We start from the raw sequence: 144,179 nt of genomic DNA, 5'->3' as shown, positions 1-144,179 counted from the left end.
TGGCTCTATCTGGCAACCATCTGCACCCGCCTCCAGGTCATTTCTGAAACACACCAAGCACACTTTCACATCAGGATCTTTGCACAGGCTTTTCCTTCTGCCTGAAATTCTCTTCCCCCAAATCTCCACAGGGCTCCCCTTCAAACTTCGGGTCTTTGTCCAAACAGGACCTCAACATACGGAGGTCTCCAAACCAACTTCTGCCGGGCACTCTGATGTTCCTTCCCCTGAGGGATAACCTGACATGTTCTATATTTAGTTGCAAATTGTCTGCCTTCCCCTCAGTTTACAAGGAACTCCTTGAGAGCACGGCTTCTTTAATTCACTGCTGCATTCCCAGTGCTGAGAACAGGACCTGGCACGGAGCAGACAGTAAGTGAATATTTACTGAGTGAATACAGAAGGGCTGCGCATGGGTTATCTCCTCTACTCTTCCAAGGAGCCCAGGAGACAAGTACTGCCATCAGTCATGTTTCATAGATGAGGGATCAGAGACAAAGAAAAGCTAAATACATCATCCGGGGGCCCACCATAGCCAGCAGTGGGGCTGGGTCCAGATGTAGGTTCAGACCCCAGAGTCCACAATCTGCCTACCTCACTACATCGGCTCAATGTCCCAGGCAGAGGGGCACCTCGGGGCGAAGGTACCAGGTATTTCGGCCTCCAACCCCTGTAACCTGTTCTGGGTGAGAGGGAGGAAAAAACCACCACCACCACATCTATATTTGCATCAGACTCCATAATCACAGAATTTAATCACAGTACTTGGATTTGCCTGAACACTTACTGTTCAACATCAAGTGTGTCAAATAGCCACTTCAACGCCCATGCAGCAGAGAAGACTGTGTGGGTATCTGTACTCACTTTTATTTCTTCTTGAACGTCAAGATTGTGGAAATTTAAATCAGGTTGCTCTTTCAAAAACTGGTGGAAATAACACTGGTTTCGTACTTCGTCAAAGTGCCAACTGGAGTTTCCGTATACACTTAACTAGCAAACAGAAACAAGCAAGTCACTTACTTAACATTCATAAAATGGCACTGCCCGAAAAGAAATGATCATTACCACCCCTGGTCCTGTGCAGGCTGAGAGCACAAATCCTCTAAGTTTTCCTTCTAGGGAGAACACTGGATAAATCAATTCCTTAAAATGCACCCGCTGGCCTAGTGCTGCACAAATGTGGTTGGGATAGATTTGTAGAGTAGAAGCTGTTCATGACAAGCAGAATGGAAAACCAATGCTCTCAAATGCAGAATAGGCCAAATTAAAGAGCCCACATTTCTAGCATATTTTCTTGAACCTTCTATCCAGGCTCAGAACTCCTGTTTGTGAAGTGATGCAAATGATGGTCATTTGGGGAGAAAGACACATTCCACTGGTCTTAGAGGGGTTTTTTTTGTTTGGTTGGTTTTGTTTTAAATATTTTATTTATTTATTTGACAGACAGAGATCACAAGTAGGCAGAGAGGCAGGCAGAGAGAGAGGAAGGGAAGCAGGCTCCCTGCTGAGCAGAGAGCCCGATGCGGAGCTTGATCCCAAGACCCTGAGATCATGACCTGAGCAGAGGCTTTAACCCACTGAGCCACCCAGGTGCCCCTGGGAGTTTGTTTTTTTATTTATTTGACTGAGAGACACACAGCAAGAGAGGGAACACAAGCAGGGGGAGGGGCAGAGGGAGAAGGAAGCTTCCTGTTGAGCAGAGAGCCCGATGCAGGACTCAATCCCAAGAGCCTGAGATTATGACCTGAGTTGAAGGCGGATGCTTACCTGACTGGAGCCATCCAGACGTCCCTGGTCTTGGAGTCTGAATCCCCACAGAGTGAATATTTAAATTATATCTCAGAAAATTATTAGAATCATCCACTTAAAAACTCAACTAGCTCTCAGGAATAAAAGAAATCTGGCAACTTCTAGTGTTGGGGCCCAGCCGAGTGTGACCTGGGGCCTGATCGCCTCTTTCGAGGAGTGCTCCCATCTGGGACTCCAGAGCTTGACTCTTGAATCCGTTTCAGTCACCTGGGCTCCTTCCATGTGACCATTCCTCAGGGATCTAGCTTGGGCTTTTGTTCATTTCTTGTTAAACAGAACATCTGGGGGGCGCCTGAGTGGCTCAGTCATTAAGCATCTGCCTTCAGCTCCGGGCAGGGTCCCAGGGTCCTGGGAGCGAGCCCTGCATCAGGCTCTGCGCTCGGCGGGGAGTCTGCTTCTCCCTTTCCTGCTCCTTCTGCTTGTGCTCAATCTCTCTCTCAAGTAAATAAATACAAATCTTTGGAAAAAAATAGTTCATTCCTTTTATGGCTGAGTAGTATTCCATTGTATGGCTATACACAGGGTGTTTATACATCTCTCATAATACATATCTTTTTGTATGTATCAACTATTTTTTGTATGTATCAACTATTTTTGTATGTATCAACTTTTTGTATGTATCAACTATTAGGCTATAAAAGAAAAAAAAAACCTACAATGTTAGCTATAGTGGAGAACAGATAGGATGGAAAAACTGGATGCCAGAAGAGGAGGCTGTTACAGTCCTATCAGGAAGAGATAAAGCTTTTTATCTATTTATTTGAGAGAGACACAGCATGCAGGGGGAGGAGCAGAGGGAGAGGGACAAGCAGACTCCTTGTTAAACGCAGAGCCCATCACGGGGCTCGACTCCATGACCCTGAGATCCCGACCTGAGCTTAAATCAAGAGCTGGATGTTTAATCAACCGAGCCACCCAAGCGCCCCTGGGTGGCAATTTTTAAAAGCAGATGGTGCAGCTGGACTGTGCAGTCATTAGCCCTCTCTGGCTGTGTGACCGAGGACACAGGGCTTACTGTTGCCCATCTGCAAAACAGGAACTAAAACCTAACTCACAGGACTGCAGGGTAGGTTAAATGGATGAATATGACACACTTAGCCCAGAACCTGGCAAATAGGAAGTGTGGCAGTAAATGTTTGCTAATATCATGATCATTAACAAGCGTGCAGACTGGAGAAAAGAAAAATTAAGGAGCTAACACTGCCAGGATTGCTATTCACCAGGCTGCATACTAGTACTATTCATTCAAATGGGGGTCTAAGAGGTTGATGGGGAAAAAACGACACTGTCAGCCTCGATACATGTCAATTCTGAGTGCCCTTGGTTCATCTAAAAGTTGATGCCTAGAAGTCAGTCTCTTAGTTTATGGAGAAGGTCAGCAGAGTAGAGATCAGAGGATAGAGGGCAAAAGGCTCTGCAGAAAGCAGGAGAGACGGCAACCAGAGGGACTGGCCTGAGGCAGGGGTAGAGTTGCCAGATAAAAACAAGATGTACAATTAAATCTGAATTTCAGGTTAACAATGCATTAATTTTTAGTATAAGTATGTCCCAAGCAATACTTTATACTAAAAAACTACACATTGTTTATCTAAAATTCAGATGTCATTGGGCTTCCCGGATTTTTATTGGTAAGTCTAGAAACCCCAGACAAGACCAACCTGGCTTCTGCCATTGAAGAAGTGAGTAGGAAGAAGGTGGGTATGGGAGAGGCAAGGTTGGGAATCCTGGGTGGCACAGTCAGTTGAGCGTCTGACTCTTGGTTTTGGCTCAGGTTGTGATCTTGGGGTCACGAGATCAAGTCTTGCATCAGGCTCTGTACTGGGCGCAGAGTCTGCTTGGGATTCTATCTCCCTCTCCCTCCACTCCTCTCCCCCGCTGTCTCTCTCTCTCTAAAATAAATAAATCTTAAAAAGAAAAAAACGTAGAGGCAGCTTTGATGACTTCTGCTCTCCCTTTGAAGTAGAGATTGCTGCTGAGCAGGAAAAGATGGGGAGATGGCAGGTAGGATATTTGAGAAAGGGAGGGGGGCCTGGATAATGAAATTCCCAAGACGACGGGGTGGCTCAGTTCATGTGGTGACAGTGAATGTGTGAGGTCTCCAAAGGCCCAGATACCAAGGTGCAGGGGAAGAGAAAGTGGATGGGCAGGTTTATTTATGGCTAGGGTTTTATTGGACAGGGGAGCCACAACATCAGAAAAGCAAAGGGGTCTGGAGAGTAAATAGCAAGACAGTTACAGACCTGATGGAACATGGAGTCTGAGTTGGGCAGAGTAGGAAGTGAGGGAAGGAGAAGCTAATAGGAAGTACAGGTTTTAATTTGCTACAGGACATCTGTTCTACAATGAAATAAAAAGTCCAAATCCAAATGAGGCTTGGGTAATCTAGTTCTATTTCTTTGGGAAAACTTTCCTCTTGCGCAAAACAATATCCATTAATTTTTTTCTTTAGAATTTTTTCTTTAATTTTTTTCTTATTAAAATAGCCAGTTTCATCATTGAAAATCTGTTCCCTTTGTACATCAGACAAGTTGGTACCTACCCAGTTGTTGGGTGGTGTGGTTGTGCCACCGTCATGCCTACAGTCATGCCAGATGTAATAGTCAGTGTATTTCCCTGTCCGATTCCGACTCAGTTGAAACCAAGCATGTTTATCACTGGTATGGTTTGGTATGAAATCGATTATTAATTTTAAACCTAATGAAAGTATTTCAAATGTTAAGAAGAAATTATTTTAGAATAATACACATCAGTTAAGGAAAAAAAAAAACACTTTAACCCCCACCCCTCCTCCCCACCCACCTGCCACTCAGTTTACCTTTGTCATGTATGGCTGCAACCAGATCCTCAAAATCTTTCATCGTTCCAAAAATAGGATCAATTTCTTGGAAATCTTCAACACCGTGTCGGAAATCTTTAAGGGATGATTTATAGAATGAAGTAATCCAAATAGTTTTTATATTTAAACTTGCAATGTAGTCCAGTTTCTCTTGGATACCTAAAGAAAAAAGGTTAAGGCCATGAAAAATAAAGTTGGGTTTCTTCAGTTGAAGGATTAAAAATAAAACCAACATGCCTAAAATTGAAGTATTTATATTGAAACAGAAATATTTGGAATTTTGTTGAATTTGAGTGTAATTCAAATAGAAAGGTCTAGCTCTACAAGCAGCATCAAATCGTCTTCTAGCAATAACTTTGACATTTAACATAAATGTAGAACATTTTAAAAATCTATGTGTGCATTGTTCATATATTATATTTAAAACTAAGGCTAGGGTGCCTGGGTGGATCAGTTGTTAAGCGTCTGCCTTCAGCTCAGATCACGATCCCAGGGTCCTGCTCACAGGAAGCCTGCTTCTCCCTCTCCTACTCCTCCTGCTTGTTTTCCCTCTCTCTCTCACTGTCTCTGTCAAACAAATAAATAAAATCTTTAAATAAAATAAGATAAATAAATAAAACTAGGGCTACAGGGGCACCTGGGTGGCTCTGCTGGTTAAACATCTGACTCTGGATCTCATCTCAGGTCTTGATCTTGGGGGTTGTAAGTTCAAGTCCGGTGCTGGGCACCGATGGAGCCTACTTTAAAAAAATCAATTAAAAAATTAAATAAATAAGGGCGCTTGGGTGGCTCAGTGGGTTAAGCCTCTGCTTTTGGCTCAGGTCATGATCCCAGGGTCCTGGGATAGAGTCCTGCATCGGGCTCTCTGCTCAGCCGGGAGCCTGCTTCCCACCCCCCACCCCGCCTGCCTCTCTGCCTCCTTGTGATCTCTGTCAAATAAATAAATAAAATGTTTTTAAAAATAAAATAAACAAAAGGGGTGCTTGGGTGGCTCAGTGGGTTAAGCATCTGCCTTCAGCTCAGGTCATAATCCCACGGTCCTGGGATCAAGTCCCACATTGGGCTCCCTGCTCAGCAGGGAGCCTGTGTCTCCCTCTCCCTCTGCTGCTCCCCCTGCTTATGCTCTCTTGCTCTCTCTGTCAAATAAGTAAATAAAGACTTAAAAAAGAAAATAAAAATAAAACCAGGCTACAGTATTAATTTATTCTACACATGGTTTTTGAGCATCTAATCTAGGCCGGGTGCTGGGCTAAGGGCCAAGGAATAAAGAAGAGTAACGCGTGGTCTAGGCTGCACCATCCAACGGGACAGCCCCGTGCCTCGTGTGGCCATTGTTGAGCACTCGCAATGTGACCAGTATGACCTGAGATGTGCTATGAGTGTAAAACACTTACGACTTACGAGATTCTGAAAAATATAAGAATGTAAACTATCACATTAATACTTTTATGTTGGTTTTATGTTGGAATGATATGTTGGCTTAAGCCAAATAATTTAAATGAATATGATTAAGATGGATTTTAAATTAAAATTAGATTTTTAAAAAAAAAAATATTCTCTTTAAGTAATCTCTACACCCAATGTGGGCTTGAACTTACAACCCCAAGATCAAGAGCTGTGTGCTCTACTGACTGAACCAGACAGGCACTTCAAAAATTAAATTATTATTAAAATGAATTTCTCCTCTTTCTCTTTACTTGTTTGAATGTGGCTCCTAAAGAATTTAAAATTACCTGTGTGGTTCAGCCTTTGGACAAGGCTGAAGCCAAGAATTTATACAGAAGAGAATTCTAGATATGGCTATATAGAGACATGGGAAGGAAACTCTTTGTACTTGGAACCTTGTAGGATAATTAGCAGATAGCATGGTTTTTTGTGTGGCTCTGGTTCAGAGTCCTAAATGCAGATCAGAGACTTGAGTATAGTATTCAATCTCCAGTAACTGTCTGTGGGGCCGTAAGTGGCTTCTTATAATCAGAGCCTGTCGTAGGTCACACAGCAAGCTGGAGGTCACTGAGACCAAAACACAAAGCCCTCTGATTCCTGGCTTGGGAGCTCTTCCCCTATGGACTGGCTGCTTACTTTTGTCCTCTCTGTACCTCAGTTCCCCCATTATAGGTGTCTGTGACACCTCCAAGACTGTTCTCAGCCAACAGAAGGATTTTGATTTAAATTGGAACAACAATACAATGTATCTTAAGAATAGGCCACAGGAACAGGATGTTAAAAAAAAGGGTCTGGACAGACACAAAGTAAACAAGGGATCCCAGGCCCCCACTCCAGGGGCAGAAGGCAATCACCAAAACACAAACTGAAACCCAGAACAGTTTCGAACAGTAACAAGCAGATCCCCTCAACCTCAAGAACAAAGACCTATTGATTACAGGTAGTCCCTCCAGGCAAAGCTACTAGAAACGGCAAATGTAGGGGCTGATGAGGCCTTGCCCTGTGTACCAAAATTTGGGCTGTATCAGAAGATTACGAAGGGAGGGCAGGAAGGGGGAAGTTTATCTTTGGGTTTGGGGGCTTTAGCTCTATTCTGTCAAAACATCACTTTTGTTAGGCATTTCCTACACATAGGCAACAGGTGCTAAAGGCCACCGCGGCATGGGAGGTGTGCAAGGGCAGTCACCCAGATAGCTTACAAAGGGCTATCAGAGGGTACTGGAAACAGTCCAGAGCCCTGTGGGAGCTCTGGGGAGGGGAGTGCATGTTCTGAGCAGGAGGCAAAGTAAAGATTAATGCAGAAAATGGGTTCCAACTGCACCTTGAAGGACAGATAATATTTCAATTGGTGAAGATGCAGGGAAGATACAAAAAAGAGAAATTTAAGTTCCTATTTGTAACACTTTAAAGTTAGATTAAGCTCATCCCCAGGTCCCACACTCTATTAAATCATTGTTTTATTTTTTCAAACTAAGTATTTTATGTTATTTTGTTTTTTATCATTACCCTGAACTAGGGTGACTGTGTCAACCAAGTTGCCCAGGACAGTTTCAGTTTATGCCTGCAGTCTGGCAAAATTTTACTTTTAAAAGTGCCCTGGGGGTGGGGGGTGGGGGTAGGCTGGGTGGCTCAGTCGGTTAAGTGTCTGACTTTTGATTTCAGCTTAGGTCATGATCTCAGGGTCGTGAGATCAAGCCCCACGTGGCCTGGAGCCTGCTTGGATTTTCTCTCTCCCTCTCTCTCTGCTTCTCCCCTCCTTCTCTAAAAACCTAAACCAAAACAAAAAACAACCCCCAAAAACAAAACAACAAAAAGAAGTATCCTGGGGGCACCCAAGTGGCTCCGTCAGAAGCCTATGAGACTCTTGATCTCAGGGTTGTGGGTTCGAGCCGCACCTTGTGTGTGGGGATTACTTAATAAAATCTTAAAAAAAAAAAAAAGTGTCCTGGTTTGAGCAATAAAGTATAAGGATATTCTATCCATAAAGTATAAGGATATTCTATACTACATTAGAATATATCTATAATAGAATATATTCTATTCTATTCTTTCTCACTTGGAAATTATTAGTGTAACTTTAAAAAAGTGATTTTTTACTTTGTGTTTCATTTTGGTTTTACTAGTAGGATATTATTTTAAAAAATCCTCAAGTCAGGTAATGTCCAACACACCCCACTCATGCATTTTTCAATTTCATCTTTAAAGGCTCAGCCTATGCCTTTTAAAGACAGGACTTAATTTTTTTCTACATTATTTATGCTTTATTCACTAATAAACTCTCAGCCAGATTACCAAAGTAGGTCCTACATATATTGGGAAACCAATTCCAAACGGTCACTCTGAAGAAATGAACTGTAAGGTGCATAGAGGCAGGAAGCAAGCAAGGAGAAAGTCTACTCCATGTCAGAAGTGAAAATTGATTAGCTAAGTATATGTACTTAGTGGGCAATAAATGAAACAACTCAATGGGGGCTCAAAGGCCTCCGGTAAGCAGCCCTTCGTCCTGCAAAGAACTGCTAGGCTGTGCTGAACGGCTTTTCAAATATCATAAACAAGGAGACACTCAGTGTGACCAGTCACAACGGAATGTGCTTAGTACACAAGCCAGGCATAATTCGGTTTTGAGGATTGAGAGCCATAAAGCAACCTCATCCCAGCCCCACCCCAATCCAGCCTCTACACCCACCTCTCAAGTCTCCGTTCCCATCCTGGTCACTGTCCTTGAAAGACCTCGGGTAGATCTGGTATATGGGCCCTGCCTGCCACCAGTCCAGGCACTTGGGCGACACGGCGATGATGGCTATGGTGGCCACAGTGAGGACGAGCACAGAAGCCACGGTGAGCCAGAAGAGCACCTCCCGGGGCACCCGGTAGCGGGCCTGGCCGGAGAACTGGAACAGCACCTCCTTGGGCATGCCCGCGTACGGCCTGATGCCTTGCAGGGCAGGCTCAGCGGGGCCAAGAATGGCCACTACGCTGTCTGGCGGGCTGCCCAGGTCCAGCTCCTTCTCCAGGATGTCTTCATTCTGCACAAACCCGTTGTTTGTCCGGCATCCCCGCAGACTCATCCCGATGGAGTCTCTCTTGCCTTTATCCTCAGCCATGTCCAAGGGCCTGATCCCTTCAGTGTACCTTCCTGCAATAACAAAGCTGGAGAGGCGGCTGACTGAAATGCTTGGTGGTGTTAATGAGCTTTTGTGGTTTATAAATAAACCTGGCTGGACAAAGTCCAGCCAAACAAGAAAGGGTAAAGGTAAAAGGGGGTTAAAAAAAATTCTCTGTAGGGACGCCTGGGTGGCTCAGTTGGTTAAGCAGCTGCCTTCAGCTCAGGTCATGATCCCAGCGTCCTGGGATCGAGTCCCACATCGGGCTCCTTGCTCAGCGGGGAGCCTGCTTCTCCCTCTGCCTCTGCCTGCCATTCTGTCTGCCTGTGCTCGCTCTCTCCCCCTCTCTCTCTGATAAATAAATAAAATCTTTAAAAAAAAAAAATTCTCTGTATATCAGCCCTGGAGGCTGTTGTGGCTACAGTCCTAACACTGAGGGAGTCAGCCCTGGACTGGGACAGGGGCATGGAGGAGAAACTGAAAAAGGAGGCAGAGTTCCACCACAATTTAAGATGTTACTCTGTTGAGTGCGCTGATGTTTGCAGCAGCATTATTCACAATAGTCAAAGGGTGGAAACAAGCCAGGTGTCCATCAAGAGATGAATGGACAAAATGTGATCTGTGCATACAATGGAATATTACTCAGCTGTAAAAAGGAAATCCTATTGAGGGTTACAACATGGATGAATCTTAAAGACACTATGCCCGGTGAAAGAAGCCAGTTACATAAGGACAGATTGTGTATGAATTCCACTTCTATGAGGCCTCTAGACTCATTCATGGGGACAGAGAGAGTAGGAGGAAGGGAGATATGGGAAGTCATTGTTCACTGAGTACAGCGCTTCCATTTGGGAGGATGAAAAATTTCTGTAGACGGATGGTGGTGACAGTTGCACAACAATGTAAATGTGCTTGATGCCTCAGAATTGTGCACTTAAATAGTTAAAGAAGTAGATTTTATGTTAGATTTTACCACCATAAAAAAAAAAAAACAAAAAAAAAACAGGGGCTCCTGGGTGGCTCAGTGGGTTAAAGCCTCTGCCTTCGGCTCAGGTCATGATCCCGGGGTCCTGGGATCGAGCCCTGCATCGGGCTCTCTGCTCTGCAGGGAGCCTGCTTCCTCCCCTCTCTCTCTCTCTGCCTGCCTCTCTGCCTACTTGTGATTTCTCTCTGTCAAATAAATGAAATATTAAAATATATATATATATTTATTTATTTATTTATTAAAAAACAGCTTAAAAATGTTCATTTTAGCTAGGTACAAGAAAAAGAAACAAATCACTGAATTTTACAAGGGGCAACAGACCCTTCTTTATGTTTGGTTTTGAAGGTCTCTTTTCTTCCTACAAATCCAAGAGGAAGAATGTCTGGAGACAGGGAACAATGCTTTGTTACAGAAGCTAATTTCATTATATCTCAGGCCAACCATATAAATAAGCATTTGTACACTCCGCTGGATCCCAGGTGCCCTCAGTCTTGTTTTCTGTTTTTCAGTTTCCATTCCTGGAAGAATTTTCTGAAGGTGGGGGAGGGGAGGTGGAGAAAAAGGATTCTAAGTCTTGCAAGTTCAAGGGCTTAGCTAGAGGTAAATATAAATGCACTAAATACCTGTACTTCAGAGTTATTTAATCAGGGATGCCTGGGTGGCTCAGTAAGGAGGCCAACTCTTGATTTTAGCGCAGGTCATGATCTCAGGGGTTGGGGATAGAGCCCCTGAGTCGAATCCCATGCTCAGCACAGAGTCTGCTTGAGATTCTCTCTGCCCCTCCCCCTCTAAAACAAATAAATAAAATCTTAAAAAACAAAAGGGGTGGTTATTTAATCATTGACATGGTGTAAAATACAGCATGCACAGGCTTGAGGAAATGGCATTAAAATTAGGTGTGTTTTCCTAGAAGATTCCACAAGCCCTCCAAGAATGTGATGATTCATGGTTCCCATTTAATCAAAAGCATTTAAACAACCTTATGACTCATTTGATCAGATAACAAGAAATTTTCTTCTTTAAATAAAGCTATAGGAATTCTTAACATTGCTGGGGTTTTGTCTTTGTTTTCTGTAGAATGACTTAGAAACAGTGTATGGCACAGAGGAATAAACCATTTGATTTTGTCCAAGTTATATTTTTTAATGAGGAAATCCCAATAAATGCTCACTGAATGCATCCAATGACTGGCATCTTTCATTATTAATTATACACATGGTATATTTTTTAGAAATCAAAAGAATTTAACATTATGTCTTGAAATTGCTTTATCTCTCAAACACATAATAGTAACTTTCTTTTTTTTTTTTTTAAGATTTTATTTATTTATTTGACAGAGAGAGATCACAAGTAGGCAGAGAGGCAGGCAGAGAGAGAGAGAGAGGAGGAAGCAGGCTCCCTGCCGAGCAGAGAGCCCGATGCGGGACTTGATCCCAGGACCCTGAGATCATGACGTGAGCCGAAGGCAGCGGCTTAACTCACTGAGCCACCCAGACGCCCCATAATGGTAACTTTCACACAAAGATCCAATTCCTTGTTTATAGCAGCAATGTCCACAATAGCCAAACTATATGTCCATCAACATATGAATGGATAAATATGTGATAGATACACACACACACACACACACACACACATGCACACACAGTGGAATACTATGCAGCCATCAAGAGAAACGAACTCTTGCCATTTGCAACAACGTGGATGGAACTAGAGGGTATTATACTGAGTGAAAAAAGTTAATCAGAGAAAGACAATTATTATATGGTCTCCCTGATATAAGGAATTTGAGAGGCAGAGTGGGGGGTTTGGGGATCAGGGAAATTAAAAATGAAACAAGATGGGATCAGGAGGGAGACAAACCATAAGAAACTCTTAATCTTAGGAAACAAACTGAGGGTTGCTGAAGGGTAGGAGGGATTGATAGGGTGGCTGGGTTATGGACATTGGGGAGGGTATGTGCTATGAGTGCTGTGAAGTGTGTGACCCTGACGATACACAGACCTGTACCTCTGGGGCAAATGAGACATTATATGTTCATAAAAATAATTTTTAAAAAAGATCTAATTCTTGAAATTCAGTTACTATTTGAGGAAAAAACAATGTGCAAAAATACTCATAGTTTTAAAATAATTTTAAATTATAAAAAATAACTTTTAGTTATAAATCCTTAAATTCTACATATGCAATCCTATATATGCAGAGAAAATGCTATATCACAGCAATATGCTTTCATGACAAAATGTTCCATTTCAACTTTTCTACATTCAAGGTGGGGCTCACACTAATGTCCCTAAGGCCAAGAGTCACATGCTCTATGGATTTGAGCCAGTCAGGTACCCCCTTCTCCATCTCTACATTTTATTTAAAATAACAACTTCTCAACATTTTAAATAACAACAATACTTTGAGTTTCCAGAATGTGCAAACTAGAATCTTTCTTTTTTATTTTATTTATTTATTTATTTGATAGAGAGAGCACAAGAAGGGAGACTGGCAGAAGGAGAGGGGAAAGCAGACTCCCTGAGGTGCAGGGAGCCCAATGCTGGGCTCAATCCCAGAACCCTGAGATCATGACTTGGGCTGAAGGCAGATGCTTAACCAAGTGAGCCACCCAGGCATCCTGGAATCTTTTAAAACCAGTTGAATTAGGGGCATCTGGCTGGCTCAGTCGGAAGTGCATGCAACTCTTGATATCAGGGTCTTTGAGTTTGACCCCCATATTGGGTATAGAGTCTACTTTAAAAAAATTTTTTTTAATCATTAAAAAAAATAAAAACTAAAAACAATTGAATGGTTATATTGTCTTTGGTGGAAGGATTTAAAAAAAAATAAAAGCAATCACAAAAGATTGCTTGGATAGATTGAATAAAATTTTTGAATTTATTATATCACAAAATGTGCTGATTGACGAGTATATGTAAAGTTGGGAAATACATTGGCAATAAATATGCCATAGAACTTATGTTTTTAATGATAAAGGTGCATATATATTGTTGGGATGTGTGTGTGTGTATGAAATTTGATGATACCAATTTAAAAATGTCAGTAGAATATTTGGGAAAAATATAAAGGCCCTTTACACAAATCAACTCACTAATACCAAAGAAACAAATGAGCACTTTCAATCACATTGCCAAAGAACCTCTAAAAGATAATAGTGCTGGGGCGCCTGGGTGGCTCAGTCATTAAGCATCTGCCTTTGGATCAGGTCATGATCCTAGTGTCCTGGGATGGAACCCTGCATCAGGCTCCCTGCTCAGCAGGAGGCCTGCTTCTCCCTCTCCTACTCCCCCTGCTTCTGTTCCCTCTCTCACTGTGTCTCTCTCTGTCAAAAAAAATAGATAAATAAATAAATAAAAGATAATAGTGCTGGCAGTGTCTAGTGTAAATTAACATAATAATTCTAGAAATTAATTTGGCAAATGTGTATCATGAGTTTTAACATTGTCAGCATAATAAATGAAGCCAGATCTATTAGATTTTTTAAATGCCAGTAAAATGAGGAGTTGATACAAAAGAAGGGATAAGGGGCACCCGGATGGCTCAGTCATTAAGCGTCTGCCTTTGGCTCGGGTCATGATTCTGGGTCTCTGGGATTGAGCTCCCTGCTCAGCTGGAAGCCTGCTTCTCCCTCTCCCACTCTCACTCCCCCTGCTGTCAGTCTTTCTCTTGTCAAATAAATAAATAAAATCTTTAAAAACAAATACAAAAGAATGGATAAGGTCAAATGATCAATTGAACAGATTGGAGTCACCAAAAATAGATTCCTATTCAGATGGGAATTTACAATAAGAAAAGGCAACATTTCAGATCAATCAGGAAAAGAATGATTATTTAGTAAGTGATGCTGGACAACTAGCTAGCTATTTAAAAAAGAAAACAAAACCATATAGCTTTCCTTATTCCTTACATCAAAATAAGTTCTAGGGGCGCCTGGGTGGCTCAGTCAGTTAAGCATCTGCCTTTGGCTCAGATCCAGGGTCCTGGCATCGAGCCCCACACAGGGTTCCCTGCTTAGCAAGGTGTCTGCTTCTCCCTCTCCCTCTGTCCCTCCCCCCACTCACATTCTCTCTCTCTCTCAAATAAATAAATCTTAAAATAAATAATTAAATAAATCTTTAAAAAATCTTAAAAATAAACTAAAAAACAGAACAATCCACAAAGACAAAAGGCAAATGGTAAACACATATGACAAGCTGATTTCCATAATGCAGAAACTGATTATATAAATGAACACCAAAATATAGAAAAATGAACAAAGGATATAAGCAGTTGACAAGAAAAAATATAAGTGGTTAGTAAACAAAAAATGTGTATTTCATATAAAAGTTAAGAACAATAAACAAAAATTTAAAAGATACACTAATTTTAGGGCACCTGGGTGGCTCAGTGGGTTAAAGCCTCTGCCTTTGGCTCAGGTCATGATCCCTGGGATAGAACTCCTCATCGGGCTCTCTGCTCGGCAGGGAGCCCGCTTCCTCCTCTCTCTCTGCCTGTCCCTCTGCCTACTTGTGATCTCTCTCTGTCAAATAAATAAATAAAATTAAAAAAAAAAAACTTAAAAAATTAAAAAAAAAAGGATACACTAATTTAAAACTATCATTTTGGCAAAAATGAAAGACTTTGATAATAACCAACATCTGAAAATATACAAGAAACCAGCACTCATACATTCCATGCATAAAGTAGAGCACACTCTGTATAGAACAATTTGGGAGTATATGTCAAAATTAGAAATTGCATAACCTTTGGGGCGCCTGGGTGGCTTAGTCGGTTAAGCATCTGCCTTTAGCTCGGGTCATGATCCTGGGATCCTGGGATGGAGTCCCCTGTCAGTCTCCCTCTGTCACTTCCCCTGCTTGGGTGCTCTCTCTTGCTCAAATAAATAAATAAAATCATAAAAAAAGACAAAAATTTGCATATAACGAGGATTATAAATTATAGTGCTATTTATAATAGCAAACACTGGAAAAAACCTAAATGTTCAATGACTAGCTAAAAAATTATTGTATGTCCATGTGGTAGAATATTAGTCATTAAGCATATTTTCTAAGATTTTTAACAACATGGAAGAAATCTTACATTATCAAGCTGAGTGGAGAAATGCAGAATATAAAGAAATTGTCCCAATTATGTGAAAAAAAAATTGCATATATATCTGCAAAATCCAATTAGAAAATATGTTTAGAGTGTTTATCTCTGGGTTCTAAGATTATGGCTGACACTCATTTTGTTCTTTAAATTTTTTGATACTTCTAATTTTGTTTATAATAATGCATTTCTCTTCCATTAGAAAAAAATTAAATTATGGAAACTGAGTTGGGAATCTACCTAGAACTTCTAAGCAAGTGGTAGAGTTTAATAATAAGATGTTTAATAATAAGATGTTCTCCTAGCAACAGTCACCCAAAATTTGTAAACACCCCACACCCATACCTAAAGAAAAGAAAAAAAGCAAACTTCAAGAAAGAAAACAGAAAATAATTCAATGAACCAATACCAAAACACTGGACAGAAGAGGCAGTTGCCAGTAATCTAGACAAGATACCCAGAAAGCTAAGAATTCCAACAACAAAAGTACCAGGATCACTTACTTTCAAGGAGATTTTAAAATGAAATATCAACTGCAGAAAGCAAAACACAAGACTGTTAGGACTTTTAAATGTGAATAAGGAAATAAGATAGCTTTAAGAGGCAACATAGATAATCAGAACCAAGAATCAGAGATAAAAGGATAAACCATCCCCCGGAAATTCAAATCCCAAGTGACTTATTAAATCATGATAACAAAACAAAGAAGAGTGAAATACCTAGAAAACAGGAGATAGAGTATTAAGGACTACCACAGGATCCAGAAACACTCTGTGAGTAAACAAAGAAACAAACAGGCAGAAGTAATAATAAGTGGGGGAGAACATGCATACATATAATCCATTTTAAAGCCATGATACCATAAAGCTGTCCACTTAGCGGCAAACCCACCAAAGCGACACGCTACATACAGCCTGCCAGGTTTGCGAACATTTGAAAGAGAAGAACCATTTCCCAGATTGCCTTCCCCTATTTACAGCCGCTGTGAACCTGTGAACCGAGGGTGGAACCTGCTGCAAAGTTATCTCGAAGTGCCCAGCCTCTGGCTCAGCACCTAGCCCATTATTAAATGAATAAAAGAATAGTCACTTGAAGACGGAGAGACAGAACTCTATGCTGGAGAAGGAGGAGGAAGAGGGAGAAAGTAGAAAGTACATTCTGCACAGAACTGTAGATTTTTATCACCTAGCCAAACGTTCCTGCCTCGGTACATTTTAATACATGTGATGTGAAGTCAGAGGAAGGGAGATGCGACCGTGCCCTGCTCCACGGGCTCTTGGATCTCAGACACACCACCAGCTTCGAGAAGGCTTCTGTGACCTCAACTGTAACACTGAACTTGGTTCAGGGCTGACCGTTATAAGTAGGGTCCAGGGTAAAATGTGTTTTGAAAAACACTTCTAATGGGGCGCCTGGGTGGCTCAGTCATTAAATGTCTGCCTTCAGCTCAGATCATGATCCCAGTGTCCTGGGATTAAACCCTGCACTGGGATCTCTGCTCAGTGGGGAGCCTGATTCTCCCATTCCCACACCCCTTGCTTGTGTTCCCTCTCTCGTTGTGTCCCTCTCTGTCAAATACATAAATAAAATCTTTTAATTAATAAATAAATAAATAGAACAGTTCTAATTAGAAGGAAATAAAAAATGGGTTTATCTCAGCTAGGGACAGTTAAATTTACATCAGCTAAACTTACATCACCATTGAAATCAGAGGAGGCTCTTTAAACACGCTTTTGCTGGAAGTCAGAGTACTTTAAAACATTTTTATAACCCCTAAAATGGCAAAAGAAACATGAACAGAATGAGAGTGTGACAAAATGTCACAATAAAGCCTTACCATGTTTCATGTACAAAGAATTAATGCAAACATACAAATCAATAGCTAAATTATATTCAACGGGAAATGAAAAAGAGGTTGCAAATTATACATAAAAAATTAACACCACATACAAGTCATTGCATAAAAGTACTTTCTTTTTTTTTTTTTTAAAGATTTTATTTGTTTATTTGACAGAGAGAGATCACAAGTAGGCAGAGAGGCAGGCAGAGAGAGAGAGGAGGAAGCTGACTCCCTGCTGAGCAGAGAGCCCGATGCGGGACTCGATCCCAGGACCCTGAGATCATGACCTGAGCTGAAGGCAGAGGCCCAACCCACTGAGCCACTCAGGTGCCCATAAAAGTACTTTCTTGATGGAATTAAATATAAATTAAAACACTGTTGAGTGGGGGTGCCTAGGTGGCTGAGTTAAGTGGCTGCCTTTGGCTCAGTTCATGATCCCACGGTCCTGGGATCAAGTCCTTGCATTGGGCTCCCTGCTCAGCGGAGAGCCTGCTTCTCCCCCTCCCTCTACCTGCCGCTCTGCCTGCTTGTGCGGAGCCTTTCTCTGTCAAATAAATAAATAAAATCTTAAATAAATAAATAAAACCCTGTTGAGGTTCAGGATGCATGAATTGCATTCCTGCATGCCTTTTCCCTGTCATTTCTTAGATCCTTAACAAGCTGAGCCTGGGCGTGGACATGTGGCTCGCCTTGACCAATGGGACCATAACAAACTCAACACAGAAGAGCAGCTTTTAAAAATTGCTTGTGCGGGGTGCCTGGGTGGCTCAGTGGGTTAGTGCTTCTGCCTTCAGCTCAGGTCGTGATCCCGGGGTCTTGGGATCAAGCCCCGTGTCGGGTTCTCTGCTCAGCTGGGAGCCTGCTTCCCTTCCCCTCTCTGCCTGCCTCTCTGACTACTTGTAATCTCTGTTAGATGAGTAAATAGAATCTTAAAAAAAAAAAAAATTGCTTGTGCATTCCTGCTCCTCTATTGGACCTCGGCCGTCACCCTGAGACTATGTCCAGGCTGGCCCGCAAAAGGGTAAAGGAGGGATATGGGAGATGTGCAAGGGAGTGCGGAGTCCGTCCATCTAGGATCTCTAGAGCAGCGGGCTGCCTGGCCACAGATGCTTGAGCAGGCTCGGCCAGGGTCAGTGGAGGCCACCTAGCCCAGCTCAGTCAAACTGCCTGTCAACCGTTTTGTCATGCAAATTAATAAATGGTTGGGTTACTGTTTGGTTCTGGCCTTTAAAGAACAGCTTTACTGAAGGGTAATGGACAAATGATACACCGTACTCGTTTAAAATATATTTGGTAAGGTTTAACGTGTTTAGGCACCCATGAAACCATCACCACGATCAAAACCATCACCAAACTGCACGGCTGCCCGATGGTCTTCCAAAGTGGCTATACCATTTTGCATTCCCCAGGCCCCCAGCAATGAGTAAGAGTTCTTGTTCTACTGCCTTACTGACATTTAGTGTTGTTACTGTTTTAGATGTTAGGAGTATAGTGGGGTCTTCGTGGTCATTTAGCACATTCCTTCGCCGCTGTGCCTTCCTGGTGGTCTCTCCTCCAGACATGAAAAAAACAGAACAACAGACGCACAAACAAAAAAAGCGTAATAATGTCCTTATGTGACATCCTTGGCCAACAGTGTAATTGAATCCACAGTGTAACGGGCTGATTTATAAAGTGTTTGGACCTTACAGGGTCTCAATGCTTTACTGCTTAAAGACGGTTCTCAAAAAAAAAAAGTCCAGAATCACAAAAGAAAGGACTTTAACAAAGTCCTATTGAAAAGGGTCACCCAACAGTTAAATCCAAGTTCCCTACCCTGTGACAGATATTCAAATTCAGACACACTTAGCTACTCTGGAAAACACGCAATACCAGCAGGGCAGACGCTGTCCTGCGACAAAGGGTCTTGCTCCAGATGCAAAGAGCATGGACCAAGAGTGCCCGTCATCTGAGAGCACTGTGCATTAGGGGACACAAACATCATCATCTGAAATGTAATGCTGGGGACATGTGCTTGTTGGATACTGAGTGAGTCCCTCCACTCCCCAGTCACACCCAGTGTTCTGGGGAGGGATGGAGCTCTGTCACCCTGACCTTTAAGGGCACTATCTTCATGAGGCCTGACTCAAAGTTGGGAAATACTCAGCCCTGGTTTGGGCACTGAAGTAGGGTCTCTGAGAACATGGATCAGAGGATAAAGAGCCAATATAGGTAGAAAAGACAGAAAATATGTCATCCTTGAAGGAAATGACTTTACCCACAGCTAGGCATATACATAAACCCATTGGGAATGTGTCCCTTTACAGTAAAGCCCACCGAGTGTGCACAATCGGTCAGACCACTGACTTTCTCCATAGCCCCGGTAGTGTGAATCTATCTATAGCCTTCAGCAGCTTCTCACGTAAAGAGAACAAAGTCTGTATCTAGGCCCAGAAGTCTAAGCTTCAGTCTACGCCCACTCTTTGTTCTCATCTTATTTCTCTCTCAGTATCTCCAAATCAAGCCCTCTGCTTCAGCCAACCGGTGATGTTCCCTGTTCCCTCCCCACGGACTAGGAACACCTAGTTCTGAACGTCTGTTCCCACCTCTCCTGAGGCCCTGCTCTATCCACCTTCCCACCCCAACCACCACCAATATCATTCCCGTGGAACTCATCTAGCCCTCCCAGAACCCCCTACTCACTTCTATATTCATCCACATAATTTCAGCTACTTTAATACATGATTTTATCTGGCCTTCCCACTCTGATGACTGAGCGCAGTACCTGTAACCACGGTGAGCAGGCCAGGGCTCTGCCAGCAGTCAGCGCTCCAAGTCTTGCTGGGAAAGGAGCTTAGGGATCACCTTAGGCAAGGCCCAGCCAACCCTAATCCGTAGGAATCTTCTGCAGATCTTGTCAAAATGCAGACTGGGATTCCGTGGAGCCTGAGCTTCTGCCTTTCTCACCACCTCCCAGGTGGGGCTGGTGCTGGGGTCCAGGTCCCACACTGCAGGAGGTTGTGAGGACAAAGGCCTGCAGGACTGAGATGACAGTCATGGATGAGGGGCTGTCAGCAGAAAGAACAGGGCAATGGCAGATTCAAAGTCTCCAGGGCAGCGCCACTCAGCACCAGCAACAAAGGAGAACTGAGATTGACAGATCTAACTTCCAGAGAAGCTGCAAATCTGCATCCTCATGTAGAATGCTCCAAATTTTATTTGTGGGCAATTAATTCAAATCCACGTTTGAGAGGATCTGTACAACATCACCCTAATCTCTTGAAAGGGCCCTCTTGTGACCAAATACTGGTCTCAGTCTGCTCTGTTGGAAGTTTTAGCTTTCTTTCTATAACAGGCTTTATGTAGAGACCAGATTTTTCAAACTGAAAACATGTTCTAATGAAAAAAAAAAAAAAAAAAAAAGTCTGTAGCCCTAACAACATTCAACCTGCTAGTTTATATGTAATTAGAACAATGATCCCTAAACTTTAGGATAAAACCCGCCCCCCCAAAATTGGAGGAACCAAACCGCAGTACCACCATTTCAACTTGCTCAATAAGGATATTTATTTATTTTTTTAAAAAAGATTTTATTTATTTATTTGACACAGAGAGACACAGTGAGAGAGGAAACACAAGCCAGGGCAGAGGTAGAGGGAGAAGCAGGCTCCCTGCCAAGCAGAGAGCCTGATGCAGGGCTTGATCCCAGGACCCTGGGATCATGACCTTAGCTGAAGGCAGACGCCCAATGACTGAGCCACCCAGGTGCCCCTCAATAAGAATATTTAAAAAGTCTACTCCCAGTATCTTTTTATATGAAGGACATTGTAAAGCCAAAACATGTAAGAAGGACATAAATCTTAGATGAAAGGAAAATTCCTTAAGCACAATGAATTGGAGTTTCAAGGAAAAGCTGCACTGTCCTAGTTTTTCTAATTTTGTGTCAGTTAAGTACAAACTTTGATTCAAGTTCCGGTTTGAGGGAACCACTAATTATTAATCCCTTCTGTTTATAGGAGATGAAACAAATATGCCCCAAAAACTAACTGTATGACTTCCTCAGTGCCACCTGCCGCTGGACTGTGCCCTCCACTGTTCTTGCCATTGGGGTTACAATTTTGTGATAATTCACCTCCATTTTATTGAACGACGGTACCTTTACTTGAATCATCATTGATCATTTGGAAGTCCTTATTTAGAAACTTGCTTTGAATCAGGAGAAATGATCTGATTATACGGAGCACCTTAAATTGTGTAAATTCTAGTCATGGATGTTGCTTGTTCTCTACTACTACCCACAACCAAGAATGGGAAATTGTGGGACTGAATCTTCAACAGGAGTTAATTTGGTTTGTTGGAACGTTTTAACAAGAATAATGGTCATTTTTCATTACTTGCTGAATGTTTTAAAAAGTATGATTTACAGAAGGGTAAACAAAGTAAAAGTAATTCCTACTATCCCAATTTCACATTTGTTACTAAAGTACACTTTACCAAGTAAACTCATAATCAAATATGCGAAATATTTTGTAAACCAACTTTGACAAATATCTTCATATTTTCTAAAATTAGAGATTTTTATATACCAGTTAATCATATAGAGTCCCAGAACATGCATACCCTCATTTATTGATCTGGAGCCTTCCTGATGAACATTTCATTATTATAAGGGAAGAAAAATATTTTTTCCTCTACCTTTTTAAGGTCTTGCCTGAGACCCCCTGTAACAAAAGACAATAAGAGAAAAGCATACACATTTATTTAATGTAAATTTTATGTGAAATGAGGATCCCGGGGAAACAGTTAATCCTGAGTGTTTTTATGCTAGGTCTGATGAAGAGTGAAAAGTCATGGAAAGATACAACAGGACAAAGGGTATGAGCAAAGTGTAGTAAGCAGCAGGAAACCTAGCACAGCTAAAATGTATTTGGGTTCCTCTCTGTGCCCCTTTGTCTTGCAAGATAAGGATATTCCTTTCCTCCAGTTATGGTGGGGCGGACACCTCTACGAGAGGGTCTTTTAAGATTTTTTTTTTAATATTTTATTTATTTATTTGACAGAGATCACAAGTAGGCAGAAAGGCAGGCAGAGAGAGAGGAAAGGAAGCAGGCTACCTGTGAGCAGAGAGCCTGATGCAGGACTCGAGCCCTGAACCCTGAGATCATGACCTGAGCCGAAGGCAGAGGCTTAACCCACTGAGACACCTAGGCACCCAAGATTTTATTTATTTATTTGAGAGCAGGAACAGGAGAGGGGCAAAGGGACAACCAGACTCCTCACTGAGCAGGGGGCCTGACACGGGGCTCGATCCCAGGATCCTGGGATCATGACCTGAGCCAAAGGCAGATGGTTAACCAACTGAGCCACCCAGGCACCTCTCACAAGAGTCTTTCTTTACCTTTTAAGTAATCTCTATGCCCAACATAGGGTTCGAACTCATAACTCAAAGATCAAGAGTAGCATGCTTTATGTCACAGAAGGCTTTTATGACCTGCTTCATAGACATGCCTGGGGTATGTGACTACACAAACTCTGTCACAACAAGGAGCAGATTTGTTTTGGAGGGTATTCATCTTCCACAGCCGGGATCCCCAAACTTTGTCCCAGGTCAAATCCAGCTCCCATACATGTTTTTGTAAATAAAATTTTATTAAAACACAGCTGCTTTCAGTTGCGTAAGTTATGTGTGGCTCCTTGCCACAGCAGAGGAGGGAAGAGACAGAGACCACGTACCCCTCAAAACCTAAAATATTTACTCTCCAGCCCTTTACAAACTTTGTTGACCATAGATCTATCAAATAAAGACAAATAATAAGATATGTTAAGGGAACATTACAAAAGAAGGTACCACTCCAAAAGATCAAAGGATGCCACCCTAAGCCACCGTATATACCTTTGTAAAAGCGAGGCAACAGTTGGTGCTTAAAAGGTAGACTTGTACTTTCCTAAGATGAGGAGATGTCAAGCTGAAAGTCATAATGACAGCGGAGGCACTCTATTTTTTATAAGTAATAAATGAAAGAGGTTTTGGTTTTGGCAATGCTCCATTAGTTAGGATGCCATGCACTGCCCTACAATGCTACAAAACCAAGGTTCTTGAAGAGAAAATCAACCATGGGCATCTTCTATAGCTGCATTTCAATAGAATTTTATTTCCTTTTGCATTTTATTATTATTTAAAAGGTTTTCTTTATTTAGTTGACAGAGAGCGCACAAGCAGATGGAGCAGCAGGAAAGGGAGAAGCAGGCTCCCAGCAAAAGGGAACCCGATGCAGGGCTCGATCCTAGGACCCCGGGATCATGACATGAGCCAAAGGCAGATGCTTAACTGACTAAGCCACCCAGGTGACCCATATTATTGTTGTTGTTGTTTTTTTAATGTAAATTCTATGCCCAACATGGGGCTTCAATTCTTGGGGCAGCAAGTTCTACCAACTGAGCCAGCCAGGTGCCCCTATATATATATATATATATATTTTAAGATTTATTTGTCAGGGGCACCTGGGTGGCTCGTTCGGTTGAAGACTCTGCCTTCGGTTCAAGTCATGATCTCAGGGTCCTGAGATTGAGCCCCACCTGCATCCCTCCCCCTCTCTCTGCCTGCCTCTCTGCCTACTTTTGATCTCTCTCTTGTCAAATAAATAAATAAAATCTTACAAAAAAAAAAAAAAAGATTTATCTGTCAGAGAGAGACAGAGAGCGAGTGCACACAAGTAAGGAGAGCAGCAGGCAGAGGGAGAAGCAGGCTCCCTGCCATGTAAGAAGCCTGACATAGGACTCAATCCCAGGACCCGGGAATCATGACCCGAGCTAAAGGCAGCCACTTAACCAACTAAGCCACCCAGATGTCTGGCCCCTAGAACATTTTAAAGTTAAAATTAAAGTTAAAGTTCTATTAATAAGCCTTCCTGATTGAGGTAGGCAGTAGATGGGATTATATAATAAAGAGAATAAAGAGGACTTAATCAATTTATATTTATTTATATCACATAATTCGGCCCATATGAATGGATTACTTAGCAAAGCTTGCTCCCTCATTCCAACCCTACCCTCATTCCTGCAGCTGCTCAAGAAAACCATTAAGTAATAATCAGATAATAACCACATTCATATATACATATAACTACTATATAAAAACACAAATAGTAAATCCTTGTTGTTACTTACCCTAAGCAGGTCACATAAAGGGACCCCCTGGGAACAACGAATCAGTCTGTAAAATTTGGAGTATTCTTCTCTGGTGAACTTCATCTCAAGTTCATATCTTTTGAAATATGTTAAAATGCAAACAATAAAACATAAAACAGATCTGAAAAAATTTACAGCGAGTACCCACAAACCCACATCTACATTAACACACTTTCTTTTAATTGGATTAATGGAGTACAGGATCCATACTTACCACTTTTAGATGTATTAATTTGATGAGATCTGACAAATGTGTAGTTATGTAACCAGTCCCGCGATCATGAGATAGAACCATCCCATCACTCCAGGAAGTTCCCCACACCCCTCTGCAGTCAATCCCCAACCCCGGCAACAACTGACCTGTAGTCACTATAATTTTGTCTTTTCTTGAACTTGAGAGAGATGGAATCATACCACACGTAGTCTCTTGTGTCTTCTTTCATTCAGCAGAATGCCTTTGAGATTCACCCATGTTGTTGCATGAATTAGTAGTTCATTCCTTTTTACTGTGAAACAGCATTCACTGTTTGCATGTGGCTTATCCTTTACACCAGCTGATGGAATTTGGGGGTGTTTCTAATTTAGGAGTATCCTAAATGAAGCTCTTATAAATATTCCTATACAGACTTTCATGGGGACATATGTTTTTACTTCTCTTGGGTAAATAGTGAGGAGTGGAATTGCTGGGTCATAGGGTTAGACAAGAGGTAGCTTGTTGTAATGTTTGAACCAGGAGAGAGCAACTTTGATAAAGGAGGATAAAGTTGGAAGATTCACACTACTTGATTGCAAGTACTATGAAGCTGCAGCTATTAAAATAATGTGCCAAACTGTTCTCTAAAGTCGCTTTTTGCCTTTTTACCTTCCACAGGCAACGTGTAAGCATTCCATCTATTCCTCCCTTGTCACTGACAGGGGACAATGCCAATGCCAGTCTCTGTAACTTCATTCTAGTGAGTTGTAGAGGTGTCACAATTTTTCATTTCCTTAATGAGTAATAACTTCATACCCTTAATGAGTAATAACTTCACGCTTTGGCACTTACTAGCCATTTGTTTTATCTTCCTTGATGTAATGCTTGTTCAATTTTGTCCTTTATCAGTTATGGTTTGCCTAAGGCTTGCCTTTTCATTTTCTTAACAGTGTCTCTTGAAGAGGATTTTTTGTTTTTGCTTGTTTTTAAGTAAGCTCCATGCCCATCATGGGACTTGACCTCACAACCCTGAGATCAAGAGGCATATGCTCCATCAACTGAGCCAGTCAAGTACCCCTCATTGTTTTTTGATGCTACTGTAAATTATTTTTTCTTTTTTTTTTTTTAAGACTTTATTTATTTGACAGAGATCACAAGTAGGCAGAAAGAGAAGAGGAAGCAGGCCCCCTGCTGAGCAGAGGGCCGGATGTGGGGCTCTATCCCAGGACCCTGGGATCATGACCAGAGCCAAAGGCAGAGGCTTTAACTCACTGAGCCACCCAAGCGACCCCAAATTTTTTTTTTTCACTTCAACTTTCAATTGTTTGTTCCTGGTATATAAAAATAGAAATTTTCTAGTACATTGACCTTGTATCCTGTGACCTTGGTAAGCTTTTCAGTTTTATTGTTTATAGGCTCCTTATCAGTTTCTACTTACACAATAGTATCATCTTCAAATAGGCAATTTTATCTTTCTTTCCAATTTGTGTTTTCCCCCCATCTGTGTTTTTTATCTCCTTTCTTGCCTTGTTGCACTTGGCTTAAACCCCCAGTCACTATGAATACAAGGGGTGAGAGCAGACATTCTTGCCTTGTTTGATGTATAGAGGGAAGCTATCAGTCTTTCAGTATTAAAGATGTTGGGTTAGGTGTTACATAGTTACCCTTTGTCAGGTTGAGCAAGTTCCCTTTTATTTCTACTTTGCTGACAATTCCTACCATAAACAGGTTCTGAATCTGACAAACACTTCTTCTGAATGTAATGAAATGTGGTTTTCTCTTCTCCTGTTCAGTGTTGAATCACACTGGTTTTCAAATGTTTCCTCTAAGTTGTCCATTTCACAGACATCAATTTTTCACAAGATTCCTTTTTGTAAGTCCGCAGGATCTGTGTCCTCCCATTTCTCATACAGATCATTTGTTTTCTGATTAGAAGTTTATCAATTTTATTGATATTTTCAAGAGGTAGTTTATTCTTTTTCTTTTTCTTTCATATTTCACTGATTTCTGCTCCTAGACTTCCTTCCTTCCTTGTACTTGTACTGCTTAGGTTAGAAATTTAAAGTTAATTAGAGATCTTATATTCCTTCTCACGTGTGTTTAAAGCTATGCATTTCCCACTAAGCAATTATCTCAGCTGAAGCCCCAACATTTTGGTATGTTGTGATTCTCATTTGCATTCTGCTCAAGTTCAAGTATTTTCTAGTTTTCCTCCTAAATTATTTGACACGTGGATTATTAAGAAGTGTGTTGTTCCCAGGTTATTGATTCCCAGGTTAATTCCCTTGTGGTCAGAGGGTAAGTCTTCTAGCATATCAATTCCTTAGATTTGTGAGACTTTTAAGTAGGAGAACCTTGTCCTTGCTCACTTTCCCCTTCTGCTGATGGGATACAGATGACAAGGTCTTGGTGATGATGTAGTCACAAGATGGAAAAGGTCTCAGACTTGAATTCCCACGTGGGAGAGAGCAGCTTACTTACCAGGAACACTCGTTCGGGTGTACACAGAAGTAAGAAATGAACTTCCAGTACTTGAACCATTACAGTTTGCAGCTCCTGGATTACAACGCTGCTCCCCTCTCTCCCTACTATTCTGAAAGGGAATTCTTCATAAAACACACTATATTTTAGATCACACTCTCCAAAGCACATCTGACCCATCTACTCAACAATTTTCATGGGCTGCCATTAACAGACAAAAACTTTACATGAATATAAACATATATGAAGTTTATTGTATCAGAGAAGGTTCCTGTTTTAAAAAAATAAATTTTTATTGAAGTACAGCATACATACATAAATCCACACAAATATATTATCTCTATCAACATTCTATAGGATACATATAGCTGGAGAGATTTACAAAAAGCTGCCTACATGTGGGCCATTCTCTTCCTCCCCATCTTGTCTTTCATATTTGCTGTTTTTGCAGCCCCAGTTATGGAGGAGGTCAACTAGACAAGAGAGAAGAGGCACCCTAATACAGAAGTGTGCACAGAGGACCGAACTTGAGGACTGAACTCAAGGCTGGCAAGCCACAGCTAATCCTTTCCCATCATCTGCCTGCAGCTGAGTTCCTCTGCCACCCGCCTCCAGCCGCTCCCACTGTCTTAAGGGAAAGAGGATATGTTTTAAGGGAAAGAGGCAAAGAAGAAGGTAAGAAGAGAAGCTATGCTACTCTCCTTCCCCAGAGCAGACGCAAGACTCCAGCCAGGGCTGCTGCAAGACCGGACACTTTACTTCCACCAGTCAGATATTGGTTGCAACATAATGGTACTTATTTAGTAAGAATGCTTTCTGGATCTTGTCCCACGGCGTGAAATGTGAATGAGTGTCCTTTGGGATGCTGCACTGTTCTGCTCTGGTGTCATCTACGTGTTGCACTTGGCCTCAGGCTATCAGCCTAGAGATAGTTTTCAGTTTTCTGGGCTGTTTTTTTTTTTTTTTTTTGGTACAGGGGTTATTTTAAAAATACTTAAGTATCACATACATAGAGGATGAAAAAGGGGATGTACCTTAAAAAAGACAAAAAAATAAAAAGAGTAAGACAACCAAATAAAAACCAGAAACCACCAGTTTTCATAGAAAGTAATGTAACAAGTTCAGAATTGTAAAAATGCATAAATGCCACAAGAAACACCATGAGTAAAAACCACCACCAGAAATCTGCATGTACATGTGGGAATGAGGTCAGAGTAAAAACTTAAATTAGCCATGTTATACACAAGTGATCAGACCAACAGGAACTTATTTCCTATTTTATGCTGATGGAAAATAAGAAAATGATACTGGAAATCTAAGAATATTTCTGAGCAGCCCACTGTGTACATTAGAGACAAGTGTGGGGTAGGAACCTGCCACAACATCAGAAAGGGAAAAAGGTCATTCCAATTTTGGGAAAAGGCACACACACACACACACACACACACACACACACACACACACAGAGAGAAGGTAGCTTGACACTAATCTCAGGGACAACCCCAGAATAGATCCTTCTAGTGTTTTCTAATTCTTCAGGAAAGAGAACATAACTGACTATAAATTAACGGTGTGACTTCATGAAGTTTTAGAGACAGTTACTGGCCTAACATCTGGGAAATGCAGGACTTCTGCAAGGAATGTAAGCTCTCCCAATATCCTTTATAACCTTGGAGCGATATGGGCTGATCAGTAAATCGCTACATCCTTACGTAATGGGTGCTGATACCTTGGTCAACTTGTATCCTAGGGACAGTTTTGGAGGTCTACTATAGGCCATTAATCACAGACTTGTTTCATTCAATATAAAAGACTTACATATGACACTTTGGAGTGATCAGAAAAAGAAAGCAAATAGATCTTACATGGCTCCAAAAACATCTCAGAAGGTTAATGAATATAACACAAGAAAACTTCAGAAGAAATGCAGGTCCTGCAAAGGAGTTTAAACAAAACACCACCTACACATGTGCGGGATGGGGTGGGGGGGTTACTCAACAGCAGTAAAAATTGTTAACCTCTGAAGACTCACACCGTATCATGTGGGTGCCATAAAAGCTAGTCCAACATCTGAAGAGTTGACAGATGAAGAGTATTAACTAGAACAAAGGAATGACAGCTCTGCTACTTAAAAATGTTTAGCTCTGGGTTGTGTACTTTTAGAAAGACTTAGAAAACCAGAGCTTTTGCAGAAAAGGGTCTTGGATGGCAAAGACAATTAAAGCCATGATGTATGATGAATGAACTGGGAATAGAACGAGTAAAGGCAGGAGTCAACACAGTAGCTGCTGTTCAACGTTCGGTCTCGAGCTAATAAGAAAAATGAAGAACTGAACTGACTGGGAGGGTAGAGCTGCCCAAGATGAAAGTAGATTCTGGTTCCTGGAGGGTCAGACCAGAGGCTGCTAAATGGTTTTTTTTTCCCCCCTCAATCTTGAGATTCCATAAATATATACTTGAAGATCTAACCAGCTACAAAATGTATTACTCCATTTCTGAAAACCACACAAATGACAATTCTTCAGAACTACTATGTTAAAACTTTTGAGTTGTAGTTAAAACTACAACTCATTCAGAATTTGTTTTTAGCCACTTTTTCTCTCTCAAATGGACATTTCTCTGTGTGTGTGTGTGTGTGTGTGTGTGTGTTCACCTAGTTTTATTGACATACAATTGAAGTGTTGTTTTTGATGTGAAATCAGTCTAGAAAATGTAAATTTATTTTGCTCAAGTTCAAGCAATCAGCATTGTATAAATTTTTCATGGTACACATCACTAGTAATAGTGTAGTACCTGTTACACTGTAATAGGGAATATTCTATCTTACCTGCTATATTCATGCATGTTCCACCCTGAAAAAAGCAAAACACCCTAAAAAAATCATATATACAATACAAACATGGGTTACTGAAAGAAATTCCTTTTCAAAGACAATTTTACATAGCCAATTTTCTAGGTACATTTAATTTATGGTTTTATTTATATAATTTAGGTTACCCCTACCTGGAAATGTTTGGTATAGAATAAACTAACCAATTCGAACTCTGTCTTAAAGGTATGTCTTAGTACACTACACGCAAGCTCTAAATATAACTTCTGCATAGCTGAGATTGCTATAAAACCATTTCAACATTCATTCTCAAAGATTTTCCAAAACATCAATAAATCCATGGAACACAATAAAGAAATCTGCAACTCCACATACTACATCATAGCATTATACAGAGATCAGACATGAATCTTTTCCTTGATTCTCCCTAGAAGAAATGATCTACCATCTTTCAAAAAATTTGCTATATTACTTCCTAGAATATTTTTACCAGTTCTTTGGAAAACCAGGAATTAAATTTGGCAGCAAGCCCAAACATTGGTTACTTTTTTCTTATCATTCTTTCTTACCCCTTTCAGTCTTGGAATAGAAATACAATCTCTCAGGAAGGGAATGTACATTGTTGCCATACGATTCTAGTCCTTTACTACTCCATTGTTGAAGTTAACAAATGAAATTGTGATAAAAAGCACAAAGAGAGGAGCTCACTTAGGTGACACGCCATCAAAAATAAAGTACAGTTTTTTGGCCACTGGGAAAAGTATTTATGAGAAAATGCTTGAGCTAGTTTCTCGTGTAGCCAAGATATCCATTGCCTCCTACATTCTTAAGCACTAGTCTTTGACATCATCTAAATTAGTTTAAAAGTGTCTAAGGGGGTTATTAAGATTTGTATGCACATCGAACAAACTGGAAATTTGTACAGAATTTTCTGTAGACTGTGGACACTGAACCTGAGGTTCTGAAATGATTTCAGAGAGATCTGGTCAGCACAAATACCAGAATCAAAGAAAGATGTTCTTAAACAAACATTTAGAAACCTAGTAACTTCTCATTTAAACGGTGCTTTTAGGATAAAGAAAATAATGGACAGATTAAAGCCTACCTCTAACCGTGAGAATCCCTGGAATAAAACCAAAATACTACCCCAAAGCCACAGGTGTTTAATCACAGGGACAGAGAAGAATATGATTTTTAAAGGTACAGGGGCAGTTTTTCTCTGCCTCCTTTAATGGGCTGTAAGATTACCTGTTCACAGCAGTATAAATAATACAATTACATAATGTTGGGTTCATTTTTCTTTCAGGTTTAAAAAAAAAAAAACAAAAAACACCTTCACGTCCTTGTACTTTTAGGGGCTTGGAAGGTCTGCCAGCCACTGCCTTTCTTGTCACCAGAGCCCTCGGCGGGTTTACAAATGGACATGCCCGAGACTGCCATCTGGTGGAAATGATAGAAATTAAAATGATTTTGTTGTAATTAAGTCCGTTGTCTACAAAATATGAATTAAAAACATATGGTGGGGGGATGATTCATTCATAACAGCAATAAGAAATATAAAATAAAAAGGAATGAACTGAAGAAATGTGTCAAGCATATGGAGAAAACTATAAAACTTTACTGGGGGCATAAAAACACTCATATAAATAGATACAGCATTTTCCTGGAATGGAGTTCTTCTCTGCCAAAGATACCAATGACACCCTCCCCCCCCCAAAACTAAACTAAACATGTAACAATTCAACATTAACAGGATTTTTATTCGGCAGGAAAATCTTGGCCGAATTAGTCAAAAGTTCATCTGAAGGAATAACACTGAGTTTTTGTTCAAATAGAGTAATAAGGGTGCACTTTCCCTACCAGATGATAACATATATAATAAAACTATGATACTTATGATGACATACTGATACAAAGCAATGAAACAGAATGCCCATAAAAATACAAGCATATACAAGAATATATAGTAAAAGGGCATTTTCAAATAAACGAGAAAAAAGATTGGCTTATGTATTAGCTGGTGTAAAGGGATAATGGAAAATATTACATTAAATTTATGCCACAGAGTAATAGCCCAGAATAAGTTTGACTAGTATTATCTATTTATAACAAAAAAAGTTGTAAAAGAAATTATATGTAAATATTTACTTACTCAGAATGTGAAAAGATTGTCTATGTATACAACTGAAGGTTGAGACTGTTAAAGAAAACAGTAAAATTCTAAAACTTGTCAAGTTTATTTACTTAAGTAATCTCTACACCCAACGTGCAGCTTGAACACAGGGCCCCAGGATCAAGAGTCCCATGCTCTTCTGAGCCAGCCAGGTGCCCCAAATTCTAACACTTCTGAATATAAATAACCAAGGGACACTTCTCAAAACTCATCAAATTGAACACCCAAGATTTTGGCAGTTTACTGTATGTAAATTTTACTTCAATTTTGAAAAAAGTAAAGCAAAAAATAAACCCCAATACATTTGACTTCAAATGGCATATGGAGGATAAAAGTGTCATTTTTAAATATTTTTGACCAGAGAACTATCCAATACTCTGAGTTATTTTAGCTCTCATGTCTGCCTTTCCAATCACAGCAGAGACTTTATTCTTACTGTAGGAAAAACTGACACAGAAACAAAGTTACTGTGTAAGAAAAAAGCACAGAAATAAAGTATCATGGCGTAAGATGTTTTGGGGAGGGAAAAACCCATGTTATTGAGTTTGCAGTTTTTCAGGAATTAGGTCATTTCTGTATTGTTAGATATCCTTTGTCCTTAGTCCCATCCCTCAATATCCTTATTTAAAAAGACAAACAATAAATAATAAAATAATTCACAGCTTATTTGAAAGAATGATGACCTAAATATACAAAGAGCTCTCACAAATCAATGAATAACTGTATTAGAAAATAAACAATACACTGAATAGGCTTTAACAAAATATAAAAATCAGCTGAAATGTGAGAAAAACATTGAACAATAAATGTTCAATCTCATTAATAATCAAATAATTGAAAATTAAGTCAAGAAAATATAATAAATTACAGTATTTTACCTACCAGTTTGGCAATGCACAATTCTTAAAGAGAAAGCAAAAGACACATGCATTTTTGTATACTGTTGGGATTATTAATTGGTACCCTCTTCCTAAAAGGCAATTTAGGAACACTAAATTCACCTAGTTTCTGTATTTTTTTAAAATTCAAAACTTTTTAAAAAATTCAAACATACAGAAAATTACAGAGAATATAAGATACCCTTACCCACCACCCAGATTTAACCAATGTTAACATTTTTGGTTTTGGGGGGCAGGTTGAGGTACAGAAATAAAGATCTCACTTTGCAATGCTTCTGAATAAATGCTATCCTAAATCATTCCTGTGAATGTTTTTTATCTATTATTTACTTATAAATTATATATATTCCCTCATCCCTCAACTCTGAAGATTCCATTATTTTCTGTGCCACTCTTAATGCGTGATTAAGAAGATGATAACTATGAAATTATTTATTTATAAGATTTTATTTTGAGAGAGAATGAACGAGAGAGAGAGCGAGCACAAGCAGGGAATGAGGAAGAAGCAGGCTCCCCACTGAGCTGGGAGCCTGATGTGGGCTGGATCCCAGGACCCTGAGATCAGAACCCAAGCCGAAGGCACTCAACTGACTGAACCACCCAGGCGCCCTGAAATGATGCTTGAATAACACTTAGGATTTTTTTTTATACCAATTGTTAATACAGTTGGGTTTGGTTTTAAGCAGGTCTTGAATTCAAGACCGGGAGATCAAGAGTTCTACACTCTACCAACTGAGTCAGCTGGGTGCCCTGTAACAGGCTGAGACTTTTAAAAAACTTGTCATTTCTGTTTTGCTTACACAGTAACTTTGCTTCTGTGTTAAATCCTATATGATCATTTGGAAGACATTTTAAACAGCATTAGACTTAACACATGGAGTCCCAACCTCAACCAAAGCGCACTCACGGAACTGAAATTGGAATCACTGTTACCAAGCAGGGGCAACTGTGCTTAGCCTACAACGACTGAAGATGCCACTGACCTAAGTATGATGCTTCTCCATTCTGAAGAAATTAAAACATGAAAAAGTGTATTTCGGAATAAATTTTTGCCATGAAAGCGGTCATGACATCCTTCTAGAAGCTGGTATTCCACTCTGTTTTTTTGTGGGTTTTTTTGAGTATTAAGAGGGCTTGCTGCCTAAGAAGGAAAAGCCAACAGCAACTAGCTGCTGCCAGAGCATGGGACCCTCAGCCCAGCCCCTCCAGCATTTTAACTAAGCATCCCAGGAAAAACTGTTTTGTACTGAAGGGTACTTACTAGTAGGTTGAGTTATTCCTCCTGGGAAACACCTGCTTCAAGTCAGGAAAATGGGCCGTCTCTTCAATGGCCCAGAAACTGACATACTTATCAGCTCAGCCTGAGACGCCAGAGTTATCGATACTCTTGCCTCAGGGCCCAAAAATTCAGTAACCAAGAAATATACACAAAATCAACATTTAAAAGGATCAAAACTAATGTGAACACCACGACGAACCAAGATCAGGTTTTAAATAAAGACAGAATTGCTTTTAGCAGGCAGGGCTCTGTCGCTGGTCCGGCCGGCTTTACAGGGACAGACGAGAGGTCAGGGACGCTGTGCGGCCACACCAGCTTCACATGTAAATGAGCAACAGGAACAGCCATTTTCATAGGCAGGCCAAACAATTTTCAACAGTAGGTGTCAAATTGGATGCAGGCTGCTAAGAAGCAGAGTGTGGATTATTTGCTGTATTTTTCTTAAAAAGGAACTAAGTTTATGAAAGATTAAGGCAATGTGTACCTGCCAGGTAGGAACATTTACAAAGCCATAGTCACTAAAATGGTGTAGTATTTTACAGTGTTAGACAAAAACAATAGAACAGAATGGAGAGATGAGAAATGGATGACACATGTCGGAAATTGGTGTGCAACAGGCTGGCAGGATGTTGGCACAATTAGCTAGCAGAATGCAAAAAATTAGATCTCTGACTCCATACGGTAAACACCAGTAAATTCAAGATGGATTAAAATCCTAATATATTCTGCACTTGAGAGGTAGGATGAAGACTTGAAAACTACTGGAAGAATACATGAACTTGAGATGGCAAAGATTCTTTGAACAAGAAAGACAGGAGTACAAACCATAGAAGACTGATAAATTTAAAAAGGCCCCATAAACGAAGTATTAAAAAAAAAAAGCTATGTTTTGCAACACATATAAACAAAGGATTAGTATCCAGACTACACATAAAAAACTACAAACAAAAAAAGTGGCAAACCAAAATAAGCAAAGGATATGAGCAATCATTTCAGAGGAAATTCAAATGGCCACGTAGAGAGGTTTGCCTCACATGCAACTAGATATTCAAATTAAAACAAACTATTTCACGGTCACATAACCAGCAAATTTAAAGTATGACACTATCAGCGTTAACTGAGAATGGAGACAGGTAGAAAAATGGGAATTTCTGTACATTTCTAGTGGAAATGAAAACTAGTATACCTTTAGTACAATGCATTTGCAATATTAACTTGAAGGTATGCATACCTAATAACCTAGTTAATTTTATTTCTAGGCAAATACTAGAAAAACTCTAGTACACGTGCTCAAGGGACACATGCCAGGAAGCCCACTGCATCAGTTTTTTAAGTAAAGAGTTACGGATCATCTAAATATCCCTCAATGGGGAAAATGGTTACACTGCGGTACAGTCATACAAAGGATTATACCAGTTTTTGTTTAACCCTTAGCTTGTTTTATAGAACACGGGATGTAGAGGTAATAATGTGAGCAGATAAATTCAAACCTGAGGTTGGGAATAACATCCTTTCCTCCCCATAATTCCCCCAGCCAAATCAAAACAAAACGGTTGATGTGTGGGGGAAGGGATACTGAGATGGCTGACCCCTTGTGGTGGGTGATATCTGCCTCTTGCCTCAACTTCATCCCCCTTCCCCACCTTCTGAATAGGTAAATCTTAACTTTTGGATAGACCACAAATCAAAACCTGTAAATATCATTCACAGCTCAGCCAACATTCTCCTAAGTTTCCTTCCTTGTAACAGAGTTTACTGTTCACTTTCATTCACCAAGTCACATAAATACTCTCTGAGCCTAGGGATCTTCAAAACTTTCCAATGTCATTACACCTTTATTCAAATCACTTCTTAGAATCCCAAGAAATAACATAGAAAAAAGCAGAACTGCTCCAGAGGTTGAAAAATGGTAACCTTGTAATTATAACATTTTAGGAAGTTTGAACTACACGAAAATTCTTAAGACTGTGAAGATTATTTTGGAGTATATAGAATCTTAAATGTGAACTCTTCCTGAAATGCTTTTACATTCCTAAAGAACCTGTAATTCCAGGATTAATAAAATCCAGTTACTACAACAGGATCAAAGTTCCAGAACACTGATTGCCAGGCTTACCTAAGATCAGTTTCAATAGCAAATATTAAATATTTAAAATTGCTTAGACAATGCTTACTCATAAGCAAAAATCTCATGAAAATAAACTCCACAGTTCTCTAAATCATGTCACTGTGGAATTCTGCCAAAATAAATTGCACCTTGTGTCTTCAAGACTTAATGAAACAAACTCCTCTGCATAGTGAGTGCACAAGTGAAAATAAGCACAAATGACCCAGGAGAGGGAAAGAAGGTATGAGACCCTACATCAAGAGTAATTCTTGGATTGTACTGGTACTCTTCACCTCAAATACATGCCCAAGTATCTTCACTAGAAGTAGATATTATGTAAAATATTAAAGTTAATAAAAAATAGAAAATAAATGGAAAACCCATTTGTTGTACAGATCTAATTACTCAAGAAATCATTATTGCCATTATAGACTAGGGTTATTAGTCAAGGGGGAAAAAAATCCCAAAACTTTTGACTCCACCCATATTTGAAAGGTATGGTATTTTGCCCCACTAGAGTTGTAGGTATAAGGGATAGAAGGATAACTAACCTCCTAATACCAAGATCACGTACCCCTCATTCCTGAACTAAAAGAGCAAACCATCACTTACATTTGAACAGGAAACCATGTATTTAGTCAACAGGAATAAAACTAAAACAAAATTAGGGGCAGGAGAAAAGAGACCACATCCAGGAAAACCAGCAAGAAGAGAACCAGCACCGATGTAGTCACAGCCTGAAAAGAAACTTATTCTGTGTTAGTAGCTACCCTGGTTTACTTCTAGACCACAAGGTAACAAACATAATCCAAAACAATGGGCAAAAATAAACACCTGCTCAGTATTTTCATTAAAGCTTACAGAAAAATTACCAAAATTGAATAGAAAAAAAATCTTAAAGCAATTGAATGAACATAGACAACAATGCAAAAGAAATCATCATAATGCCCACCAACAATTTATTTGCAAAACCAACTAACTGCGAACTGCTTTGAGATGACCCAAATTCTGGTCATAATGATTGTTACATTAATATTTCACTGTCTTACAAATACAATGGATTTTGTACATTGTGTTAACATGTGAAAAAAAAAATCACAATATGCGATTCTTTAGTATTTAGCCACCCAAAACAAACTGTGTTCTAAAATCTTTAACAAATGCTTTCCCTTACTAGTTATACCAGATTATCTTCAAGACACAAAGGCAACTTAGAAGAGGAAATGTGAATTTGAGAAGTCACTGAAAAATGGGATCTAAATTCAAGAAAACAAAGTATGATTTGGCCAGCAAAAGAAATTCAATGGACAAGTTCTGGTTAATTTCTGTGATTGAAGCTGAATAAAAACTCAGCTTAACTCCAGCAACACAGATCAATGCTCTGGTTTGACTGTATACTTTCTGACATCTGGAAAACACACACATTTGTCTTCTGATGATCAATTTGTTGTCTGAAAACAAAAACGCCATTCATAACATCAAAATACTTATTTCCTTATTAATGCATGGTCTCATTCCATCAAGTATTTCAGGTAGTTTAGTTGGGAATATAAACTAGTAATACTCTAATTTCTGACTCAAATGTTGGGCTAATATTATAGAAACATCTGTCCTCAACTGATACCATCTGAAACCTGGTCATTAAAAGACTTTTTTTTGGGCGCCTGGGTGGCTCAGTGGGTTAAGCCACTGCCTTCGGCTCAGGTCATGATCTCAGGGTCCTGGGATCGAGTCCCACATCGGGCTCTCTGCTCCACAGGGAGCCTGCTTCCTCCTCTCTCTCTCTGCTTGCCTCTCTGCCTACTTGTGATCTCTCTCTGTCAAATAAAAAAATAAAATCTTTAAAAAAAAAAAAAAAAAAAAAAAAAAAAAAAAAAAAAGACTTTTTTTTTTTTAAGATTTTATTTATTTATTTGTCAGAGAGACAGGCACAGCGAGAGAGAGGGAACACAAGCAGGGGGAGAAGTAGGCTTCCTGTGGAGCAAGCAGACCGATGTGGGGCTCGATCCCAGGGTGCTGGGACCATGACCAGAGCTGAAGGAAGACGCTTAGCGCTTAACGACGAGCCACCCAGGCGCCCCATTAAAAGACATTTTTGAAGACGGACTAGGAAAACAAAACAAAACAAAAACCTCAGAGGGCATGACAGCACCAACTCTTTTCCCCTAGGGAGACTGATTTATTATATGGAAACTTCATCTGAGTTCTAAATTTTGCTACAGTTTCTTATTAAGACCAAGTGCCTAGTCAGGTGGCTAGAGAGCCCACCAAGCACTATGAAAAGATATCAAAACCCAACTGAATGCCCCACATCTGGAAAATTAACAAAACTGACTTAAGGACTTAGGGAGAATCCAGAGTTGCAATCGCTTTTAACTAAACACATTTAGAACAAAAAGCTCAAGTGTCTTAAGTAAATATTTTAATTACCAAGCCTCATTATTGGGCAAGAAAGATGAGACAGAAATTAGGAATTTTTTTTAAACGCCTCTAAGGCAACTTTACTCAACTCTGTTCAATGTTCTGAAAATTGAAAATCTAATAGAAAAACTTCAACATAAAAGTCCTGACCCATTTAATGGTCATTAAAAAAAAAGTCCTATCTTTATCTGGCCAACCCCATGTGACATCTCATTTGTGGCAAAATGATTTTATTTCAAATAACACCAACTCACAGTCATTGAAGACATCTTGAAAGACTGAAGTGATCTGAATATATGCAATATGAAAACCGAATTCTTTTGTTAAGTTTAACCTCAAAACAGTTTCCCAAGTTGAAACCCATCATAGGAATTTTCTGACAAAATCCACCTTGTTCGTCTTCCTAAGCAGAACAGTGACCACAGTCACCATCTTCCGCCATCTGAATTTTATGTGAGATCGACATGCTAAGATTCACTTAGTAGGGCACTGTGATGTTTGGAATCAATGAACACACAATACAGCCATCCCAACGGACAGAGCAGCAACTGTGAAAGTCTGGGGGTTGCCACGGAACCTTTCCAGGAGGTCTATGAGATCAGAACTATTTCTAATACTTACTCTTTTTCAACCCACCGATGCTTGCACTGACTGTGCAAAAGAAACAGGAGGTAAAACTGCAGGTACCTCGGTGTGAATCAACACAGACAACAACTCATTAGCTGCTACTGTATCTTCATGCCACACTCAAGAGAAAAGGAAGGACGAAAGCCAGTTTCAGGGGACAGTGCCCTCGGCGAGGCAGTAAGAATTTTTATTACACCTCTACCCTGGAGTACGCATCTTTTTAATATCCTAAACGATGACATGCGAAGCACCTGCTTTTCTAGAGCACACAGGAAGTGCGATGGCTGTCACTTCTGATAGTGAGCTGTGCGCTGAACCAGCTGCTTCCGAGGAGCGCCATTTCTACTTGAAAGAAAGAATGACTGACAGACTATGGTGAGTCAGCAGACATTTTCTCGAGAGTAAATGAAGGCTGCCTGTCACTCAAGGAAAACGACTGATAATACTTGGTGCCAGAGACAAAAACGTCACCTTTCAAATGAAAATCAGAATTCTGAAAAATCTGTATCCATTGCCATGAGCTTGACAGTTTCCCAATACTTAAAATATTTTTTCTGATGAGATGTGTTATATTAAGAAAAAAATTTTAAACACTGCATAATAACATGTCAATATTCAGAAGAACCATGTAATTCAACGAACTTATATTTTCCAAAAGATAAATCCATGATGTTACCAAATCATGCCCAAGTAGGACATCCATTCAAAACTCCCAACAAGATAGATCAGATGGGTTTTAGTGTAGGAGTACTAAGTGGACAGATAGTTTCAGACTTCACACCTCACCTAACCTTCAAGAAACTACCAGTTTGTAGTTCTGATAAGGAATCAAACAGAACAGTCGCGATTGCCTGAAACTATTAAAACACTCCCTTCCAAATACACACATTTGTGTGAGGCCAGGTTTCTTCGTATACTTCCAACAAAGCGCCACATTTGCAACAAAATGAACGCACAATCAGATAGGAGAATCCAGCCCAACATTAAAGGGTCCACAAAAACAAAAACCAGCGCACTTTCTCACACTAAATTTTTTAGATTTGGAAAATAATTGTTTTCCAAAAAAACAATGGTACTTACGTTACCAGGCAATGGTTTCATTTTTTTAATGAATTAAAGTAGTATGTAAAATTTCTTGGCTTTAATTTCTAATGTGATAAATAATGAAAATAAAATAAAAACCCACAAAAGCAAAGTTCTTTGGGATCTTTAACCTTTAAAAATATAAACTGAAAAAAACATATATAAATGGGTCCTAAGACTAAAGTATTTGAAAGCAGCTAGACTAGAAAATGCAGATTAATAAAGACTGAGTTCCATTTTTTTTCTTTCGCTAATTTACACATTATTTGTATTTCAAAGGTCACTAAACCACCTGAAAAAGGTTTTTTGAAAGCAGGGGGGTTTGGAGTGAAGAGGGGTTAATTAGTACTGTCTTATACAGTTTCGTTAATTCCTCTTTGGAATTACGGTTCACCTACATGGTTTTGTATGAAAAATTTCACAATAAATATCCCAACTATGTAAAATGTTTAAAAATTACATTCAAGACTGGATTTTACTTTCAAAAACATACCAAATAGTAATATGTCACGCTGTTTTGATCAATTCTTTATTTAGGTAACAAGTTGGTTATGTTCACTGCATTGTAAGAAACATCACAATATCATACTGGAAAGGTACTATCAGTACAGGGTTGGATCAGAGTGGACAGTATGAACAATAAACCATTTTGCATTCTTCATTCCCTATCTTTTTACAACTCCCCGAACCCAGTAAAGGGACAGATAGCTTTTAACATCATCATGTAAAGCACTTTAACTTACAAGGCTAAAATCTAAAGAATAAATAAAATATATTGTGGCAATAATTCCTTTTAGACCAAAAATCAGGTGCACAATAAATCAAATGATCAGGAAAGCTGTCTGTATTCAAATGTGTGGCTCTCCAGAAACAGCTTCAGGAAAATGTTACAGAACATATCATGAATTCCATTTCACACAGGACCAGATGATGACTCATTTTTAACTACACACAAGGGCAATTACATCCTGCTGAAACACAATTTAAACATATAGGAAGATGTTTACAAAGCATCCACAACATGTAAACCATGTACAAATGGATACATTCATTGCTTCTCCTACCCCAATAGCTTCTTTTCGATAAATATTTTACTCTTCATGTTCAGCATTCATTGGATTTACTACATGCAAAACTCAAAAAGAATTCAAGAATTCAAGGTTATTGTAAAAATAGAATTAAAATAATAATCTTCAAGTACCTTATGTGACAGCCACTCTGTACCGTGCCCAATGTTATAAAATGAAAGGTTACTGAACCCATGAAAATATCTCTGTAATATTTCCTTAGATCTAAAATAGATAATTTTAAATGTATTTATAGTCATTTCAATGTGATATTCTGAGCTTTTAAAATAACGTAAACAATTAAAAATTATACCAAATTACACACAAAACTTGTATCTTAAAAGCTGAAAAATTAAAACTATAGAAACCCACATGTAAAACAAAATCACAATTTACATTATAAAGGCAAATCTCATCATTTAAAAAAATTTGCAGCAGTGAGATGTCAGAGCAAATTATAAATAGCCATAAATTAATCCATTTGGTTTCAAAAGATTTGCTAGTGAGAGCTGAAGGATGTAGTAGGTACATGCATAAAATTTGTAACGGTTTATAATATTATTGCCAAATACACTTTATCTTGAAAAGCAGGCAATGTTACAATTTGGACATTATTGGAGAACCCAGTTTGGTAATACAGGTAAAATTAGAAAAAAAATTAAATAACAATTAATAATAAATATATGTCCTATAGTAAATTGCTCAAAGGAAATTTCAAGCCACAGAGCTGCAAAAGGCTTCCAACTTGGTGAACTGAGAAAGGAACATCCCATAAAATTCTTTACTCTTACATGCTTATATGTTGTGTGTCTTGTCTAAAAAACAAAAAACAAAAACAAAAACATAATGTATCTTCAGAGTACGGCTAACTATATTCCCATGCACCTCAGGCAGAGTTTGTTATTTGTGGTGAAATAACTCCGTTGGTTCCTAGGGCCCAAAGTTCAAATACAGATGTAACCAGTATGCCTGAGGTCGGCAAAAAATACTGTAGAACAGGCAATGCTACAAGTGGCAATTATTAGAAAACACAAATATGAACAAATGATGGGAAATGCTAATGATTTTCTGCTCATATCACAAAACGGTGGGAATCCACAAGAATATTTTTCCCTTGTATTGAAGAAAATTGTGATTAAAAGTTTTTTTCCCCCAATTTTCAGAATCAAAAGCATTTTAGAAGGTTTATAAGGCTACCATGGGTCTTCTAGATCTCCAGCACCCTACAGGAAGAGAAAAGGAAGAATATTATTATTATTTACCTCTACCACTGCCAGGTTGGATTGAATTTCAAAAGAAAACAAAATGAGATGAACAAATTACCTTCCTTTCTCTGTATGAAAAGGCACTTTTACAGAGAGGTGTGGGTAGTGTATACTGTGTGCATACACATGGATCTATCTAATACAGATAGGTAAGTGGTTGGGGTTTTTTCCTTCCCTCTCCACCAAATGCCTTCCTCTTTCTCAAATCACTTAAAAATATTCCGGCATTGGAAAAATAGATCAAGAACATCAGCTACATCCGAAGATCCAAAGTTTCAACTTAAGGCACCGGAAGCAAGTTTAGATACATGATAAATAAAAACATGACGAAGAAAAGTTATATGTTCTACATTCACAAAATTCTTGTTTTAAGAAATATTTTCCCATGTGACTGATAGCCACCTGCATCTTAAAAACCTATCTTAACAAAAGCAAAACTCGTGTCTGCCACTATTTAAAATATCCTGTAATTCTTGCATTTCTTAGTATCTGATGAAAGCAAAGAGGATAGTGTCACATTCTTTAAAACGTTCATCATGACAACTCAGACATGTCTATGTGTGTCCATACTGGCCAAAAATCAATATTCTGTATCACAAAAAGGGGATAAGAAACAGAATGGATTTGAGTAAGAAAGACTTCTCAAAATGTTTTCTTTTCATTAATGACAAAAGCCAAGCCAAAAGTTCTCTAAATTTTCTACCAGTACAAAAGAATTTCTATGAGGTATTTTTCCAATATACCAAGCCTGATTATTTAAAATATTTTTAATTTAAAAATAAGTACAACATGCATAGATTATTCCATATCACATGCTTTATTTGGACTTGAACACTTATAATTTCATTCTAAACACTTGGTTGACATACATTTTGATGTATGTAATTAGGCTATACAGAATATACAAACCAAAGCTGCATCAATAATACATAGGTATCAATAAAGAATACAGAAAAAGGAAAAACAACCACACATCCAACAGCTCAGAACGTCTAAAAATAAAACTACAGAGATGTAAAATATAAACAAGTCAAAGAACACACAAATTATCATCCTTGGGGGAAAAAAAAAATTACAGGCCAGAATCTGCCAATCTTTGAAGAACTAAAATCACTAAAGGAAACACAAATTTATTACAAAGCTAACTATGAGTGTACTGATATGTAAAATAATGTGAAGCAGTAGAATTCTACAATTACAAGCTTTTCCACAATATAATGTCATCTTGCTTATCAGTAAGTAATCTCTAATCTTATCTAGTATGAAGTTAACTACTGATCTGAGTAACTAGTAGCCTCATTTCTGGCATACAATATGAAATAACATATAATTTTATTGAATTCAAAGTACTATAAATAGCCCATTTTAAACTATCTGATAAAGGTGTATGCAAAGGCCTTCTTAAAAAAACAAGGCTATATGAGTGTAATAAAACTAGTTTACCAAGATTCAAATAACAAAACGGTTCTATAAATGCATACATTATACTTCCTAAGTAAAAACCAGCAAATCAAAAGATCACAAAAATATTACCACGAAGTCAAGTCAGATTTGTTCACCACTCATCTTTGTCCCTGCATCTTCATTATAGCTGTCTAATTCAGCAAGAGCACTGTTTGATTCAGTACGGCTTGCCTGCATTGTCACTGGGCTTCCAGCATCACTGTTCGAAGAAGTAGCTGTGGCCGCTGGGTCAGCAGGGCTTTCTTCTCCCTCTACTTTAGCTAGCCTGTAACTAGTCAGCATCTCCTCCAGAAGTTGTCGGTAGTTTCCCCTATGATTAATTCTCATTTGCCTGAGAGCTTCCACCAATTTTCCCTGTGATCCACTTTCCTCTGCTTCCTCGGAGGCCTTTTTTTAAGATTCAAGACCCCAGTGTCAGTAGACAAACCAGGATATCACATGTATTTCATAACATAATCACAGCAAAACACTCATTTCTCTACCACGAGTCATAGTCTAAGCATGAGAACATTTCATTAAGTATCAAGTCTTACTTGTGTCAATAAAATTTCCACTTGAAATATCAAGTTAATTTCAGCAAATTACCATGAACTAGTTAACATCTTATTCACACTGGCATTTGAAGCTTCCTCTGAAATTTACTCGGCTATTAGAATTCAACAGCAACACAAGCATTTCCTAAAACTGACTTGCTTAACAGAAAAAAAAAAAAACAAACCAGTAATTGGCTAGAATGATTTAGTACAAAAGGAAATTAGTGTTTAAAGCAATAGGAGAGGACAGAAAAGCAGGCCATTAGAACATTAGTTTCTTCATCACTGCTGCTAAATAATAGGTAAGGAGAGGAGATACGAAATGTAGAACTATATAAATTTTGACTGCATTTTCGGGAAATTCTAATGCTGTTGTGGGTGAAAATTTAATTTCCTCTTTGATCTTACGTATTTTAATAAAAACATTTCTAGATCAAAATAAACTATTTTAAATCTAATAATAAGATATGAACAGGAAACTCACTCCTTTTATGTTTTATTAAATTTTGGAAAACTTGTAGGTTTCTACAACAGCAGCTACTTAACCTTGTTAGCAGGACAAGCTCTAACATGGAAGGTGATCACAGTTAAGAGCTAAGCTGACAGTCTAAATGCAAGACAACCTTACACTGTGTGCCTCTTGATGTGATGCATTAGGGATGCAGAACCACATCCTATGTTCTCGCCTAAACATATTTAATATAAATCTAATAAAGTGAATTCCCAATTTACAGGAAAACAGGGAATAGAGAATCGCATTAAAGGATACCACAAGAAAACAATCATATGATCCAGAATGTAGGACATCCTGTTCAAAGTTGGCTCAGAGTCTTCTTTCTCAGTGGCAAGGGGGAAAAAAAAAAGTGGGGGCCTTATTACAGACATTATTAATATGCTTGACTGGTAACAGCCTGAGACCATCTTTCGAAATAACTACTATCACAGACATGCTAGAGACGACTGGGAAAATCTGAACTTGATACTAGATAATAATCTTAATTTTCATCGGTATGATTAATAGTATTATGGTCATGTAGAAAGATGTCCTCACTTTTTTTCTCCTTTCTCAAGTAAACTCTACACCCAACGTGAGGCTTGAAATCATGATCCCAGGATCAGGAGTCGCACACTTTACCAATTAAGCCAGCCAGGAGCCCTGAAATGTCCTCATTTTTAAGAGTGGCATGCCAAAATATGCCAAAATGATGCCTGCAATTTGCTGTCAAAAGGTTCAGTGGAAAAAAAGGGGGAAAAAAAGTGTACACACACACACACAACACACACACAAAGCAAATACGGTAAACTATTAACTGTTGAATCTAGGGAGAAGGTGGATCATTTCAATTTTGCTGGCTATTTGGAAGTCTTCATAAAAATGTTGGGAAAATAAAACTCAAAAAAGAGGTTACTGATACAGATGATCTGACAGAAACTCTTAACCTTCTCTTGAGACTGTTACCCTACAGTTCGGCAACAAAGACACAAAGAGAACACAAATATAACCACATTAAAACATGGCAATGTTATGAGGAAAATGAGAACATCTGAACGCTTTGGGGAGGGAAAAAAAAAAGTGCCCTTATGGCAAAAAGCAAGATATGACACTGTTCGTAGATATGTTTTATGTGTATGCATAGGTCTATGTATCCACTGGTTTTAGGATATTGGGTTTTTTTTTTAACTTAATTAATTAATTTATTTGACAGACAGAGATCACAAGTAGGCAGAGAGGCACCCAGAGAGGGGGGGGGAAGCAGGCTCCCCGCCGAGCAGAAAGCCCGATGCGGGGCTTGATCCCAGGACCCTGAGATCATGAACTGAGCTGAAGACAGAGGCTTTAACCCACTGAGCCACCCAAGCACCCTGGTTTTAGGATATTATCCATAAAATGTCTGTGGGGAAAGGAAATACAGCCATATACAATTAATCATAATGGGCAGTGAAGTTATATTTATTTTCTTTGAGTTCTCTAATTTTCTACCTCATGTATACTAATTGTAAAATGACTTTTCTTTCATTTTAAAAAATTTTTAAGTATGGATTATATATTTATTTAAAGTTTTATTTATTTATTTATTTATTTGACACAGAGAGAGCAAGAGCAAGCACACGTAGGGGGAGCAGCGGGCAGAGGAAGAAGCAGCAGCAGCAGGCTCCTTACTGAGTAGGGAGCTTGATACGGTGCTTGATCCCAGGACCCTGGGATCATGACCTGAGCCTAAGGCAGACGCTTAACAACTGAGCCAGCCTGGCGCCCCAAGTTTTTATTTATTTAAGTAATCTTTACACCCAACGTGGGGCTCAAACTCACACATGCTCTTCTGACCGAGCCAACCAGGTGCACCAAATAACTTTTTTTTTTAATAAATTTTTGCAAAATTTATCATATTGGGAGAACATAATAAAATGCACTGTTAAGATTTTGCTTACTTTTTCTTCCTTACCTCTCCTTTTGTGCTAAATAAACATGTTCCTCCAAATAAAGTTTCTCATTTGGATCTATTCAGGAAAGGTTAAGATTGAGCAACAAAGTGAATGCTCTGCTAATCATAAACCTTATTCGTCTTTAATCGGGTTTTCCAAACGGCAATATTCTACTTGATTATATATCACAAAAGACTTTTAACAGATGGCATAAAGACTCCTCCACCTCACACCCTGCCCCCAAAAAACTCAAACCAACAACACCCTTTTTATTAAAAAATACTTCTAAGGACACTGAAACAATTCTGAAGTGATTATCAACCCTCATTTAATACCAGGATTGCCTGTGGAGCTTAGAAGATTAAACAGATACGAAATGGGGCACCTGGGCTGCTCAGTCCGTCAAGCATCTGGCTCTTGATCTGGGCTCAGGTCATGCTCTTAGGGTCATGAGATCGAGCCCCATAAAGGGTTCTTCGCTAAACGGGGAATCTGCTTGTCCCTCTCCCCTTCCTCCTCCCCCTGCTCACACTCTTTCTCCCTCTCTCTCTAAAATAAATAAATGAATAAAATCTTTTAAAAAATCATATAGGTACTAAAAGTTCTATCAATCTATACTCAGATGCATTGGGTTGGAGTGAGTTTTTTAAAGCCTGATAGTAGAACCTCCAATACAGGTTCTACTAACTTGAACTTATTGATAAAAAGGTTGTGATTTGGTTGTATTTCAATTTTGGTGGCTTCTAAAGATAAAGCGCCACTCACTCTCTGACACCTATTATTACAGTAAGCATCTGTGCTTCTGTGAATTTTGTAGTAGTGATAGCTGGGGAGGAGTAGTTGCTTTAAAAAAAAAAAAAAACTTTTAATTAGAACCAAACCTGTAAATCAAACTGGGATAAATTTACAATGGCTGGCATCACAGAGTCACTAAATGAAAAGAACTTAACCTAATGACCACATTTAAAAGTGATTTTATCTCAAAGCAAATTACATTTCCCTATTGTGATGGGTAAAAGATGGATGGGTGAGACCTCCTCCCCAGCCATTTCACTGGACTCTTCAAAATACTGTTCCACCGCTCTCTTATGGATTTTCATTAATATCAGAAAAGGAACCACTGTTCAGCTGCACTTTTTGTTTTTACCTGAACTCCTGTATACACCACATCATGTTTACACATCTATTACAGCAATTAATTCCACCTTGCTACTGTTCATAAGTCTTTCCAATTAGACTGTAAACTCTTTAAGATAAACAGAATTTCACATTTCTTTCTGTATCCTCCCTAACCCCTAGGAAAGGAAAATTAATGTTTGTGCTTAGAACTCTGTGGACATGATCTCATTTAATCCTCACAGGTATCCTACATAATAGGTACCACAACCCTAATTTTTGTAAGTGAAGAAATTTATAGGCTCAGAGAGATTTAAGTGGTCAGGGTGACAATGCTAGTAGTGAGTGACACAGCTCCAATTTCTGTACAGGTGTAATTAACATTAATATCCCTCTGGATGTCCTTCTGAATACATTATGGTAAGTAACATAGTAAGTGCCCCACATAAACAGACACTTACTAAAGAAATAGTGCTTAAAATTATTGAATTGTACCACAAATTATTTCATATTCAAATCTACAATGTATTTCCTTGATACAGAAACACTAATGAAACTAAAGGACAAAAAATTCGTATTAGATCGGATCGTTTAAACTATTCTGCAAAATAAACTGAAGGCAATTATGGAGATGAGTATATGGAACTTCTCCCTCTGTTTCAATTTTCAAGGTGTCACTGTCAGTTTAAAAGAATCAAATCTCGGGCGCCTGGGTGGCTCAGTGGGTTAAGCCACTGCTTTCGGCTCAGGTCATGATCTCAGGGTCCTGGGATCGAGTCCCACATCGGGCTCTCTGCTCAGCAGGGGGCCTGCTTCCCTTCCTCTCTCTCTGCCTGCTTCTCTGCCTACTTGTGATCTCTGTCTGTCAAATAAATAAATAAAATCTTAAAAAAAAAAAAAAAAAAGAATCAAATCTCTCGTGAAAATACTGCCTTATCCCAAATAATATACAGGAATAGAGATCAATCAGCAAACAGAAGGGGAAAATAAATTAAGAACATTTAAAAGATAAAATTTAGCTAGTATTTATTTGCAGCACGTTTTAATGCAATTGCCATAAGCAAAACGCTTCAAATAATTAACAGTGGAGAAACTCGTAAAGAATGCTAATATAAATATTTACAGTATTTTTTGTGGCGTCCTATCTTCTGCTTATTAGCTTAAAGTGATTTTTAGGGCTGAAAATCCTCAAATATGTGTTCATGAGATACAATTAACAGTGACCAAGGAAGAATCTAATTAGCTGTTATTTGCTAGGATCACGTAAAATTTAGTGAATTTGAAATAATTTTAAAAAGTCATTTAGCGGGTTGAGACCACATAGCTAAGAGAAATGGTAGGCTATACCATCCCTAAAAATAGACTAAAGTTTAGTGTATTTTAAAACAGTATTGATCATCTCCATAAAAATGGAGAAGCTCTGACAAGTGAAAAAGAAACAATTTACCAAAAAAACCTAGTATTCCCATAGTCCTGAAACTGTAACATAAAAATGTAAAAGTAGTTATGTTTGTAACTGATCTATTCGAAATTAACAAAATAAAAAGACTATATAAAAAACTTAAGTGAAAAGGGAATATGGAGACTCTCTAGGGCTTTTGTCCTCTCTTTCCTCCCTTCTTAAAAATCCAAATGCCTTAAAAAGATTTTGGATTAGGATAAAAATGTGTATTATCTAAATGAAAAACAACTGATAAAAAACTGGACTTGACTGCTTAGTTTCAAAAACTTTATGAAATACTCCTCATCAAAACCAGAATATCTTAACCCTATTGAAGAGATTCACGAAAGAATAGGAAATGACCTTTCGCAGATAGAGAGGTGAAGTACAGACATACATGTGATTTCTAAATAACTTAGGCAATATTAGAAAGATGTATAGAGAATAGTTTTTGGAGTTCCCCTGACTTAAGATTAAAATTCTGGCTGTACAATTTGTTTAGCTTTGCAACCTAGGGAAACGACTTCCTCTCACTGACCTTTAGTCTTACCTATAAAAACAAAGGTGTTGAGGACATCACCTATGACTTGATAATCCAACAGCTGGTAACTATGAGTCCCCCTTTACCCTTGAAATCAGCAACATATATGGCTACCTGATTAGCAGTATATTTTCTAAAGATCAGAATCTAAATCAGTGAAACAGTTTTTGGTGGGATTTTGGCGGGGGTGGGTTGGTTTGGTTTGGTTTCGTAATCTTCACACCTAACATGGGGCTTGAACTCACAACCCCTAGATCAAGAGCTGCATGCTCTATCGACTGAACCAGCTAAGTGCTCCCAACCTAGCACTTTAGAAGGAAAGGGCCGTGACCTCAGAGCCTTGCGAAATGTAAGAACATCTTAGTGCAGTTGGAAAAATGTCAATATCGCCTGTAGGTGATACCATTAAATATAAGAAGTCTGAACAGTACTCCAAAAGGCTGAAAAAACAAATTTGGTAAACAACTTCATTAGACTCCCCTAAATAGTGAGCTTTCTGAATATACTTTGGATATTTTAGTTTCTGACTTAAAGGGGCGCCTGGGTGGCTCAGTTGGTTAAGTATCTTGTTCTCAGCTCAGGTCATAATCCCAGGGTTGTGGGATTGAGCCCCGTGTGGGGTACCATGCTGAGCATGGAGGCTGCCTGGGATTCTCTCTCTTTCCCTCTTCCTTTGACCGCCCCCTCCCCAATCCTGCATGCACGCTGGCTCTTTCTCTCTAAAATAAAACAAACAAACAAACAAACAAACAAAAAGGCATATTATAAAAACAAATTCTAGCTTATATTCCACTTGGCTTTTTGAAATACGTTATCTACAAGATTTTCTTTCAATGTAAGAAAAGTAAATGAATCCCGTTATTTAATGGTATCACCTACAGGCATTCATGGCAGGATAATTCTATCTCTGACATAAAGCAGACATTTTAGGAATCTAAATACATCTTGGATTAACTCCAGCATTCTTTATTTTATTTTTGTTTTTTAGTATCTGCACAAAAATTTTATTTTTGTTATTTAAAAAAACTCCCAACTGTCAGCTTCTGCCACTGCACTTCCTGGTCGCATCTTCTACAACATGGCACTGATCTAAGCCGAGAAACATGTTCAGAACACATTCGTGCCTAATCCACTGTCATAGTAGCACAAGAAGAGCTAAGAATTCAATTAAATACCTATAATTACTTCATTTTTTTCTGCTTCTTTGTGTTTTAGAGTACATTTCTGCTAGTGCATCATTTAGTGTATTTCTGCTTCTACTACGGGGATTCAACATTTTTATAAGGTCGTGATTATTCTGAAAGGGTAAAATAGTTATTTCCCCACATAGTATTCTGGGCTGCAAGTTAGTTTGTGCAGTAAATCAGGAAGTTTGATCTTGGCAATTATTTCACTAGTTGACTGCCAGCATCTCTTTAATCTAACACTGCACATGTTTCTAACAGATTAAAACACCACAGATACTCCTCTGAGTCTACTAACCTTCTGCTCCAAACATATGGTGGCTCCTCACTGTAAAATGTAAAGTTCAAAAGGCCTCTCCAGTCTCTTCAAAAATACTTCCTGCATCCTAAATTCTTATTTCTCACCATAGCAGTTCTCTCCTTGCTCCAGGCAAAATGAGGTCCTTTCTTTAAAAAGATAGCTCCTACTTTGTTCCTGCCTCTCCCATCCACTTGAGCTATCATCCTCCTCATTTCATTTCTGTCACTCTGATAATTCTTCCCATCTCTTTTCTCTGAAACTCAGACCTTCCCAGCAATCACTGTGCAATTCACAAGGCAATTAATCACATCCCGTCTTTTATTATTTCTTTCTAACTTGTGTGTTTCTCTCTCCATGGCAAGATGCACTGATGGTAGGGATGGGACCATGCCTGATGTTCTTCTACAGCATCTCATCCCTACGTCAATTCACAACACGTGGCAGCCTGTCTATGTTTGATCTGCTAAGGTTACTCGAAAGCTTGTATAGAAAGGTAGTAAGTATGCATCTCCTTAACTTACAGAATCATGTAATAATCCTATCCAAGGCCAGCATTTTTATCCTGAGCATTCCTCTTCTGCTTCATGGCTCTGTTGTTTATTTATTCACTGTTTAGAGAGCTACTGTGTATAATAAGTATTTTTATATTTTTTAAAAAGTTTAAAACATTAACCTAAACTTAATTTAGGGGTGTGAAATAATTTTTAAAATTGTATCTGGAATAAGAGCAGCCAACTTTCTTAAGGGACCTTGAAGAGATTTGGCAAGGCATAATGAGAATTTTTCAGGATTACACACCAGGATTACATTTCCAAGCACATGAGGAAACATGAGCACTTAAATGGTAATGGTTAGTAATGATCAATAACTACCATCTGAGGGCTTTTTTCTTCTAACCATGATTCTGGATGCTGTGTAGAACCTAGGATCAGTCTCCCTTCACTCCACACCAGCCAACTACCATGGGCTTTTCAATTGTGTCAACAATTTGTCCTTGTTTGCCCGATTTAGGGTTCTCTCTAAATGTAACACATGACTTATCTTTACTTTTAAATGAATTTTCACAGCTTTAGGTATAAGTCTTAATACTTCGAGGGACCAGACACAAAAGAAAGACTCAGAACCACTGCTCGAGACCAAGACATAAAGCCTGCTATTAGCAATATACAGTATTACTTTTATTCAACTCACTGAAATGTATAAATTGCAAAATTTTTCTTTTTTTGCAAGCAAATATTGCTGAGAATAATGCTAGGATATTGCTGTGCAACTTGCAAAATGGCTCAACTGAGAGGATACCTCATTTCTACCAGTGGTTGATGTCTCTCTTAAGACCTGCCCCTGAGGAGCTGGAGATTTGGAGAGTGAGTCCATCTCTTCTCAGTGAGTTTCATTACTAACTTTGGCTCCCTTCAATCTTTCAAACATGTATGTTAAAAATTAAGTTATTCATTTATAGATGTCCAAAACCTTCAAAACCCTATTAAGGAAATACTTATTTGAATTACTGACCGTGAAACGTAGGGGAATTAAAAAATAAAAAAAGAAGGCACTGTTTTGTCTCCTGGTAGAAGTGCTAAGATTAAAAAAAAAAAAAAAAAAAAGAGGTGCAGCTGACAGCTCCCTGGTATTTCCAAGGAAGGTAAAGGGATAGAGTTTTGCTCTGAGGAAGCACAGCAGGTTACAACAAAAAATGGTTATCTCAGTTCAACACAAAATACCTACAAGTGGCAACGTTAAGGTTAAGAAATTACCCTCAGGTATTCGACTGAGCACATAGTGGGCACTGAAAGTCAGGTCTTTAATAGCCCATTTCTCTATCATTAAGTTCTAGTGATGGTAGTAGGCTGCTGAAGAAGAAAAGGAGATGTTCAAAACCATATTCTTCACCTCAAAATTAAGATTTAAGGGAGAAGCAGAAGGAAAGGCAGACATACAGGGAGAAAGTAAGTACAGCCCAACAAAAAGGTACTTGATGCCCATTAAGTGACAACAAACTTAACTATAAAACAGAACTATATCTCTACCTCCATTTCTAAACAGTTCCTTAAACTGACTCCTTAACATGAAACATTACTAATAGCTATAGATTTCATTATGTGAATGTATTATAACTAGTATTTACATTATGTAATTATTTTAAATGCTTAAGAAATAAAAGAAAACTTACCCCATCACTTTCTCGATGTGGATTCAGCCTACTATAAACAGCTTCAATAACATTGCGCCTGAAATAAATTATGCATTAGTTTTATTAAATTACGTACAATTACCAAGCTTCTGAGTATTTAAAATACTTTATCCTCAAAAATTAACTGTCATGCTAAATGTTTGCCAAGAACATAGTTTCTACATTTCACTTAGAATTTGATTCAGCACAAGCCATTTGTTCTCATTTATAAAGGAAAGAAGGGCCTTCACCTTTAAATCACATAATAAATTATTCCCTTCAAAAAAAAAAATCCCTTTGGATGAAATTTTAAAGTTCTTCTCTAGTATAAGAACCATCAACTCATCTCATCTTTTGATAATTGATATACTTCTTCTCCAAAATTACTTAATTACTAATTATAAAGGAACTCAAAATTAGTTCTTTTTGTTCTACTTACTTGCCAGCAAGACCTCCCCCAGGAGGCAAATTTGGGATATTTTCTGCAGACAAGATGCGCATGACATGGGCAAGATCAGGCATTCCTTCCTCACCAGACTTCTCCATAATTTCTGCAGGTTTTTAAAAAGAATTCCTAAATTAATGTGTTTACTCAGGATTCAGAGAAAGTGAAACAAGGGCAACTATTCGGTAGTTATTTATTTTTTGATTTAAACTCAAGTTAGTTAATATATAGTGTATTATTAGTTTCTCTAGTATCAGTTTTAAAATGTAAAAAAACACAAACATTTACTTACTATCACATAAAGAATAAAAGTAATATAAAAAGTTATCTGCAGGGGCGCCTGGGTGGCTCAGGTCATGATCCCAGGGTCCTGGGATAGAGCTCTGCATCAGGCTCTCTGCTCAGCAGGGAGCCTGCTTCTCAACCCCCACCCCCACCCCACCTGCCTCTCTGCCTACTTGTGATCTCTGTCAAATTAAAAAAAAAAAAAAATTTTTTTTAAAGTTATCTGCATACATAAAAGCAAAAGCTGGAAGAAATGAAATGTTCAACAACACAGGAAGAGTTAAGAAATTTTTGGTACAACCACTGGGTGAAATGGTTTATAGTAACCAAAAGCGATCCTTGTAAACACAGGACAGCTACATGTAAAAACACTTTGACCTAATTTTATACAAGAATAATACAAAAGTTAAAAAGTTATTAATACTATAATTACCAAAAAAAGTGACAGATGAGTAAGGACTATATGGAGAAGAAAAATTAGAATTGTTTCATAAGGTTATTCATATTTAATTGAAAATTAGTTGATACATAGTATTAGTTCTAGGTGTACAACACAGTGATTCATTAATTACACACACACATGACAAAATGCTCTTCACAGTTTTAAGTGTAGTCACCATAAAATGTTACTACAGTATTACTGACTGTATTCCCAATCCTGGATTTTTCAGCCCTATGACCTCTTTGATAACTCAAGTTTGTACCTTTTATTTCTCCTCACCTAGTTCACCTATCCTTCCTTTGGCAACCATTGGTTTATTCTCCTCACACCAATAAGTCTGTTTCTGCTTTGTTTTTTAAATTTCACATGGAATTGAAACACTGTCTTATTTCACTTTGATCCCAAAGTAGTTATGTTCCACAACAATTTAAAATTAAAAAGGCGGGGCACCTGGGTGGCTCAGTTCATTGAGCGTTCGCCTTCGGCTCTGGTCATGATCTCAGCTTTCCAGGACTGAGCCCACATCAGGCTCCCTGCTTCTGCCTCTCCCTCTCCCCTCTGCTTGCTTTCTCTCTCTCTCTCATAAATAATATCTTTTAAAAAAAAAAAAAAATGGGGCATCTGGGTGGCTCAGTCGTTGGGCATCTGCCTTCAGCTCGGGTCATGATCCCAGGGTCCTGGGATTGAGTCTCGTATCTAGCTTCCAGATCAGCAGGAAGCCTGCTTCTCCCTCTCCCACTCCCCCTGCTTGTGTTCCCTCTCTCACTGTGTCTCTCTCTGTCAAATAAATAAAATCTTATAAAAAACAAATAAAAATTAAAATTAAATAAATAAAATAAAAAAGGAAAATAATCACAGAACTCGCTAAGGCTTAGAACAAAACAAAACATTTACACGCTCTATCTGTATTTACAATTTATGGAAAATACACCTTCAGAGCATGATTATTAAGATATAAACTCCTCAAAAATCAGAGAATGCCAACTTAAAGACAACATAAAAGCAGTGTCCTCAGCTGCCACCATGCCTCACGAGGCCCTCACCGTCACCATAACCTCCCTCACCACTCCCATTCGACTCTGCCCGACTCCCCTATCTCCAAAGGGTCTAAGAGAAGCCTTATCCTACTTCGAGATCTTCACACGTGCTCCTCCTTTGACGTGAAACACTTTTTAAGCCATTCCAACCAACCCATATTGTATAATTCACTCATATTCATCCTTCAGGTTTCAACTTCACATGTCACTTTCTCAAATTCTTCTCCAACCCAAGCCTGAAGCTGTGTACTAGTGCTACACACATCCTTCCACTGCAGATGTTCACTATATCACAGACTGCAAGCTTCTTGAGGCATGATTGTCATTTTTCAGCCTTATACTTGTATCTCTATAGTACAGGATTTCTCAGCTTTGGCACTCATTCTGGACCAGTGACTTTTTGCGGGGCGGGGGGGCTGTCTTGTGTACTCCAAAATACTAGTAAGAAACACCAGGCTAGTGACAGTTAGGACACCAAATATGTGTGCAGACATTGCTACAGCCAAAGAGAGAGAAAAGGAATGAGTGTGTATGTTATAGAAAGTGGAGAGAGGAGTCAAATGAGTTGTAAGGTAAACAAATGGGGAATCTAGGTAAAAGGTTCTACATTGTATATAGGAGCTCTCTATATTGTTTCAACTCTTCTTCAAGCTTAAAATTACTGCAAAATAGAAAGTAAAAAAAAAAAAAAAAGTACAGTTGATTCTTGAATGACTCAGGTTTCAACTGTGTGAGTCCACTTATATGTGGGTTTTTTTTGGTATAGTACACTACAGTAAATATATTTTCTCTTCATGATTTTCTTAATAACATTTACTTTTCTCTGGCTTTCTTTCTTTTTAAAAATTTTATTTATTCATTTGAGAGAAAGAGAGCACAAGCGGGGTGGGGGGCAGAGGGAGAGAAAGCAGTAGACTCCCTGCTGATCAGGAAGCCCAACATGGGGCAACATGGGGCTCAACATGGGACAACACAGGGCTTGATCCTGGGACTCTGAGATCATGACCTGAGCCAAAGGCAGACTGCTCAACCAAATGAGCCACCCAGGTGCCCCTACTGTCTTGTCTTACTTTATTGTAAAAATACAGTACATCATGGGGCGCTTGGGTGGCTCAGTGGGTTAAGCCTCTGCCTTTGGCTCAGGTCATGATCTCAGGGTCCTGGGACTGAGCCCCACATCGGGCTGTTTGCTGCTCAGCAGGGAGCCTGCTTCCCCTTCTGTATCTGCCTGCCTCTCTGCCTACTTGTGATCTGTCAAATAAATAAATAAAATCTTAAAAAAAAAAATACAGTACATCATATATAGAACATACAAAATATGTGTTTATTGACTGTTTAAGACTTTCAGTCAACAGTAGACTATTGTAATTAAGTTCAGGGGGATTCAAAACGTATATACATTTCCAACTGAGGGGCGAGTGGGAGGGGAAGGCAGAAATAGTGGGTGTGTTTGCACCCCCAACCCATGCTTGTCAAGGGTCAATGTAAAACCAATACTCTTTCATGACATCAATGCTGACTCTTACCAGTAAGATAAAAGCATATGGTATAATGAATTCCTATGATTAACTTGGGAGGAATTGTTAGTGGAATTACAGCACTCGATGTTCATGATAAGCCCCAAAGCAAATTTCACTGGACACTTCACTCCTAAAAGCATAATCAGCAAAAGGAGAAATAAAATGGCAAGCTTTAACAGACTATTTTCACATGTTTCTCTTTGGTGGTATAATAGACATATTTGTCTTCTCCCTGCCAAAAAATTCCCACACATTGGTCCAAGATGTGATAGTAAATCTCAGGCAGACAGATGCTTATTTTTTAAAGCCTTGTGTTGAAATACTTTTTCCTAACCCTAAAAGAACTATCTGATAAACAAGGGAGAATATTCTTCCTTTCCTTCAAAAACGGGAGGTGGGGAGAGATCACCTTACCTTCAACCCGTGACTCCAAGTGCTTATCCAGCTCTGAATCTTTTCTCACTGCTTCATCTGAGACCTTGGGAGCATTTGAAAAGCAAACTAGTACAATACTCATGTTATCTCGACTTCCCTGTATTTTAAAGAAAAAAGAAAGAAAGAATTGTATTTCCATAGTCCAGCAACTTTCTACTATTTAATTCAAAACAGTTAATTACATTAAGCAATTATAGTTTATTTAAATGAACAGAATGTACACACTCAACACAATCATTTCCATTCCAAAGAACTATCTGAAGTATCCCCTGAAGAAATAAAATCTCTAGATAAGGACAGATCTGTAATTAAAGACTTTTAATTCTGTAAACCTATTCTTACCCACCAGCACTCCACAACCTAAGAAATGAAGGTATCTTCATATGTACTACATCGTCTAAACTTTGTTTCCCACTCACACTGCATATTCCCAGAGTGGCTTCTGCCCAAAATCATGCTACCAAACAAGTGTGCACATTTTCACCTAGCTAATTAACCTGCAATAGAGCAATGCTAACAAAATTCTATTGACTTTGACACAGCTGAAAATTACTGATCATTAGGATACCCAAGACACTATACTGAACAATTACAAGCAGAGAAGATAATAGACTGTAAACTATTCTGAGGATAAAGCAGCAAACAATGGAAGGTAACTGGATGGCTGAGATACAGTTGTCAGATATAATAACTTTCAGAGGACAGACACTAGATTTTATTTTTGTTTTTTAAAGATTTTCTTTTTTCATCTATATATCTGATACAGAGAGATACAGAGGGAGAGCATAAGCATGGAGAGAGGCAGAGGGAAAGGGAAAAGGAGACTCCCCGCTGAGCTGGGGAGCCCAACGTGGGACTCGGGGCTCGATCCCAGGATCATGACCTGAGCCAAAGGCAGATGCTTAACCAACTGAGCCACCGAGGCACCCCAAGACAGAAGTCACAAATCATATCAGTCTGCAGAGGGGAACCAAAACTGCTAACTTAGGGACAAATTTTACTGTTGCCCTGGTAATCATACTACCATAGACAAATCATCTATATTGTAAAAAGTAGCACTATTACCATGAGATTATGAGAAATAAATTCTAAAATTTCTTGTACCTTTTCCTGTAGGTATATATATTACTTTAACTGAGTTTCTTAGAATGGTGACTTACAACATTGATTTTTTCAACCCAACCCCCCTAAAAATACTAAGTCAATGGAGGTGGTAGGCAACTTTGATGGTGCAGTTTGCCAACCCAAGTGAAAAAAGCCAAGATCATTCCCATTCTAGTCTTCTCAATCATTATAGCCAGAATCTAGGCAGGCATTGTCTGGTTCAGACTTGCCACCTTTTTGGAACCCACATGACACAGCCAAAAAGACACAAAGGCCTTGAAAAACTTTCGCCACCGCCTCCTAAAATATAATGTAGCAAAGCTTGAAGACAGTGGAGGTCAGGCCTTAAGAAGGCTTCAAAAAGAATAACTCTTTCCAGAGAGTGGGAAAAAAATATCACAAGTATATAAAACCAGATTCTCTGTAAGTGGAAAAAAAAAAATCAGGATTTCCAAAAAATCAGGACTGGCCCAAACTAATTCTTTAATGAAATCCACCAAGACTTTCACAATGACTTCATATTAGAAAATATGCACTGGATGTATGAATACCTACAGATATCCACACAAACACTATGGTTCCAAAAAGCATCTCTCCCCGCCAAAAAAGATCAATACATTTTATAGGAATCATGATTGACCATGTAAGTTCAGATCAGGCAAAAGCTTTATACCACAGATATTAAAGTTACACAATTTCCATTAGGTTCTTATGTTATAAAAATTATATCTTATCAATTGGGAAATTACTGAAATACAGTTTCGGGAAGTTTAAATATCAAAAGATAAAGGAAAGAATTTACATTTATACCTCAGCTATGTGTGATTCCAATGATGTTTCTTCTATTTCTACATAAAGACAACTTTCAGGGGTGCCTGTGTGCCCAGACAGCTGAGGAACTGACTCAGGTTCAGCTCAAACCCAACCACTGCTCCAAAGCTCTGCACTCAGCCCAGGGACTCCTTAAGATTCTCTGTCCTTCTCCCTCTGCCCCTCCCCCCACCCTCACTCTAAAATAAATCAATCTTTAAAAACAAAACAAAACAAAACCCAGGGTGCTACAGTGTACCCAAAGAAATATTAAAAATGAGGGAAAAGAGATTGATACTCCACATCTACAGACACCCTGCAAACCAGTGTGTAGTAGTTCACAGTGTTAATATCTGGTAACACTATACTCCTCTCAATGACATCGTATCTTTCCAAAGCCAGGGTTTTGAGAGTTGCTATGATAAAAAGCAAGTCCCATGGGGCACCTGGGTGGCTCAGTGGGTTAAAGCCTCTGCCTTCAGCTCGGGTCATGTTCCCAGGGTCCTGGGATGGGCTCTCTGCTCAGTGGGGAGCCTGCTTCTCTGCCTACTCGTGATCTCTGTCTGTCAAATAAATAAATAAATAAAATCTTCTTTAAAAAAAAAAAAAAAAAAGCAAGTCCCATAAAAAAAAAAAAAAAAAATCAATGTAATACAGGAAATGAGGGTGGCCATGCCCAATGATTCCAAGATTTGAGAAGCTGTGCAGTGACCAACACAGTACCCATATCTCATTAGTATGTAGTCCTTTTCTTATTTTTTAAAATTTGTTTATTTTAGAGAGAAAGAAAGAGAAGGTAAGGGGGTGGTGGTACGAGGTGGCGAGGAGTAGAGAAGGGGAAGAGAGAGGAGGAGAAAGAGAATCCCAAGGAGACTCCCCACTGAGCGCAAAGCCCCACGCGGTCTCCCTCCCATTCCCATCACAGATCCCACCACTGTGAGATCATGACCTGAACCGAAACCAAGAGTCAGACACTCAACTAAGTAAGCCACCCAGGGGTGTCCCTGTAACTGCAGTTTCTTAAAGAATGAAATAAAATATTTTTTCAACGTACATTTATTATTTTGTTAAGACATATACAGACTCATTAAGTTTGGCTCTAACTATATAATATTTGTATCTGCTAAGTATTAATATGGCTAAGTAGAACTGCAAAAAAATTCCAAGATAGTTGGGTACCATGGGACCAAGAAAGACATATATAGACTTATTAAGTTTGGCTCTAACTATATAATATTTGTATCTGCTAAGTATTAATATGGCTAAGTAGAACTGCAAAAAAAATTCCAAAATAGTTGGGTCCCATGGGACCAAGAAAGCTGGAGAATTACTACACTATAGACTATACTTTCACATTCAGTCCTTCCCTTTCAAAATACCACATTCCACTCTAATACTATCTATGTCTACTTTTGCATCATTCAGAACTATGTTTTCTGAAAGCTATAATGGAAAAACACCTGAGTTTAGAGCTAAGCAATTTTTGGAGGCATATGGGTACATTTTCTATGCTGTATTACTAATCTGGAATGGTGCTGCCCTTGGAAAATAAGCCAAAAAGACACAAAGGCCCTGAAAATCTTCTGCCACCACCTCCTAAAATTCAGTGTAGTAAAGATTGAAGACAGTGGAGGTCTTGACTCTTGGTTTCAGCTCAGGTTGTGAGCTGAAATTTCCCCTCAATTTTATCCAACTATCAGGTACTATCTTATGTTTTAAAATAAAGCTTCTGGATGCCTGGATGGCTTAGTGGGTTAAGCCTCTGCCTTCAGCTCAGGTCATGATCCCAGGGTCCTGGGATCCCGCATCAGGCTCTCTGCTTAGCCGGGAGCCTGCTTCTCTCTCTCTCTCTCTCTGCCTGCCTCTGCCTACTTATAATCTCTCTGTGTCAAATAAACAAGTAAAATCTTAAAAAAAAAAAAAAGTTCCTGATAAGTGGTACATAAACTGAATTTAGGAAAATCAAATAGTATTTTAAAACAAAAAATTAAAGAACAATTTAAAGGAACATGGACTTCTACAATTTAAGAAAAAGCAAGTGGCAAAGTAACATGAATAGGATACATTTCTGTAAAAATAAAAAACAAGAGAAAGAAAACCCTATTTTTTATACTTCTCTATGTTTGTATGAATAAACAGAATTGTTTCGAAGAATATATGTGGTTGCTTAATGGGGATGAGATTTTTAAAAAGGACATAAATACAAACATCTTTGGCTTTGTTCACCAATGTTCTTATTAATCTTATAATTGTTGAAAAAAGAAAAACAAACCCTTAGCATTTCCATTCGGGAAAATTTTTCATCAAACCCTCTGTAAAACATTTACTACGGACACATCTAACTTGACCAGGAGATGTGAATTCTAGTCTTGACTTCAACACTCATCAAAATATGACTTAACAGGGCACCTGGTTGGCTCAGTGGGTTAAGCCTCTGCCTTCAGTTCAGGTCATGATCTCAGGGTCCTGGGATTGAGTCCCACGTCGGGCTCTCTGCTTGGCAGGGAGCCTGCTTCTTCCTGTCTCTCTCTGCCTGCCTCTCTGCCTACTTGTGATTTCTCTCTCTCAAATAAATAAAATCTTAAAAAAAAAATTCAATATTCTTAAAAAACAAAAATAAACTAATACATCTTTAAAAAAATATGACTTAACAGCTATCTTTTAATGTCAAAACTTTACTTCCTTACTTGCAAGTTGGAAACGGATTTTTATTTCATTCATCTCAGGTCACTAGGAGGACAAATGAGTGTTATTTATAAGTTATGAAAGACTATGCAAACAGCAGTTACGTGGCTTATGCAACCTGAAATTAGCGTAAATACCATGAATGCTACTAGCACTGGCAATGAAATGGGAAGGCTGCTTTCTTAGGGGCTATTTTCTCCTAGAGTGAATTATCTTAAGAGAGTAATGCCTAACTAGAGTCATCCAACACTTACTGCTTCATATTGCTAAGCAGCAATCCTGAAAAAGATAATCATTAGCAATAATAACACTACCTTTTATAGTTGTGAAAATTAAATGTATTAAGACATGTGTGAACTGCTTAGAACAGCATTTGGCTGTACATAGAAAGCAGCAATTTACTGATGCTGTTGTGATTATGATGATTATCACAATCTCCCCAGATTTCATGAGTTAACATATAAAACTGCTTGTAATCTATCAGGGCATGACAAGTGTTAGAAGTGTTAGAAAATATTGACACATCATTTAAATCTATTATCAGGGAAACTTCTACTGAAAAATCAGATCTACTCTCTCTCAGTTTTAAGTAGCTAGCACCTCTGGAGCAGTCGCCAAGCACTGGGCTAAAATGCTTTCCATGGATCTTAAAATTTTGTATTCAGTCTTGTAGACAAAGTTCAAAGCAATCATACCCTATTTTAATCATATTGTTTTATAACAATGCTAACCGTTAGTTTTACACCACAAACAAGTGACAAATGATGGAGTTGGAAAAACAGAAAGGGGTAAGAAGTTTAATATTTAATTCCGAAAGTAACACAGAAAGGTTCAAAATATTCACAGGGTTGTTCTGTTTCAACACAAAAGTTAACTAAGCTTCTCAAAATTGATTTCAATTCGGGGCGCCTGAGTGGCTCCATCGGTTAAGCATCCAACTCCTGATTTCAGCTCAAGTCAATCCAACTCCTGATTTCAGCTCAAGTCATGATCTCAGGTTGTGAGAGGGAGCCCTCCCCCCCACCCCCACCCCGTGCTCAGCAGGGAATCTGCTTGAGTTTCCTCCTGTCCCTCTGCCCCACACACTCCAGCAAACCTCTCACTCTCTCTAATTAAATAGTAACAACTGACTTCAATTTGAATGCAGCTTCATTCAAAGGAACCATAGTGGCCAACTTCCACTAAAATTGAATGAATCATGTGTTCCTCCAACCTCTTGTTCCTATTACTGTCATTTATCATTTCCAAGATTCTAGGAATCCAGGATATTTAATACCACCAACAGGAATATTTAATTGCAGATTAAAGCTGTCAAGCAAAGAGCCACCACCAGAATCAGTTCAACCCCATTCAGAAGGGTGGAGCCAAATTTCCTGAAAGCTAGTAACACCCTTTCAATGGAAGGGAGAGGGCAGTTTATCCACAATATAAACTACTTTTTTTACTCCACATTACAGACCTAATAGATTTTGGCTATTCCCTTCAGAACTACAGGACATTCCTTCAACAAAATACCAGACAACATGACAAATGATTTAGACTGATACCTACAGACACGGAGATCTCTCTACAATATACTGTTGAACAAAAAAGCATACTGTAGAATAACAAGCATAATGATCTCATTTTTATACAAATATACATACTCACAGGCAGGCAAAAAAGACTAGAAAGATATATACCACACAATGAGCACAGCCTAATTCAGGTGAGTGGCAAATTTTTGAATGTTTCTTTATAATTTCTGAATTACCTGGAATTTTTTAAATAGTTAAGTATATGGTTATTTTATAATCAGGGAAAATGCTGTCTTCATCTGCTAGGCAGATGAAAAAACATCTGCTTGCTTTTGTCTCAAAAAAGCTGCAGGTCAGAATCTCTCCATGTAGAGCCCAAGGAGAAGACATTTTAGAGCCTATTCAATCACTGACAACCATCGATACTTTCATACTTAACCTACCCAGTTAAGTTAAAAAAAATAAAATTATATATATACATACACACACACACACACACACACACACACACAGAGTATACTTAAGGAATAAAAACAACAACAGAAAAGCTAAAGGAAGGGCACCTGGGTGGCTCAGTGGGTTAAAGCCTCTGCCTTCGGCTCGGGTCATGATCCCAGGGTCCTGGGATCGAGCCCCACATCGGGTTCTCTGCTCAGCAGGGAGCCCGCTTCCTCCTCTCTCTCTGCCTGCCTCTCTGCCTACTTGTGATCTCTGTCTGTCAAATAAATAAATAAAATATTTAAAAAAAAAAAAAGCTAAAGGAACCATCATTTAAAATCCTTTGGAAAAAAAAGCTGCCAAATGAAAACACCATTTCTCTATTTGAAGCTGTCTCTTCCCATTCTACAAAAAAGTAGACACTTCACCAAAACCTGGGTATTTCCACAGACTCAAGAGATCCTTCATTAGAAACTTTGTGGCCGTGTCTGTATCTTCCAAAGCAACTTACATGGTGAGGAGACAGAACAATTCTAATCTAGACAGAATAAGTAAGTCAGAAACTTTATTTCATATAACTGAAAGTTAGTTTTGCCTCAGTTATCTTTTCAATCAGAGCCATACACTACTCACAAATTCTAGGCACTGGTCAGTTAACTCAAATTTTGACTGACTTCTGTATAGCACTGTCAAAAACCCACCTAAAACTACCAAATATTTTAAAGAAATTCAAGTGAATTGCTGAATATCTGTTAGTCTGCATTTGCTTTCCCTATCGCTATATGAAGTTAAGATTCACAGAACGTTACAAAACTAAATTAAATGTTACAGATTCACAGGAATTCGTCACAGCATTATCTCTTATACTACTCTTTGGTTTTTATTTAAGATTTTATTTATTACTCTGGTTTTTAATCAGTAATGACAAAAAACATCTATATGAAAAGAACTCTGGTATCTTCTACCAAAGTTAAGGTATGCTCTACCATGGCATATACCATTTCTACAGAACCACATGTAAATCCATTTTTTATTTTGTTGCTAGGAAAGTACTTCTTTTACTAAATGATAAGAAATACACAATTCATACTTCTACTTCAGTTTTCATCTTAGCTGCTAGAAGGCTTAGATCTAAATTACAAAACTCGACTTAGCCTAGGTCTCTGGTGTGTCTTCCAATATTATACATAGCTTTTGATCTTCTGTATGTTTACTTCAGAAGTATACCATATAACACAGTTCATCAAACTGCTTCAAAATCTGGCGTAGACCTCTACTGGCAATACTGAGAATTTAAATCAAAAGGCACAATTCTACATAGGTGTCTCAGCCACAGCAACAAGCCATAAAGTAGTACTTAAATGACAACAAATGCCACAAGGTTATTAAACTTAATTTTCCTAGAAGGTTGAGGCAAACGAGGATACTTCCCCTCCTCCCTTGCAAAAATAATATGAAGAAAATGATTTAAAAACATACAGGTTTTCCCTAATGAAAAGTTTTTAAAATTTAAGTTTGGTTCATTTTACTTACCATGCCTTTTCAAAATTAACAGGGTATTTTAACTGTAACAAAAAGACTTACATACCTTATGTAAACAAGTGTCCACTACCCAATTGCACACATTTTCCAGGTCATCAGATACCTCAAGCCTAGATTTAACAAATTCACAGAGCTCCTCATTACTCATAACATCCCAGATCCCATCACAAGCCAAGATGATAAATTCATCCTCTTCTGCTCTTAAAATTTCATAAACCTCAGGCTCTGGAGAAACAAGTTGTTCTGTTGGGCCCTTGCCATCAACACACTTGTAATCATAGTCCCCCAAAGCACGAGACACTGCTAATGAACCATTAACACGCTGTATCATTACGCTGCCTCCTGCATTCTGGATTCGCTCCTTCTCCCTTGGATTGCAAGGTTTGTGATCCTGGGTGGAAAAGCAGACTTGTCCATTCCTATACAGAACAGCACGTGAATCACCACAGTTGATAAAGTAGATATGCTTGGGTGAAATCAGGACGCCAACTGCAGTTGAACCACTTCTGTCCATTCCGTTTCTGAGGTCTGAAAAGTTACGCATGTATTCATCGATTTTCAAAAAGCCAGTTCTGATGCCATTCTTGACATTTTCCACAGAGGGCTCAAGAGCGGATCCTGATTTTGCAGCTGCCCTGAAGTCTTCGTTATTAGTGATGTGTTCTAGTAAGTGCGTTGAGCAGTAATTTGCTACTCGAGATCCAGCATGACCATCATAAACTGCAAAAAAGGACCAGTCTTCCAAGCCGTGAGGAATGCCTACAACAGCTGTGTGTGCGTCTTCCATTTCCACTCTCCATCCTTGCATGCTGCTCAGGCCGTAACGTAAACCATTCCCAGCACCATGAGCATTATGTTTCTCAGTTTTGGGTTTGTCCAAAAATGCACCCATGTTTAATAAGGAATCTGAAAGAAAACAAAAAGCAGCCAAGGGTTATATGCTGAAATCTGTCAGAGAATTATCTATAATATTCCATCTGTTCTCTAGTAACTCCTTTCTCAAGTGTGTTTTTCAGTATTCTCTGAATTTACTGGAACAACAAAAGAGAAACCAAGAAAATTTCCCCATACATCCTTATTCTAGAACAGTGGTTTCTCAATCCTGCCACATTAGAATCATCAGGCCAATTAAATCAGAATCTCTAGGGGTGAGACCCAGATATCGGTATTTTTTTTTTAAGCCTCTCTGGTGACTTAGATGTACAGTAAGTTGAAAACCACTGTTCCAGGAAAGGGAAACTAAAAACACAACCTGGTTTAAGTTTTCTTAAATACTCAGCTTATTTTTTATTTTTTTAAAGCTTTTATTTACTTATTTATTTGTCAGAGAGAGGGAGGGAGAACACAAGCAGGCAGAGCGGCAGGCAGAGGCAGAGAGAGAAGCAGGCTCCCCGCTGAGCAAGGATCCTGATGTGGGACTCGATCCCAGGACCCTGGGATCATGACCTGAGCCAAGGGCATCGGCTTAACCAACTGAGCCACCCAGGCATCCCTTAAATACTCAATTTATAAGAGAACTCTGGGGTTCAATATAGAAGACTGATCCATGAGAATATTCAGAATGGTGTGGCATCTTTTCTAATATACTAAAGTAATTTAGTATATTTCAGGAAGACTTCCAAAAGCATGGATTTGTAAGACATTTTCCTTCGATGATCCTGATTACCCCCAAAACTTAATTTTTTTTTTCTTTTTTTTTAAGAGGCAGGCAGAGAGAGAGGCGGAAGCAGGCTCCCTGCTGAGCAGAGAGCCCAATGCGGGGCTTGTTACCAGGACCCTGAGATCATGACCCGAGCCGAAGGCAAACCCACTGGGCCACCCAGGCGCCCCCCAAAACTTAGACATCAAATTTCCATTCTCAAACATTTGATTTTAATCAAAGCTTTACTGCATATCAAATTGAAAGCTATTATTTGGATTCTGTTAAAACAATGTAACCTCAGGGATGTGCTACAGAGTATACTTAACACGCTGGTGGGTTTTATAATCCATAAAGTAGCATTAGGACAACTTTTACTCGGTGTTGACAGAGATTTACAATCTACACACAGGACTGTAACATATGACGAGGCATCCCTCTCCCTCCTGACGTCACTGTTGTTTTAGAATAAACTTTCCCAATTTCAAATGACTTGGTCTAGAGTGCTGGTTCTCCAAATAAGCATGCAGATACCCCAGCAGTTTCCCACCTACAATCCTGGCCCTGATACTCACTAGCTTTGTGACCTTAAGTAAGATTCTTAGTCACTTGTAGCTCAAATTCCTTCTGTGGATTAATTAGCCACTTTTACCTTCTCTCCTCTGTCAAATGGGGGTTACAACAATAGTACCCACACAGAGTTGCAATGAAGAATGAGTTGATGTAATGTGCTTAGCACGGTACTTGAAACAATAAAAATCATAAAATGTTTGTTGTTACTTGCTCAAAATGCAGATTCAAAAAAAAAAAAAAAAGATTTTTTTTTTCCCCCTAGTACATCTTGGATGGGGGACCTTCAAAAGAGCATGCTGGCAACTGAAAAAAAAAATCACATTTTGAGAGACACTAATCTAGATCAGTGGACTTTCATTTGGATCTAGGTATCTATGTGAGTTACCTTTTCCAGCTATGACCATTATTAACTATATATATATATATACACACACATATATATTAAAAATATATATATAGTAAAGTCCTGATGAACCACCATGTATATATTTATAAATTCGAGCAAATCTCTAATTTTTCATGAGTTATATATACTGTATATTACATATACAAATATTAAAAGGAATTCTGAAAGTTTTCCAAATACTTAAAATTACTTTTCATTCAAATATAACACAAAATAGCAATGTTACAGAATACTGTAACATTATTTTTTTAAGATATTTATTTATTTATTTATTTATTTATTTGAGAGAGAGAGAGAGAGAGAGAGAGAGCACACAAGCAGGGAGAGCAGCAGGCAGAGGGAGAAGCAGACTCCCCGCCAAGTAGACACTTAACTGATTGAGGCACCCAGGGGCCCCAGGAGTCACACACTCTTCCCAGGGAGTTAGTCAGGTACCCCTGTTGTTTTTTTTACTGTTTTTTTTAGTGATCTCTATCCCCAGTGTGGGACTTGAGCTCACAACCCGAAGAACAAGAGCTGCATGCTCTACCAACTGAGCCAACCAGACACCCTTCTCAAACCACTTTTCATTTCAATCTATCAATTAAAAAAAAAAAAAAAAGTTTTGTCCTTTTCATCACCTTGATGCTCTAATTAAGGTGCCACTGTTTTACATTTCAACAAATAGGCTGAAAACCACCAGAATTACTCATTTCAGAGATTAAAACAAAAGTTCAGAAATTCCTATTTCCAAATTTGTTTTTAAGTGAAGAATAAATAGAGAAGGAAGAAAGGGTATTCAATAGAACACTACAGGGAACATTAAGAATGAAAAGGAACCTGGAAGGGCAGCTTTGGAAAACCATCCAATGAGTACTCCCACAACACACACTCTCCTGAATACTGTGGCAGTTACACCAAGAAGAGCCTGCTGCTTTCACTGCTAGGATTCCTACCTGCTGTCTGGTTCTTTCTAAAGTTGCTTGCTCAAGATTCAAAGTCCAGGAAATTAGTATCTGAGCTCAGGTCACCAGCACACCTAACAGGCTTTATCAGGGACTACATTCTTTCGCAAATAGGTCATTTTTTTAATTAAGATTTTATTTTATTTATTTAAGTAGGCTCCACAACCAGCACAGAGCCGGAACATGTGGTCTGAACTCATGACCCTGAGATCAAGACCTGAGCTGAGATCAAGAGTCAGATGCTTGGGGCGTCTGGGTGGCTCGTGGGTTAAGCCTCTGCCTTCAGCTCAGGTCATGGTCTCAGAGTTCTGGGATGAAACCCTGGGATTGCATCGGGATCTGCTCAGCAGGGAGCCTGCTTCCTCTCTCTCTCTCTCTCTCTCTCTGCCTGTTTCTCTGCCTACTATGTAACCTCTGTCAAATAAACAAAATCTTAAAAAAAAAAAAAAAAAAAAGTCAGACACTTAACCCTGAGCCACCCAAGTGCACCTCAAGATTTTATTTTTAAATAATGTCTACACTAATATGAGGTTCGAACTTACAACCCTGAGATCAAGAATTGCATGCTGTGGGGCATCTGGATGGCTCAATCATTAAGCGGCTGCCTTTGGCTTAGGTCATGATCCCAGGGTCCTGGAATCGAGCCATGAGTTAGTTCCACATCGGGCTCCCTGCTCGGCAGGAAGCCTGCTTCTTCTCCCTCTCCCACCCCCCTACTTGTGTTCCACTCTCTCGCTGTGTGTGTGTTTCTCTCATACATGCATACATACATACGTATATACATACATAAATGTTGCATGCTATAACTGAATGAGCCAGCCAGGGTGCCCCACAGACTGGCCATTTTTAAGTCCCAAACTGATATTTTAAAGTTGGGGTTGTCCCTTAATGATTTATTTTTATTAAGTTTTACTTATTTATTTTTAAGTAATCTCTTATACCCAATGTGGGGTTCAAACTCAACCCTAACATCAAAAGTCAAACACTCTTCTGACTGAGCCAGCCAGGTGCCCCTGATTTAATTTTTTAAACATGAAATATCACACATATGAGAGATTACATAACATATACATATAGCTAAAAAGTAAAAAAATGAACACCTATGTACCCATCATACAATTTAAGAACATTATCAAGACCACTGAAGCATCCTATTATCCTGAATTTTATCATCAGTATCCCTTGTAGTTTTTAACCACTTGAGGCAGTTTTATATTTTTGACATACACCACTATACTTCTGAGATTCATCCACACTGACGCAGAGCTGTAGTTCTCTATGCCACCATATGTTCGTGTATAATTTTTATCCATCCTACTATCAATGAATATTTGAGTTGTTTTTCATTTTTTAATATTATAAAACAGTGCTATTGTGAACCATCTTGATGCCCATGTAGTTTTCCCAAAAGACATACCAAAATTCCCAAGTACTTAAAGTATGCAAATTTGACAGTTACTATACATGATCTTTTTTTCCATCAAAGATTACATAACAGGGGTGCCTGGGTGGCTCAGTTAAGCGTCTGACTTCAGCTCAGGTCATGATATCAGAGCCCTGTTGTGTTGAGCCCCATTAGGTTCGAGGCTCAGCAGGGCATCTGCTTGTTCCACTCTATCTCTGCCCCTCTCCCCACTCATGTGTGCACACTCAAATACATAAAATCTTAAAAAAAAAAATCACAAAACAAACCATTACCTTTCCAAAGATTTAGTTCCCAAATGCTCATTTGCTAACACTACTTTCTTTAAAATAGTTACCTTCTTGGTAAGTAACCTTTATCTTGAATGGGAAGATTGTGTGTGTGTGTGTGTCTGTGTGTGTGTGTGTGTGTGTGTGTGTGTCTGTCCGTATTTTCTTTTATCTAAAAATATCTGCATACTGCTGTGGAATTAGCAACTTCTATTTTACATTTTATTATTCTTCAAAAGCAAAGAACTTTGCTGAGATGATCAGCAAACTTCTATGTAATAAAATGTATTTCCTGGTCACTTCTCATATAGGCACTGTAAAAACTACATTTTTTTTTTTTTAAAGAATTACTTAGGGGCGCTTGGGTGCCTCAGTGGGTTAAAGCCTCTGGCTCAGGTCATGATCCCAGGGTTCTGGCATTGAGCAGTGCACTGGGCTCTCTACTCAGCGGGGAGCCTGCTTCCTCCTCCTCTCTCTCTCTCTGCCTGCTTGTGATCTCTGTCAAATAAACAAAATAAAAAAAAAAAAAGAATTATTTATTTAAGGGGCGCCTGGGTGGCTCAGTGAGTTAAGCCTCTGCCTTCAGCTCAGGTCATGGTCCCAGGGTCCTGGGATTGAGTCCTGCATCAGCTCTCTGCTCAGGGGGGAGCCTGCTTCCCCCAGTCTTTGCCTGCCTCTCGGCCTACTTGTGATCTCTGTCAAATAAATAAATAGAATATTAAAAAAAAAAAAGATTTATTTATTCGAGAGTGTGCATGCGTGTGAGCAAGGAGTGGGCGGGGTGGGGGGAGGAGAGAGAAACCCACGCAGACTCAGTACTGAGCGTGGAGCGCAAGGCGGGCTTAATCCCACCACCCTGAGATCACAACGGGCACCAAAATCAAGACTCCAATACAACCAGCTGAGCCACCCAAGTACCCCCAAAACTAACTGTATTTTATTTTATTTTTATTTATTTGACAGACAGATATCACAAGTAGGCAGAGAGGCAGGCAGAGAGAAAGGAGGAAGCAGGCTCCCCGCTGAGCAGGGAGCCCGATGTGGGGCTCAATCCCAGGACTCTGGGACCATGACCTGAGCCAAAGGCAGAGGCTTAACTGACTGAGCCACCCAGGCACCCCACTAACTGTATTTTAAAGTTAAAGGTCTTTGCGCCTGGGTGGCTCAGTTGGTTAAAACCTCTGCCTTCGGCTCAGATCATGTTCCCAGCATCACTGGATGGAGCCCCACATCGGGAATCTCTGCTCTGCAGAGAGCCTGCTTCCCCCTCTCTCGGTCTCTGCCTGTCTCTCTGCCTACTTATGATCACTGTCTGTCAAATAAATAAATAAATAAATAAAGCTTTTTTAAAATTTAAAAAAATGAAAAACTAAAGTTAGAGGTCTTGTTTTTATAAAATTAACTACACTGATATGCTAACAGCTCTTTATAAACTCCTGGTTCAATTTCTTTGCTGTAATAATTAACCTATGAATGATGCAGTCAATGATTTTTACCTTAAGTGACTATGATTTCCTTCCATAAAAGGTTGTCTTTATTAAAGAAGTCATTCACTGCTAAAAATATATATTCGCCTAGCATCTCTTCGCTTTTTCTATTCACTCCCCAAAAACAGTCATTATTACTGAAACACAAGTTAGTAAACACTAAGGAGAAAGTATGTTACAACATTTATAGTTAAAATAAAATAAATCATAATAATAATTTTATTAAAATAAAATTAATCGTAAAGCAAATTATCCACAATGTGTAATTATTCTGATACTGACTTCTTCACACCTACACTGTATACTATGCATGTTTCAAAGGCATGTGATGACAAAGAAATGCATTTTAGTTTTTTGCCATACATTCCATGTTATTTCTGTCATTTGACCATGACAGGAAAAAGCAAGTGTTCCTCCAGTGATACAATTATCTTCTACTGTTCAACAAGAAACCTCAAAGGGCCTTGTAAACATTTATAATTTAGTGCAGTTTTGTACTCTACTGATGGCTTTATCAAACATCTCTGAAAAAGAAAAAAAAAAACTCCATATAAAGTTTTTTATACTCAGAATGCCTAAATTTTAAATGCCTTACTAACTTGTTAAAATTTCTTGCTATCGTTTAGTTACATGTCAAGCAACACTGTACATTCAAAGAAGGCACAGTTCCAATACAGATCCATGTATTCAACAGTCTTCTTCAACAATCCCAGATTTTTTTGCTTCAATATTTCAGGTCTGATTATATCATAGTTTTTACCAGAATGAGAGTTTATACTGGAATTAAGAGTTCTAACATTTTTTATGTGTATGCCTGTGTGTACTTATATTATAACTAAAATCAATCTAATTTTTGTTAGGAATCTTTTACTGTCTCTTTCTCATTTTTTGAAGCAGCTTCATTAAAACCTGATCATATGAAAATCCAATCACATATAAACCTCACTGTGATGCCACTGACGACAAATGCAAGTGAGGAAGTGAAAATTCTACCCTTCTCTACTTAGGATTTCCCACCAGCACATCTGACCTACTAACAGTGTGGGAAGCCAGTGCCAATCACTGTATTAAGTGCAATTTGCCTTTCTGCCTTATGAAAGACAATAAATAGGAGTTCTAATTTTTAAAAACTTAATACTAATGGCTTATTCTGCAAACCCACATTTAGAGATCAGTGATGTATACAACTCTGTGGGCCACAGTCTTTTTGCAAGATTGAGAATTATGCACAGTAGCATTATCTAAAGACTGAAAATATCTATATCTGTCTTTTTCCATTGCCTTCTTTGAGGAAAATACATTAATGAAACCACAGCAGCATAATATATAATAATTGTACTCTGAAGGAAGAATCTGACAAGTGATACTTTAAAAGGGGTTCTCATACCTGGAAGTCCAGGGACTCCTTGTTGTCTTTTTATTTACCCCAAGTAACTTGCCTAAATCACTTTAAGTAATCACATTTTTATTTTTATTTTTTATTTTTACTATGAAATTTTTAGGTAAACTCCAAGCCCAATGTGAGGCTCAAACTCACAACACGGAGATCAAGTGTCACATGCTCCACTGACTGGACCAGCCATGTCCCCAAGTAATCACATTTTTAAAATCACTTAAAAGGTTTCACATGTGTTTACATATTATATAGCATTCAATGCTGGGATGATCCTACAATTTCTCATTTACAATTTGTGCATAAAATATAGCAATAAATTACTCAAACTTTTAATGTATCTGCCAAAAGAATACTTCAGCTTCGTTCAATTAATTTACAATTACAAATAATACAATAAGTACTCATTCAAATATTTTCTTTCCCCCTCCCCCCTTTATTTTTTCTTTTTTAAGTAAACTACCCCCAATGTGGGGCTTAAACACACCCCAAGTCCAAGAGTTCCATGTTCTAACAAATGAGCCAGCCAGGTGCCCCTCATTCAAGCATTTTCTGAGTACCTATTGCATGCCAGGCACTGTATCAGGTACTAGGAATAAGTTGTCCCCTTCTTAAAACAACTCCTCGTCTGGTGGAAGATAAAAACCAGAACACAGATTACGAAGGCACACTGTGATACAGGGTACAATGGGATAAATACAGGTATGCCAACAAGATAGCCTCATGCACTTAAAAATTTTCCAGAGGTTGGGGCACCTGGGTGGCTCAGTGGGTTAAGTCTCTGCCTTCGGCTAAGGTTATGATGGGATCGAGTCCCACATTGGGCTCTCTGCTTACTGGGGAGTCTGCTTCCCCCTCTCTCTCTACCTGCTGCTCTGCCTACTTGTGCTCTCTCTCTCTCTCTCTCTGTCAAATAAATAAATAAAATCCTTTTTTAAAAAAAGAAGTAAGTTTAAAAAAAAAAGTTTCCAGAGGCACCTGGCTGGCTCGGTCAGTGGAGCATGTGACTCTTGATCTCAGGGATGTAAGTTCAAGCCCCGTGCTGGGTGTAGAAATTTCTAAAAAATAAAATCTTAAAAAACAAAAACAGAAAAGCTTTTTTGCTAAAGGAAGAAGCCTAAGCTGAGACTTACATGATGGAAAGGGGAGACGGAATTAGCCAGCATATACAAAAGCCAAAAGAAGAGTAAGAGCACAATTAATTTGGTATAACTGGTGGGTGTTTGTGTGAGCACATACATGGGCATTTCAAGGGGAAAAGCAGAAGCACTGAAATCCTAAGAATAATATTATTTTCAATGAAATGTCCATTATCTACTTATTTCAGAATCATGGATTTAAGAACTCAATAAATGTGCCATCCTTTTCTTGCCTCAGAAGGTAATAAACCCATCTGACAATTGCACTTTTCACTGAGAAGAACAAATCTGGAGGAAAGTTCTAGAGGTCCTCAAATTTAGATGAGTTATCTATAGTTTACACTCTTCTGTAGAATAAGCCTCCCCATAAAAAAGTCGGATACCTTTGAGTTTGCTTACAAACCGACTCTAAAAGGGAATAAGGGTGAGAGGTGGGCAACTTTTACATATAACAAGTCAAATTTCAGGGAAGAAACTTGAATGGCTATTCAAATATACTGAAATCTTAACACAATGTTCAAAATAAGGTCAAATACATGCAAATACAGATTGTGAAGAGGGTACTCACACAACTCATCACCAGATAATTAAAAGAGTTCCAAAGCTGAATTCCAGGTTCCCTTTTTTCCTAAATCCTCAAATTCATTCATAATCATCTCTACTCCATCCAATGAATCCACAAGACAGAGGCTTTCTTCTCCCCTTCCCCCTGAACATGTCTAGGGACTAGAACTTCATCTAAAGAACTGAATTCGTAGCTGCTGGAGAAGAAAAAAGGCTAGTCTCTGATAATAAAACACCCAAGATTCAATGGACTAAATTTACTACTATTTCTAAAAGCATTAAATGTAGCGCACTTAGTTAACAATTATTTTGATGACAAACTCTCTAGCAAACAAGAAAAATTATCTGAAGCGTTGTTCTTTAAAAATTCCTTTGATTTTGAAGTTCTACGTCTTTTGCCTTAGTTGACAGACCGGGGCTGATTTGTTCCCATCAATCTTACTCCAAGAGGGATACATGTACTTCAAAGCTGCCCTCAGTTTACCATCAAGCCCAAGTACATTTCACATTTATAAACAAAACTGACAGCACAGTAGGAATCACTTAATAACAGGTCATCAAAGAACAGAGCTTCATTTTTTCAAATAACACGTAACTTGTAAAACTGAAGGAAAAAACAAGTACTGCACCAACATTTGTAATAACGGATTCTAATAAAGCCTCAATTCAAAAGCAGGACTATTCTATCATAATTTGGACACTACATTATTTTAAAATAGTGCCTCTCCCCCTCCCTGCCTTAACTGTCCTTGCCTATGCAAAGTTACATCCTTCCAGAAATGTCAGATTTGAGTCTTACCTTTTCCAGAAATCCTTTCTCCACGGTACTCTATTGAACTCCATTAATAGTTACTTCTTTCCCATCCATTTAGTACATGCTACTTTGCATAATTAATGGTCCCTCTATGTATACCTCCTAACTCCCAAAATAGTATGTTCATGTATTTTCCTGCCAAAACAAGTACTGGAATAAATGTTAGAGGACTATTTTTAAAGATTAGTTTGAGGGGCACCTGGGTGGGTTAAGCCGCTGCCTTCGGCTCAGGTCATGATCTCAGGGTCCTGGGATCAGTCCCGCATCAGGCTCTCTGCTCGGCAGGGAGCCTGCTTCCTTCCCTTCCTCTCTCTCTGCCTGCCTCTCTGCCTACTTGTGATCTCTCGCTGTCAAATAAATAAAATCTTTTAAAAAAAATTAAAAAAAAAAAAAAGATTAGTTTGAAAGAAACTAAGCAACACTTCCATTCCCAGTAAGTGATAAATAATACGTTATACAGCTTTACCATAAGGCCATATCCCTCCAAGAACTGAAGTAGATTCCAGGAAGGATACAGACATGCACTGTATTACACTGAAAAGAGAAAGGCCACAGGCAAGGAAAAAAAAAAAAAACAAAAAAAAAACTGAACTCATCATTCCAGCATCACCAGAGAGCCTCATTCTGTCAGAGCAAGACTTCCAGGGAGGACAGCACGCAGGTGTGTGATCTGGGGTAAAGGATGCTAAAATGGTGTCCACCCCATTAAGGCAATCCAGGGTTTACACTATATGAATGAAACTGTGTACAAGACAAGTATCAACTAAATTATATATTTGGTTATTGTACTATATGCTTATTTCTTTTGGGATGTCCCCTATCTTTAAAAATAGTTTAAAAGTTCCTACCTTATCTCAATTATCTTATGTCAAATTATGGGGGGGGGGGGTCTCACACCCATGTTCTAGAGAGGGCTTTGACTTCACACTCAATGCTCTCAGTCTCCCTTAAGTCAGTAATAACAAAAAGCAGGAGTAATAACAGTCTCCTAGTCGGAAGAAAACCTCTGGTTTAAGCAAAAGAGCATATCTAAATCTCAAAAGACTGAACAAAATGGCCCCCAAAGAGCCAAGAAATCTGTAGTGGGCTATAAGAATGGGTATTTTCTCATAATAAATAAAAGCATATTGACTTGCACCCAAAACACAAACACATGTAATAAACATACCATCTTAAGACAATGAACTGAAGGAAACAATAAACAGAATGCCTAAAGGTTAGGTCTGATTCCTGGCTCTACCAAGTATCTGTTTTCCTGGTGGGGGGTAGGGGGGAGCTGCAGAAAACAATAGCATTTCTTCCTGTTCTGAAATTCTATGTGGTTAGAGACTGACCAGTAAGTAAACTACCTACTGCTTCCAACAAATATAAAATTATATGACATCGTAAGACTAAAATACAACTCACAATGGATAGTTCAGTATCACTGGGCAAGTTTGTATTTCATTTGCAGTATAAGAAAAAGGTAAGTAAGGAGCACCTGGGTGGCTCAGTGGGTTAAGCCTATGCCTTTGGCTCATCATGATCTCAGGGTCCTGCTATTGAGCCCCACATCAGGCTCTCTGATCACTGGGGAGCCTGCTCCCCCCCCACCCGCCTACTTGTGATCTCTCTCTGTCAAATAAAGAAATAAAATCTTTAAAAAAAAAAAAAAAAGGAAAAGGAAAAAGGTAAGTAAGTAAAGTAAAATTAAGTAAATGAATTGAGGATTTTAACCAGCTTTCTCACTTTCTGAATGAAAGTCAGAGAACTTTTGTAGGCTTATTGCCCAAGGCTCCCAAAATAATCACAACCATACTCTCTTCTCCAACATGAAGAAAACAAAACCTCAGTTTAGTCAAGCATGTTCTCTCCTATGAAATCTTACAAACTACTCCAACCAAAAGTATTTACCACCTTTCCGAACTCCTGGAAGTAGGGTCATATACAAGCCTTATATTAAATGTAACATTTACATCATTCCAAATGTATTTGCCTATGTCATATGGTACCAAGTTTCAATTTCAACCTTTATTTCAAACCAAAGACACTCTTCTTACTTAAATTTAAATTTACCATTAAGAACTAAGCTTGCTTATTATTATGTTTTCACTATTCATCCATGAAATTTTTTTTTAAATGATTTTATTTTTTATTCATGAGAGACAGGAGAGAGAGGCAGAGGGAGAAGTAGGCTCCCCACTGAGAAGGGGGCCCGAGGTAGGACCCTGGGATCATGACCTGAGCAGAAGGCAGACACTTAACCAACTGTGCCACACAGGCACCCTACTTTTTTTTTTTTTTTTTTTAAAGGAATCACTACTTTGGCCTGGTTATCTTTTTGAAAAGTTTAGTTTTATACTCTGTGTAAAGAAAGTCATGCTTCTCCATGTTGCTGGGCACTGTCTGCCTTGAAGAGTGACTGCTTACCCAAGGAGGCAGTAATACCGCGCCTGAGAACACCTCTCTGAAATCCCACAAGACTAGGATATGGGACTTTTAAATCCATGAAGACCAAGTGAGCAAGAGTGGAGACAACAGTGAAGCCCGGGAAGTGGCAGAACCAAGACTGTGACGTGGTTAAAACGATGCTAACTGTGAGGCTACAAGCAACGCACTCGAAACTGCAGACTGGATGTGAACGTGGAGCAATGAGCGGACGGACGGAAGCCGACTGGAAGAGGCAGGTGGACTTCACATAACCCTCCTCTCTGGGTCAGCATAGCTGAATGAAGGAATACCACTCCCTCATCCCAGAAAGAAAAGTAAGTTTATTTCTGAAGAAGGTAAAACAGGACCTTTAGAACTGGAGAATACCAGGGAGAGATTAGGGCTGGAAACTAGCCTTAAAACATAAGATTAAGTAAAAGTTTACACACTTCTTGTTTGATACACTAGCCTTTTTCCAACAGTCAATTCCCAAATGCTGGCAATCAGATGTATACCCTCTAAATAAAAGATGAGAAGAGGCTTATTTATACTCTTTAGAAACTCACTAATTCTACAGGAAAGATTTTATGTGTGGACACTGGAGGTTATTAAAAAAAATAGGTCAAATCACCCCACAGTGAATCCCATAGCCAACAAACCCCAGAGACAGGCACAGAGCTTGCAATCAGCTATTCAACATCCACTTTAAAATTTAAGCAGTCCATGGCCAAACACAGGATTTCCCTAAAAAAAGACAGAGGGGGGCGCCTGGGTGGCTCAGTGGGTTAAGCTGCTGCCTTCGGCTCAGGTCATGATCCCAGGGTCCTGGGATTGAGCCCCGCATTGGGCTCTCTGCTCAGCAGGAGGCCTGCTTCCCTTCCTCTCTCTCTGCCTACTTGTGATCTCTCTTTGTCAAATAAATAAATAAAATCTTTAAAAAAAAAAAAAAAACAGCAGAGGGGCCAAAATAAGCAGACTGGAAGAGAAAAGCCTAGAAAGGGACTAGGCTGCGCAAGAAAAGTTAATCACAAAAGGAGGAGGAAGGAAGCATGCAAGCAAACTCCTTTCAGAAAGGTGAGATTCTGAATCCATGAAATAACAGGATGTTATTAAAAGGAAAAATAAAACATTCAAAGGCCTTAAAGATCTCCTGTAAAGTGAAAACATAATCATGGAAGAGAAAGCCGGGAAAATGAAAGTTTAAAGAAATGCCAGAAATTACAGCTACAAGACAGATGGTACAAGAGGATAGGATCAGCCTAGGAAGTTCAAGAGCCAAAAAATGGGGAGTATGGGAATACAGAAAATTGAAAAGGAGAAATGCAAGCACACCCTGGAGATACTGCAGGTTTGGGTCCAGACCATGGCAATAAAGTATCGCAACAAAGTGAGTCAAATCAATTTTTCCATTTCCCAGGGCATATAAGAGACTCTTAATCTCTGGAAACAAACTGAGGGTTACTGGGGGGAGAGGGGAGGGACAGAGTGGTGGGGTTATGGACACTGGGGAGGGCTATGTGCTGTGAAATGTGTAAGCCTGACGATTCACAAACCTGTACCCCTGGGCAAATAATACATTATATGTTAATTTAAAAAAATCTTTATCTAGACCAAAAAAAATTGTTTATATTACACTGTAGTCTATTTAGTATGCGATAGCAATATGTCTAAAGAAGCAATGTGTATACCGTAATTTTAAAATATTCTAGGGGTGCCTAGGTGGCTCAGGTCATGATTCCCAGGTGCTGGGATAGAGTCCTTCATTGGGTTCCCCACTCAGCAGAGAGCCTGTTTCTCCTTCTCCCTCAGCCACTCCCCCAGCTTGTGTTCTCTGGCTCGCTCTCTGTCAAATAAATTAATAAAAATCTTTTTATAAATAAATAATAAAAATACTTTATTGCTAGGGTGCCTGGGTGGCTCAGTTGGTTAACCCTCTGCTTTCAACTCAGGTCATAATCACAGGGTCCTGGAATCCAGCCCCATGTGGGTGGGTCGGGCTCCCTGCTCAGAGGGGAGTCTACAGTCTTCCTCTCCTCTCCCTCTGCCATCCCCACCCCCAGTGCTTAGGCAAATAAATAAGTAAATGAAAATACTTTATTGCTAAAAAATGCTAACCATTACAATGAGCCACAACCACTGATCACAGATCACTGCAAGAATAATAATGGGAAAGTTTGAAAAAGTCAAAGAATTACCAAATACAACAGAGACACAAAGGGAATAAATACTGTCAAAAAAATGGTGTGGAGGGGCGCCTGGGTGACTCAGTGGGTTAAGCCGCTGCCTTCGGCTCAGGTCATGATCTCAGGGTCCTGGGATCAAGTTCCGCATCGGGCTCTCTGCTCAGCAGGGAGCCTGCTTCCTCCTCTCTCTCTCTGTCTGCCTCTCTCTGTCAAATAAATAAATAAAATCTTAAAAAAAAAATGGTGTGGAGAGTCTAGCTTCATGCAGAGTTGCCACAAAACCTCAATTTGTAAAAATCACAAAGCTTAATAAAATGAGGTATGCCGGGGGCGCCTGGGTGGCTCAGTGGGTTAAAGCCTCTGCCTTCAGCTCAGGTCATGATCCCAGGGTCCTGGGATCAAGGCCCGAATTGGGCTTTTTGCTTAGCAGGGAGCCTGCTTCCCTTCCTCTCTCCGCCTGCCTCTCTGCCTACTTGTTATCTCTGTCTGTCAAATAAATAAATAAAATCTTTAAAAAAAAATAAGGTATGCCTACAGTTTATAAAAATAATATAAGGAAACTTCCAAACTGAAGGGCGGGCATGAATTTCAAAATTGAAAGAGCTCATCCTGCAACAAGCACAATAGATGGAAACAATTACAAAGGTCCATCAAAAGTTTCAGAACACAGGAGATAACGTGTAAGAGCATATAAGCTATCAGACAGAAAAAGGTTTAATTCAAAAACTGAAGAACCAGAATGCCAACTGGTCTCAACTGGGGGTAATCCTATTTTGAAAAAATGAGGAAGTACAGGGGAGTATGCATATGTGTATGGTAGGGGTAGTGGAATGAAAGAGCTACATTTCATTATTTACTAATGAGAAAGAATTCCTACACCAGGCAGGGGTTGGGGGGTGGAACAGGGGCACCTGCATGGCTCACTTAAGTATCTGACTCTGGATTTTGGCTCAGGTCATGATCTCATGGACTGTGAGATGGAGCCCCACTTGAGGCTCTGTGCTGGGAATGGGGATGCTTCGGATTCTCTTTCTCCCTCTCCCTCTGGCCCTACTCCCTATAAGTTCTCTCTCTAGTAAATAAAAAAATCTTTAAAAAAAAAAGTCAAAAAGTACATTAGAGATTTAAAGATAAGTTCCAAAGGAATCAGCTGTAAGGGTTTGAAAAGGTTGGGTTCTGGGGAATTTTCTCCAAAAAGAGATGCTCTCAGAACTGTCTGGTTCTTTAAACTATATAAATGTTTACTTAAAAAAAAAAAATTAAAGATGCATAAAGTAAAATAAGAGTATTCTATGAAATAAGATACTGCATTTCATATCATGAGCTAATTTCCCTAATATATAAAAATGTCTCACTGGGGATTAATACCCAAAATATATAGAGAACTTCTACAACTCAACACCAAAAAAAAAAAAAAAAAAAAAAATCCAATTAAAATATGGATAGAAGACCTCAATCCATTTTTCCAAAGACATACAGATGATCAACAGACACATGAAAAGATGCTCAATACCACTTATCACCAGGGAAATGCAAATCAAAATCACAATGACACCACACACCAGCTAAAGTGGCTAGTATCAAAAAGACTGGCTGGCTCAGGTGAAAGAGCATCCAATTCTTCATCTCAGAGTCATGAGTTTGAGTCCCACATTGGGTGTAGAGAATTCTTTTTTTTTCTTTAAAGATTTTATTTATTTATTTGACAGACAGAGACCACAAGTGGCAGAGAGGCAGACAAAGAGAGGGAAGCAGACCCCTGCCGAGCAGAGAGCCTGATGTGGGACTTGATCCCAGGACCCTGAGATCATGACCCAAGCTGAAGGCAGCGGCTTAACCCACTGAGCCACCCAGGCGCCCCGGGTGTAGAGAATTCTTAAAAATAAATAAATACATTATGATACACTAGTATCTTATAAAAAGAAAAAAAGAAAGAAAAGACAAGTGTTGGCGAGGATGTGTATTCATTCCTTTTCTGGAAGTGTACACAGAACTGGAAACCATGCAGAAGAGAAATCAAGCAGTTGGAAGACAGGACTGAAAGAGATACTCCCTGTTATACACCACGTTGTACCCTTTCCATTTTAAAACATTTAAATGTAATAAAATTAAATTACATGAATTTAATGCTATTAAATGAACATTAGTTCAACGAGGAAAATTCCCTTATAGTGAATCCTCTTCTACCAATCTAAAGCTCTAATTCATAGGGTGCCTGGGTGGCTCAGCTGGTTGGGCGACTGCCTTCAGCTTTCAGGGTTGTGATCCTTAAAGTCCTGGGATCAAGTCCCCCATCAGGCTCCCTGCTTGGTGGGGAGTCTGTTTCTGATTCTCCTCTGACTCCCCCCTCCCTTGTGCTTTCTCTCTCATTCTCTCTCAAATAAATAAAATCTTAAAAAGGGGGGTGGGGCCTGGGTGGCTCAATGGGTTAAAGCCTCTGCCTTCGACTCAGGTCATGATCCCAGCGTCAGAGGATCAAGCCCTGCATTGGCCTCTCTGCTCAGCATGGAGACTGCTTCCTCCTCTCTCCGCCTGCCTCTCTGCCTACTTGTGATCTCTGTCTGGCAAATAAATAAAATCTTTAAAAAAAAAAAAAACTTTAATTCATAAAAATCTAAACCTTTATAAATACTGATATACTGACACCCAAAGGTTTTTTTCTCTGCAAATAAATCAAAGAGACAATGACCTCTGGTAACAGAGTGAGCAAGTAGGACCCAGTAGATATATCCTGCTCATTTTAATATATCATTTCCTTGAAGAAGCAAACTCACTGGTGAGTCCTACTATTACAAAGAATAAGTAGAACGCATAAATTCTAGGGGCACCTGAGTGGCTCAGTCAAGGGTTTGCCTTTGGCGTGGATCATAATCCCAGGGTCCTGAGATTCTGTCCCACACTGTGCTCTCTGCTCAGCGGGGAATCTGCTTCTTCCTCTGCCCCTTATCCCTGTCCTGCTCTCTCTCACACTCTCTCTCAAAAATATATTAGTAAAGGACACCTGGGTGGCTCAGCTGGTTAAGCTGCTACCTTAGGCTCAGGTCATGATCCCAGCATCCTGGGATCAAGTCCCACATCGGGTTCCCTGCTCAGCAGGAAGCCTGCTTCTCCCTCTGCCTCTGCCTGCCACTCTGTCTGCCTATGCTCACTCTCTGACCAAAATTAAAAAAAAAAAAAAAATGTGTGTGTGTGTGTGTGTATATATACACACACACACAATAAATTCTACACTCAATGCATGATGAAAATTGAGGTGTTAGAAGATAGCATCAAGCTATAATAGAGTCTATCATAAATTCATAAAGAAATGTCTATACTATGTAACTAGGGGAAAAATCCTTTTCTTGAAGGAATTTAGAACAAGAGTAAACACCTCGTGCTGCTACACTGTAAATACAAGTATCAAATGAATCGTACTTCTGTAAGAAACCAGACGAAAAAATTCTCATGGTGCATTTTATACTTTTATAGATGTAACATTAACATATCCTTCATTAGACACCAAGAATATAAAAGCTATACTATAAGGTATGTTAGGAGAAATCCACTATTTCTGAAAACTCTTTCAAGACATTTATTTGATCTAAGACTGCAGTATAAGCGTATTTTGAGAGCATTTGAAACAAATGCAAAAGTAATACAGATTTTAGCTAGCAAACATACAGCTACACAAAACAACTTTTCCACATTTTCACAATAGCAGAAAACAAAATATTTACAGATGCCCTTGAGGGAAAACAAAACTACACAGATACAATTAAAGAGTAGAATTCTATCTTTTATAGGGAGTAGTGTATAAATAACATACAGCGAACATTATGTAGACTCAAAATTACCCTTGCAAAACCGTTAAAATGAAAGCTAACCTTTATACAGGCCCTTTAATATGACCAGGTACTGAGCCTATATTAACTTCATCTGTATCACTCAATTCATTTAATCTCCACAACACCCTCATGAGATAGACATCATGGTCCTCAGTTTATGAGGGCACTGAGTCACAGAATGGCTGAGTAACTTGTCTGAGGTAAGGAACCCAGGTTGTCCAGACTGTAATCCAGGCTGTCTGGCTTCAGAGTCCATGCTCTTAACCACCACCAACATACAACACAGTTAATATTTTAAAAAGTACACCAGGTTTGTTCTACTTGAAACAAATGTTTCTTCACATGAACAAAAATATCTGTATGTCAGAGCCTTGCTTCTGCTCTCTCTCTCACACTACTCTGATTCACTAACATACCCTACCACTTCTATCTCCAGAGCCCAAATCCATCCATCTCTCTCCATCTGGAGCTGCAGCAGCCTAGCTCTGTCATGGTCATCCCTTGCCCACACGCTACTACAATAACCTCTTCACTAGCAGTTCCACTTCTACCTCCCTGCAATTGGTTCTCTAGGCTGATCTTTTGCCAATGTAATGAAATCATGCCACTCCTGACTCCTACTGAATTTAGAAGAAAATCCAAATTTAGTGCAGCACTCTATAATCTGACCCCCAGCTCTTTGGCTTCACTTCCTGTACTCTTTCATCATCCCCTACTGCCGGCTAGCCACAGTGGCTTTTTTTTTTTTTTTAAGATTTTATTTATTCATTTGACAGACAGAGATCACAAGTAGGCAGAGAGGCAGGCGGGGGGTGGAGGGGGGAAGCAGGCTCCCCGCTGAGCAGAGAACCCGAAGCGAGGCTCGATCCCAGGACCCTGAGATCATGACCTGAGCCAAAGGCAGAGGGCTTAACTCACTGAGCCGCCCAGGCACCCCAACACAGTGGCCTTTTCTATCCCTTCGCTACGTCGTGCTTGTTCCCCATCTCTGGACTTTGTTTGTACTGTTTTCTCTTCTTGGAATCACCATTAACTCCACACCCCCTGTTCATGGCTAACTCCTTCTTGACATCTAGATCTCAGCCCAAGTGTCAACTCAGAGAGACCTTCCCTGACTACACAATCTAAAAGTATTCTCCAACCACTACTATGGCTCATTTTACTGTTTTACTTTACTCAGAGCTTGCTGAAATTTTTTTCACTAAATTCTTTTTATCCCAATAAGAATGTAAGTTCCATGAGTGGAGAAACTGTATCTGTCTTACTCACTGTCAAAATGACGAAAACTAATCATGGCACATGGTAAGCACCCTGTAAAATATTTGTGGAATGAATGGGCAAGTGAGCACCGAATGAACCCCCTGGTTGATGCTCACGTTGGGGGAGTTGTGCTACAACTGGAAATGGCTGAGCCGCAGCTCACAACTCTAGCTCATTAAGGCTAGAAAATATAAACACAGCAGTCTAGATTCATATAAGGTTCAGTACTTTAACTTGTCAAACATATAAAGTACTGCATTCATTAAGAACCACATTTTAAGAGGGACCCTGACAAACATAAATACCTCCCAAGCAGAAGAATGAAAATAGCTCAAAAAACACTTGAAGAACATATGAAGAACATCTGAAGAAGCTGGTACTGCTTAGACTAGAGAGGAGGTATTAAGTCCTAACAGGGCTGGTGGTGAATACTGAACCCTTACAAAAGAAGAAAAGTCTGATGCATTTGTTTCAGAGGGCAGATCTAGAACCAGTGGATGGAAGAAAGGTGTCTAATTAACACTGAGACATTTTTTTAAAAGATGATGTTATTGGGGATAGGGGGTACCTGGGTGGCTCAGTCGTTAAGCATCTGCCTTCAGCTTGGGTCATGATCCCAGGGTTCTGGGATCAAACCCTGCATCAGGCTCCCTGCTCAGCTGGGAGCCTGCTTCTCTCTCTGTCCCTCTCCCCTCTTTCTGCTGTCTGTCTGAAATAAATGGATAAAGTGTTTAAAAAAAAAAAAGAGTAAACACAAAGAATAACAGAAATATTTGTACTCTTTTTTTTTTTTAAAGATTTCATTTATTTATTTGACAGAGAGAAAGTGAGAGGGAATGCAAGCAGAGGAGTGGAAGAGGGAAAAGCACGCTTCCTGCTGAGCCCACGACATCAGGATCATGACTTGTGCCAAAGGCAGACGCTTAACATCTGAGCCACCCTGGCGCCCCCAAAAATATTTGTACTCTTGTTTAATAAGGCAAATATCTATACATATAAAATATACAAAAATTAAAATGGCTACTATTAAGGGCAGCTGGGTGGCTCAGTGGGTTAAGCCTCCTTTCAGATCAGGTCATGATCTCGATTCAGGTTGTGAACTCAGGGTTGTGAGACTGAGTCCTGTGTCCAGGCTCTGTCCTTAGCACTGACTGTGAGTCTGCCTGAGGATTCTTCCTCACCCTCTCTCTGTCCCTTCTGCTCTCTCAAATAAATAAATCTTAAAAAAAAAAAGAGGGGGTTGCTATTAGACTGGATAATATTATGAGGGTTCACCACAATATAAAGTATTTTTAAATATTAGGGGCTCCTGGGTGGCTCAGTCATTTAAGTGTCTGCCTTCAGCTCAGGTCACGATCCCCATGTCCTGGGATCCAGCCAGGCATCGGGCTCCTTGCTGAGAGCCCACATCTCCCTCTCCCTATTGCTCCCCTGCTGTGTGCTCTTTCTCTCTGTCAAATAAATAAATAAAATCTTTTTTTTTTTTTAAGATTTTCTTCATTTATTTGACAGAGATCACAAGTAAGCAGAGAGGCGGGTGAGGGGGGGCGCAGGCTTCCCACAGAGCAGAGAGCTGGATGTGGGCCTTGGTCCCAGGACCCTTAGATCATGACCTGAGTCGAAGGCAGAAACTTAACCCACCAAGCCACCAAGGTGTCCCAAACAAAATCTTTAAAAATAAATGAAAGTAAAAATACTCTCTTAATGTCAATGCTACTGAAGTAGACAGGTACATGGGAGCACAATATATACTATTATTTCTACCTTTATGTCCAAAATTTTCTAATTTTTTAAACTAGTTTAATGTTGACACTCTAGGTTCTATCAAAATTAAAACCACTTCTTCCTCAACAACCACACTCGGATACTGGTGATTATAATGAAATAGAAATTGCAGGACATGTAAAGCAAAACTTGCCCAAACAACTTGTATTCCCTCATAATTACAAATGCCAGAAACTACTCATACTTCTATCAGCCCTAGGCCAGAGGTAAGAACCTTTAGCTGTCTCAACAGCATGAGGGGGCAGACTACAAAGCAGTTTGGTCAGAAACCAAGCCCCTCCAGGGACAATCAGGTGACTAATTTGAGAGGGTTAATGATCCTCTCGCCTCTTACTATTTTCAATTAATTTCTGCTCTAGAGACTCATTATTAACAAGTAATCATAAAATGCTTTTTTTAATTTGAGGCTCTAAGGAATAAGCAAATACTTTCATGGTGCTCATTCTGTTGCAGACACTGTTTTAAATGCTTCGCCAACATTCTACCCTTTAGAAAAACAAATATTCAAAAAGCAAAGACTTCTCAAAGAGACCTTCAACCAAAAATCTTTAGACACAGCAAATTATAAAATTTCAACCACACATATTCAGATACTGCAAAATTCCCCCTCTCCTTCCTACAGCTGGCATGCTATTTCATAGAGGGGGCACATGGACACTGGGAAGCCTTGCTTAAGAGCAGCACAATCTGTCAACCCCATCTGCTTCTTATCAAAAGGATAAGGTGGTGTCCCTCAGGCCCATGGACACAATTTTTTAAAGATTTTATTTATTTGAGAGAGAGAGAGACAGAGAGAACGGACTGTGAAGGGGGGAAGGAAGAGGGAGAAGGAGAAGCAAACTTCCCACTGAGCCAGGAGCCTGACCTGGGGCTCAAACCCAGAACTCTGGGATCATGACCTGAGCTGAAGGCAGATGCTTAACGGACTGAGCCACCCAGGTGACTCCCCATGGACACAATTTTTCCCAAGGATTTCTGAAGACTACATGTTGTTCTTTTGACCAAAGGTAATATAAATAGCAATAATAATAAACTTACTATTTTTTGTGAGATCTAAATTCCTGACTTTATATGAAGAGTAGGATATGCACTGTTATTTAAATCAAACAATTTAGGGGCACCTGGATGGCTCAGTGGGTCGGGGCCTCTGCCTTCAGCTCGTGTCATGATCCCGGGGTCCTGGAATCAAGTCCAGCATTGGGATCTCTGCTCAGCGGGGAGCCTAATTCCTCCTCTCTCTCTACCTGCCTCTCTGTCTACTTAGGATCTCTGTCAAATAAATAAATAAAAACTTTTTTAAAAAAATCAATCAATCAATCAAACAAACAATTTAGTAAAGGCACTACTATTAATGTTCCTATTTTACAATCAAGAAAACTGAGATACCTAGTAAAATCAGATGATACAACTTAAATGGCAAGGCAGAATTCACACCAAAGCAGATTGGATTAGACCTTGCATTCCTAAACTCAAAGATTAAGTGGTTAATGGCCTGTAAAATTTGTCTTCTTTTTTAAAAATCAAAAATAGTAACATAAATGTTTGGGGACTCAAAAGGCAAGGGTACTAAATGTAATGTGGTACTCAGATTGGATCTTGGCATAAAAAAAGGGAATTACTAGAAAAACTGGTGAAATCCAAATAAAGTCTGGAATATAGTTCATAGAACAGTACCAATGTTTTGTTTCCTAATTTAGACAAATACACTACAGTTTGGGAAGAAATCAGCATTAAAGGAAACCGATTAAAGGGTATAAAGGAACTCTCTGTACAATCTTTGTAACTTTTCAGTAAATGTGAAACTATTTCAAAATTAAAATAATAGGTAAGCCTCGGTTAGGTAGAACACCTCATACCAACCAAAGTGTTGGATAAAGCAAGATATAAAATGGCTCTGGAAAATCTCTCCACCTGTGACTTTGCCAATCATGATAGAGTGGCTTAGAAATGTATCCTAAAAATATCAAGATTATGTAATAACTGAAAAATCTGACACAGTGATCCCATTTCTGAAAAGTTATCTTTAAAAAATAACACAAACTATACATAAATATTGTATTACTATTTTAAAAGATTAAAAATATTAATAGAATCTATCGGCATATAGAAAGTATGTTCCTCTACAACACAGAAATAGAAAAATGGTTATAGGGGCCCCCGGTTGGCTCAGTTGGTGCACATGCAACTCACCTCAGGGTTGTTCAGAGTTCGAACCCCACACTGGGCGTCAAGATTACTTAAAAATAAAATCTTAAAATAGGAGAATAGTTATATATTTGGAAATCAGTAATTCCCCATAACATCAAAAGAGAAAAATCTTTGTGTATAATGATGTTTGTTACAGTGTTACTTAAAATAGGAATAACTTGCATTTCTAACAACAGAGGAATGGGCCAAATATATAACAGTCATTCTCAACCAGGGGAGATTTTGGCTCCCAGAGGGCATTTGGTAATATCTAGGGACATTTTTCATTGTCCCAAGTGGCGCAAGGAGAGGATACTGGCATCTAGTTAGTAGAGGACAAGTAGCCTGTAAAACACCCTACAGTGCACACATCTGGCAGCAAAGAATTAATGGGTCAAACGTTAACAATAGTGAGGCTAATAAACCCTCATGTACAGTATGAAATACTATACAGTCATAACTACTGAGAATGTGGGGGAACAGATTTACAGTTTAGGTTGGGGGGAAAGCACAATATGTTCGAGCTATTCAATTTTAAAGGCAATAAAGAATCCCATGGGAATTCAATCCTTCACTCCTCCACTCACTCTTAAATAAAGCCACTTACAGCAGCAGGGTAGACAAAATCAAGCCACTCCCAGTCTTCCAAAGAATAATGCAGAGGCAAATGGAACAACGGTCAAGACTTCCAGGAACCAAAGCACAAGGCAAGTGTTTTATCTCTAACTAAACCGTTACTCTTTCAAAGATGTAAGGGGATGCAAATTTTATCATAGTGACATAAAAATTATTTTCATGCTGAAGACCTATGAAAATAAATCAACAGGCACTTTGAAAGGCTTTATCACAACTCCATACCCCTTCTCTGCCTCCAAAGCAGTCCTCCAAAAGCCTTGAACTGGAGGGGAAAAAAAATCCCTCTTCAGGGAAGGCTTACAATAATGAAAGATTTACTCCTATCACCTGTGACAAAGGGCCAGCACAAGGATGAGAAATCAAATGAACACTGTCATATCTCTCATCTACTCTCCTAAAGACCTAATTTGTCTTTCCTAAAAGTCTTGTTTTTCCATGAGAGCCCTTCTTCTCCTTCCCCTTCCGCTATTGGTGGAACTCTAAATTCTAAGCCCTAAATTCTAACTGTTTGTTTAATCTCCCATGTATATACACACAAATAAACTTTTGTTTTTTCTCTGTCTTTACTCTGTATTTTGTCAGTTTAATTCACAAGCCCCCAACCCATGAATATGAGAGGCTAGGGGAAGTTTCCCTCAATTTTATTTTCCTAAGCTCTCTCTTGTAAAAAATACTAAGAGCAAACTCTGCTAAACAAGAAATGACTATGGAAGAATTAGTAATAAACATTAATCATAATGAAGTAGAAATAGTAAAATAACTAACACAGACTGGAAGGTACTAGAAATTAGTTAAAGTAAAAGGAGGCTCATATGTGTGTATTTCTTCTTTCATGGGAAAGATGGTCATATCTGTTTAGAGCTATTAAATGAATGACAGGGGAATACACTAACGAGAAGTAATTAAAATTAGGTCTCAGAAGATAAAGTACTGGGCGCCTGGGTGGCTCAGTGGGTTAAGCCGCTGCCTTCAGCTCAGGTCATGATCTCAGGGTCCTGGGATCGAGTCCCGCATTGGGCTCTCTGCTCAGCAGGGAGCCTGCTTCCTTCTCTCTCTCTCTGCCTGCCTTTCAGTGTACTTGTAATTTCTCTCTGTCAAATAAATAAATAAACTCTTTAAAAAAAAAAAAAAAAAAAGAAGATAAAGTACTAAATATTAGAAGTAAACTAATTTCCACATCTTTGAGATATCATTAAGAAAGAATTTCAGTTTATTATATAATTACAAGCAAACCATCAGAGAAATGCAGAGATTATAAATTATCTAAGGCACAGAAAGAAAAAAAATGCCCAGAAGACTGTAAAATATTTTGAGATTTTCAAACATTTAAAAGAGAAAAGCAAACAAGACAATTCAGAACACAGACATGTCTTATTGATAAATATAAACCAATTTAAAAAATAATTCTCAAACTGGAACACAAAACTAACTCATATACCTATTATACACTACATTTTTAAAGATTCACAACAGAGAGACCTAGAAAGGTTGAAAATCAAAAAACAAGAGCAACAAATGCAATAATACATATTTTAATTAATAGCAACCTAGGTCAAATTCAAGGGGGGAAACACCACTTTAAAAGACAACAAATATAATCCACAAAGAAAATTTAATTGTAGTGACAAACGGACAACCAAAATATGTAACTAAAAACTACAGATTAAGACAAGGGGAGGGGCACCTGGGTGGCTCAGTAGGTTAAAGTCTCTGCCTTCGGCTCAGGTCATGGTTTCAGGGTGCCGGGATGGAGCCCCAAGTCGGGCTCTCTGCTCAGCGGGGAGCCTGCTTCCCTTCCTCTCTCTGCTTGCCTCTCTGCCTACTTGTGATCTCTGTCAAATAAATAAATAAAATCTTTAAAAAAAATTTAAATTAAAGTTAAAAAGAGAAGACAAGGGGAAAGAACCAGAAGAAAAAGAATTAATTTGGCACTCTTAGGCTATGGTAGATCAATTGTTATTTTTTTTTAATGGGCAAAGCTGGAATAATCTGAGCAACAAAATAAAGAAAGCAGTACTGGATTATAACCCAAAATATAAAAATTCCATGAGTCTATACTGATAAAAATGAATGATTAAATAAATGAATAAATGGGAGAGAACAAACAAATCTCCAGGGCAGAAGAATTCCAGAGAGTTTATGTAGCTCCATCACTCTCAAATATGCGAACCATCACCTTCCACCCCTTTCAGTGTGGTCTGGGCATAATGACTTCCTTTTCAAAGAGCTTAAAATGAAAAGCAGGACAAAGAGCAACTTTACAGCGGAGAGATGTGACACATTCTATATCACTGGCAAGTGGTCAAGGTCAACATCAATGATCATGTTCACAATATCTTCTCTTTATATAATGTGATGAAAATAGCACTTTATCTCTGTGGTCTTCTGCCCCAACCCCCATAACCCTGGTCTAATCATAAGAAAAGCATTAAACAATCCAAAGAAAAGACATTGTGCAAAATACCCCGACCAGTACTCCTCAAGTTTGAAATGGTCATTTAAAAAAAAAAAAAAAAAAAAAAAAAGCGGGGGGGGGAGGGGTTGTGAGCAACTCCCAGAGCTAAGAGGGGCCTAAAGAGACATGACGATTATAAGCAATGGGATCATGAGACAGAAAAAAGGGAGCAGGTAAAAACTATGGAAACCTTCATAATATAAATAAGAGGGATAACAGGGATGAAAAGTACAGCATAGGGAATATGATCAATAATATTATAATAACTCTGTATGCTCACAGATGGTAACTACACTTACCATGATGAACATTTTGTAATGTATATACATGATAAATTACTATGCTGTACACCTGAAACCAATAATGTTAACTATACTTCAATTTTAAAAAAACCATGAGGAGGGACACCTGGGTGGCTCAAAGAGTTAAGCATCTGCCTTCAGCTCAGGTCATGATCTCAAGGTCCTGGGGATCAAGCCCCACATCAAGCCTGCTTCTCCCGCTCCCTCTGTCTGCAGCTCCGCCTACCTGTGCTGTCAAATAAATAAATAAAATATTTTTAAAAATATTAAATTTAATACACATTAAATTTTAATAATATTAAGAAAATTTGAGGAAACCAGAGTAAATAAGTATGGGTTTTAGTTTATAATAATATTATAAATATTGGCTCCTTAATAGTGAGGGCTCAACTGGGAAGTTCCCACTTGGGGTTTCTTACATCATTGCACAGATATTGGCTGTGACCCCAAAGTAGAATTCTCTGTACCTCCATCTCCCCCCGCACCCATTAAATATAGGATAGAATAAGAAAGTTTTAGGATCAGTACTGGGTATAGCATCCAACTAACAGATATTCCAGAAAGAACAAGGAATGCAAAGAGAAGAAATTTATCAAAAAAATCATTCAGAAAAGTTCCCCAGCACTACACCTAAGGTATCAAGACTAAAAGTGCCTTGCCAAACTGATGAAAGCAGAACCACAAGAACAACAAAAAAAAGGTAACTGAAACTTCACAACAATGATAAGAAAAAAATCTTGAAAATTCCCAGAGGGAAATAAACAGGTCCCAAATAGAGAATCAGGAACCACAACGGCATAAGAAATCTGAGAGTAGTATCTGGCAAAGTAAAGATGCTTGTAACTTCCTCTGGAATTGTTGGGTTATGAGCGTATCCACCCTAGAGAAATTCTATACACAAGAGAAGCACATGACGACACTGATGCAACGTAATACTCCACAGAAGTTAAAAATATGGGTTACAACTACATGTCTCACCATGAATAAATCTCAAAGACAAAGCCAACTGGGAAAAGATACAGTGGGATTCTATTTATGTAAAGATATAAAATGCACAAAACAATAAACAGATTAGATGGGTGTCTATCCAGCTAAAGTATTAAAAACATGCTTGATTAGTGTAAAAACTAAAAGCTATTGAACTACTAAAACCAACTGAATAATAGTTACTTCCAGGGAAAAAGAGTCAGAAGAGATGGAATGATAATATTTAGATAAAGCTGGTGGCATTTTCTTTCTTTCTGAGAGCAGTTTGTGAAGCAAACACAGCAAAATGTTAATGTCCATTAAATTCTGAGATAGGCACATGGATCTTCTTGTCAAGAATCAAATTCTCATGCTGCAAGAAAATGGTCCTGCTGTTCAAGCTGCATACGCTGACATGAAAATTCACATCAGTCCAATTTCACTTCAACACACTAATTCTGCACCAATTTCTTTTACAATTAAATGGTCATTAATACCCATTTCCTTGACAAATATTACAGTAAAATTTAGTCAACCCAAAAATATGAGTACTTGCTCTGTTCAATTTATGGAGTGTGAAAATGCTATGTAAACACATATGTAGAACAGAGACTGTTTAGCCAAAATAAATGGCACTTCTGTTTTAACAGACGCCTGGTCTAACACTTATAAATAAAAGATCAACTCATTTAAATTTATCTGCCTACTAAGTTTTGAAGAGCTCTCTGAAATTACTTTCAAAAGAAAGGAAAGCTTTAAAAAATGGAACAAAGGAAGAGGAGAAAAGTTTCAAAAGTGCTGAAAAACAAAACATGAGACTTACCGATTCAATATATTCCCCAAATCCAATTATCTTTAAATTTCTGATAATAGTCTAGCTATTATCAGATAACCATCTGTACATAGACAAAAGCCCTAGGATAGCATAATCTTCAGTGAAATGTTTTTTTGTTTTTTAAAATAAACTCTATGCCCAAGGTGGGGCTCAAACTCACTACCCCAAGATCAAGGTCTGCATGCTCTACCAACTGAGCCAGCCAGGCCTAATAAAATGTTTTTATGATGAAAATAATCATTCAGGGATGCCTGGGCGGCTCAGTGGGTTAAAGCCTTTGCCTTCAGCTCAGGTCATGATCTCAGGGTCCTGGGATCGAGCCCCACATCGGTGTCTCTGCTTAGCAGGGAGCCTGCTCCCCCAACTTCTCTCTGCCTGCCTCTCTGCCTACTTGTGATCTCTGTCAAATAAATAAATAAAACCTTTAAAAGATAATAATCATTCATATATGTATACATACATATACATATGCATTTTATATATATGTCCATGTGATAAAGGATTTTCTCACTCAAGACAGAAGGAACACAGCCCATTTATCTCTAACCCTCACCAATACAGCATCAAAATGTTAGTAAAGATATTTAAGTATAAAACAACAACGAAAAAAGAGGCAAGCCATCAATGGGTAGAGATATCAAAAATCTTTGGAAGATGGGAGCAGATGGAAGCATCATGACTGAATAATGAAAGAGAATGCAAGAATCAGCAGTTCAGAATACCCAAGTAGTAAATCAGAAGTGGAAAGAGGACTCCCACCCAGGTTCAGAACTCAAAACACAGCAGGGTGCTTGCACACGGTAAAATGGAGAGAACAAGAGAATGAAGAGAGGGAAGGGAAGCTGGTGAAAGATGCAGAGAACCATTAAATTTCCCCCCTCTTCTACTCCACATCCAAAGCTTCTGCCAGACTTTTCACCCCAAACAAAAAATAGAAGTGTTTTCTCAAGAAATTTAAAATGAATCTCATATACATATTTAAGAAGCAGTATGAACAGACAAGTCAAGGATAATCAACCACGTAAGGAAACCCAGCAGCATGAAAGGCAAACCACTGGGATGACACCATTGTCATGGGAATTTCAATGATGAAGAGAATTTCTTTTAAATGAGAAATAAGAATCTTAAGAGATTCAAAAAGATACTGTGGAGACGTCTGGGTGGCTCAGTCAGTGGAATGTTCCCTTGAGTGTCCTTAGGCTCAAGTCACGATCTCAGTGTTTTAAGATTAACATTGGGCATGGAGCCTGCTTAAGGTTCTCTCTCTCTCTGTATCGGCCCCCCCCATTCTCTCTGTATCTCCAAAAAAAAAAAAAAAGAAAAAGAAAAAGAAAAAGAAAAAGAAAGAAAGGAAAAAAAAGATACTGTATCTTGCTTCCATAAAACAGGAACAAGGTGCTATGAAAATGGAACACAGGATGAGAAACACCCCTTCAGATTTAAATACATGACTGCCCCTACCACTCCCCCTGCCAAAAAAACAAAAACAAAACACACCTCACACAATGGTTTTCGGATGTTTAAATAACTCAAAGCAATCTCCCAGCCCATATAACAAATAAAAAAAGAAAAGAAAAAAAGGTGAACATCACGGAGGTTCAACTCAGGCAGTGCCACAAAAAACCAAATACATATTCCAGAAACAGAACAAGAGAATAAATTATCAAAGAAAAAAAGAGAATTTCTCAGAGCTGGGAGAAGAGAAGACAGAAGCAATCAGACTCAAAGCCCACTGCTTGGGGAGAAATGGGGTAGGGGGAGGGACCCATGTTCAGACAGATCACTGTTAACTTTTATAGGACCAAAAATTGAAAAAATCTCTTAAAAGTTTTCAGGGACAATGTGGTGGTTCCCCAGAGAGTAAAAATAAAACTACCAAATGATCTATAATCCCACTTCTGGGCACATATCCAAAAGGACTGAAGCACAGTCTCAGAGAAATTTGCACACCCATGTTCACAGCAACATTTCACAACAGCCCAGAGGAGGAAGCAAACCCAAGTGCCCAATGACAGATGAATGGATACACAAAATGTGGTATATACACATACAGTCATTATCCAGCCTTTTTTTTTTTTTTTTTTTTTTAAAGATTTTATTTATTTATTTGACAGACAGAGATCACAAGCAGGCAGAGAGGCAGGCAGAGAGAGAGGAGGAAGCAGGCTCCCCGCTGGGAAGAGAGCCCGATGCGGGGCTCGATCCCAGGACTCCGAGATCATGACCCGAGCCGAAGGCAGCGGCTTAACCCACTGAGCCACCCAGGCGCCCCTATCCAGCCTTTTTTTAAAATAATTTTTTCTTTTGTCAAAAAACATTTTTTAAGATTTTTATTTATTGGGACGCCTGGGTGGCTCAGTTGGTTAAGCAGCTGCCTTCGGCTCAGGTCATGATCCCAGCGTCCTGGGATCGAGTCCCACATCGGGCTCCTTGCTCAGCAGGGAGCCTGCTTCTTCCTCTGCCTCTGCCTGCCATTCTGTCTGCCTGTGCTCGCTCTCCCGCCCCCCCTCTCTGATAAATAAATAAAATCTTTAAAAAAAAAAAAGATTTTTATTTATTATCTGAGAGAGAGAGAGAGAGAATGGGGGTGGAGGGTCAGAGGGAGAAGCAGACTCCCTGCAGAGCAGGGAGCTCAATGTGCGACTCGATCCTGAGACTCAAAGACTGTGACATGAGCAGAAGGCAGTCACTTAACCAATTGAGCCATCCAGGTTCCCCAATTATTATTCAGCCTTAAAAAGGAAATTTTTTGAATCTGTACTGTATACCTGAAACTAACATAACACTGTATGTTAAACACAGGAGAATTAAAGTTGATAAAAGGAAGGGAGAAGGAGAGTAATTCTGACACAGGCTACAATAGGGATGAACCCTGAGGACACTGTGGTAAGTGAAGTCAGTCAGTCACAAAAAAGACAAATACTTTATGATTCCACTTATGTGAGGTGTCTAAACTACTCAAATTCATAGAAACAAAAAGCAGAATTGTGGAGTTGTTTAGGAGGTACAAAGTTTCAGTTTTGCAAGATGAAAAAGCTATGGAGTCCCACTGCACCCCAATGTAAATACACCTTAACACCACTGTACATTTAAACTTATTACAAGGGTAAATGTTATGCGTTTTTTTAAGCACAATTTAAAAAATTGTTTAAGCTATTAGGAATAATAATGAGGCTAGAAATAAACAAATTTGAGGCTACACAAATGTAAGAATCCAGGGGTGCTTGGGTGGCTCAGTCGGTTAATCATCTCCTTTGGTTTAGGTCATGATCCCAGGGTCCTGGGACGGAGCCTGCATCAGACTCCCTGCTCAGTAGAGAGCCTGCTTCTGCCTCTCCCTCTGCCCTGCTTGTGCTCTCTCTCTCTGTCTCACTCTATTTCAAATAAATAGATAAAATCTTTTTTAAAAAATTGTTTCTTGAGAGTATTTACTTTCCTCATTGTAAGACTTCTATACAATTTTTTTAAACTAAGCACATAATTTTTAAAAACCTAAGCATGTATTACTTTTATATATAACAAGGAAATAAGTACCTTTATTAAGTATATAAACGTATCTTTATTAAGCTTTACAGACTGCTCATTATTAATAGGTAATCAAACTGGGGTACATGGGTGGCTCAGATGGTTAAGTGGCTACCTTCGGCTCACGTAATGATCCCAGAGTCCTGGGATCGAGCCCCACGTCAGGCTCCCTGCTCTACGTGAATCCTGCTTCTCCTTCTCCCTCTACCGTTCCTCCTGCTTATACGGGCGTGCTCCCGCTCGCGCTTTCTCTCTCTCTCTCTTTGTCAAATAAATAAATAAATAAATAAGTCAATTGTAAAAGGTAACAAAAGGACATTTAGAAATGAAGATATCTAAGGCAAAACAACTTTACAGAAAATAGTCTAGCAAGTAACAAATAATTATAGCCTTCATAACAGCAGTACTGGTATGTTATGTTCAAACTAGCCAGAATACTAAAAATTTGTAATTCAATAGCGGGGGGGAAGAAAAAGCAGGAACAGCATACAATTTGATTAATTTTATGTTATGGATTGCAGTTCTAAGAATACTACTAAGCACCCCGGACTTTTAAACACTTTAAGGTTAAGTATTGCTTGCTTCCTAAGTCAGATGATCTAGATTTCACAAGTCTGGAAAATTCTCAGCTATTACCTCTTAATATAATGTATTTCCTCAATGCACTCTATTCCATATATTTGCAGTTACAAGCAAAGACTCTAAGGCGCCTGGGTGGCTCAGTGGGTTAAGCCTCTGCCTTCAGCTCAGGTCATGATCTCAGGGTCCTGGGATCCAGCCCTGCATCAGGCTCTCAGAGAGCCTACTTACCCCCCCCCCTCTCTGTCTGCTCTCTGCCCACTTGTGATCTCTTGCTGTCAAATAAATAAATAAAGATAAAATCTTTAAAAAGCAAAGACTCTAGAGCCAAACTGCCTGGACTTACACTTATCTCTCACATGCTAGGTGACTTTAGTCAAGTCACTTAAGCTTTCCTGTATCTCCAGTTTCTGTAAAACGTGGGGAATAAAACCTACCCTCAGAGAGTTGTGAGACTTTAAAAAGCTAATACAGGTGAAATGCTTAGAACAGTACCTCTTTCTGCTTTCACATTTTAACTGAGGCCACATTCTTCTAAGGGTGATCAAGAAATGTTTTGGGGGACACCTGGGTGGCTCAGTGTTTGTTAAAGCCTGGGATTGAGCTCCACATCAGGCTCTCTGCTCAGCAGGGAGCCTGCTTCCCTTCCTCTCTGCCTGCTTGTGATCTCTGTCAAATAAATAAATAAAATCTTTAATAAAAAATGCTTTGGGGCACCTGGGTGGCTCAGTCAGTTAAGTGTCTGCCTTCAGCTCAGGATGTGATCCTGGGATCCCAGGATTAAGCCCCATATTGGGCTCCCTGCTAAGCAGGGAGTCTGCTTTTCCTGGTGCCTCAGCCCCTCACCAAACCCCCACCCCTGCCTCATGCTCTCCCTCACTCTAAAATAAATAAAATCTTAAAAAAAAAAAAAAAGGAAAGAAAGAAAAGAAATGTTTCTACAACACAGCCAAGTAAGTACTCTTCACTACCAGCCTTTTGCGAGACACGATGTAGAGGTTAAGAGCTTTTACTAGTGTAATACATTGCTAATGTATAGTATGGGGCACATGGCTGGTCTGTAAAGTACACGACCCTTGATCTCACGGTTGAGATAAAGTAAGTTTGAGCTCCACAATGGGCATACAGATTAAAAATAAAATCTTTTTTTAAAAAAGAAAATAGAGAGGGGTGCCTGGGTGGCTCAGCTGGTTGAGCAACCAAGTCTTCCTTTTGGCTGGGGTCATAGTCTTGGGGCTACAGGATCCAGCCCAGCCCAGCATATGCTCTGCCCTGGGTGGGAGCCTACTTGAGATTCTCTCCCTATCCCTCTGTCCCTCCTCCTGGTTGTGTGCATACACTCTCCCACTCTCTACAATCTTAAAATAAAATAACAGCAGTAATAAAATCCATATTCAACTCATGCTCTAAGCAATGCTTGAAAAGTTACATGGTACTAATACCAATCCAGAGCCTTAAAGAGCACATTCTTCCAGGTGCTTGGCTGGCTCAGTCAGCTGGGCATCTTCCTTCAGCTCAGGTCATGACCCTAGGGTCCTGGGATCAAGTCCCAAGTTGGGAATCCCTGCTCAGCAGGGAGTCTGCCTTCTCCCCTTCCTAGTGCCCCTGCTCTGGTTCCCGCTCTCTCCCTCTTACTCTCTCAAATGAATATTTAATATCTTTAAGAAAAAAAAAAAAAGAGCATATTCTTTCACAAATATCCGCTTCAAACACTGGTCTCCACTTGCCTGAGAAACAAAGAATACTTTTCCCTTCACTAAACTCACAGAAACAACACTTGGCTCTCTCATACTCCCTTCCAATTCTTGGTTCTTTCAGAATAAAAGTTCTCTCTTCTTCCAAATCAACTCTGCTGAACTACAGTATTAGTGGCATTTGCTTAAGATTTCTGAAACAATAACAGATATGCAAAGTTCACAATCGTTGAACTTAACAATTTATTCAATTATTAAATTGATACTTATAACATTTTTTATTATAATAGTTGGATAACTAGGCACTGACCACACCCAGTTCCAGTAATAGAAAGATGTAACTGATGGGAATACCAATTAATCTGGCTCCGAAGCTAGCATCTGATTTGGAACATTCATGCATGATGCCCCCAGGTCTTTCCAACTAATTCTAATCAATATCTGCTTGCCTTACAAAACAAAACAAAGAAAAATTAATCTCCCAAAGGTTGGAAGCTATAGCCCTAGATTATATTATAAAAACGAATCAATTAAATCACAGATTTTGTGAATTTGTAAGATTCACCAGATCTGAAAATAATTCAGATTTTTTTTTTTTTTAGATTTTATTTATTTATCTGACAGAGATCACACAGGAAGACGGTGGGCGGGGGAGCAGGCTCCCTGCTAAGCAGAGAACCCGATGCAGGGCTGGACCCCTGAGATCATGACCTGAGCCGAAAGCAGAGGCTTAACCCACTGAGCCACCCAGGCACCCCCAGATCTTATTCTAATTCAAATGCACAGCTAAAAATTTCAAGCTTAGGGCAATGGTACCACTTGTCAGTCCCTCCCCTCACCTTCAATAAGGAAAAGGTAGGTCATGAAATGAAAATAACTTTGTCGACAGAGGGCTTTTGCTTCAGCTACTGTTTTAATGAGGAAAAAAACCCATCACTCTTTGGATATATATAGCATGGGCTAAAAATTATACTACATGCATGTCTGAACTGTGAATATGCATTCAGGTTATATCATATTGTCAACTCTGACAGCAATGCTCTTCACCAAAATCAATGATCTTTAAGATATGCAAGAAAATATCTGCCACAGATTTTACATCCAGCAAAATGATTTCAAGCATAAAAGAGAGTAAACAAACTCTTATGAAACTGTAAGGACTCAGGGAATATTGTTGCCATGAGAACTTCCAGAGGAACCTGACTTGAGATCATGATAGAAAAATGTTAGGAGTAAGGAGGAGGACAAGAAAGAAGAGAAAAGGGTCTCCTGAGGGCAAAGAGCCAAACTGTTGGGTGAATGACCTTGGGAATGGCAGAAACCTCACTCCCAGTGGCCATTGTTGCCATTAGCTCAGATCATGAAGCTCTGCCTGCCATCCTGAGTTGTCAAAATCTAGAAGTGCCAGACTCTCTGGTACTCACCCAGGATCTGTTTATTATGGGTCACAGAATCTGCAGAATGCCCTCTTCTTTTAAATCACTACTATTCCCCTCACAACTTCTTTTACATAAAAAAAAAAAGTTATGAGTTTTAGCACAAAATAGACTTGAATCAAAGGCCAGCTCAGCCACTTACTGTGTGACTCTGTATGACTCTGACCTAATAATTTAATTTCTAAAGCTGTGACAGATTCATCTAAAAGACAGAGTAATAAAAGCACCTACATTACAGAGTTGTCATAGTAAATGAATGAGAAGTGCAGGTTAACTGTGTAGGTCAGTGCTGGGCATAAAGTAAGTGCTTTAAAAGTATTAGTTATCATTACCATTACAACCCATAAATCAAACTGGTCTACCATAACCAACCTTAAGCATAAATAAAATCAGATGTAACCTAATAGTAAAATAAAGTTATAATTTACATTCCAGATCAACCATCCATATATAAATTGTCAGAGAAGAAAATATCTGATGTTTATCGGATGATTATCCTATGAATAACATTTTGAACTCTGAAGTTTTTCCAACGAGGCTCAACTATACTTAAATATTCATTAAAGGCTTTTTCACCGCTGAAATACTTTGTGACTTCTGAAACCAACAAACCAGGAAAAAAAATTTAACTGGTTGTTACCAGAACGCTTTAGTTGATTATAATGCAGCAAAATCACTGCATTAATCTCAATTACATTCTCTTACATATAAACTCCCTGTCAGACATATGAAGGGAAACCACCAATATTAGATGTCTTGATTGTATTTAAGAAAAAAAAGTTAATTCATGATAAGAACCTCAGATTAGAGTCCAATCCATAAAGTTCCATTCTGCCATCCAACTTATTCCCACTGGTGGAGACCCAGAGTTGTTGCTGTTGTGGTTGCATATAATAAAATGCACCCAGGATGCCTGGGTGGCTCACTTGGTTAAGCGATTGCCTTCAGCTCAGGTCATGATACCAGCTTCTGGGATTGAGCCCTGCATGAGGCTCCCTGCTCAGTGGAGAGCTTGTTTCTCCCTCTCCCTCTGCTGCTCCCCCTGCTTGTGCCCGCACACGAGCGCTCTTTTCTCTCGCTGTCTCTGTCAAATAAATAAATAAAATATTAAAAAAAAAAAAAAAAGTTCCTTCACACCCCTTTGAAAACCAACCTCCCCTGAACTTCCAGACTTAGACAACCATTAATGTGCTGCCCATAGAGTAGTTTTGCCTCTTCCAGAATTTAATGTAAATGGAATATATAGTCTGTACCCCTTTCTGCTGGCTTCTTTCACTTAACATAATGTCTCCAAAATCCATCCACATTGTGTTTATCATCAGTTTATTCCTCTTCACTGCTTCCATGGCTTTTGAAAATGTGGGGTCCTATCAGAATTGAAAGAAGACTGAGAGGCAAAAGCTAAGTAGAGCAGTTTAGGCCTAGAAAGCATATATCACTAGCTACTTCCACGTGTCCATTAACAGTTTAATATTTTAAGATAAAAGAATTATTTCCCCTTGACTATCCTAATACTAAATTTTTAAGCTAATGCTGCTGAAATCAGAGGAAGTTCATGTCCTATCTTTATTTGACTATGTAGAGGATGAAATAGGGGCTAACTGTACCTTGAACTTTGTCATAATCTGTGCTTGACTGTTTTACTACAACACTGAATTCAAACATATTGACAGATAACACCTTTTTAACTTTAGCAAAAAGCAGCCCAGAACTCAAATACATGCCCTTCCTAATCCCAACAATTTTCCAACTGGAAATAACAACAGAAATGCAGAGCTACACGACTTACTTCTAGTTGTTCTCTGTCCTCACCTCCCTACCAAATACAAGGTTCCAGGTTACAAAAAGCAAATTACCAAAAGAAAAAAAAAATCAGACAGCAGAAAGTTTCTGGAGGCTTTACAAGTGGATTTTATTGATAGGTTTGATTATCTTTAGTGCCATGTTAATGAGTAGTTAGTAAAGTGGTACAGAACACAGCTCTAATACACCATCATAGTCCTAACACCCACATAAGTGAATTTACGTCACCCTAAAGGAACATCATACATAGTATGACCAACATATCTAGAATACTTCATAAGGGGAATGTTCCTTAGGCTATAATATATAACTATATCACCACAATAATCACCAAAACAACTCAGATACTGATGTCTTTTTTAGAATTAGCTACTCATTCTTCAGTCTGGTCCTAAAAAGGAGGCTTCTCAAGTTAAAGTACTTTGTTGCACTTAACATTACCAATAACTCCTCCCCTTTCCTGAAAATCTTTCCACTTCTGCTGACTTTCAAAACACAAAACTCAGAGTCATTCAGGCCCATTCTTTTTCCTACAGCCTCCAAAATTCAAGAAAAGTGCACTCCCCAAAATGGTAATTAGCTTCAACCCAAAACACAGTATTCTACCCTTTGATCCATTCGTATTGCTTCAACTATCATTTTTTCTAATTTCTATAAAATTTTTAGATGATTTTATTTATTTATTTGACAGAGAGAGACAGAGCACAAGCAGGGGGAGCAGCAGGCAAAGGGTGAGGGAGAAGAAAGCTCCCTGCCAAGCACAGAGCTGGGATCACGACCTGAGCCAAAGGCACACTAAACCAACTGAGCCACCCAGGTGCCTCTTAAAGTATTTTCTTTAGTAACCTCTACCCCCAACGTGGAGCTCGAGCTTAAAACCCCCAAAATCAAAAAGTCACACTTTATACTAACTAAGCCAGTCAGGTGCCCCATTAGCCATCAATTCTACGTTGACTTCTCAGATTTTTAATCATTAAGCTTGTCTGCTCTAGGTATCTCTTCAAACAGAACATAACTAAAATCTTCACCTTTGCCCCCAAACCACCTTCGTATTCTAATCTATTTGCATTCACTACCTATTAATCCATCTATCCATAATCCTTCTTCTAGTAACTCAGGTTAATCTTTTACATAAATCCAATCACTACACACCAATCAATGTTCCATCAAATCTCCCTTTTAAGTGTCTCTTTTACCCTACAGCCAATCCTGAGCATCACCATCTACTGTCTGGATTATCTAACTGCCTCCTAGTAGGTCTCCCTGACTTCAGTCTCCCCTTCCTTCAGGCCACCCTGCAGATTTATCACCTGCTTCATTTCCCTAAAACATAACTGAAGTATCCCAAAAAGCAGCAGTGGCCTTCCACTCCCCAAGTGACACAGTACAAAATGTATAGTCTGAAACCTTCCCCTATAACCTGCCCTGCCTAGGCCTTAGACCAGCCAAGTACATCATTCTCATTCCCACCTTAATCAATCTGCTCTACCTTCTTTAGGTGAAGTAACTAAATCATTCAAGGCACCTAAGAAAAAATAATCTCCTCTTTGTCACCATCACCAACCCTTCATACCAGCCTCTCGGCACCCCTATATATAGTCATCCATACTCCTTTGGACATTTTTGCCTTCCTTATCCTTCCTACCCTAACTTGTGACTGTGACACCTAGCACGTATTAAGTAAAGTACACATTAAGTTAAAAGATATGTCTTTAAGGGGTGCCTGGTTGGCTCAGTAGGTTAAGCCTCTGCCTTCGGCTCAGGTCATGGTCCCAGGGTCCTGGGATCGAGCCCCGCATCAGGTTCTCTGCTCAGCAGGGAGCCTGCTCCCTCCCTCCCCCGCTCCCTCCGCCTGTCTCTCTGCCTACTTGTGATCTCTGTTTGTCAAATAAATAAAATCTATTAAAAAAAAATAAATATTCAAGAAAGAGTATCTTTAAAAAAAAAAGATTTCATTTATTTATTTGACAGAGATCACAAGTAGGCAGAGAGACAGGCAGAGAGAGAGGAGGAAGCAGGCTCCCTGCTGAGCAGAGAGCCCGATGCAGGGCTCAATCCCAGGATCCTGGGATCATGACCTAAGCTGAAGGCAGAGGCTTAACCCACTGAGCCACCCAGGCGCCCCCAAGAAAGAGTATCTTAACCGTTACAAAACTCACAAAAATAATTGGCAGAGACCCCAAAACCCTACTGGTACACTGATTAACTAACCTCTGTCATGTACTGTAACACATATTAAGTAAAAGTTTTTATTTCCAGCAATCTTTTAAAATGTTTAAAGTCATTTTATTAATTATTTTTATGATTCCTATCTTTTATTGCTTTTACTTTCCAAATCAACCACCATTTCCAGGAACAGGCAATTCTACCATGGTCACTAAGTTTCTCCTCAAGGGCTTTACTCATACATGGGAGCTGAGGTTTGTACATAGCATGTTACTCCTACTGATGTACTTGGCCACCCTGTTAGGAAATCTCTTATCACTTCCACCACAACACACCAGAACCTCCACACATTCGTGTACTTCATCCTCAGGAATCTGTCCATCTTAGACATGAGCCGTATTTTTGTCACTGTCTCCAATGCCTGTATAAACTCTCTGACAAAGCAGTCATTTCAGTGGTGATTTCCAGCAAATTCTACCTTTAAGGTTTCGCACTTAAAGCACCCAAACATGCCCACTTACTGCAGACGGGGACATACTAAGGAATTTATCACTTGGTTTGTATCCAAATGCTCTACATTAAAGCACCCACAACTCCCACCTCAGTCTTGCCCAATAAGCCCTGCTGGAGAACTTCTTTGGCTCTAGACCGCATCCATTCAGTTGAACTCTTTCTAAGGGTATTTGGGCTCAGAGTTAAGGAAAAGAGCAAGCCTAAACGGAACAAAGACAAGAATGTATAGAGGAAAATATATACAAAGTATTGTTCACCTTAAGAATAAAGCAATCACCCCCTATATTACTATTCAAGTACGACCATTCCAAACATTTACTTCAATCCAAATTATTTTTAAAGTTATTTCAAAACTATTTTTGAAGGTTAAAAATGGGGTTGGGGGGTGTTTGTTTTTTAAAGGTTTTCTTTTTAAGCAATCTCCACACCCAACATAGGGTTTGAACCCACAACCCTGAGATCAAGAGTCAAATGCTACTCAAGCAGCCAGGCGCCCCTGAAGTGGTTGTGTCATTTTATAGACACACCATGTAATTAATCCCTATAAACTCTTAAAACACAATTAACAGAAACACCAGCATTCTAATGGCAAAGAAAATCTGTTACTTATGCCTACAGGATTTTGTCATTAAGGGAAAAAAACAAAATGTGGGGCGCCTGGCTGGCTCAGTCAATGGAACTTGCTACTCTTGATCTGGGGCTTCTAAGTTCCAGCCCCATGTTGGGGGTAGAGATTACATAAAAATAAAAAATAAAAAATAAAAAAAAAGAAAAGAAACAGGAAAAGAGAAAACAACAAATGATACTAGCAAATACACAGGAGAGAGAATTCAAATGGCCGCTAAACAAACATATGAGAATGCTCACCCTCACTAATAATAGGAAAATGCAAATTTACTAATAGGAAAATGCAAAATTAAAGTCACAAGGAAACAGGGCTTCTCTCATCAGATTGATGAAAAATAAATTCTCAATACCAAATGCAGACAAGGACACAGAGCTGTGCTGTCTGATACAGCCCACAGTGGCTAGTAAGAATTTGAAACATGGCTAATCCAAACTGAGATATGCTGGTTAGTATAAAACCCATACCGTATTTCAAAGAATTTAATCTAAAAAAGTCCAAAAACACCTCATTAATTTTTACTGCTTACATACTGAAATGGTTTCTTCAATATACTAGATAAGACATACTATTAAAATTACCTTCACCTGCTCCTTTTTATTAAAGTGACTACTAGAAAATTTTAAGTTATGCTTGTGGGCACACTCTCTCTGACAAAATCTTAAAAAAATAAAAAAAAGAAAAAGAAAATTTTAAGTTACATGTATGGCCAATGTTGTATTTATTTAAGACAGTCTGATATTGATCTAGAACAACAGAAACTTTTGTATACCATTGGTGGGAGCATGAACTGCTACAGCCACTTTGGAGAGAATCTGGAAATACCTTCATAGGTTGTACAATGAGAAAGGCCTACAATTCAGCAATTATACCCCTAAGTATGTGCTCTGGAGAAATTCTCACACATATGAATATATCAAAAGACATGTAAAGTACATTTTAATATTATCGTTTACAGTCACAAAAATAATCCAAATGTCCATCCAAAGAGACTAGACTAAATGTGCTATAATATGTATCCAATACATACTGGATACTATTACAAAGAATGGTAAAGAGCAACAAGGAAGAACTTCGCAAAAATGTTAAGCGAAAAAAGCAAATTTTATGAAAAGACATTCCATATACAATCATACACAAAAACTATAAAATCTATTTAAGAGACTGATGTAAGAGTAGTATATGCTATTTAGACACAGATACATACACAGAGATCATATACATGAGGGAAGGCACAAAATCAGGACAGTGGGAAAAGAAAGGATGAAATCGGGAGAAGGGGGTGGGATTATGGACATTGGGGAGGGTATGGGCTTTGGTGAGTGCTGTGAAGTGTGTAAACCTGGTGATTCACAGACCTGTACCCCTGGGGATAAAAATATATGTTTATAAAAAATAAAGAATTTAAAAGAAAGGATGAAATCTACAAGGGTAACAGGACAGTTTCAAGTATGCTGGAATGTCCTATATCCTAAACTAAGCTGGGTAGTGGGTACTTCGGTGTTCATTTTGCTTTACAAATTTTTTAATCTGAAATATCTCTGTGCTTTTAACACATAATTTTATGAACCACGTACAGTACCATACTTTATAGTTTGAAAGATATAAGCAAAAACTTCACAATCTGCACCATGTTAGATGCAGTTATACCTTGAACAACATCAGGGTGCAGAAACTATACATAAAAACCAATTATATGATTACCAAATATATAAACACCAATATTATACCTCTACTACCATTACAATGAGAATAAGGAGATACTATATACAAATATACTAAATCAGGGCTCAGCAAAACTTTTCTTTAAAGAACCAAAAAGTAAGTATTGGGGGCTGTGCAGGGCCATATGATTTCTTTTGCAACTACCCAACCTGCCAAATCAGTGGGAAAGCAGCCACAGGGACCCCTGGGTGGCTCAGTTGGTTGAAGGTCTGCCTTGGGCTCAGGTCATGATCCCAGCATCCTGGGATCAATTCCCACATCAGGCTCTTTGCTCAGCAGGGAACCTGCTTCTCCCTCTGCCTCTGCCTGCTGGTTCCCCTGCTTGTGTTCACTCTCTCTCTCTGACAAATAAAATCTTTAAAAGGGAGGAAAAAAATAAAAGGAAAGCAGTCACACACATTATGTGAATAAGCATAACTGTATTCTAATAAAACTTTATTTACAAAGCAGGTGGAAGACAAAATTTGCCCAATCAGCCATAGTTAGGTGACCCCTGATAGATCCATATTCAAAAAAGAAATCACAGAATGCCTAGATAGTTCAGATGATATATAGCATGTGACTCTTGATGTCAGGGAGGTGGGTTTGAGCCCCACACTGGGTGGAGAAATTACTTTAAAAATAAAATCTTAAAAAAAAAAAAAAAGAAAAGAGAAAGAAACCAATAAATCCATTAAGTAAAATTCTGAAGGAGAAATGGATTTGCATGGTAACAAATATGCCACAATTTACCTGATAATCACTAAAGAGAAAATGTTCCTTGTTCATGGGGACATCTAGCAATCACCAACTTCACCTGTGATCAAATTTAGCCCGACTAACCGTGTGACAGGCATTTTGTGCCTTCTGACATGATGTAATATGAAGCAGCATCAACTATGAAGTATCCTGGCCAAAATGTTTAACCTGAATTTAACTCAAGTCTTTAGCTCTAATTTAACAGCTTACGGAAGACAAAGGAGTAAGTTTTTAAAAGATCTCAAAGAAACAACCAGACAAATTCTGAATACAGGGTATATTACAAGATTATCAGTCTCTTCAAAAAGAGGGTCACTTTTTAAGTAGGTGTTTATTTTTTTTTTTAAAGATTTTATTTATTTATTCGACAGAGAGAAATTACAAGTACACTGAGAGGCAGGCAGAGAGAGAGAGAGAGAGAGAAGGAAGCAGGCTCCCTGCTGAGCAGAGAGCCTGATGCGGGACTCGATCCCAGGACCCTGAGATCATGACCTGAGCCAAAGGCAGTGGCTTAACCCACTGAGCCACCCAGGCGCCCCTTAAGTAGGTGTTTAAATTTAAAAGAGAATTGAGACACAAGAGTAAATGTAGCATAATAGTGCACAATCCTTCAGTGGACCCTGGTGTGGAAGGGAAAAGCTATATAAGTCATTTTTGACCTAACTGGGAAAATCTACTTATGGATTGGGGATTAGATGACTTCTGGGGATTAGATAATTGTGTTACATAAGATAACAGTATTGTAGGTAGGAAGAAAATGTCATTTTAGGGGGAGATTCATATTTAAGAATTTAGAGATGAAGTATCAAAAGGAGAAAAAAATAATCTATTTTTAAATGGTTCAGCAAAGCAAATATATATATTTGATTATATAAAGCAAATATGGTAAAAAAGTATAAATACTGTTGAATTTAAGTGGTGGGTATATAGGTACTCAGTATACTATTAAAATGTTCTGTAAGGGGGCACCTGGGTGGCTCAGTGGGTTAAGCCTCTGCCTTCGGCTCAGGTCATGATCTCAGGAGCCTGAGATCAAGCCCCACATCAGGCTCTCTGCTCAGCAGGAAGCCTGCTTCCCCCTCTTTCTCTGCCTGCTTCTCTGCCTACTTGTGATCTCTCTCTCTCTCTCTCTGTGTCAAATAAATAAATAATCTTTTAAAAAATAAAATAAATATAAACATATATTATCATTCACTTTACAAATGAGAAAACCTGAGGTTTAGAGACAGTTAAGTAACTTGCTTCAAGTTACCCATTACGGAGTGACAGGAGAAGAATTCAAATCCATATAGTCTGGCTTTAGTGTCAACACTCCCAATCATCACCCTCCTTTTTGCAGCTTTTTCCAGAAATATGCGCCATTACAAATATAAAGTCTTCTTATATTTAATATACACTTAAAAACACACAAGTAAACTATGCTAAGCACCCTACAGCATTACCTAAATGCATCAAGCAGCAAAAATTCAGAAATATCTAAATGTGTTGGTAAGAAGCCTCATGCATGTTTGTGAACAAGTCATTCTCACATCTATGGGTATAGAATGGTTTCCATTCATATGTGACTAAGAAGGATTTTATTATTAATAAAGCATTACTCTGAAATAATAGAGTTACAGCCTAAACACATATTTTCCTAATGTCATGACCATTTGGCCGACTCCTCTGACTACTTTTCATTTGGTATACTCCTGAAGCTACTGCTATATAGCATCTCCCAAACTGTTAGCAAAAATATCTGACAACGAATTAAATCTCAGACTTATCTTTGTTAGATTGTTTTCAGTCCTCGTAAAAATGCAGAGTCAATGTTATTCCAGCCATTGCTCTAAAATTAACTATGCATCGCTTCTCTTTCCTATTCAGAATATACCTTACACTGGACTCCATAATTTACCCATGCAATATATGCCTGAACAGAAACAAAAGACCCACCTACAAGAATTCCAGTCTGCAGGGTGATCAGAAAGTCCTAAAATACAGATATTACTTTAACATTCTGTACTGGAATATCAATAAATCATTTATTGTCTGTGCATCTGTGCTTCCAGACCTGGTGGCCACCCTGTAGTTAAATAAGTATCAAGAAATCACAGACAGGGGTGCCTGGGTGGCTCAGTGGGTTGGATTTCTGCTTCAGCTCAGGTCATGATCTTAGGGTCCTGGGATAGAGCCCTGCTTCGGGCTCTCTGTTCAGCAGGAAGCCTGCTTCCCCCCCCCCCTCTCTCTGCCTGCCTCTCTGCCTACTTGTGATCTGTCAAATAAATAAAATCTTAAAAAAAAAAAAAAAAAAGAAAGAAAGAAAAATCACAGAGGTAGAAAAGGCAACACAAACAAAAAGCACAAGAGAAGAGCAAATACACTGACTAAAACACAAACCTATCGCTGAGAAAAAGACTCAAGATGTTGGATAAGAGCAATAACGCAATCTAAATCCTCACTAATCCTCCCAAACTTCTACTTCCCTCACAAAGCAGAGTTAGAGGCATAGAAAAAAAGACTATAACTGAAAACTATTATATATTAAGGCAAAAGTTACCATTTCACTTTCACGTTTTGCTCCAAAACACTTGAGAACAGAAGAATAGCAAGAAATTTAACTCCGTTTCCTTACATTTAGGACCTACAACCAACCACAAAGCTTTAATAAAATTCTGTACTATAGAAATGAAACCAGTTACAAGAAATAATTTAAGACATCAAGTAAGGCTTTGTTTTGTTTTCTAATCTAAAATGCTGTACAGCTTGGTGAACCTGGTCTGACAGCACTAAATTTAATATATATTCAAAAAGTTCAAATTCTGGGACGCCTGTGTGGCTCAGTCAGTTGAGCGAATGACTCTTGGGTTTTGGCTCTGGTCATGATCTCAGGGTCCTGGGAGCAAGCCCCATGATGGGGGCTCAGGCTCTGGACGCTGCTTGGAGTCTGCCTGAGATGCTTTCCCTCTCCCTCTGCCCCTCCCCAACTCACACTCTCTAAAATAAACAAAATCTTTAAAAAAAAAAATAAATAAATAACAGTTCAAATTCTTCATCACATCAGCATTTTGATAAAAAAGTGATAAATAAGTCACACAAAAAAAAAACATATTAAAAGTGAAACTAGTAATTTGAAGGCTTCATTTGGGTCCTAAAAATGAAGTCTCTTAGGTCATGAATGGAACCAGTGTTAATTTTTATATCAAGGAAGGCCCTGAAATACACACAAGTTGATTTGCTTTAAGATAAAAAAAAAAACTCAATTCACTGCAGCAAGCAAGATCACATGAGAGTCTGACTCAATGCCTCACAAATGAAAAAAAAGACCATTATGTATTAAGATAAAAACAAAGATCAAAGATCTCTCATGCTTATCTTAAATGTGCAATGTTTGTGTAAACTCAGGAAGAGATATTTTTACCAAACTGGATCATCACTAGGAAAGGTACGTAACACACAGTAGAAAAATAAGTATCTGCTTCGTATCGAGCAGTAAGACACCCTCATGCAGAAATTTACAACGCAGGAGAAACAAAGGCACAACTTCAAGTTACACACCAGCCCCAGAATTAAGGGAAGCGGTAACAAATATTATACAGACCAATTTTAGCATAATAAACTCGGACAGACTGGCTCCTTCAGCTATCTTCAACAGAACTGTCAAATAACCAGAAAACAGAAGTAGCAGTCACAAATCAGTGACAGTATTTCCAGACACTAATGGCCATTCACTAATCTTTCAGTTATACTCACAAACACACACAGCAACAGCGTTTTTGCTAAACACAAATGACAACATACATTTTATATGTGTATAAAACCTATCGCTGAGAAAAAGACTCAAGATGTTGGATAACATCTTCCCAAGTTACATAAACCAGTCTTTCTGTTTTAAAAAAGTCCTGTTTACCCTGCTCCCATTATCCTACCTTCTCCCATTTTCCCATCTAGGAACTCATCTATCCAAGCATGGGCAGTAAATGGGAAACAACTGAAGGCCCTAGCTTTCCTCATGCCTCATACAGGGACTGCTTTTCTCTCTTTGGCTCATCTTTTAATCTTAGGTACAATTATTTCCCCCTTCCTACTTCCGCTTTCCATGTATCACTTTTTTGTCTAGTTACAGAAAAACTCTTCTTCCCTCTTTTATTTTTCTTCCCTCTCTTTTGTTAAAAATGGAGTAATGCTGGGGGCGCCTGGGTGTCTCAGTTGTTAAGTGCCTCTCTTCAGCTCAGGTCGTGATCCCCAGGTCCTAGGTTCGAGCCCCACATCAGGCTCCCTGCTCTGCAGAAGCCTGCTTCTCCCTCTCCCTCTCCCCAATGGTTGTGTTCCCTCTTTCACTGTCTGTCAAATAAATACATAAAACTGTAAAAAAAAAAAAAGAAAAAATAGTAATACTCTTTGTGTCTGCGTGGCTCAGTCATTAAGTGTCTGACTCTTGATCTCAAGGCTATGAGTTCAAGCCCCACACTGGGCAGGGAGAGCCTACTTAAAAATAAATAAATAGTAAAGCTCTAGGATCTCCCAACCGACTCAGACAGTGAAGCACATGACTGTTGAGCTCAGGGTAGTGAGTTCATGCCCCAAGTTGCATGTAAAGCTTACTTAAAAAAAAAAAATAAAAAAGGTAAAACTCTAATCACAGCATCTAAGTGTAGCATAGAAAACACCATACATCCCAAACTGTCCACTCCTGATTTCAGTCATACATAAAGGGAGCACAGCTGTAATGTAAACTGAGGCAGTGTGTTTGCTATCAGAATATAAAACCTCTGAGGGCAAGGATTTTTGTCTGTTTTGTTCATTCATCAGCCATGAATGGTGCCTTGCATGTTAGTAGGCACTCAAGGAATGCCAAAATAATGGCGGAGGATGGGGTGGCTACAGACTAAATACTATTACTCTTAAATACGTGGAATTCTTTATTTCTCAGTGGGCTGGTAGCCTAAGTAACAGTTGCTCATATCTGAACTTGATCATTTAGAGTTGCTTTGAGTTCATTATTTCCTCTTTGTAAGGGACAAAGAAGAAGAGTCACCTGTATTTTATACATAATACCAGTTCATTAACTCAGAATTGAATACTTTAATGAGAAGAGGGGAAAAAGAAACATTCATTCCCAAGAGAGGGTAAGTATCCATAGTGGTAAGGACATTCCTAGATTCCCCTACTTCTAGGGACACCTATTAATTATCCCTTTTCCATGTTAAGAGTACACTTATACATACCTACACCAAGAAAATAAAATGCAGTTAGACTTAAGAATCACTGACATTACTCTCAAGGTTTAAAGTGTTTTGAAATCCTTCAGCAGGGGCGCCTGGGTGGCTCAGTGGGTTAAAGCCTCTGCCTTCGGCTCAGGTCATGATCCCAGGGTCCTGGGATCGAGTCCCACATCGGGCTCTCTGCTCGGCAGGGAGCCTGCTTCTCATCTCTCTCTGCCTGCCTCTCTGCCTACTTGTGATTTCTGTCTGTCAAATAAATAAATAAATAAAATCTTTAAAAAAAAAAAAAAAAAAAAAAAAGAAATCCTTCAGCACTTCACAAATTACTCTTTTATCAAAACTGCTTCTCAGGTCTACACTATTTATAAAAAAAAAATAAAACCTATTCACTTAGTTTCTTTTTATATTACACACTTGATTATACCTAATAATAACCACATTTAAAAAATAGTTTCCCACAAAGGAAAAGATTTTTCATGTTTCTGGCACACAAATGCACTAAAGCTACACAACCTATTTTGAAGTGGGGGCCACTCTATGTAGACAAAAAGCACAGCAACAGTACACAGAGGTCTTATCCTGACTATACCCCTGCCAATAATTGGTCCCATCTCTAAAATTGAGACAAGTTCCTTCAAAGTCTTCCAAGGTTCATCTCTTTCTCTCCTCTAAATAAATATCAGGCCATGGGGGCGCCTGGGTGGCTCAGTGGGTTAAGCCTCTGCCTTCAGCTCAGGTCAGGTCAGGATCCCAGGATCCTGGGATCGAGCCTCAGCCTCTGCTGAGCAGAGAGCCCGCTTCCCTTCATCTCTCTCTGCTTGCCTCTCTGCCTACTTGTGATCTCTGTGTGTCAAATATATAAATAAATAAACCTTTTTAAAAATAAATAAATAAGTAAGTAAGTATCAGGCCATGTATTTAATTGTCTTCTTTCGTTCAAAGGAAACGTAAAACAAGTTTTCCAACAAGGGTTATGTTTCCAAACTTCGAGGTCTTTAATTTTCAGAAAGATATCAATTTAAAGCCAGTAATTTCATATTGGTATTTCAACATACTCAAAAAGAGAGAGAGAGAGAAACCTGAGTCCATTTTTAGTAAATATTAAACGAGTAAATGAAAAAAGTTTCAAATTGGTAAACTGTACTTTAAATGTTACAAACTACATTAAATTTGTCTAAACATATGAATAAGTTAAAATACCACAACTGACTGTTAAACTACTAGGTTCTTTTTTTAAAGACTTTATTTATTTGACAAAGGGAAAGAGTGAGAGAGGGAACACAAGCAGGGGGAGTGGAAGAGGGAGAAACAGGCTTTACTGCCAAATGGGAAGCCCGATGTGGGGTCGATCCCAGGACCCTGAGATCCTGAACCCAAGCCAAAGGCAGACACTTAACAACTGAGCTATCCAGGCACCCCTAAACTACTGGGTTCTTAAAGTTAAATAAGTTATAATATACAAAGGGTATCACTATAAAAGGTATATGTCATGCCAAGAAATAAGAAGATATTATAGATGTGGTCACAAGTCAGCTATAGCTAAAAAAAAAAAAAAAATCTTTACTAGAGAACTCTTCTATGTCATGACTTACCATAATTGACAACAAAATGTTTATGTCTGTTATTAACATTAAACTGAAAGGGAGAAATAACACACCCTGAAGTTTGAATGAAAATTAAAAAAAAGAAAAAAAAAAGAATCAGCTACCTTATGGTATTTGTTTTCTAGGCTGCTAGATGATGCTAAAAACAAAATTTCATGATCTTTATAAAATCTGAGAAATTAAACTTCCGTATATAGACTACATTTATGGAAAAAGTCATCCCATCAAGAATTTAGTAAAGACTTTTTTTATTTTTTATTTTTAAAGATTGTATTTATCTGGGGCACCTGGGTGGCTCAGTGGGTTAAGCCTCTGCCTTCAGCTCAGGTCATGATCTCGGGGTCCTGGGATCGAGACCCGCATTGGCTCCCAGCTCGGCCTGCTTCCCTTCCTCTCTCTGCCTGCCTCTCTGCTTACCTGTGATCTGTCAAGTAAATAAAATCTTTAAGGGAAAAAAAAAAAAAAAAAGATTGTATTTATTTGACAGAGAGAGAGAGAGATCACAAGTAGGCAGAGGGAGAAGGGGAAGCAGGCTCCCCGCCTAGCTGAGAGCCGATGTGGGGCTGGATCCCAGGACCCTGAGATCATGACCTGAGCCGAAGACAGGGGCTTAACCCACTGAGAGCCACCCAGGCATCCCTTTTTATCATAATATTGATAATATCATAATATTATTTTATCATAATACTGATAATATCATAATATTGATATCAACTACCTGATCAAATAACTCAGGTTAGTCTAAATGGTGGTTTTCTTTGGGGGAAGGAGAGGATATAGCTTAAACTCTGAAAAGTGTAACTCAGGGACACCTGGGTGCCTCAGCTGTCAAGCATCTGCCTTCGGCTCAGGTGGTCCTGAGATCCAGCCCTACACTGAGCTCTGGCTCGCTGCTCAGCGGGAGGCCTGCTTCTCCCTCTCCCACTTCCCTCTGCTCATGTTCCCTGCTCCCTCTCTCTGCTCCGTCAAATAAATAAAATCTTTACCCCAAAAATAAATAAATAAATAAAAATAAAGAAACCTGTAACTCAAGTCCAGTTTCCACAAAGAAGTTAAACCACATTAAAATGTTTCATTTGAAAAAAGATTTCAAGGGATGCCTGGATGGCTCAGTTGGTTAAGCAGCTGCCTTCGGCTCAGGTCATGATCCCAGCGTCCTGGGATCGAGTCCCACATCGGGCTCCTTGCTCCGCAGGGAGCCTGCTTCTTCCTCTGACTCTGCCTTCCACTCTGTCTGCCTGTGCTCACTCTCGCTTGCTCTCTCTCTGACAAATAAATAAATAAAATCTTAAAAAAAAAAAAAAAGATTTCAAAATGGCTAATCAAAGATATTAGCATACTTAAATTACTCTAGAAGATCAAGTTATTTTCTTTTAAATCAATGTTTTGTTATAAACAAGTATCATCAACAGAAATAAGGATAAAACAAAGATTATGAAGAACTTTTTTCTTCACCTATACTTGTTAGATCAGTTGCTGGAAGACGACAGACCCTGTCATTTTATAAATTTTAAAGTGAACCAAAAACTACAAAAACCAATATTCCCCAAATCTACCCTATCTCCCTTCACCATTTAGTCTGAGTACAAAACAGTGTAATGGGAAATAGATTACATTTCCAGGGTCTACCTACTATCTGAGAATTTTACCTCATAGACAGTGAATTCCCTTAATCTGCAATACCACTGATATATAAAGTTTATTTCTACCATAAAACTTTAAAGCTACTAAGACATTATTTGGTTTCAACCCAAATTATGAAATTAGCTAAGAAAAAAATAAGAAGACTCAAATACAATGTAGGAAAAAACACAATGGATATCCAGAAGTACCCATATTCCCCCAAATTATCTTACCACTAACCATAATTTTATATTTTATGTTTAGTATTACTTGAATAAATTTTGTTATTCAAATTCTGGAATTTAGAAAGTTTATTCTAACACTGACACTGTCAGTTGTTTCCCAACTAACTTTTTCTTAAAATCAGTGATCTGTGAAAGGCATAGTTCACAGAAAAAGTATAACATGTTATATTTTAATAAGTTAAATTTATTCACTTTATCTTATGAAAGAGCACTTACATCTTATGAAAGACTACTATGGAGTTAGAATTATACTATTTTACTACTTTTAGCCTAGGTAATGTCACAAGATACTTTAAAATAGTTACATGTAACATACAAGTTTTCATACAATGTAGATAATATGTGTAACTAACACCAATGGGAGGGGATTCACTGTCAGTATCATGTGTAATAAAAGAAATGTTTACCAACTCATTTACAAGGGCAAGTTTAAAAACTGAGCCAATGGCAAAACAATTGGAATGCATCTCCACAATCAGTGAACTACACTATGGCAAATTCTACACTCCCAAGAGTGCCAAGAATCTATCGGCATCAAATTTTAATTCAAAAGACTTCATAAAAAATGTACACGATAGAAAAATAAATTTTCACGAGAAAACCACTTTTTCTGAACTTTTAAACTTGTGAATCAGACATTCTTAGAAGCACAGCTATTTAGACATACCATTCCTTCAGATGATGTAATCTTAAGGGATTTGGTAATTAGAACATGTTAATTACTTACATAAAATAATATTTATTGCCATGACTATCAGACAAACTTTAAAAGCTTTCACCCATTCCTGGGGTCTTCACAGAAATCAGACACCCGGTATGAGAAAACAGGTGTTGAAAGCTTCACTGGTCACTTCTAAGAGAATGATTACAACATAAAGAAATTCAAAGGATAATGTACAAAAACTGGGAGATCTTAACTAACGGGTATGAAAGATCACATAAAAATAGTATTTCATGTTGATAAAGCAACACAGAGAGCAACTGTAGAAACTGTGATTAAGACTTTATGAGAGCAAAACTAAATGAAAGGGAAAAAACACCATTAAAAGAAAATAACTCAAGAGAGAAATAAAAAAAAGCACAGGAAAGATCAGAATTATCCTGAAAAAAAATGTTGATCAAAAAAACTGATGGTGGGGCACCTGGGTGGCTCAGTGGTTTGGGCTGCTGCCTTTGGCTCGGGTCATGATCTCAGGGTCCTGGGATCGAGCCCCGCATCGGGCTCCCTGCTCCGCAGGAGGCCTGCTTCCCTCTCTCTCTCCTTCTGCCTGCCTCTCTGCCTACTGGTGATCTCTGTCTTTCAAATAAATAAATAAAGTCTTTTAAAAAAAAAAAAAAAAAAACTGATGGGCGCCTGGGTGGCTCAGTGGGTTAAGCCGCTGCCTTCGGCTCAGGTCATGATCTCAGAGTCCTGGGATCGAGTCCCGCATCAGGCTCTCTGCTAAGCAGAGCCTGCTTCCCTCTCTCTCTCTCTGCCTGCCTCTCCATCTACTTGTGATTTCTCTCTGTCAAATAAATAAATAAATAAAATCTTTAAAAAAAAAAAAAACTGTTCTAAATACTAACTTTTAAAAGTTCAACTGAAACAACACATTGCCCATTCGAAAAGCCTACAAAAACATTTCTTTAAAAATTTCCATTTTAATAGTTTAACTTCATATTTTTTAAAGCCTGTATGGAAAAGACTATAATAATTAGGATAACCTGTCTCTATTTAGAAATGCTCTATTAAAAAGGAGGCCAACACTAGGAACTTTGCTATTGCACAACAGAGAAAGTAAATGAAATAATCTCCATTAACATTCAGTGTGGATGGTATGTTTCTCCACCTCCCAGAACATAGGGACTTACACTATCTGACCCGAACAATCTACCACTTCTACATCCGTGCAGTAGCTCAAATAAAATGAGTTCCTGTGTTAATCCCACAATAAACCTCAGTAATTCTCACATCACAGTTGTAAACGTTTGTTAACAGAAAAAGAATGTTTTTCCCAAAATAGCTACATATCACTAAGACTACTCAAATTCCTAAATAATCCTTTTACAAGAGTCCTGCCAACTTTATTTTGATACATTAAACATGTGGAGCCTATTTTAAAAGGTCTTTAACTGTGACTTCATGAAAACAGCTTCCTAGTTAGTTCATAAAATATCTTCTTTTTAAAGTTTTAAAGTTTTCACGTTGTTTTTAAGCTGACTTGAATAGAGATGAATCTGGGCCAGCTATCAAATGCTTAAGAAGCAGTTTTGCCAAATAAGATGGGCAAATGTTCTAGATCTGCTAAATCCGACATGAGAGGTCAGACAACTTAAAAAACGAAATAACTATTTTCAACATTCACTGAGCCCCTCGTTTTTAAAATTACCTCGGTGTCATTTTCACATCTGACGTTTAAGACTACACCTGGGTTTTTTGTTGTTGTTTTGTTTTTTCTTTTCTTTTCTTTTTTTTTAAGGATATTAGGCTCAGTTTAAAAAAAAAAAAAAAAAACTAATCTGCTGCAAAAAGCTGGTTAGTCTACTCCTAAAGGGTGTCTGAAGATTTGGATTGCTGGCGGTCTAAGTTTCATTTAAAAACTTCTCTGTTAAAAAGAATGACATCCGGAAAGGATCGCTCGAGAGAAGAAAGGGAAGAGAAGCCCGGAGTCGGCTAAGAAAAGAAGCGATTTAAAGCCACTAAGAAGGAAGGTGGTGGTGAGACGCACAGACAGAAGAGCGAGAAAAGAAGATTTAACAAGGAAGTGAAGTGGAGCGCAGAGGGGGGCAGAAACTGATGAGGAAACAAATGGGAAAGCTAAGGGTTTTCGAATAAGCACGATCCAGGAAGGGATGAGTTAAGGCCTGGGGTAGCCCCGGTGTTTCGGTTTCAAAGAGATGCTCGCGGACTGGAGAAGAGAACGGGGGAAAGCAGTTTACTTTCAGGCGCTGGAGCAAAGTAAAATTCCCTGCCCCGAGCCTCTCCCAGACTCGGCCGAGCGCGGAGGCGGCGGCTGGGGAAGGGGCCTACCCAGGAGCCGGGCCCGGCGTTCTGCTCCCCCAGGCTCCACGGCAGAAGAGGAGAGGATAAGGCAAACAGGGCCCGCGACCGTGGCCCGGTGGCACCCCGAAAACAGTGCGGGGCCTCGGTGGTACCCGCGAGCCGTTTCCCCTGCGGCGGGGCGCCGAGCGGCCTTACCTGGGGCGAGGGAGGGAAGCGAGGTCTAGGGCGTCCGCTCTCGCCCGCCGCAGAGAACCCCTGATGCACTCAGCTCGGGCTTCCGACCGAGGCGCGACCCTGCCTCAGCCGCCGCTTCCCCGTCAGGGTCTCGGCCACCGCCTCCGCCGCCTCGGGAGCTGTTTACACCGTAGGGCCCCGCACGCCGCCGCCGCCGCCGCTGCCGCCTTCTCTCCACCCTAGCGCCGTTGCCGATTCGGCCGCCGCCACCTCCTCCGCCGCAGCCTCGTCTCTCTGGAGCATCTTCCAGCCACCGAACCCTGAGAAACAGAGACTCCAGCCGCGCCGGCAGGAAACTCCCCCGCAACTGCTAGGGGGACCAGGCGGTCAGAGCACCGGCGGCTTTTCCGCCATTGAGCAGCAGCCGCTCCGCTCCTTCTGCAACCCCCTCCCCGCACCGTGTCCTCCCCGCCCCTCGGCGAGCCCCGCCCCCAGCTCCCACCCATTGGGACGGTGCAGCCTCTCACTGCATTCGGTTGGCTAGTCGGCCCATCAATCACCACCCTCCCTCCCACTTCGGCTGCTCTGTACCTCGGTACTTAGCTTGCCCCGCCCACAATGCCCCGCCTCTCAGGTCCTAATTTCCCATTGGACATCAGTGACCACCTTCAATTGGCAAGGTCAACTATCCATCAAACACCGCCCACTGAGTGAGACCCAACCCTTCATTACCATTTACTTCACTCAGCCCCGCCTCTGGGCGTTAGGGACCAACCCACCCTAACAGCCATAAGTAGAGATCGCCATCAATCAAATAACGCCCACCTGCACTCCGCCTCGCAAAGACCGAGCCCTAGCGATTCTCTTTTCTTATTGGTCCAAAGGGTGACCCGAACCCTTAATCATTGGCTTTCCGTGCGTGTCCGTCACTGAACCAATTTCCAAGTCCGTCACACTGGCTTTTTTCAAATGAACGCGCAAAAGACGGGGAAGTATCCAAATAGCGATTGGCTAGTCTTCGAAAACGGTCAAATCCAGAGTGTGTGCGGATCCTTCCCGTCCTACGAGAACCATGCCCCTTTATTTTTGACCTCTAAGCCATGCGTGAAAGAAGCGCCATAAAGGAGCCAACGCGCTGTCCGGTTATAGGTGTGGAAGCCTAGTCCCACCCGGAGTTACAGGGGGTTGGCTGCTGATTGGCTAACAAAGTCCTGTTAGGCCCTCATTGGAGGACATAAACGTCTCTCTTCGGCGTAGAGCCGGGAAGGGATGGCGCAGGGAAGGATAAGAAGGGGTCCGGGGAGAGGCAGTTGTTTTGCTTCAGCCAACGGGTGGGGCGAACGCGGGAGAGGGAAGCGCGGAACGCAGAGCTCTTGGGGGAGGTGTTGCGGGGAAGGAAAAAGCCCGGATGTGTCTTAACAATGAAATCATCGCCGACCAATCAGAGCTGCTGAGCCAGTCTACCTGCCTGACCTGTCCACAGTAAGGAAGGGAATGAGTTAGTGAGCGGAAAATTGGGGTGTCAGGAGACGGTGGAAAGCGATGTGAGAAAATGGGACAGGTGATCCCTTTAAGAGGACGCTGTGCTGTTGGGGGTTATTTTTATTCTTTCTAGGCCTGCAACGCCTGGCATTCAGCCCTTGACATTTCCGTGTTTTGTTTCTTAGTCAACATTGATTTTTAAAACTCTCGGCCTAGTGTTTGACATTCATTCGTTCGTTCCACAATTACTGAGCGCCTGCTATTTGGCAGGCACTGTTCCTGGAACTGGAGCTACAAAACTAAATTAGGCAATCCCACTAAAAGATGGTAGGTGTTACCACTGAAACATACAATGGACATAAGGGATCGTCCCTGTGGGTAAGTTTATCGAAGAAGGCTTCACAAAGAACAGTATGAGTCTAGAAGGAATCATTCAATAGTCAGAAGAGGGGAGTGGACAGCACTCCGTCAGCAACCGAATTAGACTAACAGGTATTGCAGATTAATTCCCCGCCAAAGAAACAAAACTTTAGTGTAATGAATGAAAGTGTTCTAACACCTTAGGATACTTCCTCCCCCCACCCCCACCCCGAAAGTGCCCTGCTAAAGGAGTTAAATCTTATTCACACTTTTGTGTAAACTGGTTTGGACAGACAAGTTAAGCTAAGACCCTGCAGAGTGCCATTCTGATTAGGGGCTGTGGGTGTTTTAGGAATAAGGGCAAATTTAGGAATTGGCCAGGTCGTGGTGAGGATGGCAGAAATAAAGACTCGATTGTAGTTCAGATTTTTTTCATCTCCGCCCCCAAATTTGCATAACGAGAGTGGGTTTTTTACAGTAGGGTGGCTGGACCACCAGCGCCATAATCACCCAGGGTGCAGATCCCTGGGTCTACTCACACCTGTAATATCAGGGACTCCTGAAACAAAACTTGGAAAGGTGAATTTCTAAATTCTCCAGATGCGTTTTATTCACACCCATGACTGAGATCCTCTAGTACAGGTAATAGAGATAGCATAGACTAAAACTTAGTTTCCCCGCTTCTTCATGCAGGGAAGAAAAACAATAAAGAAGAAAAACAAGTACGCCCTTTAGACTATGCCTTTCTCCTGTCCCCTTTACTATCAGTATCAGTTCTTAGGAAATATTTCTTAAATGACTTATAGAATACATTCCCTTAAATCACTCTCCTTTGTCTGACACACTTTATATATGGCAAAAGAAGTCTAGGATCCCAGCTTCCAAAATAGCAATCTAAAGATCATAAAAGTGGAGACGTTGTAGGACTTGGTCTTAAGAATTCAGGCAATCTCAGTAGGGCATCAGAGAAGTTTCTTGATCTGCCTGATTTCCTTCTCACTTTCCTTGGTTGACCCTGAAACTAATACAAAGCACAATCATCTAGGTGGGTTGATGATTGCACATCATTCATTCTTTTAGTCACTAAAAATATAGATATACTGAATACTGGTCTAGGGACTAAGAATACAATAAGGATCAAAACACAGGTTAACTTTAGGTGTTAGGTGTGCTTTATTTGATTTATTTGATTAAAACTCCAAACTAATAAAGAAGGTCCAATAAGATTAGAAATTTAAAAGGTAAATTGGTGTGTGCCATCATAAACATACAATGTATCACAAACATTGACTACCGTCATAGGGGGCTCCATTACTGTGTGAATGCAGCTAGGCTAAGCACTCTGAATCTTGTTTTATTGTTCAGTAAATAGGACTCACAACATCTTCTGAAGCAAGGTAAAGAGCTTTAGATGCTGTTAATAATGCAAAGCACTTTCCAAAAGATAGTGGAAACAGTACTGAATGTAATATAGAAAAATTCCTGATTTTTCCAGTGTTGGCTTTCATACTCTGATGTTCCTTTTTATTTTTTTAAGATTTTATTTATTTATTTGAGAGAGAGAGTACACACAGTCTCGAGTGAGATAGGGACAGAGGGAGAGAGAGAATCATGGATCCTGATGTGGGGCCCTGTCTCATGATCCTGAGATTATGACCCCAGCTACTGACTGAGCCACCAAGATGCCCCTATTTTTTTTTTTAAAGATTTATTTGTTGGGGCACCTGGCTGGCTCAGTGGGTTGATCGGTGGACTCTTGGTTTCTGCTTAGGTCATGATCTCAAGGATCATGAGATTGAGTCCCACACGGGGCTCTGTGCTTAGAGGGGAATCTGCTTGAAGATTCTCTCCCTCTGCCACTCCCCCCCCATGTGTGTGCTCTCTTTCTCTCAAATAAAATAAATAAATCTTTTCTTTAAAAGATTTATTTATTTGAGGGTGTGCCTGTGTGGCTCAGCTGAAGATTCTTGGTTTCAGCTCAGGTCATGATCTCAAAGGTCCTGACATGAAGCTGAAACCAAAAGTCAGAAACTCAACTGACTGAGCCACCACCTAGGCACTCCTGGTTTTCTTTTTTTGAATAAGATATTAGGTATCAATGGTCACCAAGTTTCGGGTGCCTCAGTTTAGCTGGAGTCCTAAACCCACACTTGATAATCTCTGCCTATACTCTGGAGTACTCTGCCTACTTCATGTAATTATTATAAAGATGAAACAGGATGTGGCATACAATAGTACCTAATACATTGGCTGTCACAGTTGAATCATAATTTGCATATGTCCCATAGAAGAAAGTTCACGTATTCATTCAGCATATTTATATGCCTGTTAAGTGCAGGCCATTTTGGTCTCTCTGACAGGGAGCTTGGGTGTCAAACTTCAAGTATTCCAATTTCTACAGATTGATCCACTCCCCCTCTTAACCACTAGAAATATTCTATTGATAAACCTGTTTTCTTCATAAAAAAATTTTTTTTCACCGTTTCCACTTAAGAAGTACAAATACTTCTTAAGCATTCACTGTGAATCAGGTACTAATGATCAGGTAAGTAATAGGCACTGCTGCCTTTGTTAATTAGCTATGATAGGGCGCCTGGGTGGCTCAGTGGGTTAAGCCGCTGCCTTCGGCTCAGGTCATGATCTCAGGGTCCTGAGATCGAGTCCCGCATCAGGCTCTCTGCTCAGCAGGAGCCTGCTTCCCTTCCCCTCTCTCTGCCTGCCTCTCTGCCTACTGTGATCTCTCTCTGTCAAATAAATAAATAAAATCTTAAAAAAAAAATTATCTATGATATTGTGATACAATAAGAAATATATATTTAATCTTCATCCCAGTTCCTGGCAGAGAACTTCTAAAATCCTCATCATTTTGTGCATGATAGGAGTAAGGAGAGCATTTTTGTTGTTCATAAGAAGTGCCTCCTTTTTTTTCTTACGTAAGCTCTAGGCCCAACAAGGGGCTTGAACTCAAGACCCTGAGATCAAGAGTCACATGCTCTACCACTGAGCCAGCCTGGTGCCCCATAAGAAGCCTTTTTGAACCCCTGAAGTTATGCTGATGAGGGAACTCATAGAGATGGCTGCTTGCCAGAGGAAGAAAGTGTGTAATGAGAAGGTCGGAACTTTCAGCCTCACTCCCTATTTCTGGGGAGGGCAAAGGAGATGGAAATGTTCTTAATCGGTGATTAAGATGCAATCAGTCATGCTTATGTAATGAAGCCCCCATAAAAACCCTACATGACTGGGTTGGGAGAACTCCTGGAGTGGTATACACACTGAGGTGCTAAGAAGGTTGTGATCTCGGTAAGGCCAGGGACGCTCTATGCCTCTTCCCACGTAGCACGCCCTGTGCATCTCTTCCATTTGGCTGTTCCCAAGTTCTATCCTGTATATAAACTGATCGTAATAAGTAAAGTGCTTTCTGGAGTTCTGTGAACAGTTCTAGAAAAATTATCAACCCTGAGGAATGGGTTGTGGGAATCCCCATTTATAGCTGGGCGGTCAGTAGAAGAGGTCACAGCCTGGGACTTGTGATTGGCCTCTGAAAGTAGGAACAGTTCTGTGGGACTGAGTCCTTAATCTGTGGGAACGGCCCTAACTCTAAATAGTTGGTGTCAGAATTGCTTAAGGTGAGGGAAACAACCGATACATCCAGGTCAGAAGTGTTGTGAGTAGAGTAGGAAACAACTTTTCCTTTTCAATGACCACCACCATTTTCGTAGAAAGCCTCAACCCTGACTTTAATGAAACCATTTAAAACTTTCATTTAAAGTTTCTATTAAAAAGTTTGTCTCAAACAGCTCCAGAGAGCTCTTCAAGACGAAAGCCCTTTTATCCCAACGTATCTGGGATACGGCAAGAATTAGGCCACACAGGCTAAAAACTATCTTAAAAATCCATAAGAATATTGCTCTCTGCTCCATATTTAACATTTATTTCAACATTAAAATATTGTTTAAAGTTTTTATCATCATGAGGGGACAGGTTGTTTTGTTTTGTTTTGCTTTTTAATAAACCATGTCATAAAAGAAGAAGTATGTTTGGCTGACAGAAAACCTAAGCAGTGGCTTAAAGTACAGGGTGTGGGTACCATTTTCTTTCACATAACAAGAAGTTTGGAGGTGAGCAGTGATGTCAGGGTCAGTGCTTCTACAATTACCTTGTTGACCCAAGATTGCAGGATGGTTACTGCAGCTTCTAGTAAGATGCCCAAGTTGAGTGCACCTGGGTGGCTCTGTTGGTTAACTAACCTTCGGCTCAGGTCATGATCCCCAAGTCCTGGGACTGAATCCCCCATGGGGCTTCCAGCTCCATGGGGAGCCTCTTCTCCCTCTGACCTTCTCCCCTCTCATGGTCTCTCTTACTCTCTCTCTCTCAAATAAATAAATAAAATCTTAAAAAAAAAAAAAAAAGATGCCTTAAATTGAAGGCAGTAGGACAGGAGGAATCACATGGGGACCACCCCTAAGCTGTAAGGAAGGCCTGCAACGTAAGAGAACTGTGATGTTATGAGTGTCTGAGGGTAAAGGTTCTCCAACTTACCAAGCATCAGGATCCCCTGGAGGGATTGTGCGAACAAAGATTCTTAGGCCCCACCCCCAGAGTTTCTGATCCAGTAAATCTCTGGTCAAGACTTGATCATTTACCTTTCTAACAAATTCCTTCTAACTCTGCAGTTGCTGTTGGTCCAGGGACCACACTTTGAGAACCACTGACTTAGGCTAATCAGGATCCACTGCCCTGCATAGGTCTAGGGCTATCCAGACATATGGACATATAGAACACGTTAGCATTTAGCTATATTTCTGTTTTATCTTTGCACAGAAGAAAAGAAAATAAATTCCTCCTCTCTCTCTCTGCCTGCCTCTGCCTACTTGTGATCTCTCTCTCTCTCTGTCAAATAAATGAATAAAATCTTTAAAAAAAAAAAAAAAAAAGGAAGAAAATCAAGCCGGGGCACCTGGGTGGCTCAGTTGGTACTGTATGTGACACTTAATCTCGGGATTGTACGTTCAAGCCCAACGGTGGATATAGAGTTTACTTTGTAAATAAATAAATAAAATCTAGAAAGAAAGAAAGAAAGAGGAAGAAAGGGAGAAAGAAGGAAGAAAGGAAGGAGAGATGGAAGAAAGGAAGGAAGGAGAAGAAAGAAAAGGGAAAGGAAGGAAAAAAGAAAGGAAGGAACTAAGCTCAAGCAGAGGCAAAGGCAAGAAGTCTTTGTAGACTCCAGTGGTTCCTCAATGCACACAGCCCTTTCTTTCCCAAGCCATTAAAGATATTAGGCTCTGGGGCATCTGGGTGGCTCAGTTGGGATGGCATCTGCCTTTGGCTTAACTCATGATCCTGGGGTCCTGGGATTGAGCCCCATGTCAGGCTCCCTCTCCCACTCCCCCTCCTTAGGCTCTCTCTCTCTCTGTCAAATAAATTAATTAAAATGTCTAAAACAACAACAACAAAAGAAAAGATCTTAGGTTCTGAGATACCAGAACTTTACAGCCTTCTAACTTCCATTAAAATTAGATACAATGCCACAGGCAGTACTTTAACTGAAGCTTATCCTTAAGGTCCACTCAGCTTGCATTCGTCAGAGTTCGGCAAGAAACAGAAGATGCGCTCAAATTAGGAATTTTGAGGAGGGTGTAATAATAAAGGGACTATTTCCAAAGGTGCAGGCAAGGTAGAGATAAATCATACAGTTTAATCCCCTACCTCTAGTAGTAGGGAGGCACATTATCACACTTGTGCCCGAAGGAATGTGGGTAGGAAGGGTTCATGGAACAGTACATAGAGAGAGTTGCAGAGTCCTGTGTCAAGAACTCTGATACCCTGTAATAAATACCCCAGCCTCACTCTCCTTTGATCTCCTGCCAGGGCTACCCCTTGGCCAAACCCAACTGTACTGTAGCCTATCAATAGTATCCATTCAAGTCACAGAACAGAAGGGAGAAAGGTAGAGGGGCAGCCAGATATCTGGAGGGACAGCAAGAGATAACCAGCACAGACATATTTGAATTTTATACCATTTATTTCTAGTTCTAGAATTAGTCTTTTTTGTGGTCAAGGGAAAGTCAAATTATAAAACAAGGAAGGAAAATATTAGAAGAAATCCCTAAATCAACAGATCTTGGAGTATGGTCTGAAGACCTCCCTGAGGGTCCACAGGGTAAGAGTAAGACGTTATTTGCCTAGTTCACTGTCATTCTTTGAGTAGGAGACAGAACTTTCTGGAGGCTATATAACATGTACTATTGCAACATACTGCAACAGCAGATTCAGAGTGCAACTGTCTTCCATTAAGCCAGAGATTAAAGAGATTTGCAAACATAGAAGACAATGTCTCCTTCCTCACCCATATTTTCGTTTTAAGAAAATACAGTTGTTTCACAAAAAAATTCTACTTAGGTGAACACATAATGGGCTTTTTTTTTAATTAATTAAAAAATATTTTTAAATTTCTCAAATTTGGGGGTGCCTGGGTGGCTCAGTGGTTTGAGCCTCTGCCTTTGGCTCCGGTCATGATCTCAGGGTCCTGGGAGCATCGGTCCTGAGCAGAGAACCTGCTTCCTCCTACCCCTCTGTTTGTCTCTCTGCCTACTTGTGACTTCTCTCTCTGTCAAATAAATACATAAAATCTTTAAAAAAAAAAAAAAAAAAAGAGAAAGAAAGAAAAGAAAAGAAAAAGAGAGCAAGGGAGGAAGGAAGGAAGGAGAAAGAAAGGAAGAAAGAAAGAAAAGAGAAAAGAAGTAAAAGGAAAGAAAAAAGAGAAAGGAAGAATGACAGACTTACACATTACTGTATCACAGATTTGCTTGTTTTTTTATAGTTTGATGACTGTCTCAGTATAATTGGTTTCCTTTGAAACTCTGTGAACTTCATGTATTTGAAACCATTGTTTGAGAAGAAATCTACGGAATTTGCCAAAGAGGCACGTCGAAGAAAAGAAAAAGGGGAGTAACAACCCCTGCTGCGGCAGCAATCTTCAGTTCAGGGAGGACATTATTCCTTTTGTTGTGCGTTGTACACAGTGACTGTCCAATGAGTATTTACTGCATTGCGTTTGGAGCATTTCAAGGAGTTGCCTGGAAGTTTTCCTTACCCTCAGGGTCGCCCAGCCAGGGCCGGGTCGGTCCCCACCCCACTTCCTCCTGAGAGAGGAAGTTGATCCAACGATCGCCATCCCGCAAGCAATCCCCACAGCCCTGGAGGCCAAAGCTGGCTGCCTCCGAGTCAGAAGCTCCTTTGTGTTTTAAAGAGAGTGTGCTGACCGGAGATGATTGAGATTACGGTTGCAACACAGTGGGTGGTATCAGAAACACTTTTCCCTTGGAGCCCAACCATATCTCTGCTGCAAAACTGCAAAATGTTTAAATGGGCTTGGCTGTGAGAAGCTCTACTCTCAGCCATTTATGTAAGCACTTTAGCATTTATGGCCAAGTTCATTTACATTATTCATTCGCTTTGTTATGTTTTGTTTTCTTTTTACAATAAACTATACATTTCTGCCAACTCTTCATTGTTTGCTTCTTAGCAGCCTTGCCATTTGCTTATGCAATATGGTGGTTTGCACAGGCTTCAAAAACCCAAAAGGAAATCTTGTGCTACTTTTTCCTTCTTTTTCTTCCACATCTGCAACGACTCCTTTCCTGTTTACTGGTCTGAAGGCTCTTTTCTCCTGCTGTTAAAGCTGAGCATAAGCGCTGATCTTAAGAATCTAGGCAGGCTTTCAGATGTAGCAGACATCAAGAAGAAGACAAGAATAAAGCCACAGCTTGATTATTCTATAAACAAGTGTGCAATAAGAGAATGCTCAATGAAAAGGTCATGGTGAAAGGGACACATGGGACTTGAATGCTGCTCATTTAAAAGGCTTCATAATAAGGCCCACCCATAATGTTCTTTAAATAAGGACCTTATGTTTCTGGCAAATGGTAGAGACCTCAGCCATCAGATAACTGGTCTAGAGGCAGGTATCTTGTCAAGACCTCGCCACAGTAAGGGTGAAGAGCAGGGTTGAGAAATTCAGGTTCTAAAGCCAAGGAGAAATGGAGACAGAAGAGGAAGCCAGAGGGTCCCAGCAAAACAGTCAGACTACACCACCAGCAGAAATAGCTGGAAATGAAAGCTGTAAGAGGCCAAATGAAGGCTTCTTTATTCTTCCTGCCGGTGACCAGAACTTATCCCCAAGTATGGGACTGGGTTCAAACGCTGGAGAAGGGTTAAGGTACAACACTTTAGAAGGATTGGGTAGCAAGGACAGGAAACGCCTTCATAGTAAGTTTCTAAAAGCTCCATGGTTGTTTTGTGGTTTTGTTTTATTTTTCAAAAAAATTTTATTAGGAAAATTTTCAGACACACCAATAGACTAATATTATATAATGAACCCCATGTACCCACCACACAGCTTAAACAATTCTCAACATTGTGACTATATGGCTTCAAAGATCCCTCTCCTCAATACTTTTTAAATATTTTATTTATTGGGGCGCCTGCATGGCTCAGTTGTTAAGGGCCTGCCTTCAGCTCAGGTCGTGATCCCAGGGTCTTGGAATGGAGCCCCACATCGGGCTCTCTGCTCAGTGGGAAGCCTGCTTCCCTTCCTCTCTCTCTGCCTCCCTCTCTACTTGGGATCTCTGTCTGTCAAACAAATAAATACAATCTTTTTTAAAAAAAGCTTTTTTTAAAAAAAGTTATTTATTTATTTGAGAGAGAGAGAGCACAAAGGAAGGGGCAGAGGGAGAAGGGAAGCAGACTCCCTGCTGAGCATGGAGCCCTTTCCAAGGGCCAAAACCAAGAGTCTGACCATTTAACCAGCTGAGCCATCCAAGTGCCCCTCCCATCAATTTTTTTAAGATTCAGATTTTAGCCCTCTGATTTCTAGACTATCTTCCTCAGAAATGTGCCACATTCTCTTGACTCTAATTACTGTCTCAATGCATTTGAGCCCCAGTTGTGAAGCAAAAGCCCCATCCTTTGATGTACCTTTAACAGCCTACTGGATCTGTCAGTTTCAAGTTCCCAAGGCCTTTCAATTTGTAGCAGTGTTCGTTGCCTTCTGAGCGGCCTCCACACCTTGACCTTATGTCCTGCTATAGAAACTCACTTAATTGATGTATGAGGGGATGCTTAGTTACCTTTCAGCCCCAGGTATTAATCTTGATTAAGCTGTCCATGAAAGTTTCATTCCCCCTTTTGGGAGGCTGATTGAGGAATGTGAATATGAGTTTTCCTTAAAACTCTGCCATAAAGGGGCGCCTGGGTGGCTCAGTGGTTTGGGCTGCTGCCTTCGGCTCGGGTCGTGATCTCAGGGTCCTGGGATCAAGCCCCGCGTCGGGCTCCCTGCTCCGCAGGAAGCCTGCTTCCCTCTCTCTCTCTGCCTGCCTCTCGGTCTGCTTGTGATCTCTGTCAAATAAATAAATAAAATCTGCCGTAAAGAGTTTTCCTTATTCTCATAAAAGAATGTGAAAAAGATACTCTCTTCCTTTCTTAGAGCCAGACTACCTACATTTGAATCTTAGTGATCCCACTCAATAGCTAGGTGACTCTGAGCAAGTTACTTAAATTCTCTGTACCTCAGTTTTTTAATCTGTAAAATCCAGATGATAGAAGCAACTCATGAGATTGTTGTAAAGAGCCAAGGAATTAATATAGGCAAAGTGCTTAGAACGGTGTCTGCCCTATCAATAATGCTATCATTTAGCACTGTTTATTTTAGTTATTATTATTTTGTAAGGACGTGATGCTTGGAGCTGTAGCAGCCATCTTGTGACCATGAAGAGGCAAACTTGAGGATAAAGATCAACTCATTATGCATGAAAGAGAAGAAATGTGGAAAGGACTTTAATCATCGATGATGTCAACTTACTGAACTAAACAACCCTGGAACCAATCTACCCCTGAATTTCTTTTTTTTTTTTTTTTAAAGATTTTATTTATTTATTTGATAGACAGAGATCACAAGTGGGCAGAGAGGCAGGCAGAGAGAGAGGGGGAAGGAGGCTCCCCGCTGAGCAGAGAGCCCGATGTGGGGCTCGATCCCAGGACCCTGGGATCATAACCTGAGCCGAAGGCAGAGGCTTCAACCTACTGAGCCACTCAGGGGCCCCTACCCCTGAATTTCTTATTGAGATAATAATTTTGCTTATTATATGTGTCTCTTTCATTGAATTTTCTATTATTTGCAAACAAAAGCAGCCTAATTGACACATATGCCCCAACCAGATTTATTTTTTTTAATATTTTACTTTTAAGTAAAATCTATACCCAATATGGGGTTTGAACACACAACCTCAAAATCAAGAGTCTTACACTCTACTGACCAAACTATCCAGGCCACCTGCCCCAGTTAGATTTCTTTTTCCCTAAACTTGCTCAAGTTCATTGCCTCTGGTCAATGCATCAAAATTTCCCCATTCAGTATTCTTTATAATTCCCCATAAATAGCCATAAATAGCCAGTGTGTCATTGTTGCCTTCCAACTTTTTCTTTCCCTCCATTAGCAAAGTTACCATTAGTGGCAAAACGAAACATAGTGCAACTAATGGCCTGAACGAGTCCTCATGAAAAGTGAGGAGCTCATAGAAAGTGAAAATATTAGTCACAGCCAACTTTGTCTTGTTCATACCATGTAGCACATAGTAGGCATTCAGTGTATATTTGTTGAATGAATGGATGGAGGGATAGGTGGATGAGGGTATTTCTCAAATGAAGATATTCCAGAGAATAATTTTTCAGAGCAAGAAATCTTCATCAGGGGCACCTGGCTGGCTGTATCAATACCACATGACTTTTGATCTAGGGGTTGTGAGTTCAAGGCCCACATTGGATGTAGAGTTTATTTTAAAAAAAAAAAAAAATCTTCCTCTGCCAAATAAGTTTGTTTACTTGATTAATTATTAAACAAAATTGCTTCAGGACTTCTCAGAGCCTTTAATATGCTTCTATGAGTTGAGAGAGGGACTCTACTATCCAGTGCCACCCCAGCTTAATTGGCCAGAGAGGCAATTATTCTCAAATTACCATTTTCTGGAGTTTCACAGAATATAGCTAGAGCAGTCAGTCTCAAGAGATTTTTGCCAATTATGGCTTTAGGCAGGAGAGAAAACTCTAGAACAACCTATACCTTATATTGCTTTCTTATCTAGTCATTCTCAATTACCACTGGAAAAATAGTTGGGCATTACAATGGGGTGTCATTCTATGGGAAAACTGGGGGGCGATTACTATGCATGCATCAATTTTTGCAATTCTAGTATGGCTTACTGATTGTTGAAATAATGTGTACATATCCTAAAGTGTAAATATTGGAAAATCTCACACTAAAACACTATTGATACAAATATATACTACTGCATGTAGTAAATTAATTAAAGCCCCAGAGCAAACTGATAATGATAAGGCTTCACTGGGCACGAAATAGAAGAATAGCAACTTTTTAAAACCATAACTAACCTAAAACCATGCGGGTGAAGCACTGACAACAAAAGTATCTTTCCAGGGCGCCTGGGCGGCTCAGTCATTAAGCGTCTGCCCTCAGCTTAGGTCATGATCCCAGGACCCTGGGATCGAGCCCCCATCTGGCTCCCTATTCAGTGGGAAGCCCGCTTGTCCCTCTCCCACTCCCCCTGCTTGTGCTCCTTGTCAAGCTATGTCTTTCTCTGTCAAATAAAAAAATAAAGTCTCAAAAAAAAAAAAGTGTCCTTCCTGAAACTGTTGGGAATTTCTACCAGTCATATACGCCCGCTACAGCAGATGTGTGGGTACGCCATCTCCCCAGAAGAACACTGAATTAGTCCTCATTAAACTCTAATAAGCCATAATTTAATTTATGAATACCAGAACTTTATAACCCTCAGGAACTCAGTAGGTTTCAAGTAAGCCTTCATTTTATGTGACAATGAAAGTCATTGGAATTGGCTGAGAGAATATGCATAAGAACCAGAGACCAGGGGCGCCTGGGTGGCTCAGTGGGTTAAAGCCTCTGCCTTCAGCTCAGGTCATGATCCCAGGGTCCTAGAATCAAGCCCCGCATCGGACTCCCTGGAGCCTGCTTCCCTTCCCCTCTCTCTGCCTGCTTCTCTGCCTACTTCTGATCTCTGTCTGTCAAATAAAATCTTAAAAAAAAAAAAAAAAAAAAGAACCAGAGACCATACTTCTGAGAATGACTTCGGTGGGGCCTGTCTAGATTAGTACAGTGTGCAAAGAACCCATCTGTTTATCTCCCTCAAATGTTGGAAGCCCTCATGGAGGGCCCAGATTAGCCTTTTTATTATCAGGCCTATTTTATTAGCTGCCACTACTTAGTACTAACAGATTAGTTCAGATCATCATCTTCTCACACTTAAAGGGTCTAACACCTACCAGCAATTGCTACCCCCTAAATGACTAGTTAGCAGTTTAAGGTCTCCATGCATGGTGCTCAGAAGTTACCAAGGAAGGAGCACATGGCTGGCTCAGTCGGGAGAGCATGTGACTCTTGATCTCAGGGTCATGAGTTTGAGCCTCACGTTGGTTGTGGAGAGTACTAAAAATAAATTAATTAATTAAAATAAACTTTAAAAAAGAAAAGGTCATCAAATGAACCTGAGCGCTATTTTCAATATTTAAAAAAATCTAAAGGAAATCATGCATTCATTGCCCTGGTCATATTTTGTGCTTCCTCTGGAATTATACCAACTCAGTGAAGAAATACCAGTTATCTACTAGTGATCTGAAGTTCAGAATGACACTTTTGTATCTTTGGTTTGTAAAACATGCTAAAGTCCTCCTCACTTCATGTCTTCACTCATCAAAGTCTCCCCATTTTTAAAGTTTAGGCTCAAGATCCTGTGATCCCCAGAGATCTCTTATTACTCTTGAATTCTCCAGCACTGGTTGATAATTTTACTATCCTAGTTTCTTTTTTTTTTTTTTTTTTAAGATTTTATTTATTTATTTGACAGAGAGAGATCACAGGTAGGCAGAGAGGCAGGCAGAGAGAGAGAGGGGAGGAAGCAGGCTCCCTGCTGAGCAGAGAGCCCGATGCAGGGCTCGATCCCAGGACCCAGAGATCATGACCTGAGCTGAAGGCAGCGGCTTAACCCACTGAGCCACCCAGGCGCCCTACTATCCTAGTTTCTTAACAAGTCCTAATCCCAGTCCCAAAAGCTGGGTCCTATCTTTGCCATGGATTCTGAGTCAGCAGGGCACACATAGAATGGTCTCAACTAGGTAGATCCTTAACAAAGGAGAAAAAAAAAACCATCTTTTTTTTTTTTTTTTTAAGATTTTATTTATTTATTTGACAGAGAGAGAGACAGGGAGAGAGGGAACACAAGTAGGGGGAGTGGAAGAGGGAGAAGCAGGCTTCCCACTGAGCAGAGGGCCCAATGCAAGGGGCCGATTCCAGGACCCTGGGATCAGGACCTGAGCCGAAGGCAGAGGCTTAACAACTGAGCCACCCAGATACCCCAATCACATCAGTTTTTAAAAGACAAAGGCAATTGTATAGACAGTTATGCTAGTGTTAAATAACTATAAGAAAGACATTTTTCCGCTTCCCTTGTTTTCAAACAAAGAAGTTCCTGTTCTGAGATTCGGAGCTTTTAAATTTTAACCTAATCATCAGCTGATACAGTTCCAAATAAAACAGCCACTGAAGAAAGAAAGAGAAAACTGAATTTACACAATAAATTCATTCCAGCAATCACTAGCCAGGACTCCTAGAGCAAGTTATTTAGTTGCCATGAGACTCATTTCCTGCTACATAAGAGGGAGATCATACCTACTTTGTAAAGTAAGGATTACCATGAGGTAATTATGCGAATGCCTGGCATAGCAGAGAAGCTTAATAAATGCTGGTTTCATTCTCCTAAGTCTCTATTTGTTGTCTAAGAATGGGGTAGTTCCAAATTGGTAAACTTGCCAAGTATGTATCTTTCTTTTTTTCTTTTTCTTTTTACAATTTTTAAAAGATTTTATTTATTTATTTGACAGAGAGAGAGTGAGAGTACAAGCAGGGAGATAGAGGGAGAGGGAGAGGGAGGAAACAGGCTCCCCACTGAGCAAGGAGCCTGACTCAGGCCTTGATCCCAGGACCCTGGGATCATGACATGAGCTGAAGGCATCCGCTTCACCAACTGAGCCACTCAGGTGCCCCTGAATCTTCCTTTGAATCTTTTGGTGCCAACACAATTGCAAAACCCAAAGTCCATACTTAAGTTTTATACCACATTTTACCTTTGGGTTGTGTGTTTGTTTTTGTTCTTTTCTGGGTTGTGTTTTGAAAGTAGTATCTGTGCACCTTTTTCTGAGTTTTTTATGCAAATGATTCTGAAAAGCACTCTTATAATTAATTTAAGGCAAAATCATTACTACTTTAAATTAACATTTTAATCTAAATATGTTTTTCCTTTTCATTATATTTCTGCCAGCATTATAACTTAAAAATATGACATTTAATGGGTGCCTGGCTGGCTCAGTCAGTAGAGTGTGCTACTCTTGATCGTGGGCTTATTGATTCGATCCCCAAGTTGGGGGGTAGAGACAACTTAAAAATAAAATCGTTTAAAAATATATGACATTCAAAAATTAATAGAATACAATTTCAGGGTTTCCTGGGTGCATCAGGGGTTACCGTCTGCCTTCAGCTCAGGTCATGATCCCAGGGTCCTGGGATTGAGTCAAACGTCAGGCTCCCTGCTCAGCAGGAAGCCTGCTTCTCACTCTGCCTGCCACTCCCCCTGCTTCTGTGCTCTCTCTCTCTCTCTGACAAATAAATAAATAAAATCTTTAAAAATAAAATAAAATTAAAATTTTTAAAAGTTAATGAGATACGCTTATATTTAAATTTCTCTAACAACTAATTTTATAAAAGCTAATTATCTTTGAAGTGGGGAAATTAAATAAGTCACTAAAGATTACAAAAAGAAGGGGTGACTGGGTGACTCAGTTGGTTAAGCCGCTGCCTTCGGCTCAGGTCATGATTCCAGGGTCCTGGGATCCAGCCCGGCATCAGGCTCCCTGCTTAGCAGTGAAGCTGCTTCTCTTTCCCTCTGCTTGCTGCTCTGCTTACTTATGCTCTCTCTCTATCTCTCTGTCAAATATATAAATAAAATCTCAAAAGAAAAAAAAAGACTACAAAAAGAAAATTATCTTCTCAGAGCACCTTTTTTTTTTTTTTTTTAAGGGCACCATTTTTATTTAAAAAGATACAGAATGGATAGATTAGATTACAAAAATTCTCTACTTACGGCACCTGGGTGACTCAATGGGTGAAGCCTCTGCCTTCAGCTCAGATCATGGTCTCAGGGTCATGGGATCAAGCCCCGCATCGGGCTCTCTGTTTGGCGGGGAGCCTGCTCCCCATCCCCCGCCGCGCCTGTCTCCTGGGCTCTCGGCTCAGCAGGGGGCCTGCCGCCTCCTCTCTCTCTGCCTACTTGTGATCTCTGTCAGTCAAATAAATAAATTTTTTAAAAAATGCTATAAAAGGGTGCCTGGGTGACTCAGTTGTTAAGCTGCTGCCTTTGGTTGGGCTCGTGACCCCAGGGTCCTGGGATCGAGGCCCACACTGGGCTCCCTGCTTGGTGGGGAGCCTGCTTCTCCCTCTCCTGCTCCCCCCTGCTTGTGTTCCCTCTCTGTGTCTCTCTGTCAAATAAATAAATAAAATCTTTTTTTAAATGCAATAAGATTATAGAGAAGAACAATATCAATTAAAGCAGTGTGCTTTTATAATCTCCCAACATTACAAGAGAAATCACCACCAACTAGCAGCTAATCAGAAATAAGAGAACTAATTTTAAGCAAATTTCCTACCAATTAGCGACATGAATTTTCTTCTCTGGTCCTGGTGGTTTGCTCACTATGGAACCCCCTCCCTGCCTCTCTCATCTCTGCCCATTACAGCTTCAAGGAGCTCACTCTTTCCTAAACTACAGTAGTGATGTTTCAGTACCATGCAATTTAATACTTAATTATATACTGTTTTGTGCTAGTCTTTAATTGTTTTAGGTGTGTTATGTATTCTCTTGTCAACGAGATGGTAGTCCCTGAGGCTAGGACCATATGTCATATTTCTTTGTTAATGCTTTTTATGTTAAACCTGGTAGGCACTAAGTAATGTCTTGTAGGAAAATCTAAAAACAACTATTAGATTTATACAATATGGCTAGAATGCAAACAGAAAAAAATTCATGTCTCTGTGGGGTAAAGGACACCTACTGGGCACTGATGTTTTCAAATTCATTCAGGTCCTCTGGTTATAGTGAGCATAAATCTACCCCAGTTGGCTTAGTTAGAGAGATACCTAAAATAAGCAGACAAGATGATTTCATGGAACCCAACTGCAAATTGGTGATTAAGACTGAACTTAGGAATTAGAAGGTCAGAAACCAGGCAGCATCTTTTTTCTAAAAGTGAGCATAGTTTCTCTTCTTTCCATGCCTCCATCCAGCTCCTTCTATCTCATTGTGTACGTGGAGGCGTTTCCCTTGCCTGCATGTGTCTTACATGGCTTCTCCAGTGACAATCTTTCATGGTCTTACAAGTCCAGGACCCTTCAGTAACTGACCCGGACTTCGCTTTCCATTTCCAAATTTCTGACAGGAAAATTCAATTGGCCTGTGATGGATCAGATAATAACACCTGGCCCGATCAGCTGCCACCTTGATACCAAGGCTCACATGGTTTGACATTTTTCTCTCAGGAGAGGTGTGGGAAAAACTTTCAAAGAAGAGGAAAGACAGACAATTTGACTAATGCCATAACTAGAGTTCAAATCTACAGGAAACTGCAACAAAAGTTCTCTAGATGTCTTTCCAGCTCATGACTCCCTTCCTCTGAGAATTACCTGACCCAGCAGGGGTAGGCCCCCGGCAGACATATTTGTACTAACTGATACCGGACTTCTGGCCCGCTGACCAAACCAAGGTGATTACTCTTCCCAAGCTAGGTCAGACTGGTGTTCTCCTGGCAAGTTTGATTTGGAGCCAAGAAACTGCCCCTCAGGCTAGGCTGGTTGGTCTTTTGAGAGGAAAGGCTGTGGACTCAGAACAGTTTCAGGATCATCCTTCTCTCTCTGTGCCCAGGAAAGAGAGAAGAATGAAGCAGCCATCCTTAGGAAGCAGAGCTGACACAGGGGGCAAGCCCTGCCTGATTCTTCAAGGCCTGAATAATTTCTGATTCCAGAAGCTCAACTGCTTTCTTTCCTGCCCTTCAGTTCTGTGAGACATCTCCATATTATTTTTTTGCTTACATTAGCTTGAGTTGGTTTCTGTTATTTGCCATCAAAATCGTCATCACGGAGAAATGCAGATTAAAAGTAAGAGTCCTTCCTATACTTGTCCATCGGGACAAGTCAGCCGTGTGAAGATGCCAATATTTGGTTGCCATGAAGAGTTTCTAAAATTATCTTGTAGACTCACATATCTGCGTGGCTATACAGCGCATCTGTTGGTGACTCATGAGGATTAAATAGTATGGGAGGCTGATTCTCGGTTGGGTGTTATATGATTTCTTGAAAGAGAACAATTTATGAAGGAAAATTGGCCTTGAAATTTTTTGTATCACTTACTGGATGTCTGTGATTTTTTTTTTCATTCTTTTTCTTTTCAAGTTATTATTTAAATTCTAGTCAGCTAACATATATGGCAAAATTGGTTCCATAAATGTCTGTTACTATAATTGCTGCTTGTTAACCATTTTCAAAGCACGTTTACACATTCTCTGATTCGATAGTCACAATGATCCTCTGAGAAAATATCACCCCGATTTCATAAGGAAGAAGCTGAGGCATGAAGAGATCAAGTGATTTGTTCAGTATCATTAATCTAGGAAGGGTACTTCTGACCTACATTTAGTCTGTCTTCTTATAGCCAAGATATATATGTATGTATATATAAAATCTCTCTTTTCTATTGAAGTGTTAAATAGGTACAGACAAGGACACAAATCATAAGGGTACAGCTCAGTGAATTATTATAAAGCCAACACACCATGTCGTCCCCAATGGGACATGAAGGTGGATATGACCAGCACCTCCTTTCTGCCACCTCACAATCACTATTCCCTCTCTCTTTCCACAAGGAAATCACTCTCTTGACTTTTAACACCATAGAGTTGCCTGTTTTCAAGCTTCATATACACGGAACTGGGCCATATGGATACTTGTGTTCAACATTTTTATTCATATGAGATTCATCTACTTTGTTGTATGTAACCGTAGTTCCTACATTTCTATTCTTACATAGTATTCTATTCTGTGAATATACTACCGTTTATGTATCTATCCCACTATCTATCAATATTTGGATTGTTTTTATTTTAGGGCTATAATGGATAATGCTGCTACAAGCACTCATGAGTGTATCTCTTGGTGTACCACATTCATGCCCTATTGAGTAAATACCTAGGAATGAAATTGCTGGGTCAAAAGTTCAAATTTAATGGCTATTGCAAGGCACTTTTCCACTGTAGGTATATCAACTTACACTTCCACCCCACTAGTAGAGGAAAACTTTGGCTGTTTCATATTCTCATCAACACTTGTTATTTTCTACTTTTAATTTAAGCCTCTGGTGCACCTGGCTGGCTCAGTTGGTGGAGCATGAGACTCTTGATCTCAGTGTTTTAAGTTTGAGCTTAAAGTTAGAGCTTTACACCACGTTGGGTGTAAAGATTACTTAAAAATAAAATCTTAAAAAAAAATTTAAAAAGCACTTGGGGTACCTGGGTGGTACAGTTTGTTGAGCATCTGACTCTTGGTTTCAGCTCAGGTCATTATCTCATGGGTTGTGAGATCCAGCCCCAGTCACGTTCCGTGCCCAGCGGGGAGTCTACTTGAAGATTCTCTCTCCCTTTCCCTCTGCCCTTCACCCCAACTTCTGTGTACTCTTTCTCCCTCAAATAAATAAATAAATAAATATTCTTTTAAAAAGTTGTTCTGGGGCACCTGGTTGACTCAGTCAGTAGAGCATGCAACTCTTGATCTTGGGGTTGTAGTTTTGAGCCCCACGTTAGGTATAGAGATTACTTAAAATCTTAAAAAAAAAAATTCTGGTGAGTGTGTATGATAGACATCATTATTATTTTAATTTTTCCCCCTGATAACTAATGAGCTTGAGTAGATTTTGATTATTGGTCATTTGGATATCTTCTTTTGGGAAGGGCTCATGCAAGTTTTTGCCCGTTTTTCTATTGATTGTAAGAATTCTTTATGTATTCTGAGAAAGATGCAGTATCCGCTGTAATATGCATTGCAAATATCTTCTCCCCCCTGTGGTTTCCATTTTCAACCTTGAATTTTTGACATCAAAGAAATTATAGCATCTTATTTGCACTTCTCTGCTTCATTAAAAAAGGTAATGATTTCCATTATTTTGGATAAAATCCAACCAAACAAGATGCTCAAATGGTGCTTCTCTCCCCATTTTGGCTCGGCCCCCAAGCTGAAAGCAACACATGGTAGATCAGTACTGTCACTCTGGACCTGCTAAGAGTGTTGAAACACTTCTGGCTCCCATGAACCTTTAGAGTATAAGGAGGTTGGGGCACGTAGGTGGCTTTGTGGATTAAAGCTTCAGCCTTCGGCTCAGGTCATGATCCCAGGGTCCTGGGATCAAGCCCCACATTGGGCTCTTTGCTCTGCAGGGGGCCTGCTTCCTCCTCCCTCTCTGCCTGCCTCTCTGCCTACTTATGATCTCTGTCTGTCAAATAAATAAATAAATAAAATCTTAAAAAAAAAAAAAAGTATAAGGAGGTTGATGTAGAAAGGATGGATGGGTGAAGATTTCTTTGGAAAGTGCTTTCTCCTCCTTCTACCTTTACATGGGGTCCAGAAGGAGTACGTTACTCAAACTCAAACCAAATGAGAGGTGCCTCCGACCTCCGAGAATTTATCCCCTGGAGTTTCAGGAGGAAAGATTGGGGTCTGATCCTTGAAGGGTACAGAGAATGGCTGAAGGATCACCTGCTTCGGAACTACATTGGGTAGAAAGGGGGCTGTGACTTAGGGGAGGCAAAGGAGAGTAGGGCCCAGGGAACAAATGGAATCCATTCAAAGCACTAGCCTGGGATACCCTGAAAAGGAATCTTACC

The 144,179-nt window shown here is 39.4% G+C and overlaps 2 protein-coding genes across 7 annotated transcripts in view; both read right to left on the bottom strand.

The window, feature by feature from the left end:
• The window catches only part of SLC3A1 (solute carrier family 3 member 1), a 32,385-nt gene extending 23,104 nt beyond the window's left edge, over positions 1 to 9,281 (bottom strand). The window contains exons 1-4 of one of the 2 annotated variants that reach the window (XM_082746967.1): positions 8,778 to 9,280; positions 4,625 to 4,804; positions 4,349 to 4,503; positions 865 to 990 (exon numbers count right to left, since the gene is read on the bottom strand). In XM_082746967.1, coding sequence (XP_082603093.1) covers positions 865 to 990; positions 4,349 to 4,503; positions 4,625 to 4,804; positions 8,778 to 9,195 — 879 coding nt within the window. In that variant the 5' untranslated portion in view covers positions 9,196 to 9,280. Of the gene's footprint in view, positions 1 to 864; positions 991 to 4,348; positions 4,504 to 4,624; positions 4,805 to 8,777 lie in introns of both variants that reach the window. The other variant, XM_082746968.1, reaches the window with a different exon arrangement.
• Positions 9,282 to 27,223: 17,942 nt separating this feature from the next.
• On the bottom strand, positions 27,224 to 122,745 carry PPM1B (protein phosphatase, Mg2+/Mn2+ dependent 1B). Of its 5 annotated transcripts, none has more exons than XM_082746971.1 (7): positions 122,295 to 122,741; positions 66,187 to 67,046; positions 58,024 to 58,141; positions 54,320 to 54,431; positions 53,881 to 53,938; positions 31,938 to 31,982; positions 27,224 to 31,225 (listed from the first exon to the last, which is right to left on the bottom strand). In XM_082746971.1, exons 2-6 carry the CDS (start codon positions 67,030 to 67,032, stop codon positions 31,938 to 31,940), a joined length of 1,179 nt encoding a protein of 392 aa, XP_082603097.1. In that variant the 5' UTR covers positions 67,033 to 67,046; positions 122,295 to 122,741; the 3' UTR covers positions 27,224 to 31,225. The 5 variants fall into 5 exon arrangements, with proteins under 5 accessions (XP_082603097.1, XP_082603096.1, XP_082603099.1 ...); XM_082746970.1 differs by lacking the exons at positions 27,224 to 31,225; positions 31,938 to 31,982 and adding exons at positions 40,888 to 44,557; positions 92,763 to 92,908 and having other exon boundaries at positions 122,295 to 122,745; XM_082746973.1 differs by lacking the exons at positions 27,224 to 31,225; positions 31,938 to 31,982 and adding exons at positions 40,888 to 42,664; positions 92,763 to 92,908 and having other exon boundaries at positions 122,295 to 122,743.
• Between the last annotated feature and the right edge of the window lie 21,434 nt (positions 122,746 to 144,179).

Source organism: Mustela nivalis, assembly GCF_964662115.1.
Source record: "Mustela nivalis genome assembly, chromosome: 8".
Classification (NCBI taxonomy): Eukaryota; Metazoa; Chordata; class Mammalia; order Carnivora; family Mustelidae; genus Mustela; species Mustela nivalis.
This window is presented reverse-complemented; position numbering and strand designations above follow the sequence as displayed.

What these genes read in the sequence shown, in the direction of transcription:
- PPM1B (XM_082746970.1), bottom strand. Translation starts at nt 67,032, where the DNA reads ATGGGTGCATTTTTGGACAAACCCAAAACTGAGAAACATAATGCTCAT. An exon ending in TGGACACTTGTTTACATAAG is followed by an intron (nt 58,142 to 66,186) that starts GTATGTAAGTCT and finishes TTTAAAATACAG; the next exon opens with GGAAGTCGAGATAACATGAG. An exon ending in CTTGGAGTCACGGGTTGAAG is followed by an intron (nt 54,432 to 58,023) that starts GTAAGGTGATCT and finishes AAAAACCTGCAG; the next exon opens with AAATTATGGAGAAGTCTGGT.